Source organism: Terrapene carolina, unplaced genomic scaffold (assembly GCF_002925995.2).
Source record: "Terrapene carolina triunguis isolate 2854851 unplaced genomic scaffold, T_m_triunguis-2.0 Scaffold67, whole genome shotgun sequence".
NCBI classification, from domain to species: domain Eukaryota; kingdom Metazoa; phylum Chordata; order Testudines; family Emydidae; genus Terrapene; species Terrapene triunguis.
This window is the reverse complement of record NW_020664418.1, coordinates 20,465,170-20,609,348: the sequence shown is the minus strand read 5'-3', so window position 1 is coordinate 20,609,348 and position 144,179 is coordinate 20,465,170. Positions and strand designations below refer to the sequence as shown.

General features: G+C 42.0%; 2 protein-coding genes across 5 annotated transcripts in view; both read right to left on the bottom strand.

Annotated features, from left to right (window-relative positions):
• Nucleotides 1-16,490, bottom strand: part of ICE2 (interactor of little elongation complex ELL subunit 2) — a 58,137-nt gene extending 41,647 nt beyond the window's left edge. For all 3 annotated transcript variants that reach the window (XR_003369634.1, XR_003369635.1, XM_026648251.2), the window contains exons 1-3: nt 16,409-16,490; nt 14,147-14,251; nt 939-1,206 (exon numbers count right to left, since the gene is read on the bottom strand). Coding sequence is in view for 1 of the 3 variants with exons in the window: in XM_026648251.2 (XP_026504036.1) it covers nt 939-1,206; nt 14,147-14,251; nt 16,409-16,437 (402 nt within the window). In the remaining 2 variants the exon portion in view is untranslated. The remainder of the gene's footprint in view (nt 1-938; nt 1,207-14,146; nt 14,252-16,408) is intronic.
• An 18,079-nt stretch (nt 16,491-34,569) lies between these two features.
• Nucleotides 34,570-131,800, bottom strand: RORA (RAR related orphan receptor A). Of its 2 annotated transcripts, none has more exons than XM_024219323.2 (10): nt 131,748-131,800; nt 66,718-66,803; nt 53,063-53,204; nt 50,904-51,299; nt 46,992-47,113; nt 42,479-42,611; nt 41,717-41,824; nt 39,585-39,695; nt 38,625-38,737; nt 34,570-38,050 (listed from the first exon to the last, which is right to left on the bottom strand). In XM_024219323.2, exons 1-10 carry the CDS (start codon nt 131,776-131,778, stop codon nt 37,886-37,888), a joined length of 1,407 nt encoding a protein of 468 aa, XP_024075091.1. In that variant the 5' UTR covers nt 131,779-131,800; the 3' UTR covers nt 34,570-37,885. The 2 variants fall into 2 exon arrangements, with proteins under 2 accessions (XP_024075091.1, XP_024075092.1); XM_024219324.2 differs by having other exon boundaries at nt 51,093-51,299.
• Nucleotides 131,801-144,179: the final 12,379 nt, after the last annotated feature.

The window sequence follows — 144,179 nt, the reverse complement described above, 5'->3', positions numbered from 1 at the left end:
TGGGGATTCCACCTCCCTTAGAAGTGCTTAACTATCTTTATGGTTAGAATGTTTTTCCTGGTATCTAATCTAAATCTCCCTTGCTACAGATTAAACCCATCATTTCTTGTCCTACCTTCAGTGGACATGGAGAACAATTGATCACCATCCTCTTTATAACAGTCCTTAACATATCTGAAGACTTATCAGGCCTGGAGCCAGGCTGGAGATCCGTCGCGTCCTCCCCCCCCAACCCTCTGCCAGCATTGCTTTGCTCGAGGTCCTGTAGCTCCCTCAGCCAACCAGATGCACCATCCACTCTCCTCCAGCTCTAGCAAGGAACTGATCTTGCTCTGGCCCTGCAGCTCTTCTTATATTAGATTGCTGGGCCCTGACTGGCTGCTTCTCACACAGCTGCTCTAAGCAGCTTGAGGGACCACTCTACTGTCCTTTTCTGGGGTGGGTTGTGGGCCTCCGGACCTAATCCACCCATTACAGAAGGACGCAGCCATCATGATGTATCTAACTTCTAATACAGTTAAAACATTTGTCCATGACATTATGAAATTCTACATGTGTGTCCTCCGCTTACTACTTATTTTATGGTCAATTCATCACTTGAATTCCTCCTATAACTACCATCATAGCAACTGACTTAGGGACAGGAAAGCAGGAGGCGTCAAGGCAACTATTCAACTATGTTTTTAGAGTAACGGGATATCAACTATCCTAAAAAATTCTCAGTAAAAAAGCCTCAGTAAAATAGCAATGTACATTTTTAGTTACCTTTAAAAAAAATCAAATGTCATTGTTGGGGAGATAAAACATGTCGGAATTGAAAATGTTTAAGGACTTATAATTATTACAATCAAATTTTTATCTACAAATGACTTTTAGAAAATTTTCCTTGGATTATTACAGCAAGGAATATTAGGAGAAAAGACAATTTTAACACTTACCAAATACTGGGAATATTCTCTTTGATGTTTTGCAATGAATTGGTAGGATGCAGGGTTTTTTGAAAACTTAGTCATTAGATATAAATATGTTTTCTGCTCCTTCTCAGTTAGACTAGAGACATAAGGATAGGGGATTCTGGGCTCTGGAAAAGGATTATCATCAGCTGTGGGTTTAACTTCCTCCTCAGCTGGAGCTGCAGCCTGTGTGTTAAATGTTTTCGCATCTTCTACAGAGTTTACTGATGCCTCTACATTTTCTTCTTTATGTCTGAAAGAATAGTAGTAAGTGAAAAAACTTACAACTTACACTTTTCACATGAAGACTTGTATTTGAGAAAATTGATGCTGACAGTCATGGAAGACTTTAAGATTTCCAATCATTGGGCAAATTAAGGCTACATTTTATTCACAGGTACTTTTAGTAAAAGTCAACAAAAATTCATGGCCCCTGACCTGTCCATGACTGTTACTAAAAATACCAGTGAATAAAATTTGCAGGGGGACAGTGCCCAGGAGTTCCACGGGTGCTGGGGGAGGGAGGCCTGGCTGCGTGCAGGGGGAGGAGGGAACAGGCAGTGGCACACAGCCCGAGATCCCCTCACTGGTGCTGGGGAGGAGGGGAGGGGGTGGGCAGCCCGGGACCCCTGCTGGTGCAGGCTCCCTATCTGGCTCCGCGCCCTCCCCCCCCAGCAGCAGCAGAGTTTGGGTGTGGGAGGGGGCGAGGCGGGCTCTGGCCGGCATTTAGCTGGGGGCCTCCGGGAACCATGGCCAAAGAGAGCTGCACCCAGAGCCCACCTCACCCCGTCCCGTGCCCCAACCCCCTGTCCCCTCCCACACCCAAACCCTGCTGCTGGGATGGGGGTGAGGGCGCGGTGGCCCAAGACTGCCCCAGCAGCGACCAGTGCACCTGGCACAGAAGCTGCCTAAGCTGCTCCTGAGCCAGGTGAACTGGCCACTGCAGAAGACACGGAGGTCACAGAATCTTCCATAACCTCGGTGACAAACTCACAGGCTTAATTATAATTAATAGAACAATGGTGTTATAACACCATACCCCCATCTATATTTTATTATTCTGTGCTTTAGACAGCCAAATCCTAGGACTGATGGGAGTTTCACCACTGATTTCAAAAGAAGAAAAACGTGGTCATTATTTGTACTGGATCAACTCCACTTTTCCAGGAAACATCACGTATAACAACTTGTTACACTGGATTTCTAGATGAGAGAGCCAATCACAAAACACAGGTCCTCTTTGTTCTGGAAAGGTCTTCACTATGAATGAGGCCTCATTTCCTCATCTGCTACTTATGTAGACAATGTTGTTGTAGCCGTGTTGGTCACAGGTATTACAGACACAAGATGGGTGAGGTAATATCATTTATTGGACCAACTTCTGTTAGTCAGAGAGACAAGTTCTCTAGCTTAGGCCAGGTTTATACTACAAAATTATGTCGAATTAACTTACGTCGGCATACTGCTTGTGTTTTTGTAAGCTTAACTCCTTGTGTTGGCAGTGTGCATTCTCGCCAAGAGCATTTGTATCAATTGTACTGTCATTTTGGGGCATTCAGGGACAGCTCCTGAAGGCCTGTAACAGTCGATTTAAGCAACTCAGCATCTACACTGACACTGCATCAACCTAATTATATCGACTGAGACTCTACACAGCGATAGCTTACACACTGCAATGGGACTTTTGTAGAAAAAAAATGCTGTTTTGGCTACAAAAAACTTCCACCCTTGTGAGAGACTTTTGTCTTTTCCCCTCCCTTTACTGTTGACAACAGCCAGTGTAGACACCACGCTTTCCGCCCCCCAATTTTACTGGCCTCTAGAAAGTGTCCCACAATTCCCATGCTGCCGCTCTGGTCAGTGGTTTGAACTCTGCTACCCTGTAGGCAACCCACCCCTCCCCGTTGCAAGCCCTGGGAATTTTAAATCTCATTTCCTACTTGCTGGCTTCCTATGTGAGCTTTCCAGGTAAGCATGGCTGGCTATCGCACCAAACGCGCTCCTGCTTGGACCACCGCTGAGCTCTTGGATCTGATCAGTATACGGGGAGAGGAGTCTGTTCAGTCGCAGCTGCGACTGACCTGTAGGAATCGGGACACATATGGGCAAATTTCTCGAGGCTTGTGCAAAAAGGGCTATGATCGGGACACGCAGCAGTGCAGAGCAAAGATAAAGGAGCTGAGGCAGGCGTACCATAAGGCGCAGGAGGCAAACCATTGCTCCGGTGGTGCACCTAAGACCTGCCGCTTCTATAAGGAGCTGAATGCTATCCTCGGTGGTCACCCCATCTCCATCGCCGATAGCTAGGGTGACCAGACAGCAAGTGTGAAAAATCGGAACGGGGTGGGGGGGTAATAGGAGCCTATATAAGAAAAAGACCCAAAAATAGGGACAGTCCCTATAAAATCTGGACACCTGGTCACCCTACCGATAGCCCCGTGGATACTTCGGAGGCAGCAGAAAGAGGGGGTAAGCTGGAGGCTGAAATTCTGGATGAAGAAGTGAAGCTAGAAGAGGATGTGGAGCTCCCAGCAGGGTCGCCCGGTGGGGCAGGCAGCCAGGAACTTTTCTCCACTCCAGAAGTGCTCTATGTGGAGCAGGAAGCAGATGAGACGCTGGGTAAGTTGCTGCGGCTTGTGTAGGGAATTGAAAAGCACTCCTGAGTTTCCCCAGCACTCCACCCCCTCTCACAGCTTGCACAATGATAGCTGGAGCTACACACAGTTGTGAGATTTTACCCTTTTTAACAATAAATAAAGGCTAAGGTATATAATGCTACAGAGTTTTTATTCTGTGTTCTACAAAAGCATATAGCAATCAATTCACTCTCGGAAACAGGCTTCTAAAGCATTTTGTTGCATGGATCTTGAGGCCCAAAATTATACATCTGGATACACCAGGGAAGCAACTCCAAAGCAGACATGTGTTAGGGCCCCTCATTGTCAAAGTGATTCCTCAAAGCCTCTCTGATATTAATAGCAGCCCCCTGGACTCCTCTGACAGCCCTAGCATCTGGCTGTTCAAACGGTGCAGCTAAGCGCTCTGCCTCAGTGCTCCACACCTGAGCAAACATTTTACCCTTAGATTCACACAGATTATGCAAAGTGCAGCACGCGGCTATGACCACGGGAATATTATCCTCCGTAAGGTCTAGCCTGCCATTTAAACACCTCCAGCGAGCTTTCAAACGGCCAAAGGCACATTTGACTACTATGCGGCACCTGCCGAGCCGGTTGTGAAAACGCTCCTTGCTGCTGTCCAGGTGCCCTGTGTAAGGTTTCATGAGCCAGGGCTGTAAGGGGTAAGTCGGGTCTCCCAGGATTACTATGGGCATTTCCACATCCCCCCCCCCGTGATCTTGTGGTCTGGAAAGAAAGTCTCTGTCTGCAGCTTTCTGTACAGGCCAATGCTCCTGAGGATGCGTGTGTCATGCACCTTTCCAGACCGGCATTTATGTCCGTGAAACCCCCCCTGGTGATCCACAAGCGCCTGCAGCACCATGGAGAAGTATCCCTTCCTATTGATGTATTCAGAGGCAAAGTGGTCTGGTGGTAAAATTGGAATATGTGTGCCATCGATCGCCCTGCCACAGTTAGGGAAACCCATCACTGCAAAGCCATTCACTATTTCATGCACATTTCCCAGATCCGCAGCAGGATATGATTTACTGCCCTGAACACTTGGATTAATACAGCCCCAACAGTGGACTTCCCCACTCCAAATTGATTTGCAACTGACCGGTAGCAGTCTGGATTTGCCATCATCCACACAGTGATTGCAACACGCTTCTCTACTGAAAGGGCAGCTCTCATTCTGGTATTCTTGTGCTGCAGGTCGGGGGCCAGCTCAGCACATAGCTCCATGAAGGTTGCTTTACGCATCCTAAAGTTCTGTACCCACTGATAGTCATCCCACACCTGCATGACAATGCAATCCCACCAATCAATTTTCCCTAGCCCAAAAGCGACGGTCTACCATATGCAGCTGCTCTGTGAATGCCAAAAGCACTGATAAGTTGCTGCTGTTCATATCACATTCGGGTGCCTGCGATTCATCCTCTCTCAGTAACTCTGTGAGTAACTCTGCTGCCTTGCGCAATGTCCTCACAACAGTTAACAGCGCATAGGAGAGAAGTGCAGGATCCATCCTCTCTCACTGCAGATGCTGGCGCACACTGCAAAGACTGACAGTTGGAAAAACAGCGTGAAAGGAAAGCCAGAATGACACGAAAGGAAGCCAGAAACCATTGGAGGGCTGGGAAACAAAGCGGTGCATGATGGGACATTTTGCAGGTCCCAGAATGCGCCGCGCTCCATTTCCGCCTTCCCACAACACCTAGTGACAGATGGTGTCACCAGGCACTGTGGGATACATACCCACAGTGCATTGCTCATGCTGTCAACAATGGTGGCCCAAACGTGGACACAATCTGTTGACAGAGGGAGCAAATGTAGACTCGCTTTGGCGACTTTGTTTTTGTCGATTTTTTCATGTTGATATTAGTTTCATCGACAAAACTTGCCAGTGAAGACAAACCCTATGTTGCTCCGGGAGGTGGTGTTAAGTCGATATAGAGAGGCACTTATGCCAGCAGGACCCAAATTTAAGTGAAGACACTTCCACAGCGAGGTTGATGCAAGGCATAAGTAATTAACACCTATTTCAAAAGACCATTCAAAGTGAAGAGGCTCGTTAAAACCTCTCTAGTCACAGGAGAAAAAAAAGCTGAGGGGATGGGGGATTAGTGGGCTATAGATTGTTATAAGCCATAAATCCAGTGTTTCTATTCATTCCATGATTATTAGCATCTAGAAACATTATGAATGTAAGCTCCCAGGTTTGTCTTTTAAGATGTTGTGCAGGCTGCCTTTGAGGATGCAAACTGACAGATCAGATATAGAGTGATCACTTTGTGAAAAGCATTCACCCACAGGTGATATGATGTTTTTGTCTTTTATCCTTTTTCTGTGCGAGTTCATTCAAGAGCGTAGTGATTGTCTTGTTTCACCCATATAACTGTTATTGGGACATTTAGTGCACCGAATGAGGTACACCACATATTATAGGCATATGTAGGACCCATAGATCTTGAAATGTATGTTGTGAGAGATGCTGATTATCTACAGTAGTGATACTCAGAACGAGGCTCAGGAGCTGCAAGTGGCTCTTTAATGTGTCTCCTGTGGCTCTTTGCAGCAGATGATATTAAAACACTGATTTAATTATTAACCAATTGTGGAGGAACAGGACAGGGGGGCCTCCTTTCCGACAGCCAAAGTTCTGGGCCTACAGGCCCCAAAACACCTCCAACAGAAGGCTGTCATGATGGTGACCTTTGTGCAGAGTAGAGAAGGCCTAAAAGCCTGAACAATACTGCTCAAATCAATTCTCTTCCAAAACCCAGACAAAAGTAGTAACAGAGGAAGGAAAAGGAAGGAAGGAAAGAAACACAGAATATAATAACCGCAAGTTTATGAAATACATTAAGAAATTGCTTTTGCAAAGAGCTAATCACTCTTGCAGTTGTGGCTATCTGCAAATTCTCCAATTCCAACTATCTGCAGATAACCTATAATAGTTCCCCTTTAAGCATCTCCTGAAAAGCCCCCCCCTTAGCCTTTGCCGAAATCCCCCGGAAAGTGACATGTACCAAGTCTTAAGAAATGTACCCAAGTTAGGGCCGAGCACCACCCCTGCGGAAACCACCGAGCGCCCCCTCTACACCCACCTCTCGGAAATTAAGAAAGTGGGCAAGGGGAGGAGGGAGGACTGACCCCAACCCCAGCTCCCTAGCTCATGATCAGCTCGTGTTCACCCATGCCCAGCTTATGATTGGTCCCTAATTTCTTAACTCATGACATATTGTTTGTACCTTGCTTGTGGTTTAATGAAATAAAAGCAGCTTGCAAGCTGCTGTTCGGGGTGCTAGCTTTCAAGCTGCACCCCAACGCGTTTGGTATGTATTGCAATAAAGGCCTCAGGCTCTGAGTCTGTGAACTAAAATCACTGCGTGGGTGATTCTTTCCACGACACAATCTAAGTTATTAACCAATCGGGATATTTTTGTTATGTTATTAACCAATTGTAGAATACTTTATCAGTCATTTTGCTGTGAGAATTATAGATATAATAGTGAATGAAACAATGAATTCACACCACTGTGGCTCTTTTGGGTAATATTGACCACTAATTTGGCTCCTGAACCACAGAGATCTGAGTACCATTGGTCTACATGTTTTGCATCTGTTGTTCTGGCAGGGTCTGACGCCACTTTGAGTGTTACTTATGTTTGTTAAACTGCGTGTCAACAACTTATAAATCAATCAACTAGGCCTCACTTACTCCTGAACCAAAGTTATGATAGTAAAAGGGAAGTACTCAACACTGAAGCCTCTTTTAAAATAGAAGACATGATTTTAACAGCAGGGAAAGTCCAAATTGCAGAGAAGATTTTTCCCAAGAATGAAGCACACTATTGAGAGCTCCATTTAGAATACTAAACAGTACTGGAATCAGTTACTAAAGCAAGATAACACTGGCTGGACACGAGAAGGAGGAGAGGCATGGAGGAGGAAATGGTCCTAGCAACAGGAAGCAAGGTATGTAATAAGATTGGATCTTAAAACAACTTCAGTATAAGAAGGCTTACTTAGCCCTTATGTATTTACAATACCTATGCTTAAAAATGAGCATATTTTAGGTTAACAAAATGAACATTAACTGCTGATCTTGGAAAAACATATTTTAGTGATTTGATTTCAGCACTAGAAAATGTCACAAGAGCTATTCATACCTAACAGTACCACGTCTGCAACTCTTAATACTACTTCACAGCTGTCTCACTGAATATAAGAATATGTCCATCCTTGTGGCACAAACTGGCAAATTTAATTAAGCTGCCGCAGCGACAAGATGCTGACTCAGATTTGCCAATGTAGGAATGTCAAAAAATTCTAGCAGTTTAAATTGGCTATATTCAGCACAGAATTAAATGGCAGCACTTCAAAATTATTTCACTGTGCAGTGCTGTCAAAATCTTCATCAGGGTGCATACCAAAATAATCCAACAGGGCCTTTCCATTCATATTTGCAGTTATACTTTATTTAAGCTGACGGTTTAAAATTTCCCCCTTCATTTTATGCAATCCACCCTCTTCTCAGCTACAGCTTCGATGGGGAGGGAATAGAAGAGTGGAATCTCAGTTAAATATTATCATCAGGGGTCCCTATATAAAGAGATTCACAAATTCCTGGAATATCTGGAAAAGAACAGAATATTTCCCATTTGGAATGAGTTATTTCTCCAGTCCAAACTCCCCTGATCACAGCAATTCTGTAAGTCTCATCTCTGTCTCATCCTCTAATACCTCTCCACACACTCCTTCCTCCACCCCACAGCACCGAATGTGTCTTGGTAGTCATTTTAGTCATTTTAATAAAATTTAAAATTGAATTTAGGCAAAAAAGAAATTAGGGAACCGCCTGGCTCAAAAGACCCTATATACTCATTCATTAGCCTGTTCGTTTATAAGCCAACCCCACAAGATGGATAGGTAAAAATGGCTGTATGACCCTTTCATAAGCTGACCCTATATTCCAGGGGTTGGCAAACTTTGGCTCCCAGCCTGTCAGGGTAAGCCGCTAGCAGGCCTGGACATTTTGTTTACCTGGAGCATTCACAGGCACGGAGCCCCTCAGCTCCAGTGGCCGCGGTTCTCCGTTCCCAGCCAATGGGAGCTGCGGGAAGTGGCGGCCAGCACATCCCTCAGACTGCGCTGCTTCCTGTAGCTCCCATTGGCTGGGAACGGCAAACCGCAGCCACTGGGAGCTGAGGGGCTCCGTGCCAGCGGACACTCCAGGTAAACAAAACATCCTGACCTGCCAATGGCTTACCCTGACAGGCCGGGAGCCAAAGTTTACCGACCCCTGCTATATTTTAAAAACTGGCGTCACAAGAAAACACTCCAAAGTTTTGCTAGAATTATTTTAATGTAATCTAACGAAAAACCTGTTATTCTAATAATTGAACAAATATGTATTCACCTTCAAAATTACAGTCAATGTTTTAAATATCCATTTACTGATTTTAAAGTTTCATATTGTTCTAAGGTACTTATTTAAAAAGGCTTAAAATCCTTCAAAGTCCGAATAAGTCTCCGATTCACCAAACAGTTCATTAAACTCTGCTTCAGTCACAGCTGCACTTGCTTTGTCATTATAGAGTTGGCAGTGTCATCTTCAGACTCCGATTCCTTCTCATCATCAGCCTCTGTTGTGTCATCATCAAATATGGCATCGTCTTCCGACCCATCAAATGCATTGCTGATACAGCATTTCTGAAATGATTTTTCTATCCTTTCTGAGGGAATGGACTCACACTCGTCCTTGACGCACTGGGCGTGCAGACTGATTTCAGGCTTCATAAGATTCCCGCCTTCTGTCAACTTCACCATGCCTGAGCACATCCATTCAGATCACATTTTGCATAGCCTGTCTTTAAAGGGTTTGTTCAGGCAGACATCAAGCAGTTGTAGAACAGAAGGTAAGCCTCCAGATATTACAGCCAAAGTAGTTTTCATTTTTTTGGCCACATTTTTCACCTCATCCATCTTGTGTGCCCTGAACATGTCCCAAACGAGCATAGCAGGTTTCTTGAAAAGTGCTCCTGGTCTCTTATTCCACACTTTTTCCAGCCATTCAGTAGTCCCACTTTCATCCATCCATCCCTTTTCGTGTGCACGTACAATGACATGAGCAGGAAATTTCATATTTTTAGGCAAGGTTTTTCTTTTAAAATCAACAACAGGAGGGAGCTTTGATCCATTGGCCAAACACGATAAAACCATCATAAAATGGATTTTTTCATGGCCAGTGGTTTTAATTAACTGTTTTTTCTACCAACAACGGTTACCGTTCTGTTGCTCGAGAGATCGAATGTCATCGGTGTTTCATCCATATTTCCTATTTGTGACAGCTTAAATGCATATTCTTTTCGATGTTTTATAATAAACCTTTGGAAAGATTTGATTTTTTTCTTCTAGATCTCTCGGTAGCTTTGGCGCTATCTTTGTTCGCTGACGAAGACAGAGACCATGACAGTTCATGAAGCGAGTACACCAACCCGCTGATGCGACAAACACTGACAGCTTTACTGACTCGTATTTGTCATCTTTCGACATTTGCAGAGTATGCACACGAATTCCAGTTCTAATGACAACGTACCCATTTTGTCGACATTCAACAACCCAATCATTGAGATCTATCTCCAGCTCAGGAAATGAAGCGCACCTCGTTGGACATTTTTTCTTGCTTCTTGGCACGTCTTTTAGTGTTGTTTTATTTTTTCGCCAATCTCTTACTTTCTTCTCATTGATACAGAAGTCACGAGCAGCGGCACAATTATTGTTTGCTGCTGCATATTCAACAAGTTTGAACGCTGCGAGATAAACAAACCATTTTCTTTTGATTTCACCATTGTTCATTTTAAATACTAGTATGAAAATCTTAGAAAATAATAATTTAGTTATAGATTTTGTAGGACTTTATATAGGAATGTCATCTGCTTTATCACTGTCAAATTATTATTGTTCTTTGTTTATTTCAAAGCAGCCCTGTAGATGCGGCGATAACAGGCTATTTAAATTTTATTACCGATTCCATCCATTCTGTGTGTTATATTTTTAGATTGGCTCGAGACTTACGAGGTCCATTGGTAGAAATGCATGAAGAGATCAAATTACACAGTAGCGGACTGACACCAGTGTCATAGTATTATCGTTCATTGTATTTTTCTGATTGGCTTGTAAGGTGTAGCATTTTGTGAAATGCATGGGTCAAAAGCCATGCAGATCTGCAGCACTGCTCTTTTAGCATTCATTTCAAGCCAATCTAGTCCACTAAACAAAGCCTTTGCAACTTTAAAAGGCTGCAGTATTGACATCAATAAGTTATTTTATGATCAATATAAATATGCGCTATAAAAATAATTATAATATAGTTCTGTAGTAGAATACTAGGAAAAGCAAACAGCTAATACTAGGAAAATTGAACTTTAGGGAAGCACATGTTTTTAAGTGCTTTGTTTACATGGACATGAACTAAGAAAAATTGTATAATCGATATCCATACGTTTTATTTATATTAAAAAACTTTTTATCTCAATTATAACAACAAATATACAATTTAAGTAAAAATAAAATTTTAGCACATTTTTAAAGAAGCGAATCCAGAATTGACGTTCCATCATCAGCGATCTCCAACAGGGGTCGGCAAACTTTGGCTCCCGGCCCATCAGGGTAAGCCGCTGGCAGGTCGGGACGTTTTGTTTACCTGGAGCGCCCGCAGGCACGGAGTCCTTCAACTCCCAGTGGCCACGGTTTGCTGTTCCCAGCCAATGGGAACTGTGGGAAGCGGCGCAGGCTGAGGGACGTGCTGGACGCCACTTCCTGCGGCTTCCATTGGCTGGGAACGGCGAACTGTGGCCACTGGGAGCTGAGGGGCTCTGTGCCTGCAAACGCTCCGGGTAAACAAAACAACAGTGTCTTAGATATTCAATTCAATAACTCAATAGTGCTTAAAATCGTCAAATTTTGGTGTAGACCCGTTGATAAGCCAACCCCCGCTCTTTGATGCTTCACTTTTTTTTACCAAAAATGTCAGCTTATGAACGAGTATATACGGTATTTCATTGGCGGTCAGTGCTGATGGTTCTATCTGCCTATGTGACAGATAGCATCAGTCCAAGTCCTACTGGGCAGAGTCACAGCACAATATAGTGACAGGTCAAGGATTGACTAGGACAACTATACTCCACAAAAGCCACTATAGGAAGAGAAACCTGATCTCAGGTCTCGACATATATATGTAAATGAAGGAACTGATTTACAAGCAGTTGGTTTAGTATCTATTGAGCTAAAATATTTAAACTATACATATTCCTGTAATTATTTGGTTTCTGAAATGCATTCAGTTTAAAAAAAAAAAAAATACATTACTTATCCTATAAAATTTTTTTTAAAAAGTGTCAGAAGACAGAGAAATGGATTAAAAAGCAACACGTATACTCAGTTTACTGAAAAGAGGGCAGATTGTCACATTGCCTTAATGTACTAAACAGCTCTCAGAACACTGTGACCTCAAATCTGTATTCTGTTCATTTGGAATCCAGTGCTCTGACATATAGCATGAAAACTCCCTTAAGCCTTACAAATGCTAGTCCTACTTTCAACGAGTGTTAGCAAAATAACAACAAGAAACAAAAGTTGTGGAATTAACAGCATGTGTGCCAATATCATTGCTGCTTTTTATTGCAACCCATTTCCCATTTTTCTGCTAAATGTAGTTTGTTTAGCTTAGCTGCTCTTTAAGACAGTGACCTTGCCTATAAAGCGCCTAGCATACTGCTGGATCTATGTAAATAGGCATAAGAACGGCCATACTGGGTCAGACCTAAGGTCCATTTTGCCCAATAGCCTGTCTTCCGACAGTGGCCAATGCCAGGTGCCCCAGAGGAAATGAACAGAACAGGTAATCATCAAGTGATCCATCTCCTGTTGTCCATTCCCAGCTTCTGGCAAACAGAGGCTAGGGACACCATCCCTGCCCATCCTGGCTAATAGCCATTGATGGACCTATCCTCCATGAATTTATCTAGTTCTTTTCTGAACCCTGTTATAGTCTTGGCCTTCACAACATCCTCCGGCAAAATACTTCCTTTTGTTTTAAACCTGCTGCCGATTAATTTCATTTGGTGACCCCTAGTTCTTGTGTTATGAGGAGTAAATAACACTTCCTTATTTACTTTCTCCACACCAGTCATGATTTTATAGACCTCTATCATATCCCCCCCCTTAGTCATCTCCCCCGCCTTAGTCATCTCTTTTACAAGCTGGAAAGTCCCAGTTTTATTAATCTCTCCTCATACAGCAGCCGTTCCATACTCCTAATCATTTTTGTTGCCCTTTTCTGAACTTTTTCTAGTCCAAAATATCTTTTTTTTTTTTTTGGAGATGGGGCGACCACATCTGCACGCAGTGTTCAAGATGTGGGCGTAACATAGATTTATATAGAGGCAATAGGATATTTTCTGTCTTATTATCCCTTTCTTCATGATTCCCAAAATTTTTTTTATTGCCACTCCACACCGAGTGGGTGTTTTCAGAGAACTATCCACAATAACTCCAAGATCTCTTTCTTAAGTGGTAACAGCTAATTTAGACCCCTATCATTTTATATGTATAGTTGGGATTATGTTTCCCAATGTTCGTTACTTTGCATTTATCAACATTGAATTTCATCTGCCATTTTGTTGCCCAGTCACCCAGTTTTGAGAGATACTTTCGTAGCTCTTCACGGTCTGCTTGGGACTTAACTATCTTGAGTAGTTTTGTATCATCTGCAAATTTTGCCACCACACTGTTTACCCCTTTTTCCAGATCATTTATGAATATGTTGAATAGGACTGGTCCCAGTACAGATCCCTGGGGAACACCACTATTTACTTCTCTCTATTCTGAAAACTGACCATTTATTCCTACCCTTTGTTTCCTATCTTTTAACCAGTTACCAATCCATGAGAGGATGTTCCCTCTTAGGTCATGACAGCTTACTTTCCCGAAGAGCCTTTGGTGAGTGACCTAGTCGAAGGCTTTCTGAAAATTTAAGTACACTATATCCACTGAACCCCTCAAAGAATTGAGGGCTTGTTGACCCCCTCAAAGAATTGAGACATGAATAGACAGAAGACAGAGAAATGGATTTAAAAGACATGAATAAATGGGATTCTAACTCAGACAACATCACCAGCCTTCTCCAAATGAGATAGAGAGTCAGGGAGTGGGACACAGCCAGCCTCACCAAATATATTAGGCCACAGGAAGCAGGATCTTTGGAAGTTGCCAGTGAAAGGAGTTTTGCTTAAGTTTTTCTTCTTTGGTATCAGTGAGGAAGCAGAGAATCAGATCACTACCCAAGGCCCCAGGAGGTCTCCTGCTTTACGAGGTCCCAAGAAAGAGGGCAGAGACCAGTGCATATCTGTCAAACCAATGAGTTTCCTCACATGTTGGGTAACAAAGTTCCCCCCACCCTTGCTGTTTTGTTTTTCAATTAAAATAAGAGGGGAAAAAAGCATGTTTTGAAAGGAAGCAGACAGACAACAGGGAGAACACTCACAACAGCTGAAAGAAAATACTTACTTGTTTGACAAAATCCACAGTTCAGAGATAGTTGGAGACAAGGAATATTTTTCACAAATGTCTCGTGAGAAAAATACTTCAACACCATTTTTTGGTGAAACATTCCTGTTTTTTTTAAAAAAGAGACAACATGTACTTACAGTTCAATCACACAAAACACAACATTGACTATATGGTTACTGACACCAACTTAAGGACAATATCTGAGTGACCAAACTCTCAGAATTTGAAAAATGATTCTTTGAATCACTAAGAAATAAGGTATATATAATTCTGTGTGAAAAAGGGGGAGAATGTTATCTATAATGTTCACACTCTCCTCCTCCTCCTCAGAGGGATATAGCTAACCTAATGTTTCATTTCAACATTAAAATGAACTTGTTCCGCACTATTCAAAAGAAAGTTTACAGATAGGATGGGGTAAATTTCTTGAGCTGGTCAGAGAAAATTTATGGAGCCATATTTTGTCGGAATATTGTGATTCAAATCAAAACACTTCACAAAGTTGGGTCAATTTTACTGGAATTCCATTTGGAAAATAATATGGAAAAAAAGTTTTGACAATGTTGAATCTTCCTGCACTGTGGAATAGCCACTACGAGCTGCAGTGCGGCAGCATGTCAGAGGGACCCACTCCCCCCAACACACACACACTGGTGACAGTCATGGCTCTGTGCCCCCACGCTGTACATTTATAAAGTACTTTAGGATTCTTCTGAATAAAAGTAATGCAAATAATTATAATTTCTTCCTCTCTCCTCCACTACCTGCTAAATAACCATACTGCATCAAGGGTAATTACAATCCACCTACTTAAAATATGTCTGGTAATCTCAACCAGATAAGGTATTTTTTCAATTTTTGTCCTAAACTTCTTGTCCTACCGTGTAGTGTTGGTCTGACATATTAAACACATCCTATTTTTCATCTGAGTGGTGGTTGTATTTCATTAGTGGGTGATTTCTTCATGAAACATAAAATTTGTCAAGCATTTGTAGGTATGAACCTTGGTCTTGCAAAAGCTTATGAATATGTTTACAGTCAAGCACTTGCACAACTCTTTGCAGTATCAAGGCTGTAAAATGTAAGCTCATTAGGGAAAGAATTTCATTTTATTTATCTGCAAAAATCACTGGCACATCTATGTGCTGTATTAATAAATGACAATTTAAAACATTATATAAAATTATTATAGGGGCATTAGTATTGCAGCATTAGTTCAATTAACTGCTGATCAAACCCCTTCCCTATGTGAAAGATGCAGGTGGAATGAAGGAGAGAAAGACAAAGATACACCTCTACCTCAATATAACACTGTCCTCGGGAGCAAAAACATCTTACCATATTATAGGTGAAACTGCGTTATATCAAACTTGTTTTGATCCGCCAGAGTGCGCAGCCCCGCCCCCCCCCCGAGCACTGCTTTACCGCGTTATACCCGAATTCGTGTTATAGTGGGTCACGTTATATCGGGGTAGAGGTGTATTATTTTTAATATGTGACCCCAGATGTGTCCAGCACCTATCACAGATCAGGGATAATGTAGGTATTGCTTGAAGCAGAGCCTCTGAATTGACTAGCTCCCAGTCCCATCCCTTGCTAGATTGCACTGCTGTGTCCATGGACTCCCCCGCCCGAGATTTCCCACCACTGCTCCCGAGGGAGAGAGTTATAGTACAGACAGGGTGCTGGCGTTTTGACTACTGCATTGCCTGCTCCGCATTAGCGCTTTTCAGTTGTTAACGGTTTCAGTTTTATTTGTAGGCGATCGCGGGGACAACAACGAGGCAGGCAGCTCCTACTGCAGGGGATCAGGCTTTAATTAGTTCTTACCCAGACCCCTCGCTACACAACAGCGGGCCGGGGGTCAGAGCACGCGGTGGTTCCAGCGATCGCCTCTGCCCCGTCCACACGAGCGGGCCAAGGGCGGGGACCCCGAGCACCTGGGCAGCGGGAAAGGCGATGTGGAAGCAGCGAGTGGGGAATCTCTGAGGCTACAGCGATGGCGCGTTGGTTACTCGAGCTCAGCAGCAAGGGGATGGGCGATACCGGGTGGCTCGCAGAGGCTCTGAGCTACACGACCCCGCTACGGTGCGGCGGCCTGTCAGAGGGGCCCCGTCCCCCCGTCGCGCACACACGCTGGGGACAGTCAGCGCAGCAGGGGGTTGTGCCCCCGCTCTGCACACAGCACCGCGCCGGGGGAGACCCGACCTCAGCAGGGCCTGAGCCCCCCAGCGCCGGGGCAGAACTACACATACTCACCAGGTGAGCCGCTTCTCACCAGCCTCCATCTTGGCTGCGCTACTCCCCGGAGGGGCGCGTGCCCCTCCTCCCGGCAACGGCAAACTGCCCCTTCCACGACCCCCTCCCTGCCTCCCTCAGTGCGCTACCCAATCAGCACAGCGCGGGCTCACGTGGCTGAGGCAGCCAACCAGAGCAGGAGCTCGAGCAGCAACTGCAGCTGCGTGAGCGGCCATCTTTGGTGTGGGCAGAGCGAGCGGCGCCTACATTGCAGGCCCGGGTAGAGAAGCCAACCCCCTTCGCTCAGGGACGCTGCGGGGGCGGGGATTCACAGGAGGGAGTTCCCTCCCCGAGCGGCCCGGCCCGGGAGACAGAGCAGGGGCGTGGGGGCGGCTCTCAGGTGTGGACTCCGGCCCAAGCTTGCGCAGCAGCAGCAGCAACAGCAGCGTGGTTACACCAGCTCAGCAGCAAGGGGATGGGCGATACCGGGTGGCTCGCGGAGGCTCTGAGCTACACGACCCCGCAGCGTGGCTAAGTCTGGGCTACTCTTTTTATTTAAGAGGCGCTTTGATCGCCAGCGAGTTGCAGGGCTTTGGGCTTGTTTTATTTGGAGGTTGCTTAGTTGGGCTTTTTTGTACTCGGTGATTTCAAAGCACAGTTAGTTTAAAACGGGTGTACCCTGTGGGTGTGGGTTTGGGTCCCTGCACAGGCACTTACCCGTCCCCCCTCCCCTTCAGTTAGGAAAACACAGGGCCGCCCAGAGGGGGGGCAAATGGGGCAATTTGCCCCGGGCCCCGCAGGGGCCCCCACGAGAGTTTTCGGGGGGGGAGGGTCTTCGGCAGCAGGTCCTTCAGTGCCGCCGAACACACCCGGATCGAGTGAAGGACCCGCTGCCGAAGACCCAGAGCTCCTTCCGCTCCGGGTCTTCGGCAGCAATTTGGCAGCGGGTCCTTCACTCGCTCGGGAACCCACTCCTGAAGTGCCCCAAAGACCCGGAGCGGAAGGACCCCTGCTGCCGAAGACCCCAGGCCCCCTGAATCCTCTGTGCAGCCCTGGGAAAACACACCAAATTCATGAACTTTTTGGCCCGCCCACTTAACACAGCCACAATTTTTTGTCCCACACTTGGGATGCGCTTCAACCGTTCAACACAGAACTGTACCACGTGGAGGCAAGAGACCCCGGGGGATGGAGAGAGGGAGGATGACCTTTTTTAATAACATGAGTGTACACACATTTATTATTTTAATATTTGTAATGCGTAACTTAATGTTGTATGCAACAAAATTAGAACTACTAAAAATGGAATTTTTATAACATCCCCACTACCTTCCTTCTGAAATGTAAAAAGAACAGGAGTACTTGTGGCACCTTAGAGACTAACAAATTTATTAGAGCATAAGCTTTCATGGGCTACAATGCACTTCTTCGGATGCATATAGAATGGAACATATATTGAGGAGAAATATATACACACATACAGAGAGCATGAACAGGTGGGAGTTGTCTTACCAACTCTGAGAGGCCAATTAAGTAAGAGAAAAAAAAACTTTTGAAGTGATAATCAAGATAGCTCAGTACAGACAGTTTGATAAGAAGCAAGTGTGAAAATACTTACAAGGGGAGATAGATTCAATGTTTGTAATGGAAATGTGTTGGGCTTATTTTTAAAGATAGTGCCAGTTTTTGTTCTCATGAGACTTGGCAACCCTGTGTCTGCCCCCCCCCCCCCAAGCCGCTGAGGGGAGACCTACCTCCACCCCGCCCCCCTCCAAGAAGGGGCTCGGCTGTGTGTTTCAGCTGTCCTGGGTGTCCACCTGGATCTCAGGGCAAAGGGCGCCTCTGGGCATCCGGCCCAGCCTGGAGGAGGGGGTGTGTGAGCAGGGGAGAGGAGGTACATGACAGGTGGGGGGGGGTGGAGGAAAGGAGGCAGGCCCACCCACAGCAATTCCGGGCCCCAGGGCAGAACAGTCACTGGGCCCCCACGCACACACAAGCCATGCCCACGTGGATGCAATCTGCCTGACATTTGGGCGGTGCTGCGTCTGTGCTGGCTGGTGCCCAGCGAGCTGCCGCCTGCGCTGCTGGGCACGCTCTTCTAGCACGGTCAGGGCTTCCATATGCCCACCCAGTAAGGTTGCCAACTGTCTAAACGAGTGAACCCAAAGACCATTGCCCTACCCCCTCCCTGCCCCTTCCCTGAGACCATGCCCCTGTCCCACCCCTCCTCTGAGTCACTGCCCCCAGCTCACTCCATCCCCCCTCTCTCTGTCGCTGTCCCCCACCCTCACTCACTTTCACCAGGCTGGGGCAGAGGATTGGGTGCGGGAGGGGGTGAAGGGTCGGGCTCCAGGAGGATGTTTGGGTGAGGGGTGCAGGCTCTGGAAGGGAGTTGGGGTGCAGGAGGGGGTGAGGGGTCAGGCTCTAGGCTGGGGCAGGGAGTTAGGGTACAGGAGAGGGTCGGGGGGGCAGCACTTAACTCAGGCGGCTCCCAGAATCAACCGGCACACCCCTCTGGCAGTCTCTCCTAGGTGGGGGGCCCAGGGGATATCTGGGCGACACTGCCTGCAGACACCGCCCCTGCAGCTCCCAATGGTTGCAGTTCCCAGCCAATGGGAGCTGCGGAGTTGGCGCTCGGGGTGGGGCCAGCGCACAGATACCCCCTCCCCAGGGGCTGCAGGGACATGCCGGCTGGGTTCGTGAGCGGCAGAGTAAGGATGGGCAGGAAGCCTGCCTTAGCCCCACTGCCAGCGGCAGCCAAGGGCCCCTTTAAATCGCCCAGGCCCCTGGTTAGTTGCTTCCTGCGCCGTCCCTCCCCCCGTTGGCAGGCCTGAGAGGAGGGATGCGGCAGGCTGGGGGGGGGGGCTGAGGGGCAGCGGTGGGAGGGGGCAGAGCAGGGATTGGAAGAGGCGGAGTGCAGGCTTAGCCTCCCCTGGCATATTGTACCCACGGCATATGATCCTCTTTCTTCCCTTGACTTCCTTTCAGGGACAGCGTTTTGTTTAAGCAAGTACAGAATTAAAACAGTTAAGATTTGAGCTCTTAGTAAATGAGGATTTACTTTCCTACATAATTGACTTGAATGTTTTTTGGGGGAGTGGTTTGAGCATTGGCCTGCTAAACCCAGGGTTGTGAGTTCAATCTTTGAGGGGGCCATTTAGGGAACTGGGGTAAAAATCTGTCTGGAGGTCTCTTCCAACCCTGATATTCTATGATTCTGTGATTTTAAGCTTCCTAACAGTAGGAGGCAACTGGCACCCGAACTGTGGCTCCATCCCTCCTTGCTGCTCTTTCCCCCAAGGGCCTGCCTCCGAGGCCCCGCTCCTGCACCATCTCTTCCTCCCAAGAAACTCCCCCCCCCTCCGGTTGTTCATCCTTATGGCCAGTAAAAAGTGGGAGGCCCATGACCCTCTGACCCCCACTGTTCTGGCACCCGTGCTCCCTTTCCTACAAGCACTCCCTGATGCCACAACCTTTTAATTTTCCCCAGAGCCAGCTCAGCAGCCCCACCTGTAAGAAATCAGCAAGGAATCATCCACTATGCATAGAGAAGAGTGCATCTCTGTCCTAATATTGCAGCACTTAGGCTTTGAATACAGAGAGAATTTTCTGAGAACTTACAGGTAAATTCATTATAGGTAGGAGTTTAAATTAATTGTAAAATTAACTTACCAGAAGAATTTAAAAGAATTTAAATTTAAAAGAAATTTACCATTCTGTGTCTGCCCATTTCTTTGTTAATAATGGAATAATACAACTCTTTCAACTTCCTATGTAGTTAAAACTCACTGCAATCTTGTGCATAAGCTAAATTTCAACTTTTAAAAATTAATAGTCATTTTTTCGTATTATTCTTCATATCTGAAAGTTTCCTCTTCAGTACAGGCTGAGCAATAACATTCTTCTATACTTACAGGGGTTCTCAACCATTTTCTTTCGGAGGTTCCCCCACAACACGCTATAACCCACCCACCCCGGCCCATCCAGAGGGAGAATCAGCGTTCTGGTGGGTGTGGGGGCCCTCAGGCATAGGCATAGTTTGACTTCTGTTTTGTTGGGGCAGGGCTGGGCAGGGTTTAGGCCAGCTCCGCACAGAGGGGTCCAGGGAGGGAGCACCACCGAAACCTCACTGACTCACCTCAGCAGGCCACCCAGCCTGTGTGGGTTGGGGAGGGGGAGGTGCAATCAAAAATTATAACTCAAAGGAGGGGGCTCAGCTCAAAAAGTTTGAAAACCGCTCAGGGTGCAGGCAGGTGGTAGTTAGGAGCTGTGTGCAGGCAGGGGTGTAGCTCAGGGTGTAGGGAGAAGGTAGCTTTGGGCTGTGTGCAGGCAGGCAGGGTTTCTCAAATGCCAGGAGGTTTCCCTGCGGTTATGACAGCTTCCTGAGTGGTGATGCGGGAGGCCGCAAAGCATCTGCCCCTCCCTCCCTGTTCCTCCTGGTTGCGCAGCCCTGCACGGCCCCTGGAGACAGGTGCGGCACAACGCTACAGGAGCACAGTGAGTTCTCTACTTGGGGGTGCGGGGTTGGGGAGGGTGGTGGCAATGAGGCTTGGGCTTCAGCCCTGGGGTGGTTGGGAGGCGGGCTCCAGTGGTGGGACTTAAGGAGCCTGGCTGCACGGACCAGGGCTCCAGCCATGGAGCTTCAGGCACCAACACCTGACTCCGGCTGCAGGGTTTCGGGAGCTGACCCCTGGCCATGTGGTGGCAGGCTCCCATCCCCATCTCTGGCCACAATGCACGGGCCACGGGCCCGAACCCTGGCAGCAGCTGCTGGTCCTGGGCACCGACCACCAACCCGGCAGCAGCCACCAGCCCCGGGCACCAATCCCCAGTCCTGGCCGACAACCCCGGGTGCCGATTTGTACTCCCAGCCGTGTGGCAGGTGCTGACCCTGGGCGCGCAGCAGCAAGCGCCAATCCCCGGCCCCAGGCATGCAGCAGCAGGCGCCGATTCCCGGGCACACAGCAGCAGGTGCTAGTTTCAGCCTCATGGCAGTGGGCACTGCCCCCCGGATCCGGCCACGTGGGCCCCAGCTCTAGCACCCAGCTTCGGGCTCTGCCCATGCGGTGGCAGGCAGTGGCCCGGGGCTCCAATTCCCTGCCCCAGCAGTGCAGCTCTTGCTCTAAGCGCGGACACTGACCCTCTCCCTGGCCGTGCAGCTCCTGCCCCTAGCTCTGGGCTCTGGCTGCGGGCACTGACCCCCCCGCGGCACAGCAGCGGGTAGCAACCCCCAGTTCCAGCCACACAGCTGTGGGTACCAACCCCCAGTTCCATCCGCACAGCTGTGGGGCTCACCACCCACCCTCCTCTCTCTTGGCCCCGCATCCATACCCCCCTCTCCATCACCCTGAACCCCACTGCCTCCCCAGCCAACATCCATCCCACCATGTCCCTCACTGCCTCCACCTATGATCGCTTCCCCTCCCATCCAGGGCTTAATTTGTCCTGGGACTTGCTGAGAAAAGTGATATTAAACATGCAAATAGTTACTAAGTGTCCTGTGAAAAGTGATTGATATTAACAAATATACAAATGTCACTTTTCACAGTAATATTTTTATTATTGAGTCTGCAAAAAACCCTACATGAATAAATTACAGTGATGTGGCTGTGTATATGTACCATTTATTTGTTTTTCTTAAAGTTAATCAAGTATTTTAGGAAAAAGTGTCAGTGCGGCCACCAGCAAGAGTTGGTGGTCACACTCTGAGGCCGCCAAAAAATATGTTGTGAGAACCCCTGAACTAGGGTCTCTGCGCAGGCAGGGGTGTAGCTCAGGGTGCTGGGAGAGGGGTAGCTAGGGGCTGTGTGTGGGGCGGGGGTAGCGCAGGATGCAGGCAGCGGTGTAGCTCAGGTTGTAGGGAGGGGCTTAGGTAGGGGCTGTGGGTCAGGAGGCCCCCCTCCCTCATGATTGCTACTCCCCAAGGGCTCTGCCAGCCCCAGAGTCGGGTCTAGCCATCCGCGTGGCTCTTACCGGGTGCGAGCAGTGAAAGGGGGCGGGGAGCTGAGGAGCAGCCTCAGCCCTGGGCACCAGGAGACTGGGAGTGCCACAGCTGCCTGCTCCATGGAACCAACCAGAGAGCAGCAGCCACCCTGACCTGACCTGGCCAGAGGCATGTGGCCTCAGGGGAGAGAGCAGGAGGGGTATGTGTGTGGAGCTGCCCTGGGACTGCCCCACGCTGGTTAAGGCACTGAAGGCCCCTCCATGCCCCGCCCAACTCTGCTCATGGGCTTGCGGCTTCTGCTCTGCAGGGCACTGGGGCTCAGGGATCACGGCCCCCCTGAAACCAGCTGTGGGCCCCCGGTGGGCTACAGATCCCCGGTTGAGAACTGCTGTTTTATAGTGAATTCCATGAAGAATTGCTCTTTTTAAGAATGGCTACCATCTTTCTATTATTAACGGGTATGCGATTACAGGCTGCCCTTTGCAAAAATGTTCTTTCAAAATGACCACCACTTCCCATTGTCCCCAGTGGGAGTGAGTGCCCCCATAAAACACTGATCCTCTGACAGCACCTTGTAACCATCAGCACTTGTCTGTACATACAGAACCAGATCATGCAGAAGACTGGGATACCACCAGACTAATGCAGAGGTCAGGGATACAACTCAGAGGAAAGGAAAAGTATGTGATTCCAGATTCAGTCTGCCCCTACTCTTACTGCCGTGAGTAAAATGGTAGGCTTCAAAGGTACTTGGCCTGTCTACCTTCCCTCTTCTCTACTATTCCTTAATGTATATGGCAGCAAGTACAACTCTGATGTACATAGTTGGAAGTGCAGGCAGGATCCTACTAACCCAAGCTTTCCTAGGTCTGCTGCTCAGACAGCACTCAGCTCAGTCATGGATAGCATGGACACTGATGATGTCAGCTTACTCTAGTTTTAATGGGATAGTCTCTCCTCTGCCCGATTGGCTGTTTTCTCCAACTCTCTCTCCCCCTTTCCCTTACAGTCTCTTCAACTCAGCCTTGCTCCATATTTGCCTTTCATATAGTCCCCTCTTCACTGTCCCCTCTCACCTTACCATCTAGCTTATCCCTGCCTAACTAAACCCACCCAAACATGAAATAATGGAACTAAGTGACATTTGCTGCTATCACATGTATATGCATTATATCCCTTTCCCTACCCTTCATGTGTGTCTTTTATTTAGACTGTAAACTTTTCAGGCCAAGCACTGTCTACCACTCTGTCCAATGCTTAGCACTTTGGACCACCATTCTTGGTTGTCCTGTAAGCACTACCATAATAGCTGATTAAATAATAATAATGGAACAAGGGAACCTGTGAGAGGAAGAACTGCAGGGTAGAGTGGAGAAGCATCCATTAATTCATCCCAGCACAAGGGTGCAGCCAACAGAAATGTTGGGAACCACTGGCCTACTGCAAAATGCAGTCTGACCCATTTATTCTCTGAGCTAGAAATCAGAAATCCTTTTACAATTTCAATCCTGTTCAAGTCCCCCATAATCATATTTTATTATTTCAAAAGGCCTGATTTACATAGAGTTATTTCTTTCACTGGAATAACATGAATTTTGACTCAGCTGGAGTCTTTTGAATCACAGACTCGGTTAAACCCCCACGCACTTCAATGATGCAGAATCAGGCACTAATAGCACTAGCTAGAGTAAGTAAATGCCTCAACTGCCAAAGCTTCCCCTACAAAGCTCTGTTAATATACATCATATTTTACTGGAACCAGCCTGTTATTTCAGTCTTGGGCCTGGTCAGAGGAAAGATGACCAGCTACTCCACATTTCAACTTTGTGCAAGCTTATCTTGACCTTCTTGGCCCAGATCTTCAAAAGCGTTTGAACTCCTAGCTTCCATCAATTTCAATAGAAGTTAGGAGCCTCAGTGCTGTGAGGATCTGAGCCTTGGGCCTTGTGAGTATTCATTAGCACAGTCTATAATTCCAGGATCACATACTATTTTTTCCATAGGACCCCTGTCTCATTCAGTGCACAGAATGGACCTGCTCTGAGGATGACTCAGGGTTATGTAGTGAAGCAGATTGTTGTCTGTGGGACTCATGCATCATTTGTTGCAGAAATGAAGGTTTGTAATAAATGAGGATTGCACAGAGAATTGCACACAAAAAATGGTTAAAGTGATTAAATGCTGCTCTGGAGCGTTAGATTCTATCCTTGCCTCTGCCACAGAGTTCCTTGGTGATGCTGGGCAAGCCACTTAAACCAAACTTTTCACAGGTGGTCACAAATGCCTCAATTTCTTGGTGCCTGGCGTGATATCCTGGGTTCTGATTTGCAAAAGTGCTGAGCACTCACAGCTGCAACTGAAGTCTTGGGAGCTGAACTCTGAACATATGCTAAGTACTTTGAAAAATCAGGTTCTAAATGTCTCAAATTAGACACCCAAAATTAGTAGATATTTCTGACCTTAATCTCTCTGTGCCTCAGTCAGTTCCATATGTGTAAAAGGGGGATAATAATACCCTCTCATCTCACAGAAGTGTTGTGAAATAAATACAGACACACATTTTTTGAAGCACTCAGATACTATAGAAAAGCCTATGAGGAAATTAATAATTCTGTCTTCAGAGCAGGGTTTGGATAGTGTGCAGTAAAAAAAGGCATGGGTCACACATTAAACAAGGAGAAAACTAAATATTGAATAGCATCCATCCTCTGTACTGAATGTGGTTGGGATCCTGTGGAAAAAATAGCATGCGATCATGTAATTAAAGACAGTGTCATAATGGATACACACAAGGAGGCTGAATTAAACTTGCAGAGGCAACAGTAATCCTGGCATTTCCAACAATTCAGTGCTTAATTTAATAATGTTCTTTTAAGGTAGTTTTTTGTGTGCAGTGGTTTCTCCACAATGCAATATCTATATACCTGAACCTGGACAGACTACCTCTTCATTACATGCCAGTACTGTTCTAGGATAGCAGACCCTTGGATTCCAATCCTCACAAGTGTTCACTCTCACGCTGCTAACATCCTTGATGTTGTTATTGTTGAGTCTATATGTATCTAATAATGTAGGGGGTAAAGACATGTGCACCTGGATTCTTTACTATGCCTGTCAATGTCAAAGGGTTGAATACTAACAAATTTTATAGAGGTTTATTTGTTCAACAAAATCCACCATGTGGATTGTACCTCTGTACAGCCACCAAATAATAAATTTAACACGTAACACAATGCAGAAAATGAATATGATCCTAATGTCAAAAAATAATAAGACAAGTGTTTCCATTAGAAGCTGAAACTTTTATTACAGGATAACAGTACATAAAGCACATCTAAAATTGATGTGTTCAATGCACTTAATAAAGGTAATGTAATATTAAAGGTACAAGTTTCTAAGTACAATATAACAACATTCATATTAGAATGAAAATTGGAGTATTTAAAAGACAACATTAAATCTCTTATTTTTACAGTTGTATTTACAAAATGAATCAAAATACTTTTTTCAGGACTCAGAGTAAAATAAACTGTTGAATATAAGCAGACTATTGTAAGAGTGAGTTTAAAAGAAGATTCAAGAACGTGAAAAGTTAGGTGATAATGGGTAAAGATCATTAGCAAAGTTTTAGTACAATACCATTTTAACATTTCTCTTGATGGCTTATACTTTTATTGTGTCTAGAAAAGGAATTTTTACATACTGTACACATTTACATGTACAGTATAATTTCATTTAAACGTGCATGTATTTACAGAAAACTGAGTGTATTACTCAATGAGGTTTGTGAAGTTCATGTGCTTAATCATCAAACCAACACACATTTGTAATCAGCACTTATTCTGGTCTCTTTATTTTAAACATTTAGTTACAGGAGAAAATATAACCAGAGGGTTTTGCATAATTTATATAACAACTAAACCTAAACAATCAGGGAGAACATTTTCCTAGCATAAAGTTTATGATATATATGTTAGTAGATAAAAAAATTAAGAGATCCTCCACTGATTGCTGTTTGAAAGTATCAAAAGGTGATGTGAATCAACAAGGGATTTAGAAATAAAATCATCATGGATTGTATTTAAATAAGACTAACTCTGAAGAGGTTTTAAAAGTAATTGTCCTGATAGTGTTTGCAATTAAACTTTCTACTTATGAAAATATACCCAGGGTGCAGTAAAGTTTGTATTTATTTTCAGAACAATTGTATGTTACTGTAAAAAAAAAACTTTTTTCCCCCCTTGGATTGAGGGTACAAAAGCAGTGCATGGAAGCCAAGAATCATGGCTTTAAAATTCACTACCTTCCGTTATCAAAAAGTGTAGTAAACAGAAACATTGTCTTTAATAAATTGCTCAAAAATCTTTGCTAAAGATCTTATAAATTCAGTAATATTACAGAAAAATTCTAATGAATATTTAAAAAGGTTAATTACCTCAGATATTTGATATCCATCAATTTTGTAAGAATTTAAATGACAGTATTCGTGGGAGGAGAGAGCTGAAGCGAAGAGTAACTCCAAGAAGTATGATTTCTAGATAAATAAAGGTATGTATAAAAATTAAGAAAATATCAAGTTCTATGACTGACTGAGTTCCACAAACTCCATTTTTGCATTAATTTTAGGTGTCAAAGTCCATCCTTGAACATGCACGTGTGGTTTTAATGAGAATCACATATGCATATATAAGGTCAGAATTTGGACATCAATGTTTCATGAAAGATTTACAGAACATTCCCATAACTGACAATAACTGGAATTAGGCATGATCATGTGACTTCTGGAATGGTGAGTGCCCTCAAATCCTGTTAGATTTAGGGGGTAGAAGGCACCCAGCACTTAGTAGGTTTAGGTCTATATGTCTCACATGGACTAACTGGAAAAGAGATCTCTCAACAAGCCAAATAACTACCTACTTCAACCCTTAAACTAGACAGCATTTTATACTGGGGAACTGGCTACATATTTTTCATATGATGTGATATACAGTGAAAGCATTTTAGCAACACAATGGATAATAAACAGGACAAAGCACATTTATCATAATATGAACATAGAAAAATATTTGATATCAAATATCTATACTGTTGAAGTAATTTTCTCCTCATTAAATATACTACAGAATAATTTATATAATGATACTATGTATTTAAAGAGAAAAAACATGTCCCAAATCTAGTACTCTGATACAGGTACTCGTTGGGCATATGTAGATTTTATATATATATATATATATATATATATATATATATATATATATACTCAGTGAAATTAACAAGACCCAAGGTGGTATTATCTAGGAATAAAAGGGGTTTGTTTTTTGTTCACAAAAGTAACTTATCTAGCACCACACATCAGAAAAAAACACAAAAATAGCACACTCTAGTTCTAAACAGCTATGTCTAAAATAGATTATATAGTAAAACAGATATTATACAGCATAATGTGGTATTTGATAAACAGATAAATATTTGCACTGTGTAGGCTGTTTATAGCATAACTTTATACAGAATGAAAGCAAAAAAGTTAACTGTATAGAGGTGAGCAGAACAACATTAAATATTATGACTCAAAAGCAGAGACAAAGATAAAGTTGAAAGAACAGAGCAAGAGAAAATGTTTACAGGCCATTACAAGTCCTTAAATTAGTAGTAAAATAAGGAATCAGTTGCTCAAGTTTAAGAAAGCAGTAAACAAGAGATTGCATTTACATGCAGATGTCTAAAATTTGTATTTCTTTTTAAATCTATGCACAAAAAGTCATTTGTTTTTATTGCTTGACATTCAATTATGGCTAGAGTATTTTTAACCTTTTTTTGTACTTTGGAAACAAGAATATTGTTAAAGGTGCCATAAAAATGGACAACATTGAAATCAGTTAGCAAATAAACCTCCTAACACTGCAGTTCTTTATACATTTTAAAAAGCCTTGTCTGGGGTTTGTCATATGCTAAATATATTTAAATTGGGAAAATACACTGTAGCTTGAAGCCTCCCATTGGCCCAAACATCCAATACAAAAACACATCTCCATAAAAGGAGCAGGCAGACAATACAGTTACATATAAAGAAGCAGCCAGCTAATGTCCTAATAGTCAAAATATTTACCACTGTTCTATAAATTGTTTCAAAATTAAACACAAAAAATGAGGAAACATTGGGATTTAGAAAGATATTTACAGTACATATGCCTTTCGTGAAATAAAATTCACTGTATTGCTTATGAATTCTCTGCATTTAGGTATCATATAATTAAAGAGATTGCAAGTGCTTGTAAAATTTATGCATCTATATTAAGATAGTTTAGGGGAAAATCAGTATATTCAGCAGATATAAACACGGAAAGTATGCGGATATTGCCTAAAAATAAAGTCTGATGTCATATATATTATGCCAAACAACTTTCTTGTGAAGTGCAGCTCCAAAAGATAATGAGATTATGAGGAAAGATATCGAAGTGAATAATGTGGCAGCAAAATCTAAATGTAAAGAGTGTATACTGATTGCCTGCATAGTCAGAATATTTCATACATTTTTATTTTCACAATGGAAAGGGGCTAAACATTTAATGTGGCATCATGTTTTATTTCATATGTGGATAGAGTATACTTATTGCTCTAGAAGGTTATTGCTATATTCTACCTCTAATAAAGGCAAAAAAACCCCTCTGTCACTGGTAATTCCACATATGGAATATAAAGGTAGAATACAGCTTTTATTGTGTTGTTAAAATTCCTTTAAATACCTGAATAAATAAAGTTCAAAGAATGGAGTAGATACTAGCAAGTATCCTTTTATTAAACGTTACATATTTTCCTCCTCTACCCAGTGTCTTAACAGCATTATATTGGGCTGCTATGGTACACAGTAATGGGAGCTGAGCAAATACTACCACCATTTTTCTATAAATGGTTATTTCAATTTTTAAAATTAGTTTTTTCTATTGCATTTGGCTTCCTTGTATGTTTGCTTTCCCCGAATATTCCACCAAATCATTTAAGTGGCAGGAATATTCAAGCAAATGTCACACTATTATTCAAACATGTTCATAGAAGGTGAATTGTAAAATAATAAATATTAATTAATCATAAAAATCCAATTCTAAGGGGTGCACTCTTCCAATTAGGGAAAATAAATATACTATGTGTCCTAGGTGTCACAATCAAAACCAGCCAGCACAGCTAAAATTTCAAATATTGAATACTCAGAGAAAACTCCTTATCACTAATTATTTCAGAATATTATACAGTAATTTTTTCCTACAACTAATATTGATAAAATCCATTATCTGCCTGTGGGAGACTCAAATACAGAGCTAAACTGTAGAATAAATGATTCATTACAAACGATGTGCCCAGTTTTAGTAGTAACCCGGTTTCTATATCAGTTTAAGGATCCCTAAATCTGAAGGCTAGGGAAGGGTCTAAGCCAATCATTAGTAGAGCCGGGCAAATTTTTTTGACCCAAATTTTTTTTTGGAGAAATATGCAGACTTGTTTTGTGAACGCATGTTGATTTGGTTGCATTGTTTGCTTTGGATTTTTTTTTTAATCCAAATGTTTTGACATTTCTGAAAAAAAATTGTCTCAGTTTGAAAATGACTTTTGAAATTTGTTTTAATTTTATTTTAAAATATTCAAACATTTTAAAACACTTGACATCGTAACAATTTTTAAAAACGTTTTGATTTGCCAAAAATGTCAAAACGTTTCCATTGTAGGTCTAACCCAAACGATTCCCCCCCCGCCCCCCGACAGCTCAAAATTGCTAACGAATCAAAAAATCCATTGTTTACCCTGTTATCATCAGAGGGTCCAGGAAAATACATGCACCAATGTCTGGAGTACTGAAATATAGAGATAAAATTTATCTTGTAAACTGTACACATTGAACAGAATGTTGTGAACGATTTGCAAATATGAACAGAAGGATGTCAACCATTTCAATAAATATTTTTAGACCTCTATCTTAGTCTTTACATGTTTAGGATCAGCAGTAGGGATTCTCTTCTAACAAAAATAAAAGAGAATGAGAACTGATCAAGAGACCAACCTTATTAGGCAATTTCCTGTCTTAAAACTAAACCTGCATGCATTAGAAAATCAACTGCATAAGCTTGTAGAGTGGTTACTTAAGTCAGATTTCACTAGATTTATTTCTTTACATAAATGTAGAATTGGGATTTGTGTTATACGAGCAAAGGAAAAATGAAAACTCCCAAGAAACTGGAGAAATGATGCTTTTTAAAAGAACAATTTAAATCACATAGGTAAGATTTTGAGAAATCACTCTTCTTGCTCTGGTTAAAGAGTCTCAAAATCTTGCCCATTGTTTTTGTAATTGCTTACCTTAATCATCTTCTACTTGCTTTTATTTTAGGTACAAAAGAAAGCAAAGCAAAGCAACTTCATCAATACTTCAGGGCTTCCAGAACCCAATATAGACATATTTGAAAAATCTTACACTAAATCCATAGAGTTTTGGCACTGACAGATTAGACTTTTCTGTTTCCGGCTACTACTGCAATTTCTGTAAGACTTAGATGTGGAAATGCAAAGATGTAGGTAGCTACAGTGCTTCTTTAAATGACATATTTTTGGTTTACAGTGAAGCACATAGAGCAACAGCAGGAAGGTCTAATAACTTGTTCTTCTGGTATGCTTCTGGTTTGAATGGTGTTCTGTGCTATGTGACTCAATGTAAAGATTGAATAATCATAGCATTTCCACTCATAGTGCATATGAAAAACTGAGTTCTCTTTGATAATTATAATTTAAACATCGAAGATTCATTTTTTGTTACAAAACACTGAAGTTCAACTTGACATAAACACTCCTATGATTAAAAAATGGTAAACAGTGGGTCCTGAAATGAAATTTGAATAATGATTTGTTTTCCAAGAATGTTTACAAAATTCAGTATGATTTTTAAAGTTCTATTCCTTCCTTTCTTTAATTTTTCATTAAATAAGACTGATGAGCAATGGGCTGGAAACTCAAATGAGGCACACATGGAGAGTTTAGACACATAAGAGTTCTACACAGTTCACTTGTGCCTTGGAGGGATGATGATATATTTTTCAAAAAGCAATTTGTCCCAGTAGTACTGGCCACCCTGTTGAAGAGTTTTAGTTGATCCCTGAGCACATTAGTTTCTGACTCTTAAACCCAACTCTGAAATAATAGGGCTTCTATTGTTGATAACAAGATGGATTGTCATTCACAGTTAAGTCAATCATAAGGTGCTTATTTATTTACCCTTTTTGTCACCAATCAGCACAAAGAACTGTCAGAAAATAACTTTTATTTCTCTTTTTAAATAAAAGAAGGGCACAAAATGATTAAACAATTAATTTTTATGACAGTGGCTTTAGGATTATTATCTGGCTGCCCCTCGACAACAAACAAGTGATTCAATCGACATTCCTTAAGAAAAAAAAAAGTAAAAAAAATCCTGTACAAATATGTATTTTTCCCTGAGGGATAAGGTTACACCCGCAAGTGCTTTATGTACATATTGCACTATAGAGGAATGAAGAACATGTGCAAAAAAGCAACAATGATCAAAGCTTACTAATCAATCCTTGTAATCATGATTCTGCTATGTCGTCTCGCATTTTGGAATGTCGTAACACAAATAGCTATATTCCTTTCATTAAAAACTTTAAAAAAAAGGAGGAAATAAAACAACCCCCCCCCCGACACCTCTACTATGGCACATTCAATGAAATAAAAAGTTTTCCAAAGACAAATAGACAAATTCCATCAACAAAATAATACAAAGTTCGTTCATTTGTTTTTTGTTTTTGTTTTTTAGAAAAATTACATTACTTTCTTTCATTGTTTCACATTACAAAATCTTTTTTTTTAATCTTTACACAAATCACATTTTATTGCAGGAATATTTCAAGTGCCATCAAATATTTATAGAAGGGTTAAAAAAATAGAAGTCTCTCTAAAGTGGTCCAGACAAGGCTTTGTATAGAATAAATCTTTTTTCCACCTTCTATTTTTGAGTTAAGTATTTTGAATACATTTTTTTTATTCCACTGACACTGAACAGCCTAGAAGCAGACGCACACACATTCATGCATGCGTGCACACACGCACACACACACACTCAGACCTTGGTATCCATACTATGATACATAAGTTTTATAAAGAAAAACCAAACTTAAAAACAGCATCTCACATCACCTCATCCAATAGTTATTAAAAAGATGAACAGTATCAGTCACAAAAGTACACCAGAGTGGCCCAACTGATGCTGTACAGTAGTACCTCTTCTATAAGAAAGCTTGAGAATGTTTCTGTGCCTTAGAACAGAAAACTGGATAGATGCCAACAACCCAAGACAATTTCTTTACAAATTATAAGGAACAGCTCACTTAAGAGGAATAATTATTCCAATATCTTCAGCTATTCTCTGTAATTTCACATTTTTTTTTGTGTGGTTGTGAGTTGGGAAGACTCTGAAAGTTTCATACATCTGACATTCATTCACGGAGCATGAATGTGTATTTCAACTTGATATACTGCTGAACTTCTGGTCTTAGGCCCTACTCTCAGATGTTCTTAACAGACATAAGTCATCTGCCAATGTCCTGTTCCTATACTGTCGATTCATTATGATTAGCTATATTTTTAGAATCATTCAACATCCCCTCACAAAAAGGCTCTTTGGCAGCAGTAGTCTTTAAGTACATCTACCGCCCTGTTATCCTCAGAAAAAAAATCTGCCATCACTAATGGCCTGATTTTACAAGGTGCTGAGCACTCAGCAGCTCCCACTAAAGACAGTGAGAGCTACGAAAATCAGACCACAAGTTATTCGGCTTTCAGTTAGGCCTCTACTTGGCTTCTGGTGCAAACATAATTGCTCCTGCAATTTTGTGTTCCCAATGAGTTGCATCTAGTAGCTAGATGTCAAACATACCATCTGTTTGCACTCACAGACCAGGTAAAGTACTGTTTACCAGAAAAAAAAGAACAAGGTAATGACTGAGAAAAAGGCCCAAAATATTTAGCATGGTTACCTTACTTCCTGTCAAAAACAGGGTTTGTCTCTCACTCTCTGGAAAAGATCAAGTCTTACATAGCTATCCATTAGCTGACACTGGAATTAAGTTTAGTTGATCTTTAAGGGGCTAGCACCTGAGGCTGGTCACATTCAGAAATCTTTTGTTAGTAAAACGTCTGCTTTAAAACTAAATCCACAAATACAAAGATCAGAATGGAAATGCCACATCAGGCTAGTTATTCCAATAAAGTAAACAATGATTCCAGAAAACGCAAACTAATAAGAACTGAGAGATATATTTGACTGTTTTTAGCAGGGAGATTTTTCTGGGTCATTTTAAAGATTAGGGTCTCAATCCAAAGCTCCTTGCACTGACTGTAAGGGGCTCTGGATTGAATCCTGGATGGTGAATGACCCTTGTTGGGGGCATGCAGGAGGGAATGAAGGGCGTACGCCATACTCCTCCATGCTCTTTGACTATGCCCACTCATAACTCCAGCCTTTGCATTCATGAAAGTACAGGGACTTCTCCCTAAGTCTCCATGGGCACATCACTGTGAAGCAGTGTAGAGAAGGTGAAGCATTGTCCCATCTCCGTCAGCTAACAGAGCAGGGCAGGGACACTAGGGAGCAGACTGTGCCATCAGAGGCACAATCCATTAGAGCAGTGTTTCCCAAACTTGGGACGCCGCTTGTGTAGGGAAAGCCCCTGGCAGGCAGGACAGGTTTGTTTACCTGTCGCGTCCGCAGGTTCGGCTGGAAGCGGCGGCCAGTACCTCCCTCGGCCCATGCCGCTTCCAGCAGCTTCCATTGGCCCGGAGTGGCGAACTGCGGCCAGTGGGAGCCGTGATCAGCCGGACCTACGGACGCGGCAGGTAAACAAACCGGCCTGGCCCGCCAGGGGCTTTCCCTACACAAGTGGCGTTCCAAGTTTGGGAAACACTGCATTAGAGTGTAGCAGCTCCATACAGACCTCAGTGTGGGTCACTGGTTAAATGCAACAATTCAAGCCTAAGTGAGAGATGTTCAAATTATAAAAAAGGGAGCACTTTGGGGGGGGGGGGGAGGGATAACTCAGTGGTTTGAGCATTGGCCTGCTAAACCCAGGGTTGTGAGTTCAATCCTTGAGGGGGGGCCATTTGGGGATTTAGTTGGGGATTGATCCTGCTTTGAGCAGGGGGTTGGACTAGATGATCTCCTGAGGTCCCTTCCAACCCTAATAATCTTTTTTTTATGGGTTATTTTGCCCATAATAACCCATTATCCTAATTCTCCCCTTACAACAGTTTTACATCAGTGTAGCTCCATCTCCTCCAATTACTCCTCAGTTAACACAGTGTGAGAGGAGCATTAGGCCCCATAGATTTGAAGAGACACAGTCAACTTGAAAATCATCTGTCTTGAGGGGTTTTTTTCATAATAGTTACTTACAACAACTACAGTGACTATAAATGAAATGTTAGTGAAAAAATATTCCTCTGTCTTATTAGTTTACTTTGTCTATATACAAAAAATGGTCAAATGCACAATTTCACTGTTTTCCAAAGTTTCTACTTTGCTGAAAAGGCCCTTATTAACCTCAATGAACAGAGAAGCATAAAAACCTTACAAATTTTAATAAAACAACAACAGGCAATGCTATTTTAAAATGTACTCTATAAAAAATGAATTTGAAAGACAAAAAACTTAATTTTGTTAACATTCAAGTTGGCAGTGTCCCTTTAACACAACGTGTTGAAATGACTGCTATTAATTGTTAAAGTGCTGAGGCTCCAATTTGTCCAGGTAAATATACCATTACTGCCATTTCGGTTTTAAAGAAAAAAAGGATTAAGTAGATTTACCTGGGAAGTTATTTAGGTATTTTATATATATACACACACACACTTTACCACACAGATTAGTCACACATCAAAATCTTTTATTTAAATCGCTCTCCCTATCTCCTTCCTACACTAAAAAGAAAAAAAAGTGATCATAGGAAAAGGAGCAGGGTCTGGATGGGTAGTGTAAAAACAATTACAACGTGATCTTATACTAACACCACCCTTAGAAAATAAAGTTATTCATATTTTGGAGCACCTCATAAGGTCTTTGGGGCATGAGCTGCCTTTATTATATCTTTCTACAGTGCCTAGCAGAATATGGTGATAGCCCTGAGGTGCTACTCCAATATGTTAACAATAACTTTGAGAAACTGTCTATATGGAAAAATGCAAAGTTTCACTTTGCTCCCATGTAGCCCCAATTCAACATCCCAGTTGCTTCCAATTCAAAGGGGGCGGTTCCAGCTTTGCAGTGACTGTTAAATTCCATTTCAGGCAAGCCACAGCTGCATAACACTTCTGACATGGGCGTAGACAACCGGGGACTAAACATTTAGGGATTGCATTAATAAAGAAAGAAAACTGAATTTTGAACAGATTGTACATCTCACTTTATAATAAGTGGATAAATTTAGTCCAAAATGACTCATTAAAGTGATATTCAGTGGGTATATTATGATATTTTATCTCTGGCTACCCATATATAACAGAAATTGTCTACACTCCTGTCAGGCTTCATCTAATCTCAGAAGTACCATGGGAATGACACTGAGGCAGAAACGGGCTTTCCATTGGCTGACTGAGGGCAGAGTTAGCCGAAGAAGAATTCCTGGATTAACATTCTGGTTCAATTGAGCTGGAAGATCAGGCTGCAACCCTAAAACTACTCTTCCAAATAAATATGGGGAGGGCTCCCTTCTCGTCCAAGCTAGATAACTTATCCTTAATGTTGTTTAATATGGCTCTCTCATTCAGAATTAGTTTAATATTTTTAAATCTGACTTTTCTTCTCCTTTGGGACAAAATTCTGCCATCCATATTCAGGCAAAACTCCTCGTAAAGGGAATGGTAATTTGCATAAGTAAAGACTGCAAACTTTGGCCCCTTATTAGTTTAATGCATGGATCACAATCATTTTTGGAATTACACAACATAGGTTTATCATCTTACTGCTCATTCTATAGTCCACTCTCATGATTTCCAGGCTTTATGTAGAATATAAAATGCCTGCTTTCTATCAAAAGGATTGTGCCTTTATTTTATCAGTTTGCACTTATTTGATAAGCCTTAGAGAGTGCTTCTTTCCAAATAAACCTAGCTGTTTCTAGAGCCATACATATGTGCTCTAAAAGCAAAGGACTTCTCTGTTGTGCTGTGCTGGATAAAATTGCTGGATCTTGGAAAACAGCCTGCTGAAGTCAGTAACAAAATTCTCAGTGACGTCAATGGGACTAGGCTTTTGCTTTAAGTGCATTGTTTACCATGTGGAGTTTAAAAGTATGTAACAGTGTATATAACATACACAAATTGTTTTGTGTCTATATTACACTCTGGTCAACATTTTCAAACATGGGTTCATAGGGTTGGGCATCCATACCCATATTTATACACCACAATTAATGGCCCAATTTTCAAGGGTGCTTCACACTTGCAGCTGTGATTGACTTGCAGATGCTCAGCAAATTTTTGGCTGTGGGTGCTTGGCACTTTTGAAAATCAGGGTTTTTTATTTCAGAGTCTAAATATGGATTTAGACGTGCAATTTTAAACACCCAGATTTGAAACTTTTGGGTTGTGTATAAAAATAAAAGCACCCTTTAAAAAGCATCTGAAAAGCTAATTTGATTTTAGAAAATTTTCATCGTTTTCAGACTCTAAAAATCAATGTAATCTTTTCAGGATGTGACCAGCCTCTCTTGAAAAGTAATGTTGAAAACAGCAGCATAAATACCTTCTAATGTATCAGTACCTTCCAAACCTTTTCAGTTAAACTTGAATTTCTGGTGCACATGCAACACGACAATGAACACGCTAGCATTTAATTTAAAGAAAAAGGTGCAAAATGAAAGTGCCTTATCAATTCAACAAGAAAAGCTATACCAGTAACTACTTTTTATATTAATTAAAACAATATATAAACAATATCTCTTTTGCTATATATAGTCTTCATGCCCATTTACCCTGTAATATATTATAATGCTATTGTTGCTATTGCTATGGACCCTTTTCGTGCCATTCTGCCTACTGGCAATCAATGGTAGATGAAAAAATTCGTCCTTCATGAAACAATGAGCAAGTTGTGCAAACTGATGCTGAAACCTCTGCAGTACACACCAGTCGCTGGACTCTGCTGTGATCAACAAATTGATTGTTCTGTTGAAAGTCTGTGGGCAGTGAACTACAAGGAAAAAGAAACCTTCTGAGTTTAGTACCCTCATTCTGTGTAAACAGAGGTCAAAGATTGAGAAGTCGAGACAGAAAAAGGGTCCATATTTGTAGGCATAATGGAAATCATATGCATGAGAAAAACAAGTTCAACTTTGTTTCATTGTTTCCCATCCTTTGCCTGACCCCGACTGCCAAAAGATGTGCAGTGTGTTGGCTCCCTAGGTCTGTGCAGGGCCATATAAAGTGTCTTGGTTTTCTTTTTTTTTCTTTATTTTTAATGTTTGTACTTCAGACATTCTAGAAGTGCTTAGGTGATATATTTACCCATCAATTTGCATTGCTGGCTCAAATTCTGAAGTGAACAACTCCTTGTACAATGGAGGAAAATGAAGTCGCACAATGTCTGGGTATATTGCTTTAAATGCCATAAGTTTTTCTGTATGTCGTCCACACAGTGCTCTTAAAGTAGACACTTTGCATATTAACTGGGGAAAAAAAACACAAGAAAAATACAGTCATACACAAAACAGGCTCTCTTCTCTGCTGATTTTGCTTTTAGGATCAACCACTTCTAGTTTACCTTGATTGTTTTCCTTAAAGATGAATTTTAGCAGCTTAAAGATGCACTTGCTTGTTTGATTCAAAGAGAGGAAATCATTAAACAGCAGGGATTTTTTGGGGCCTAATTCCATTTCTGTAGTAGGGCTGAAATAGTAACCTGTGTGGCAGAAACATTCACTGGGGTAGTTGGGGGAACAGAGAGGGAAGGTATAAAGAGAGGAGACACTTGTCGGCTTTTCATGAAGCTCAAAGTTAAAATTACATTTCTCTAACCCCTCTAGTTCTCTCTGCCCTCTACCTCAACCTTTTCTTTCCCCTTCTGGGTTCTGTTAGGAAGTGGTTGAAACTAGGCAGGCTGGATTTTGAACAAGCAAGTCTAGAAAAGGAGAGGGATGCAAAGGACCGATGAGAGCTGTTAGTCAGACAGTAATTATGCTGCTGTTACTAATGTAGAATGCTTTCATGTTCAGAGGATAAGGCACAGTTTTTGGTGCTCACCTTTGTTAGAATTCCATCTTCTCGGTGATTCTTCTGCAGGACATGCTGAAGTGCTAGCTGAATCTTCTGTTGGAGTTTTTCGATTTTTACCTTCTCCTGAAGCCATGAACGATCTAAATGTAAAGGAAGTGAATATTTCTGGTATTGCACACTGGCATCACAATATGCAAAGAAATGTTCTTAGAGCCTATGCTACATTCATCTTTCCTGTTGCCAACCTCCCTTCCATTCCAATGGAGTTTTATACAGGAAGTATAAGAGGATCTCAGCAAGCTTGAACCATATTTGTTAATGTGTCACATGCTAATAAGACTGTATTACAAAATTAAGCTAGCAATATTTTCATCCTGGAGACGATGATATTATGTAATGAATGACTAACCAAAGGATCTTTGTTGCAATTTTTTCTTTTTGATGCACAGAAAACAATAGAAACAAATAGTTTTAAGAAAAGCATATTTAAAAGAAATCGTTCCTGTGCACTTCTTGGCAAACAAGGAGCATTATATCTGACATCGCTAAGGTGGCAGAACCAAACAATTCTGTGGTTCTTGCACTAAGAAAACATAACACTAAATACTCTTGAGCTGCCAAATGGCATGATAATGTAGCTACCATTCTGCAAATCAGGGGACACCTGCCACCCTTATTCACATGGTAATACCTTGCTCCTCGAGGAGATCCATTAGTTTCAATGGGACTACTCAACACAGACTAAGGGCAACAAAATGTGGGTATATTAGGATGAATCGTTTGAGCAAAATTACCCTAGCACCCACCTTTAAATATATTTGTTAAAGTAAAATCCAGAGTAGGAAATGATTAGGGAAGGGGCATACAAGAAGGTGATTACATTACATGCTTACGGGTTGCCTACCAGATTATCATTGAGGCATACTCCATAATAAAAGAATCACTAGATTCCATCAAACAAATGTAGAGTGATATTTTACATCTTACCTGCAGACATTAAAACAAATGCAGAAAACAAAGCAATCTCATCTTCTGTCAGGTGCATAGAACATAAGCTCTTTCCAAATTCAAACACAAAACTAATGAAGTCTTCACAACCTGCCAAAAGGAAGGTACGTATCATTCAGGATTTCTGATGAGACTGCTTCAAAGTGATGGGACAGTTATTTTACTCTGAGGGCGGAGGCTAATGGATGTGAAATACCTACAAGACCAAGGCTCCTCTCTTTAAAGAAGTATGGATTGGTGGTAGTTGCATCATAAAGTTGAAGCTAGTAGCCCATTATGAGCCATTTTTATACACCTCCAACTTTCCCCAATCTTCCTGAAGTTTTGTATCTTTTTCTGGTAAATTTGGTGAAAAGAAGATCATTTTATAACTTAAAGTCATTTCATAGACATAAACTACCACTACACTTGCCAAATATCTAAAAAATTTTGGCCTGACTTGATCTCCAAATGACTTGGCCTAAAAATTTAAAATTGGTTTTGTTTTATTGACGAAGGAAGTGCCTTTGGTATTTTGGGGAGGGGGTGCAGGAAAATGCATAAGGAGTTGTTTTAAAGTGTATCAAGAGCAACTGTACTATATATGTTCATAAAAATAAAATGACCTCCATCTGACTCCAGCTGCTGGGTAGTGCCAGAGGGTGAGGCAGGAAAAGGAGGAAGGAAGAGAGAGGAGACCCGAGGGGGGGGGGGGGAAATAGGGGGGGATAGCAGTATGGGAAAAATCATGGATATAATGGGTTGGGGACCTAGCGGACATGAACTGGGGTAGGCGTGGCTCCCAGCCTCAAAATGGGACTAGCTCTAGAAGATCCAAGAGGAGGAGGAACATGCAGAGGAGACAGGACACTAATGGGGCAGGAAAATAGTGATGAAGTGGAGTGCAGGCGAACCCAAAAACATAGAGGGCAAATGAAATAGGATGAAGGAGATAGCCATGGAAGAAGGTGCAGGGAACTGAGGGAGGCATGTATGGGTGTATGCACAGGGAACATACGGAAAGAGAGGAGGACAGGGAAAAGCAGAGTGCTGCAAGATTTTAATGTGGATAGGCGCCTCTCCATCTCTTCTTCCTTTCCCTTCCACCCCCATATGCCATGCAGGTATAACTCAGATTACCACCACTATCATACATGCTTCCTACAATCTGCAGGAGGGGAGCCCCGCTTTAGAGGGCCTTGGAAGATTTGTTGGAACAGGGCTTTCCCCTGCAGTCTTATACACCAACCTGATTTAGAGTTTTTTGATGCTCATGGAGAACAAATTTAAAAGGTTAAAGTTGAAAGTATATTTCAGTGGAGTCCAGCTAGAAGCCCACATACAATATTACTATCTGAACTGTTCATGTCCATACTTTGTACCTTTGGGCATTTTAAATAGGTGCAGAATATCTGTAAAATGATACGGCCAGTTCTTCACTGCCATTTTATCCTTCAGCACTCTATGTTATCTTATCCAGTTTACACCCCATATACAAACTTAATAGTATCTCTCAGATAAAATTGACAAAAATATACACAAAAGGTCAAAATGGCAAATTACTGGGAAATTGAAAAAAAATCCATTTTTTATTCAAGTGATCTACTGCCAATAATCCCCAGCAATGTTATTTTCATCTTTGTGTATATATGTCCTTGAAAGATTAAAAAGAAGACCGGCAGCTTTGGAAGGATAACATTGTGGTGTCCAAATTCACCCAAGAACCTGCTTTTCTGTATAGTTAGAATATAGCAAATATTACTCCAGTTATCAAATCTGGGTGCCTAAACTGGATGCATATTCAAATTAGTACTGACCTGTTTAAAACAGGTATCTGGGTGCCTGATCTGAACACCAAGGCCCAATTCTGCATTCTGTTACATGATTTCAATTTCCATTGAACTCAACTGGTCCCCAAATTTAGTCAGCCAACTTTAAGAAGTGGACCCATATATAGTACTTTACATAATAAGCAATCCAAGACTATCTAGATTTTGAGTTACCTTTAAACTTTTCCCTTTGTATACCTAACACAGTGTTTAAGTCCCAGTTTATTTTTTGTATATGGTCCGCTTTCAGTTTCTAACCTCTTTTCTACTTGTTTTTATACAGAGTACTTGAAATTTTCTTACCTAGTGACTTGAAAACATCTGGGCTAGCGTACTTGCCGTCAAAGTACACTGTGTTGTTTTGGGAGTCAAAGGCACGGCACATTCTGATAAACACAACCTCTAAAGATCCTAAATGCAAACAATACCCAGATTTGATTATTTTAATAGGGATTTCAGTTACAAAGAGCAAAATGGAAGAACTTTTAAAAAAGGGATTTTAAAATGTAATATAGACTGCATTCAATATAGGTCCAGTACTGTAGTGGTTCTGCAATTATAACTGAGAATGGTTTGATTTGCCATGAGCATTAAAAGAAATCTCTAAAGTTAGTTATATCAGAATAAATCCAGTGTACCTCCACTGAAGTCAAGGCAATTAAATTGGATTTACACTGGTGAACATATAAGAACTTAACCATTTATTTGTAAACCACGTCATTTCTATAATACCTTCCCTATAACAAAGTCTGAACTTTTACCTGGAAAAACAAATCAGAACAAATCAGAAATCTATTTTATGTGCTCGACCCAGTCATTTGTACCCACTCAATACTTCCACTGTTTCTAATGGAAGCTCCACACAGATACATACATACGCTTCCATCCAGAACATCTAAGATGAACACATGTATCCAAGGAAAGAGCTATAAACCTTGTTAGGTTGTACTGAAAGAAACACAAGGAAATATCTGAAGTCAAAACTGGCTTCAATCATTTTACTTACATAGCATTTCCCTGGGTTAAAAGCTCGTTAGAAGCAGGCCTCAGAATTCACCAACATACCTGCTTTTAAAAGCACGATTTGATCATTTTGACACAGTTCCATAAAGCCATCAATGCGTTTGGCAAACTCCACGACATACTGTATAGCTTCTGTTATTTTGACTGCACATAACTGCCACATTACCTCCCTCTGCTGTTGAAGAGAAAGGGATAAATCACTATTCAAGCTTGTGTAAGCTCCTTTTCATAAAGGAAAATGAAGTTGAAAAGCAAAGCAGAGCCCCCAAACCTCGCCAGCGTTCATGAGTATAATTTAGGAGGTGGAGAGGGTAAACGAGCTTCTTAGAGGCATATGTATACGTGCAGCACTCATTTACTGTTGGCCGTAAGATCTAGGCTGGGACTTCTTGTCTCAAGAGACAAATTCTCCCCTCAGAAGCCTGGGTACTGCTTCCAATGATTTACACTGGATTTGTATGCGTGCAACAGAAGGCAGAACTGGACCCAACAGACATAACTAAGCTCTCAAAAGTAATTCCATGCTTCTTACCAAGTACTCTGTTTCCTACTGAATTTAAATCAAATAACAAGGGGATCTTAAAATATATATAATCCCATATTATTTATGGTATTGGTAACCAGTCATTTGCACCACAAGCGTCGCAATAATTTAGAATGAAACTACCTATGTAGTGTAAAAACTGGGACTTTTTAATACAACAGACATGCTGCAGAGAACACAAGAAATATTTATCTAAACAGAAGTGGGTTTAATAGTACTTCCCAAGAACTGTTTCACTAGTAAGTGCTTTGTGACATTCAGATGGAAGGTGCTATGGAAATACAAACGCTAATTACGCATCACAAAACCCCTTTGAGGAGGACAGCATTGTGCTACCCACTGTACAGGTACACCGAGGCACTGTGAAATTAAGTGACTTGCCCACAGTTGCAGAGTGACTCAAAGGCAAAACTGTAAACAGAAACCAGGAATCCTTACACCCAGTTCTAGGATTTTAATCTCCAAACAGAAATGCACTATCTTAAATAACAATTAAATAACAATTAACCCTCCGCATTACATATTAAGCAGCCAGTGCAATTTAGGAGCCAGATTACAGCATGGCCCTATATTGTCATGCAGGAATGAAAACAGGAATAAGACACTTCATTCCCTGGTGCAGCCTCCTTGCACTGTGGCTGGAAGTGCAAAGCATTGGGTAATCCTTCCCTTCCCACACCCATCAAATGGTGGGCAGAGCCTCTGCTGCACTTCCCAAAACTCTGGCCAGTGCAGCTGAGCTGGCAGAAGGGTTGAGTCCTTTACCAAGAGTAAAAGTTTCTTTAGCCATATAAATAAAAAGAAAACAAAGGGAAAAAAGTGGGACCACTAAGCACTGAGGATGGGGTAGAGATTAAAGAATTTAGATTTGACCCAACACCTAAATTAATGCTTTGCCTTAGTTTTTAACATGGGTAATGGAGGAGCTTGGGGGCAGTGGCAGGGTGGCTAATGGGAACAAGGATTTGGAAGTAGCATCTACCACATGTGAGATGGCAGGCAAACTCAAACAGCTTAATGGGACCATATTGCGTAGCCCAGATAATCTCCATCCAAGAATATTAAAGGAACTGGCACATGAAATTGCAAGCCGAATAGCAAGGAATTTTAATCAGTCTGTAAACTTGGGAGCAATACCCTATGACTGGAGAATTGGAAGTACAGTACCTATATTTGAGAAAGGGAAAAAAAAGTGATCTGGGAAACTACAGGCCAGTTAGTTTGACCTCAATTATATGCAAGGTCTTGGAACAAATTTTGAAAGAGAGAGTAGTTAAGGACATACAGGTAAACAGTAATTGGGATAAAATACAACATGGGTTTACAAAAGGTAGATTGTGCCAGACCAATCCAATCTCTTTCTTTGAGAAGATAACTAATTTTCGAGACAAAGGAACTGCAATAGATCGAATCTACCTGGATTGCAGTAGAGCATTTGATGCAGTTCCACATGGGAAATTATTAAACTGGAGAAGATGAAGATTAATACAAGAATCAAAAGGTGGGTAAGGAACTGATTAAAGGGGAGACTACAATGAGTCGTGCTGAAAGATGAACTGTCAGGCTAGAAAGAGGTTACTAGTTGAGTTCCTCAGGGATTGGTCTTGGGACTGATATTATTTAACATTTTCATTAATGATCTTGGCAAAAAAAAGTGGAAATGAGCTAATAAAATTTGCAGATGACACAAAGTTGGGAGGTATTGCCAATATGGAGGAGGATCAGAATATCATACAAGAAGATTTGGATGACCTAGAAAACAGAAGTAATAGAAATGGGATGAAATTTAATAGTGTGAAGTGCAAGGTCATTTACTTAGGGACTAACAACAACAATTTTTGCTGTAAGCTGAGGATGTATCAGCTGGAAGCAACAGAGGAGGAGAATGACCAATATAGCAAGTCTATCACAGTATGATTATCAGACGTGATTATGAAAAAGGCTAATGCGATCCTAGGATGCATCAGCCAAGGTATTTCCAGTAGAGATAGGGAAGTGTTATTACCATTATACAAGGCACTGTTGAGACCTCATCTAGAATACTAAGTCCAGTTCTGGTCTCCCATGTTTAAGAAAGATGAATTCAAACTGGAACAGATGCAGAGAAGGACTACAGGATGCTCAGAAGAATGAAGAATCTACCTTACGCGAGGAGACTTCAGGAGCTTGCAGGAGGTCAGACTAGGTGATCATGATGGTGCCTTCTGGCTGCACAGTCTATGAGTATTATACTACTGGTTAGGGCTAGAAGTAGAATGATTGTCCCCTAAGCTCATGGGAGTGCAGGTACTGCTCCCTCTCTGCATCCATGGGAGCTCACATCCCTCTCAAAGGGGCAGGGGGATGGCCATGACTCCCTCTCCACATGGAGCTGTACAGGGTTTGTGCAGTCTGTGCACCCACCATGCAGGCAGAGATGGGGTTTGTCCCCAAGCGCGAGGAGCAGGAATGGAAGAATGACTCAGAAAGCCAGTGTCAGGAATGAGGGCCTACAGCAGAGCTAGTCTCGAGCCCCCACTCCCCCCATCAGTACAGCTGGCCTGCAGCAGGCTGCTTGATTAGCCACGCAACCTGATCGACTGTCGAGGCTGGCTTCTAAGCCAGCAGCAGCAGCTCCTCGCTGACTTTGCAATGCTCATGCCCACAACTGTGCCTGCTCCTGTGTTACATGGTTCCTGCTGCTCCTGTCTTGCACCTAGTCTTGCCTGAGACTCCAGTTCCTGCTCCAGTTCTTGCCCTCTGATTTGACCCTTGGCTCTGGCTTCTGACTACAGGCTCCAGCTTGACCCTGGCTACTGATTACAGTTCTGACCCTGAACACTAAGCCTGCCGCCTTCTCCAACAATTAGACTAGACTGCCCTCATTCCAGTTGGCTGATAGTCAGTTTCTTCCCAAGATTTCTCCCAGGGCAGCATAACTGTACATCTCCCCTTACACAAGGCAGGGACCAAATGCATAAATAAAAAATACATATAAAATGCACAAATACTCCAAAACACATACACTAAAAGAGAATCCGGGAAAGCAGCAATGTTGAAATGGACCCAAGGGTAATATCAAATTGCACATCAGTTTGCATGTAGGCTGTTGATTGAGCCTGACCCAGCTAACCTTTTATCCGAACCTCAGCTTTATTAACAGTATTGCCAGCTTTCAAGATTTTAACAGTAGTCTCATGATATTTGATACATTTCTTAAAGCACTAGCTCCTGGAGTCAGGCCATTCTAAGAGAATCTCAGATCTCATTTAAAAAAAGAAAGTTTCCACCCCTCCAGGTTGTGGAGAAAAGCTTGAAAACATGAAAATGAAACATTCAAAAACCAGAAGAAAAATACCAAGACCCAAATCTTATGGTTTTTCAACTAAATTCATGATTTTTTGGGACCTGACTCATGATGTTTGAGCACTTGGGATTTGAAATACAGCATTAAGATACTAGGCCATTTATTGATACAGATTGATGTCAACATAAGGAAGACAACACAGCCCACATGTCCTCATATATATGTTCAGCAGTATGACATGGGTGACAAGAACCTGGGGTTTCTGAGTCTGGCCCTTCTAGTTTTTCTTAATCTTAAGGATTTTTGGTGCCTGGGTACACTACAAATTAAACAACAGAAATGTAAACAGGACCTAGCTGTAGGGAGCACTCATTTCACTAATCCAGAGACTCATTCTACCATTTAGGAGTGGTACTCACTGGCTCTGTCTTTCTAACCCTTCTTCTTTAAGCACAGGTAACCAGGAGTATGTGCCACACCTGTAAAAACCCCACATGCGAGATCCAGAGAAATCACTACCCACTTGCGATTTTTCATTCCAGCTTATTACTAGTGACAAGTTAAAGGTGCAGGGCACATACTTCTCTCCTGCATACAAACCAACCAAAATTTCCTACTGGAAATAGAAAAAAATTGAAAACACTGAATTTAACAGTTAACAGAATGTTATAAGATTAACAGCTTTAAAAAACCCGAGAAGGTCTAAAGACGGTATTTTATTATACCTTGTTCTGGTAGTTCTCAATTTCTTCCTGCAGAAAAGTCTGCCATGTTATCTGCTGTAGCTCTTCTCTCAAGTACTGGCAAGTTTCCATGTGTGACTTTGAAATATTCTGTGCAAGATGTTCTAGAAGGAAGAGCAAGAAGTGGCATGCATTAAAAGAGCAAAGCTATCCCTGTGTGATTTCTGTCCAGCAGAAGAGTGAACTGCAGAAATTACGATTAGAAACTTTAGTTATTATGAAAAGAACCTTAATCTATTTTCTGATAGTTTCAATAGCTCCTTGGATTATCCTTTTGAAAAATATTTTAGGACGTTTGCAAAAAGATACAAGTAAAGAAAAAAAATCCTGGTCCCTAAGGGTATGTCTATACTGGAGCTGGGAGCAGTGTGGATGTTGTGGCAGCGAAGCAGCTCAGGCTAGCCACCTGAGCTTGGACCAAGGGGGTTGGGCAGACTTGGGACACAGGTGACCACCCCGAGCCCCAGTCCTTGCTGCAACATCCACACTTCTATTTTTAGTGCGCTAGCTCAAGCAGAGCTAGTGCGAGTCTGTCTACCTGGGCTGGGAGGCATGCTCCCCGCTGCAGCGTAGACATACTGTAAGGGGCTATTTATACTGCACCTGGAGGTGTGATTGCAGCACATGTAGATATACCCAAGCTAGCTTTAATCTAGCTAGTCCAGACACCAATAACAGTTGAACCATAGCAGCATGGACTTTAGTGCGGGCTAGCCACCTGAGTAAGTGGGCTGCTGCAGCTTACTGCTATTGGTATCCAAACTAGCTAGATTAAATCACCCTGATTTAAATTAAATTAAAATACTCCTGCAGTGTATACATACCTAATAGCTCTGAGAGTGTTCCCACAGTGGTCGGAGACCATCCAGTAGAGGGCAGTGTACACTCATTTACGTATGTTACTGGTTCACAAGTGCAGCTATAGGAAATTTTCAATAATGAACAAAAACTGGTAGATTTGCTCTGTTATTAGTTCATTACCAACTTAAAGCTTAGTTAAGATGTCTGGGTGAACCTGGGCTGAAGTAGGCATATTGAGATTTGAGAGAAACAGTTCCTCTCTCCAGGAGCAATGATTGCCAAATAGGTTTTAAGGGAGGAAAACCCATCTGAAACTATGTAAAGGTAAAGCTCCGTGGAAACTTGAGAAAGCCTTGTGATCGGCAAACTCACAGTTTCACCTTGCTCTCGATGTAATGTACTGTACTAGCTGATGGTCTTGGTGTTTTTACTGAGATGGAAACCTGCCTGGGGAACTGGGCAAAAAACTAAACTCCTTACTAGGAGCCACAGAAGAGTGGCCCAGGAGTCAATGGGCCCATCAGTTTAGGGTGGAGGCACATTAGTGGAGGTGGGGTGATGACAGCCCTGCTGGTGCTGTAAGCTGCTTCATGAATAAACAGCATTTCTCGCCAGGGCTGTCAAACCGGCATAGAACTAAATCCATGAACATTTGAAATAAGAGAAATGTTTTCTTTAAAAAGGAATGTAAGGTATAGAGGACCCATCCTGCGAGATATCAGCTGGGACACTGTATCATAGAGGCTGCCTCCTTGGCAAGTTTCTTTTCTCTAGGTATGATTTTTTAAATATAAATCTTGGTAGAGAATACACTTTTTAGGGAACCAAGATAAAAAATTATACAAATGATGTCTCAAATTTTCCTTAGTTTTAAAGTAGTAGTGTAGTCATTTAAACGTGATGGAGGTTTACATACAATATATTCATTCTAGAGGCCATCCTTCTTTTGCCAATATGCTTTGTTAAAACACATCTGAATGGCTTATCAATAACTAATTTGTACATATTTGGGAGGAGGTTTTTCAAAGGCAGACGCCTAAAAAATGTGCCCTTAGACGTGCAACCTACCTCCCTGCCCATCCTTATTTAAGCACATAGAAACAGATCTATCAAAGAGCAAAATCCTGGTCCCCCTACTTGCACAGTTCTGCAATCAGTGCTTTCTCTGGCTAAACCACCATGAACCTCTGGCCCTAAAATGATCTGAATGGTCATCCATAACTCCCCTTTTAAGGGCCCTTGAGTCAGCTTTTCTGTGAAAGCTGTGTTTCTTTGTTTGAAAAATTCTTTAAATAATAAACTCACACCACAAAACAGGTTGTTTCACATCATGCTAAATGGACTAATTGAAGCCCTTTCTCAAGAGCAAGAAAATTCAATAAAGGTTTAAATTACAACCTTCAATAAAAGCTGATCATATGCACCATCTAAATTACACAACATAGGGTATAAAGTGGTTGTTGCGACCACAGCTTTCATATGCTCCAGCAGCAATTTCATACATATATACCCTTAAAAACAACATTAGAACCTAGTCACAACATCTGACAGCTCGGGGAGGGGGATGTATTTGCAAGATACACTGGGCTAGATTTGATAGAGGGGCTAAGCACAAATCTAGGCCTCAGTTCAGGAAAGTATTTAATCACGTGCTTACATACTTTTGTGAACAGGGACCCTAGATTGGAAAATACTTAAATATGGTTATTACAGTGTTTGGCCCTGTCCATGTTGGCCAGACAAACCATATTACAAACCAGTTTAAAAGATAAGTAAAGTAATAAACCACTACTTTAAGCCAGGCTCCAAACTCAGCATCTCACTTAGGATGAGCTAGCCTTCAATTCCCTTGCCTTTGTCGGGTTATCCTTTAATAATCACCCATGAAAACACACACACAAAACCGTTTGACTGAGACAAAGCTGCTGGCATAACCTTTATTTTCAGATTTCTTCTTCTCATTTTTACTTATCTAAGACTCAAATTATTTGAATTGAAACAGGGACATAATCCTCTGGTTGTAATGTCACAACAAACTGCGCTGCAGAGAACTGGATTCCACAAGCAGAGGAGGAGGACTTCAAACAGGAGTAACAAAAAACCTGTTTTCATGCAAGATGTCCCTATTAAGAAAAATAGGGAGGGGGAAATCAAACTTGTGTTATGCTGATTTGTCAAAGAATATGATATTTTCCAAATAGACTGTTTTACTTTTAGTGATGTTGTAAATGAGTATTTAGCATGAATGTTACAGAAATAAACAAAACAGGTATTTTAAAACCACTGGTTGCTCAATTAAGCAAACCGGGATTTAAAAAACACTTGTGTAATGCTGGCAAACCACCTTACAGAGCCCTTCTTAAGACACGTCACTAAAGTACGTTTGTGGAGTTCAGTACTCAAGAAGACATTCAGGGAGAAAAATGTAGGGCAGAACATGCTAAGTAAAGCTGTCGTTATAAGGGCCCTAGGGAAATTAACAGAACTTCCTAGAATTCATTCCCTAATGAATTTGGGACCAGATTCTCCTCTACTTCATACTTTCTGGAGTCACCTGAGTAAACTGGGTATAAAAAGCCATCAAATTAGAATAGCATTCTGGACCCATATGTCACAGGTGCAAATGACTCCAAAATAGTAGAGAATCAGGCCTATTCATTTTATGCTGGAAAATAGAGTAGAGATGGGGAAAATATTAGTCTGATAATTAAAAAAAAAATGATGCTGTTCTTCATCAAATAAATTACTCAAGGAATATTATTTGCCCAGTTCTAAAAATGATTTTATCTAACTGCCAGCATTCGTGATTCACCCCACCTCCAATAGGATTCTAAACCAGGGGAAACCACCCAAATCCCACCAGCAAGGAGCCAGTGGGATTTGCTGGTCTGATTCTGTATGGTGCTGAGTGCCATCAACTGCCAGCTGAAGTTCAGGGTGCTGAGCGCTTCATGGAACAGTTCTTACAGCTTTACCAAAACAGCAAGGCTGTGTGTAATTTTAAAGCAGCATTCACAGAAGGCTAAATGTGTTACTCTGAATCCAAAGGGTATTATTAAAGCAATTACAATGGAAACTTTTCTCTCTTATTACCTAATTCTGCCATGGACACAGTTGGCGAGGTCTCCCCATTTGTAAAAGAACAATAAGGGAAGAAGCCCGATGCTGGTGTGTAGTCACATATTGGTTCTGGTTTGATTCCATTAATATCAAGACCCGACTGATCTGGAGAAGGTTGTATGTCTAAGTAGAAGCTGCTAACTGCAGAGTCTGCTTTGCTACCTTCAGGGGTATGCCCATCAATGTAATTACTGAGGTCATCATGTAGCTCTGTTAGCCCATTGGTGGTGATACTGTATGTTGGTGTCAGTGGTTCTGCCTCTCCAGGTTGCTGTTGGTGATCTCGCTGTTGCTGCTGCATTCGATGTTTCTGCACCTCTGCGTACAAGCTGTCCCTCTGTTTTTTTGACATTCGACCAAACTTTACAGCTGAAATATATACACAAAACACACTTTATTTCCATACATCACCACTGCACCATAACCATCCTGAGAACTTAGATCCCAGTGATGAACACATTACGAAAACCTAGATCTGTGCAAATATCTCTAGGTACCTACAGGAAACTCACAACTTAACTACCACACTTCCTGCTACATCTTATATTCTTTAAATGGCAGTTTTAGTAAAACATTTAATTTAACCATTTGCTTTTATTGTTATTTTGATAGTTCATTAGCTCTCCAACTGTATAGATAATAGATCATATTCATTCCAGGTTCACCTCCACAGATGTCAGAGTTACAACATCCAGGCAATCAGATCTCATCACTGTTGGATGGCAATTAAAAATGAAATTTGATGGTATGACACCAGTAGCACAATTCCTATTGCATGTACACATATAAGTGTAGCCAACATATGATTAGGTATAAACTGGTGGGCTCTGCCCAGAAGAGGCTCAAATAGCAAGTTTTTTAGAAATCAGGACTGAGGTGCATGGAAAAGCTATAGAGCCAACTTACGACAACAGACATTTATTAGTGTTCCAAGTCGGTCAGTGTGATAAACAAAGACATTTACTCAATGATTAATAGTAAATAAATCCACAAGATAAGTATGCTGCATGAAAAGATATATTCATGACTTGTGAACTTGCACATTAAAATCAGAACCAAAAGACTTGTGTTGGCTTGGCATCAGTAGTTTTGCATATGACAGCAGTTCCTAAGAACATGCTATACATTTTCTGGGACCTATATCAGCTATAAAGGCTTCATGTTTTTGGGAAGAAGACTATCAGCATGTGTGTTTCTGTAGCAGGCCAAACAACTCCAAGAAACCTAGCCACTTATGAGACCAACCATTAGAGATTTTAAATAACAGTCAGGCATTTAATTCCACACGAAAAGTAAGTCAAAGGGAGTAGGGTCCCATTTATTATGTGCACAGAGCAGCACATTGTTTTCAGAACATTTGGGATTATGGACGTGGGACATTGCTGACAATATTAACTGAGAAAAGACTGAGCCAGATCCTCAGCTGGTCAATGTGGCTGCAGCTCCAATGAAATCAATGGAGATGCACTCATTTACATCAGTTGCGAATCTGGTCTTGTATTCTGTAATGTCCTTAAAATGTGTTACGTGAAATATTGCCTGTCCATTGTATTGCATACAAGGTGTCATGCATGCATACAAGGTGGATTTAGTATGGAAAGCACTTAACATTTTGTCTTAGGAAGACATTGACAGTCCTGTTTAAAGGAAGATATAAGGTTTCTCTGTCTCTTTGCCAAGAAAAAATATTTTAAGTATTTTCATTCTACAACTTTACTCTTCCATTCTCACAGATTGTACATATCCAAATATTTGACTCATTCGTGAATCGTAAATAATTCGGGTCTACGCTGATCTAATGATTAGAGTTTTACTTGGAACGGTAAGAATCTGGGTGTAATAAACACACAGAGCAAATGTTAGGACAGTTAGACTAAAAATGGCATCTTCATGGGGTGACCAGGGACAAGCAACTATAGCAAATGAGGAGAAAAAAAAATCAAGTAACTGTTTAGCTCTCTGATAGCGCTGACAGATTTTCATTATAGAATACAGTATATAAAAGCCACTGGGTATTCTCAGATATGAACATAGCATTCAGTAATTTTAAAGTCCTACATTAGGATTTGTTTGAGCAGGCATCGTACTAAATATTATTTTTCACATGCCAATCCTGGACTAGCAGTGCTCACCATCTCGAGACATCCCCACAGCAAGGCATTTCTGCAATCGACAGTGTTGACAGCGGTTTCTACTAGTTCGGTCAATCAAACAGTTCTTCTGACGAGGACAGGAGTATGTGGCATTGCTTTGCTGACTCCTCCTGAAAAAGCCCTGCGATAGAATTGCAAAATACACAATGCTATTAGTCACTGGATTCATAGGACACCATAGGCAAGATTCTGAATGGTATTCACACTTAATGGAAAATTGCGTTTAAGAGGAGCCCATTCATTACATTAAAGAGCTAACTTTTTTTCCCTGAGAAAAAAAAATTCTTTTCTAAAAAAAAAAAACTTTAAATGAAAAAATAATCTGATGCAGGAAGTGTTTACACATTTCTTCTTTATTTTCAGAGACTCTAATATACTTTTGTAACACAAATGTAACAATCCTTTTTGATTAAGTGAAAGCATTTCAAGATCAGATTTCCTGGCCAGCCAGTGTCCTAGCAGAGGTGTTTTTCACTGCCATGGAAAAATCTAGGTGCCATTCTCTGTTCTTCCTGGCTCAGCAGGGACAGCACATTCAGACCACAGGGACAGGGAGTGCAATGCAGCATCCTACAGCTACCTCACTGGCAGATTAAGCCATTGTTCTGACATCCCATTCTGTCCTTTTTGGATGGGAGGATGACAGACCTTGATGTGTAATCATAGGGGTGTGTGTGTAGCCGAGTGCGTATGCATGGGCAAGTGTGTGTGTCTAAGGCAGGAAAAAAATGGAGGTAGATGGTCAGAGCTTCCCTCAGTCAGGAATGTGATCAACTCATTATGGGGAGGGGGAAGAGGTGGATTTTCTAGTTTGTTGCTAAAGTGAGTTCTTTCACTCAGTGAGGTGTTTCCTGTTCTCCTGAACTCTCTGTAATAGACAGTCACCAGGGTCACATCCGCAAGAAAATGTTAAGAACAGTGAGAGGCTGGGCAGTGGTTACAACATAGTCCTGGTTATCAGGGCTCTTTGGTTCAATTCCCCACTCTGTCATTGGCTCACCTTGAGATCCTGGCCAGTTCACTTCATCTCTCTGTCTCAGACTTCCCACTCATAAATGTGCATGCATGGGAGTGTGTAATACCTGCTTCACAAGGGTTCTGAAGTGGTGCTGTCATCATAAAGAGGCATTTCAGATATGCTAACTCAGTATTTTAGTTTCACGTTACCACATAATGGACTAATGAACAGTGTTGCAGAGAAAATAATTCCTCAGAAAGGCTAGGCACCCTTTAATTATTGTTGGATCTTGACCAATGTTTTAATTATTTGAAGCCCAAATCCTAAAGTGCCTTGGCACATGCACCTGGTGTATAAGCAAGTGAGACAAACAGAATGGAGAAATTCTGCATGACAAGCAGCGGCGGCTCCAGGCACCAGCGCTCCAAGCGCCTGCCTGGGGCGGCAAGCTGCAGGGGGCGGCTTGCTGGTTGCTGTGACGGCGGCAGTCAGGGAGCCTTCGGTGGCTTGCCTGCGGAAGGTCCGCCAGTCCCACGGTTTCAGTGGCAATTTGGCAGCGGGTACGCCAAAGCTGTGGGACCGGCGGACCTCCCGCAGGCATGCCGCTGAATCCGCGGGACCGGGGACCTCCCACAGGCATGCCGCCAAAAGCAGCCTGCCTGCCGTGCTTGTGGCGGCAAAAAAGCTAGAGCCGCCCCTGATGACAAGGAAGCAACTTCCCAGCCGGTCTCTTGCAGACAAGAACATGACTCTAAGTCAGTGTTTCCCAAACTTGGGATGCCGCTTGTGTAGGGAAATCCCCTGTCGAGCTGGGCCGGTTTGTTTACCTGCCGCGTCCGCAGGTCCGTCCGATCGCGGCTCCCACTGGACATGGTTCGCTGCTCCAGGCCAATGGGAGCTGCTGGAAGTGGCACGTGCCGAGGGATGTGCTGGCCGCTGCTTCCAGCAGCTCCCATTGGCCTGGAGCTGCGAACCACGGCCAGTGGGAGCCGTGATCGGACGGACCTGCGGATGAGGCAGGTAAACAAACCGGCCCGGCCCGACAGGGGCTTTCCCTACACAAGCGGCGTCCCAAGTTTGGGAAACACTGCCCTAAGTCAATGCACAATGCAAAGTCACGTGTACCAAACCTATGGAGAGGTGAGGACAGAGTCCTACATCAGCTATTCCCCTTATATCTAAGAGTAGCTGACTGCAGATGCCCTCATACTGAAAAAAAAATAAGTGGGAGCTGAAGGTTCCTTCCCTCAGCCCTGCAGTGTTGTAGTACTGTTTCTAATCAGTCACGCCTCTCTTTATTCTGACCCTTGTTGTTTCTTCAATAAGTGAATTTCAAATAAGTGAATTTAGTGTTTGTGAACAGTAGAGATGGGTGACATTTTTCAGACAAAACCTTTTTTTTTTTTTTTTTTTGGCAGATTTAGGCTGGTCTTAAAACATTTTACAAATTTGTGTCAATTTTGGTGAATTGTTTCAGTCAAAAAATTGTTTTTTGGGGTGTGGGGAATGTTAAAACAGTTCATTTTAACATTTCCAAAATGAAGTGTTTTGATTTTTCAGATATAAATCCCATTGTAAATTTAATAACATACTTAAACATTTATTTGAGCAGGGACTGGAACTTAGGTGTCCCTCTCCCAGGTGCCTTAACCACTAGGCTATGGAGTCATTTTCACTCTCTCTCTCCGGCCCAATTAACATTTAAGTATTTTTACAAAGTGGAACTGCTTCAATAGGAGAGAATGAAAGAGAGACTCACCTCAGAACAGCCCACTGGTGAGGCACTCATGTGGGGATGGGGTTGGGCAGAGACCAGTCCCTGCCCTTCATTTTTGTTGCTTTTATCTATATATATGGTTTTAAAATGCCTGGAAACTAAACAGAAGTTTGACCTGAAGAAATTTTGTTTGACCTGAAGACATTTTTTTTCTAATTTCCAATTCACAGAAAATTCTGAACAATTTTAGTTTTTGGTTGACCCAAAGTTGGTTTTTTGTGTGAATTTTCAGAACTGACAGGAAACCAAAAAATCAGTTATTCACACAGCTGTAATGAATAATGCTGGACCGACATCACTGGAAACTGCCCTGAAGCCCTTTCATTATCTGAAGGATAGTTGAAGCCCAGGGCCCTGACAGTGCAAGTTTCCAAATACCATCCTGACAACATGACTGAACCCTCACTGGAGTGACAAAGAAGATAGCTCAGTTTCCATGCTCACTGGCATTGTTAGTAACACTCCTAGTAAGGGTGCAAGTAGATACCCACTAGAAAATGGGACCAGGACTCCCTGGGCTGGATATCAACTTTACTGGTGACAGAGATGAAAGGTTCCCCATCTCCTATTATCAGACCCCTAAACCAGCCAGTTCCCCATGCTGCCCATTCTCGTAGGTGCATTAATGTTTGTCCTGCTACATGAACTGTGCTATGTCTTCATCTCCTACTGCCAGCCACTGGGATCCTGCAAGGCAACTTGATCAATAGCTCAACAAGAGTGGCCATTCAATCATGGCTGAATTAACAACATGAACAAACTAGGCACATGCCTGGGGCCCAAATTAGTAAGGAGTGGGGTCCAAACTGAGTAGTGCAGTGACCCCATCAACCAGGTCGCAATACCACTCACTCAAATTTGGCCTGGCCACCCCTCCGTCATGACAAATGGGTGGCCAAGCCAAACCTGAGTTGGAAGTGGGGCAGCCAGGATTGCTCCTCCTTGCCACTTTGTGGGGGGCCAGCTCCTGAACCAGGGCTCCTCGCTCAGGAGGAACTGTAGAGGGGCAGCAGAGAGTCCGGGGTGGGACGGGGCAGACCCGAAGGAGTTAAATAGGGGAGTGTCTGTGCAGCAGGAGCCAGTCACAAATTGATCTGGATAGGAGAGAGTTAACTAAGCAACATCCCTGACGCAGGAGCCCCTTGTGCTGGTGTTAACAGATCACTAGCGCAGCTGTGCTGGTCAGGATGGGGTTAATACAAATGCGTTCCTACTGCTAGAGCATCTAGTTTAGCTGTCCACTAGAGAGACCCACAATTGTGTTTTCGTAGGGCCCAGTGATGGGTTAATCTGGCCCTGTATGCAACTGGAAGAAAGATAGCCTTCTTTTGGGTAAGTCCTTAATTTGGGCAAGCAGACAATTTGTTGTGGGTGGCTACATTGACAGTTAGCCTTTTTATCTAGGGAAGGTCTGTAGATGGCTACTGAGGATTGGTTTCAAGCAGAGGGTTATTTTTCAATATTGTAACTGAGAAACTACTAGGCTTTTTGCTCTTTCTAGATTTGTCCTAGAGACATATCTGCCAAGTACATTTTTGTGTACAATTTATCAACTAAGTTACAGCTTGCAACTAGATTTCAACAGTGCAGAACTGCCTAAAGAACCATGCCATCTACAACTGGGACTTTTAAAAGCATTTTCTGTTTACACCTGATGAATGCAGTGTAATGCTTTTAAAGATCAACTGTGCTATATACTATGTGTGTCTGCTGAAAACAACAACAGCATTTAAAGTACAGCAAAGCCCAAGTTACAACTTTCAGAAATAGAGCCAAACTTCCCCAGAGCTCAGGAATGTTCTGATCGGGGGTTTTGGTTGTAATTAATGATGGACAAACCAAAAAAAAAGAGCCAAATTTGACTTGAGTGGGGTTTTGTTTTTTGTTTAAAAATGACCAGAGTCTTAATTATATATTTTTGCCAATTATCTTAGAATTCTTTAACCCTTTGGACTCACATTATTACAAATGTATGTGTGAAAACCCTAACATCAAAGAGCTGTTACAAGCAATTACAGTTCTTTGGAATTTTCTTTGAAAACACAACACAACTATATACATTGCTCTTGTACAATCTGCACTGTCTTGTCAAAGGCACTGAGTTAGTCATGATATTCCTGCAGGGAAAGCAGGGGTGTGGAGGAAAAATAGAATATACAGTTACAATTTTGATGGAGGCCAGCTAGAAGCCATATGCTCTCAGAATTACTGTTACTATCATTTATGTTGTGGTGGCGCCTAAACGCCATAGCCAAGTTAGGTCCTGTGATGGAGAGTATAAACTCCATCCTGTCACAACCACCAAAGGGTCAAGAGACAGAGTGGATAGCTCCTCAACTGAACCTAACTGATGGATCATCAACAGTTGGGATAAGAGCCTGCAGACCAGGCAGAAGAAGGCTGGCAGTGAGCCTGAGGGGGACTGTATCAGTTACAAACTGGCAGGAAATGGTGCAAGGAGCCAGAACCAGGGGAAGAGCAGTGAGTCTGAGGAAGCAGACCTTATCTACTTACTACAGGGTCCCTGAGCTGGAACCCAGAGGAGAGGAGAAAGAGGCCCTGGGTTCCCATACCTGCCCGCAGGTAAAGGGATATAAAAGCCCTCCTGACTCAAGGGAGAAAGGACTATTGAGCCCAGGGTGAGGCTGAAGACCCAGCCTCAGGCCATTAGACTCTGTTTGCTGGACTCTCAACTATGCTAGAAAGGGTGTGAACTATAAGTGACCTGGCTGGAGGGCTGAGTTGTGAGAAGGATCAAACAATCACAGTTTTGGAGGGGGCTGTCAACAAGGGGCTCCAGGGTCGAAGTGGCTGCTGAACCGTGCTTGGTCATGAGGGGGTGCACTAGCTGGTGACTGACCCCTCTACAAGCCCCATTGTGCAAGGCATCGTACAAAGATATAAAATAAGTGACAAATCCTGACCCTAAAAGCTCACAATGGTGTCACTGAGAGCACAACTTGGTTCAGGGTTTGCTGGTACTACATCGTTTGCACCAAAGGTGAAATGCTGGCCTCGCCGAAGTCAATATAAAACTCCCATCAACTTCAAATGATGCCAGAATCTCATCCTAAAGTCTCTTTTTGCATACATAGATTAAAATAGTTCTAGCAGAACAGAGAGGAGCAGAATTGAACATTAGTTTCATCTCTGCCTTTCAAATTCCTGTTTATACATAGCACACTGTATGTTTTTTCATAGAGTGCCAAAAAATCAAGTTTGGAAAAAAAAAAAGTGTAGGGGAACTTTTCATCTGCTTGTCAGCTTGGATACAAGCTTGTTAAAAAAGCAACTTTGAAATGTAAATAGCAGTTTTCACCAAACCTATTAATAGTTTCAATAACTTTACTATTTAATGGCTGGGTATTATAGACATGTTGGTTAGGTTCCTTCTTTAGGAGGGGAGAAATTCAATTGTGCTTCCCTGATGTCACAAATCTCACCTTATAGGTTCCCTTCCCAGCTATGCACAGGCTGAAATGCTGATCTCATGTTTTGGTCTTTTGACAATTTTCATTTAATGAATTGATTCCTACAGTTCATTAGCTTACCCTCTTCCACTTCTGTATACACATATGTCTTAATTAGCTGCTCATTGGCTGTTTAATTACAAGAAAACAGCTGACAGCTGCCTTGCTGCATACTAATGACAGACGTTTTGGAATGATTATATACAAGCATGTGACAACTAAGACTTATTCATAATCCCATGATTTATGGCTAATACTTAGAGACATCCACGTATCATTAAGTTTTGCAATATTCTCAGCAACTAACAATTGGGGGGGGGGAATCCTTTCTGATTTTAAATCAAACTCTCTTCAAATTTCTTTTAAAAACATAACAAGAGATAATTGTTATATGAAAAGGATGAAAATATTCCAACTGTACTTGTAACCATTTTATGACAACTAAATTATTTTTTAGATTTCAAGGGGAAAGATTTTTGGGTAAGTATTTGTTAATAGAGATTAAGGGTTTAACAGCTCTGGAAACAAATGCAAAAACCAAAACTGGTAATAATTACATTCAAGACAGGTTTTCCTACAGTGCCTTTATCAGTTTATACAAAGCTCCTGATAAACCCAGATTGTAATATGATTAGGTTCCATCCATAACAGCTCACCAGTTTTTATTGGAAACTGGTTTAGGCAGAACAGTACAATATTTAAAAAAAAAAAAAGGAAAAAAACCCCACAGGATTTAAAGGCAAATATAGGCAAAGTCAATGTGACCCTCAGAGTTAAGTAAAAAACAAACAAAAAAAGATTTTATAATCGGAGAACTTAGAACTAGTTGGATTCATGCATAAATTGAAGTCCACGTGAAAAGAAAAACGAAAGTATTCTCCTTCAAAGGAACAATAGGAATACTCCAGTTGTATTTTTTAACGAAACAAGACTCTCTCACAGCTTTGAAGAGTGCCAAGAGAGTGAGGGCTGAGTGCCTTTAAACTTCTGAAAGTACAAGAAATGCCCTCAGGTGCCCTATGTGAAAGGTGTTATGAAACTGAATGTATGCATTCCAGTAAGGACAGTGGCCTGAAACTAGTTGTATCCACACCTCTAAAGGCACAGTTCAGAACTAGGCATGGCAAATCTCGATTTTTATTTTTTCATAATTTCAGCGGATATCAATCTTTATTTCTAAGCATTTTTCAATTTACATTTTCACCGCTGTGGGAAATAATGTGTGTGTTTGTGTGTCAGACATGTATTTAATGACAGATGTTAAATTCAAAAGTTTAAAGTTTTATAACTGTTAAAACACAAATTGTCAACATCTCACATCAAAATATACAAAGTATTTATCCTTAAATCAAACTCTAAATTCTCAGGCATCATTTTTATCTTATTTTGCCTGTGTGTAAATTTGGATTATTATCGATGGAGATATTTTTTTCAATTTATACGTCCGATGAAATTGACGTTTATTGATATTTACCGATGATAAATAATCCTTCTAACCCTATTCATATTCAAAATTTTGTTTCCTAATATCAAAGTATTTCACTATAAATCTTCAAAAACTATTCAGGAATTAAATTTAGAATATCAAGTAGTACCTGAAAATAGTTTCTCTGTTTAGGGACAAAGCTGGAGATGATGCACTCAATCACTCTCCCTCTTCTAATGATGGTACCCAACAGATTTTCAAGGATTGTATTTACTAATCACAAATGAAAATTCAGTTCTGTCTCAACAAACCAAACAATGACAATTGAAAGTATTACAGAGAGGGGTACTTTCTTTCCTTCACCCTCAAATGTGTTTTGTACATTAACTTTCACAGAGGAGATTAGCAATAGACAGATGAGGAAATTCATTTTTTGGTTAAAAAAAAGAGGGTGTTTTTTTTAAAGAGGCATTTAAGCCCAAGTAAGAGGCAGGAGGCTTGCAAATGTTCAGTGAGGTTTTTATTTCTTTGTAAAACACAAATAAATATTAAATATAGATCACTAGATTAAGGTAGAACAGCTAAAATCACAAGAAGTTAGGAAATGAAAGATTCCTGAGTAGCATTAACTTGGCTTCATTAAAAATGCCAAAGGATATAATAAAAAAAGTTTGAAAACTGAACAGAAAAGACTACTAAGTATTATTAAATGTAATAATTACAGCACTGCAAAGGGGAATTAGGCCAAGTTAACATTGCTATTGGAATCTTAACTTTTGCTCTCTCCAGCTTTTTTGTGGTTTCAAATGTGGAATCTTAATGCTACATTAGCGTAGATGTTTGTGTTTAATTTCCTTTTATTTTTTAAATTAGAAAATAAAATAAATGTCCTGTGTTTAATAATGTTAACATTTAAACAATCCCATTTTGGCTTTGAAGTTCCCACCACACTGGGGTGAAAAGAGTGAGAGAGAAGAAACCATCCAACTTCGCTGCTGCTATTGGAGATCATTTCCCACAAGACTGGCTTGAGAGGGTAGCAGCACTTCTGTTCACGTAATGATCATTTAGGGCCATGATTCTGCAATCTGATGCACATGGATGGATTTTTGCACCCATGTGGAACCTCATTGACTTCACTGGGATTTTGAACTAGTACAAGAGTCTACCCGAGAATCACAGTGCAGGACTGGGACCACTACCTTAATAGCTGCACCATCAAAGCAGTGTGTGAAACAACTCAAACTTAGGGTATTTTTTAAAATCAAAGGTTAAATTATGTGAAGAGTAGTATAAGAACATATAAAATTGCAGTGATTACAGCCACAAAAAGGCTGGAATACACACTTTGGGGAAATAGTACCTAACTGTTTCACATTCAGAGAAGCCAAGATACACCAAGTTGTCCCCCACCTGAAATAGCTCTCTTCAGTGAGACTTTGTTGCTTCTACTGTGGAAGAGTGTAACACAAACAAAATCCTTCTTTACCTTTACATCTGCCACAGCACAGGATTTTAAACACTTTTTAAGCCATGATCATTTACACTCTGAACACAGTCATCCCCACCAAGGTTAGGAAGATTTGAACTCCATGAGTGCCATTCTTTTTTAAGAAGAGAAATATATGAACACACGCAGAGTGTCAGATACCTAGCAGACACGATATTTCATTTTAACCCCAAAACCAAGAATGAGTGAAGGACATGAATGAGGTAAGTGGGATATTATTCACCTGCTTCAAGTGCGTGTAGGCTTAATTGTCCTGGCTGTACATAGTTATCCTATGGTCCTGATGCTCCAAGAACAGGAGAACATCCCTCACTTTGTTGTTTGGGCCTTTGTTTTATTGGGGGGGAGGGCTGCTTTTGCTTTTCCTGCCATTAGCTTAGCTGACCTGGTTGGATTCTCAAAGGCAGATTAAGTTTTGCATTCTTCACTGCATAGGAGACCAGGGGAAACCATTTGCCTGACCCATATGGGACTCCATTTACACTCCCCACTGTCAGGCTGGCATCTGTCATTATTCTGATTGTTGGAGGTTCAGACAGGGACCTCCTTGTCCTTTGATAAGTGAGGGATTTACGTTAGTTAAAGGTGGAAAAGCCATTCTGATGGAGGGATTCTCAATGGATGAACTTATGTCTGCTCAGGTGAGTTCCAATGGTTGATCAGGGGATCTTGCAGAGGAGGAGAAGCAGAATTGCCCAGAGTACTGTCTCCATGCAGATGGCCATGCACCTACTAGCTGAAAGCACTGGTAAAGTGAGACCTGCCAGCTTCGCCAAAAGCTCCTCTTGTGGAGGTTTGCCCAAGAACTCCTAGGTGAATGAACTTCTCAGACTGGACTGAGGAGCAATTCTGGTCATTGACAATATTGTGAGTCTTGAAGATCTGGACAGTTCTGTTTTATATTGGTTCTCATACCATCTTCTTCACCATAGAATCTGAGGACCTTCCCACAGTGCATTAGGCAATCTGCCTACTATATTATGTGTGGCTTGTTTGCTTTCATCCTCTTCCCAATGGGAGATTGGATTGTGTGTGCAGTGTGGTTCTTTTTTCATACATACACGCTGCTACATGTTTATGTTAGAGAAAGCAGGTCAAAGAAATGCACCTTGTACTTGGAAGGTGATGAGGTTTGTGATCATCCTTAGTTCCTGTGGGAATTTGTTCCCAAGTCTGCAACCAGCTCCCAAGGAAGCTCTGTCTCCTGAACACTAGCTTTACCCTTACAGCAGAAAGTTCCATTGAGCCAGAGGAGTGGAGTGGTTGACCATAATCTTTGTCCTGGAGCTTTAGGTGATCTTTTAGATATCCTGTGCTCAGACCATTGACAGCCTTGAAAATAAGGACACAGCCCTTGTGCTTGACTTGATATTCTATGGAAAACCAAGATAGAGTGTCAAAGTGCTGCTTCTTCACATGAATAAGACTTTGATAAGAAACCATAGAGGTACTGGTCTCAAAGTGGATGTCAGGATAACCACGCACCTTGGGACAACTTGAGATGTACAATGACTATAATTGGTTGTGGCTTTCTTGACTTCATCTCTCAGGTAGCACTGGGGACATAGGTACACCAGAGTACAGAGACAGACCTTCGTGAGGTTGATTGATCACATGAAGGGGTTTTCTCTTGCATTAGAATAGCCAGTGTCTTCATTCAGGAAAAAAAACTTTGACTACTGCTGTACTCCATCTGGACAGGACAAATACTGGGCTAAGCTTACTGTTTTTTTTTTTAGTCTCCACCCTCCCTCCAAAACAAACAAACAAACAAACAAACAAAAAAAACCCTGCTTTTTCACTGAAAATGGAATAATGAACCCGAGGGTGATGACATGTTCCATGGAACTGTCCAGCACTACTTGCCAATTACTGGTGTCCTGAGGAGGGAGAAAAGACAAGAGGGTAAGAGATGGAGCATTTTGGGATTCTATGCCTGGTCCCTGCTCTCTTAGAAAGCCCATTTGTCTGAAGCAGTACCAACCTGGGAGAAGAAAACATTCGCCAATCTTCCAAGTGGGTAGTGATCATGAGCCAATAGAACTTCGCAGTATGGAGGGGAAGCCATGTCAAGAATAGTATCTTTAGTCTGCTGATATTCCTGTGATGACACAGATTTTGGATTATCTAAAGAAATGAAGCAGACATTGTGGTCCAAGGACAGTTTGAAAGATTTGTCCGGTTGAACCTATTAGTATGGTTCCTCTACAGCCCTGTTGATGGGATCTTTTCTTCTATGTCCTGGAATCCACTGGTATCCAGAATCTCCAACAGAGATTCAGGCATTAGGAAAATGGCTTTCCCCTTCTTCCTATGCTCACGTATAGAGGGTCTTGGGCTAGAGGGAGCTGAGGGTCAGGGTTTATGCTTGTTAGGGTGTAGTCAATAAAATTTATGAGCCTCAACTCTTCGTACAGGAAAAGGAGACCAGATTAAAGGATGAACATAGAAATGGACCCTCTTCAGCTGATGACCTGGATGAATGCTTGGAGTGATTAACACATCCCCCAAGAGATTAAACTCATTATGGCTCTTTCTAGTGTTTGTTCCCTTTTTGGGTTTGATATTTTGGAGATGGGAGGAATCTCTTGTCCTCTTCCTGTCCCTATCTCAAGTTAGAACTGCAGAGCAGCGATATCTGGCTGAGAACCTAGGAATACTGCAGACTGTCCGTAATAATGTGAAGCACATTGACTTTCTTTTAGAATTTCTCTCTGAACTCCTGCAAGACCTTAGACTTTGAGAGATGTGGCTGGAGACTGGGTGGCAAGCTGAATGTAAGCTGTGTAAAGAAATTAGAATGAACCAAGCTAACTGATGCTCTAAATTTCTAGGTCTGGATGATGGGATGGGGAGGAGCACTAAGATGAAGATATGAAACACAAAGTTACTTGCTCAGGGCTGCTGGTGTGCATGGCTGTCCCTATCAAAAATAAAGAGTATGATTTGAATAGAGTAGAGCAACCACCTGGTTTTTCACACTGCACATCAGAGTTGCCCTTTGGCTGAAAATGACTGGCTGATTCCTAAGGTAAGTGATGAAGAGGGGCAACGATAACTGTGACACAGTAAGGCAGTATTCAGGCATCATGGCTTTGGCCTTCCCCAATATCATATATCTAGGACAAAGTGAGCCTGTCAAAGCAGCAGTCTTGGCCAAGGTATGCGACCCTTCCCTTCTCTCTTATGAAGCTGGCCCTTGAATCCTGAAGCTGCTCAGTGGTGGACAGAAGCTTCATCAGGATAAAATGGATGAAGATATTTAGCAGAGCCCATCACCGAGGAAGCACTGAACTTGGGAAATACCGAGCTTCCATTATGATCCCCTTCCAGAAATCTCTCCTTACCAGCGCTGCTGCTAGACGGAAGAGTTAGTCAGAGCAAAAAAGCTAAAATCCTGTCTGGAAGAGCCCAGGATGAATCTCTGTCTAGCACAAAGACAGGAGCCTAATCTCTGAAGGTAGTTGCAGTTACATGTGCCCAGCAAGGGAAGCAGGCAAGCAGCTTCGGAAAGAAATGGCAATAGTAATCTCTTATCCTTTGAAATGTGGGTTAAAGGTTGAAAACCCATAAGTACTCGAGTGACAGAAGAAGGTACTCGCGTGAGAGAATGATGCCTGCAAAGCAAGCCTGCAGCGGGGATGTACGCAATGTGTCAGGACCAGGTCGCGCGCGCGCACGTGTGTGTGTGTGTATTTGCAGTACAGCCAGACAGGTGTCAACATTAATGCTGAATGAATTTAATCTTTGTTGAAAGAAATTGACACCGAACAGAGGGTTAACACTGCTACTGAAATTTTATTTTAGTGGAGTTATTGAAGATTCAACTTCAGGAGAAAAAAAAAATCCAAGCCTAAACCTCACACGGCAATGAATTGCACCACAGTGAAAAAAAATTTTTGCCAGCAGGAAGGTTTTTATATCTTTAATACAAAAACTACACCCCATACAATTTTTTCATCTCATGCTGTTTTCTATGCGGGATAAAATATACGTATAAGTCAGTCCAGTAAATTACAAACACACATTTACAAATGGAAACTTAAAAGCCTGAGATCTCAACTAACACCCTTTGACTCGGTTTCTTTGCAACTTACCAAAAAAATCCAAAAATCAAGAAAACCACAAATTCTATCCAAGTGAATCCATAAAACAGATTCATTGTGGCCTGCTGGAAAGGACTCATCTTTCTACTCCTCTTCTATTCATTCAGTTTCAGTTTGATAATAAAGGAACCTATCACATCCATAGCACAACAGGAAGTCATGTGATTTTGGAAGCTCTCCCAAGGGCTTAGAAAAAAATCACCTAGGAGCCAAAGCTTATGCTTAAACTGTATTTTAAAACTTGTTCCCCATTTTTTTACTAGTTTTATCAATCGAACATAATCAACTTCACAGCAAAACAAAATTTGATATTTATAAAATGAAAGACTCAAACTCAAATGGATAAACACAGATGTTTTAAGACTTAATTTTTTTCCCAAAGCTTACCTTGCAGCCTTCACATGTAATGACACCATAATGGATTCCTGATGATTTGTCTCCACAGATCTTGCATGGAATAATTTCAATTTGAGCTGCAACAGAAGCACGCAACCAGTTAATTACATTTTCTTTTAAACACCTTATAAAAGCGTTCCCTGATCAGCATTTGTACAGTGAAAACTAATAACCTACTAAACATTATACTGCATTAACTATTCATTGCTGAACTGTGAGGGTCCCCCTAGAGCCTTGGACTAAATTATGGCTGCTCGTTATATAATAGCTTTCAGGTTATTAAAATGGGTCATTTGAGAAGGTGTTTAAGAACCCACAAGAAGGCTAGGATCAGCATTTCAAAGCCAAAAAGAACTGGGGAGTTCACATTTTGGCTGAAGAACTAAATACTAAAAGGTTTCCTCAAATCTCCTTTCCTCAGAATTGTTACAAAAGGTATAAAGCTTGTCCTGGCTGAAAATCCATGATATGAATGTAACACTTTACACACAAGTGTCACGGCCATCTAGCCTACACTATTGACCAGTTTATACACAGATAAATATGGGAAATACTGGTAGCATTTTAAATGAAGGATCTCAACTTCACAAAAAATTTAGATTGAATGTTTATTATTAATAATTTGTGTATTAACACCCTGAGACTGAAGAAGGGAGGAAAATATGGCAGTACTCTAGGTGCACTGGAGTATATCTTCTCTTCTGTCTTTGTATTTCTCTCCCTTTCTTGAGAAAGGACCACAGATGAACTCTATGAAAGCAATGCTTCTTTACTGAACAGCAATTAGAATTAAGTTTATCATGCTATGAAGCTCTTTCAGCATATCTCAAAGTTCATAAGGTGCCCACCCGGGCAAGTAACACACATTACCAGGGAGTCTGTTCTGTGTAAGTACCTCGGAATACATCCTCAAACTCCACCAGTGTATGTGGTTTGCATCCTTCGAAAGGTTCTATTACTAACAAAGGGCTGGTCTATACTTAGCCGCTAGTTCGGCGGCTGGAAATCGAACTTCCTGGTTCGATTTATCGCGTCTGGTCTGGACGCGATAAATTGAACCAGGAAGTGCTCGCCGTCGACTGCGGTACTCCAGCTCAACGAGAGGAGTACCGCGGAGACGACGGGGAGCCTGCCTGCCGCGTGTGGACCGTGTCTGAACCGCTGTAAGTTCGAAGTAAGGTATGTCGAATTCAGCTACGTTATTCACGTAGCTGAATTTGCGTACCTTACTTCGACTTGGGGGGTAAGTGTAGACCAAGCCTAAGTCTCTTTCAGGCAGGACTTTTCACCAAGTATCGGTAGTGTTTCACAGTTCAGAAGTCCAATTTACTTTGTGTGTGTGTGCAAGCATGCATTTTTTATAAAAGAGTGTGTACCTGAGCGCTGTTGCCTTGTATGCTTTGTCTCCCAAAATTCTGAGACTGGTTTGTGCAATGTTGTGGGATCAGGCTTCATCAATTAAACTTGGCTGCTCCATCCATAAATTTCTCACAATTTCCAATGGAGTTTTTCCAAGATACAATGAGGTTTCTTACCATAATTTGCTATCAGAAGAGCAGTTAATCTCCAATGAGGAGTTTAAAATCCATTAACACATTGCCTGATTACCTCTGAGAGACTTTATATTAACTTTGTTGAATTTATAGCTGTCCAACAGTAAACCTCAAAGTACATTACATCACAATATGTTTGGGGGTACCTTAGCCTTTTTTCTCAGCATGGGTTCATATGGTAAATGTGTCTGCTTTTCTGATTAGAGATTGTGTATTGTTCTATATACTGTTAAGCACTTTGAACATCAATAGTGTGAAATGAATAGTTGTTAAGCAAGCAATGTCAATTTTTTTCTCTGATCCACTTGCATGCAATAGGGAGCCTCACAGTTTAGGGTCAGGCATGTTATTTTAAGGACCAGAAAACATTAAATGAACATGTCTTAAATTTATTACAGGCATCTGGCAAATTAGAATATTCCCCAATCCATATAAAATGCAGTGAACGAAGCAACTACTGAGGAATAGTGACTTGCTCCCATGATTTGAACACTAGCTACTATGCTAAGCTCAGAAAGCAGCACCAGCAGCTATGCAACTACACAGCTTCTTTACTGACATTTCTGTACCAGTGGTTCTCAAACATTTTCACACAGTGGGGCACTGCGTGCAACTGATTCTATCCTGGGCACCTCCTACTTCCAGACATTTAATCCCACAATTTTCCTGGAGCAGTTATAATGACAGGCTGAAATGAAAGTCATGTTAGGATTCTTAAGGAGACAGGACCTCTGAAAGCTCTGCAGGCTTGCTTGTACCCTCCATACAAGCGTCTTTATTTCACTTTGCTGTTCCGCTCACACACTGAAAACAACAGGGGAGGAAGCTACCAAGTGTTAATTTATATTATTTTATTAATGTATTATATGCATTAGTAATTACTACAGCATCTGAGCACCTCACAAACGTTCATGACGGAAGCACCTCACAACAGGTGACATAGCATTATGCTTATTTTACACACAGGAAACTGAGGCACAGATATTAAATAACTGGCCTAATAACAACACAAAAATTCTAAGACAACTTCAGGAATAAATCATCCAGCTCCCACTTCTGTACCTGAAACGTAAGACCCACTTTCTTCCCTGCTGTTGTGAGTTAACATCCTATTCGAACTCCTGTTGCCAGTCAATAGATAAGACTCAACTGGACAGATAAACCTCAATATATATTTAATACTCCACTTCTGTATATGTTATTGCTGTGTTGTTACTTGTAGAAACTGATGTAATAGGCTGTTTGTATGTTATCACTAATGCATAAAGTCTCATCTGAAGTTTAAGCATGCAATAGCTATTTCTTTACAAATTGTTAAGCAAGAGGACATTTGCAATTTGTTTCTGGAGAAATGTAACATGCCTTCACAATACTAGCCTAAGGCTAAGAGATGAATAGTCTAAAAAGGGCAATAATTAGCCTAAAATGCATTGTCTGGAATGTCCTACTGCGATAATGAAATGGAATTTACATAAAACACAAGAAGGGAAATAGTTAGACCCTGGGCACGGAAGCATTTACTGATCATTATGGATAAGGGTAGTGGCACCAAATTAGATATGTTTTTAGAGTAGATTATCTTTAGTACACTTAGTTTCAATTATCACACAACATTTAATACTTAACCTTTACTTTTAACTTTTGAGCTACAATTCAGTAGAAGAAAGCTCTGAAGCATAAATTGCTTGGGATTGCCACAACCAATAATTGTATTAAAATTAACGCAGGGAAAGACATAAGCTCAATTACTGCTTTAAGTGGTTGCTTTTGCAAATCAATATTAAAACAGAACCCTGTAAAAAGTTCATATACCTTCTGTAAAATTATTAAAGGTCACAGCTACTTTATGGCTAGTGAATGCAAACTGCCTGTACATAAGCTACATGTTTTTCTTATAAGGTGAAAATATGGCATCTTATCTCTCATTTTCAACTTTGACATGCAAATATGCACTTGCTAAAATCTTGTTCATATGCAAACAAGACACATGGGAAACACTTTTGCATGTCAAAAATATGTTACAACTTGAGTTACTCACATTCCCAGTTTCAAAGTTTTCTGCACTATTAATGTTAATTGTGTCTGTTTAGTGCTTACACATCTTTATACAGTAGGTTTTTTTTTCAGGTTATATAAAATACTGTAATTCATGTTTTAAGCTAGAATTAGCCTAAATTATAGTTTACAATTCCAGTCTCCCAGGGTGGTGCTCAGACTGATTTTGGTTCATGCATGAACAAATTATTTCTTCCATATGAATTGGAGAAAAAATAAAACTCTTGTGGTTGCTTAGAAACGGCTATGGATACCAAGGTGACAGACATAGTTAGTATTGGTAGATTAGAATACTAAGAATATTTCATATTGTGGAAAAAAACATGTTCCAGAACCATACTGAAAGTGTCCTGTGCAGAAGAAAGTGGCACACTCGCACCCAGAAACTGAATTAAAAAACCCAAGCCACACACCAAGATTCCCAAGTACAGGCTCAAGCTGGCAGTCACCTGAGTAGCACAACAGGCCACTGCAGAAATAACTCTTGAGAACACGAAGTGGCCATTGAGGGAAAGAGGCAGTACTTCTGAATATCTATGGTATTTATACTGTCCCCATCACATTAGTGTCTGAGTACCTCACAGTCTAATGTCTTCATCCTCATAACACCCCTGTGAGGTGGCAGTACTATTATCCCTGTTTTACAGTTGGGAAATGGAGGCACAGAGAGGCCAAGTGACTTGTCCAAGATCATACAGAAAATCTGTGGCAGATCAGTGAATTGACTCAGTGTCTCCCAAGTGGCAGGCAAGTGCCCTAACTACTGGACACTCCTTTCCCATTCATCCCTGATGTTTTGATGTGGATGTTTTATTGACTGGCTACATTACCTCTTTGACATCTGTTTTGGTTGGTACAGTTTCTTTATATTTGCGTTTTCAAAAATAAAATTATGTTTGTTTTAGCCTAATTCCAAATGCACACTCCCAACAGACAACCAAAATCAGCACTAATTGGCATCTTTGTGAGCTGCCTATACTCAAAAAGCCTCCCTTCATCTCCTCCCACTCTGTGCTTCATTCCTTCCTTCTGTCCAGGTCTGGAACAGTCTCCCTGCACTTCTCTGCCAAGAACCCTCTCTCACAGCCCCTCCCCTAAACCCATTTCTTATAAGAACATAAGAAGGGCCATACTGGGACAGACAAAGGTCCATCTAGCCTAGTATCCTGTCTTCCGACAGTGGTCAATGCCAGGTGCCCCAGAGCGAATGAACAGAACAGGTAATCATCAAGTGATCCATCGCCTTTCACCCATTCCCAGCTTCTGGCAAACAGCGGCTAGGGACACCATCCCTGTCCATCTCAGCTAATAGCCATTGATGGACCTATCCTCCATGAATTTATCTAGTTCTTTTTTGAACCCTGTTATACTTTTGGCCTTCACAACATCCTCTGGCAAGGAGTTCCACAGGTTGACTGTGCGCTGTGTGAAAAAATACTTCCTTTTGACTATTTTAAATCTGCTGCCTATTAATTTCATTTGGTGGCTCCTAGTTCTTGTGTTCTGAGATGGAGTAAATAACACCATAAAATAAAAGGGTAACTTTTAAAAGCGGTTTCTTTCTCCCCACACACTTACTATTTCCCAACTGTATAGTGACTTGAAAGAGTTGTAAACAAAAATGTAGGAAAACGTTCTCACCTCCAACCACAGGTGAAAGTAAGTCCAATGACTTACTGGTATGCTGGGGCCAGCTCTGGCTACTGGAAGGGGCAGGGCCTGGGGCGGAAGGTGGGTGGCTGAGGGAGTCAGAGCCAGCCCCAGCCCACCCTGTAAGGTAACTGCCCCCCCCCCCGGGGTAGCAGCAGCAGCCCAGGGCTCCGGGGGCTATTTAAAGGGCCTGGGGCTCCGTGCTTCAACAGCCCCGGCCCTGTAAATAGCCGCAGGAGCCCTGGGGAAGCAGGGGGCTCCCGCGGCTATTTAAAGGACTGGGGCGGCAGAGGCAGCTGGAGCCCCGGGCCCTTTAAATAGACCCTGGAGCCCCCCCGCTACCTCTGGGCTCCGAGGGCTATTTAAAGGGCCGGGGCAGTAGAAGCAGCGGGAGCCCCGGTCTTTTTAAATAGCCCCCAGAGCCCTGCAGCCCTACCCCAGGGCTCCAGCAGTGGGGCTCTGGATGCAATTTAAAGGGCCTGGGGCTCCAGCCCCTGCTGGGAGCTCCAGGGCCTTTAAATTGCCCCCTGGGGAAGCCGGGCTGCCCCGGTACGGCAAACCGTCTCTTGCCGGTACGCCGTACCAGGGCGTACCAGCTTACTTTCACCTCTGCCTCCAACCCTTTTGCAGAGGTTCAGAATTTCCTGCGGAAAAATAGAATCTCTGGATGGGAAAAATTTTATGTGGGTGGGGGGGAAACCAATTTTCCAGGCAGTGGTAGTGATTAGTTTTGTGCACATACTCCTGTGGCATTGATTCCTGCTTTGCTGAGTAGATATGGATTTAAGCACATGCTTAATTGCTTTGTTGAATTGGAGCCTATGCGCTCAGTCTTGCAAAGTGCTAAGCACCTTGGCTCTGATCCTGCAAAGTTCTTATGCATGTGCTTTACTTCAAGCACATAAATAGTCCAATTTACATCATTGGGACTACTCTCATGGTCAAAGTTGCTAGATTGACACTTCTGTGACTTGTTCAAGGCTGCACAAGGTGACAAGTTCACAGCAGAGTCAGGAATTGAATCCAGATCTCCAGAGTCCCAGTCCAATGCCTTACCCAAAAAAGCTTCTTCCTCTCTATATAATAAATATTTAACAATAATGAAAAATCCTTCCCTGTATCTGAGTTAGATGTTTTCTACTTTACAGACTGTGCAGAATTTCCTTACCCCACACATTCAAATAGGGCGTTAAACTGTATTAAGTATATAAACTGAACTAACCTGCTTCTGAAAGGCTGCGATTTGTGCTACACATCATTGCTACTGCTGTTTTATAAGTATATTGATTAAATTAGGACTCATACATATTCATTGACACAAACAAGGAAGGTTCGTGTAATGTGCTGTTTAAGGCAACAAAATCTGAGCACAAACTGAATTAACAAGGAACAATTTTACTATATAATATTCTAATCCCCCTGCATTTTCAGCTTCATTACCTAAACAATTTGCTCTGTCATGCACCCTAAGTAATTCAGCTCAGCTGCTAATTTCTCTCCTCCAAACATCTGCAGTTTCAATAAACCAAAAGCTAGTGGCAGCACAGCTCCACAAATTTCGTCAATATGTTACATTTAGTTAAGCGACCATCTGACTGTTCAGATACATTAAGCTATTTAAAACCTCATTCATTCTAGGGCTATGTAAATGGCTATAGCAGCTTTGTTAGAACACATGCTATTTGTTTTGACAGAAACTTACTGGGCCAAATTCTACTCAGGTACGGAGGTACAACTCCACTGAAGTCAATGGGTGTGGTAAATGGGTGGAATCAAGAGAATCAAAGCATTAATTAAAAACAAAATATGAGGAAGAAAGGCTCTTGCCCAGCTTAAACTCCTTGTGCCTGAACGTTGCTGGGACCCTGTCAGAAGGCCACTAAGAGTATGAAAGTATGTAGATGGATAAACAGTAACGGGGTAAAATTTTTAACAGGATGGAGTCCTGGCCTCATCTTCCTTCTGGCACAATTTGGGCCCACAAAATTAATTGTTGGTGAAAATTTAAGTCCTTCTGCCTCTAATAGCCTGATTTGAGTGTGCCACAGGGCAACTATGCTCTTTCATTTAGGTTCTTGTACCATGCCCATCATCCTGGTATCTTGTACCATGCCCATCATCTTGTGGTGTATTGATCTATATTACACCACAAGATGCAACATAAAAATTTAAGTAGCTCAAGCTTTGTTACTGAACTAAGAAACTTGATAGAGTAATTGCAGACTATATGAAAAATGGTCTGATTCCATAAGGTGCATAATTACTGCTTTTTAAATAAGTTTTTGTTGTTGTGGTGGTGGTGGTGTCTTTTAACTGATCTGTTCAGTTGACTAACTGCTGGAAAATTTTAAGTTGCCAGAGCATCTGCTAAACATTACAAATGGCTGGACCAATTTTTCTTCTACAAATAATACTTTCAATAATTAAAAAAAACAACTGTGTAAAAGCAGATTCTCTTATAAGATAAAATAGCACAACCTTCTAGGACAGTCACAAACACACAGGGAAGACAAGCAGTTACCTTAAATCAAAATTAAGTGGAAAGCATTTGGTAGAGGGGGTACAAAGTTCGTCCCTTTCCTCATCCTTATAGTCCATAACTGAGCCAACCATGGGTTGACTTGATCTTCAGACACATGGAATTGTGTGGGCAACATAAAGCAGTTAATAACTACTGAACAAGGTGTTGTGGGAGAACTCATTTGCATACACTTTGCTACCTCTCGATAAGCTGTCTAACTGTAAATGATTTTCATCTTGTTCCTAGCACTCCCCATTTTCTTGGTTTTACCTCAACTTGAGCTAATTTCTTCCCTCTTGCACCAATGCTACTTGGGTATGTCATGCATACATGTGAAAGACACCTTGACTTTTATCCTTATGTTCAGACTCACTTCCATTGGACTTCAAGCCATTCATTGATTTTATGAACGCAACTGATGGCACTGAGAAAGGATAAAAACATTATATCTTTTTAAGCCCCTGTACAAGTGCCTGTTCGCTTTGAAGGCACAGTTAGTTACACACACAAAACTGGACACGGTGGCTGAATATAAGGATTTTTGTATTATGCAGCAGACACCTGTCATGAACTAAACAGCAGCGCCTCTGCCACCCACAGTTGGCTGCTGCCATAAAGAGAAAAAAGTGCAATCTAATTTGCATCTGAAAACTAGATGTTCTTCCCAAATGCTTGCTGAGGGCATGACAGGTAGAGATGGCTCTTGCATTGAACAGTAGTCACATTATGAAGCCACCACATTGCAGGCTGGAATACAACAGCAATCAACTAAGTGTCAAGTCTATACCTAAGGAAGGATTAGGACTGTCACATCCAGAGAACGTGTATGACACTGCTGGGCACATGAGCACAGATGTGCAAGGACAGCCAACAATGAAAATGCTGGCACCTAAGGTACACAGGCAAACAGTTTAAAGCATTAACCATGCAAGTTTTAAAAGTCTCCCCCAACTAGCTGTTTATAATGAAGTTTTAGACAATGTTTGTTTTTCTATTGGGAAGACACAAAGATGGTTATTGCTCAAGAGTATTTGAAGTCAATAACAATTTCTTAAAGTGCAGTCAAACATCTGTTTTGGAAAGACCAAGAATGACATGAACTAAACAGATAAGAAAAGATAGTTCACATTTTGGTTTTCCCAACTTAGACAGCAGCATGCAAGCAGAAAACACAGCTATTCATAAGAAGCACTGGACCAGATCCTCAGCTGATGTAAATCAACCTAGCGCCATTTTAGTCAATGGAATTATGATTGTACACCAGCTGAAGTTCTGGCCTGTTATCAAAGCATCTAGTCTTGAATCAAGCCTTCATTGCTAGACTGTTTACTTTAACTTCACTGTCTTGCTGGACACAAAATACAGTACATTTGTTTATTTCTACTTTCCATTCATCATGATCTTGTGAAGGACTGCAGGGGTATATATATAGCTGCGCATTTTTTTTTAAAGCACGCTTTACAGCTAGTGAAGAGATTTTTCCGAGGAAATTGCTTTCAAATAACCGATGGAACACTTTTACACACACACACACACACACACACACACACACACGTGTGTATAAAAGTGTTCCATCGGTTATTTGAAAGCAATTTCCTCTGAAAAATCTCTTCACTAGCTGTAAAGCGTGCTTTAAAAAAAAAAATCACAGCTTTGTGAAATGCATGAAAATATAGAAGACTGGACATTTAAGAACAATTAATTCTTTAGATTAATCTTTTAGTGTATATTTTAATAACATAACAAGATGGTATTTAAGGATACTCATCTTGTAACATTTTTTGAGGATAAGACAACATACCCGGCATAACAAAAAACTCAATTACCAGCTGTGATCACAGATTCTGCCCCTCTCCCCGACGGAGAAGATGATGCAGTCACCAACCACAGCATGTAGCATAATCATTACTTCACTGCAGTTACAAAATAAATGAACTAAAATTACTGCAAATGGGAGAGGGGGAAAAGAGCAGAGAAAGGAGAAGGGGAGAGTAGGGTTACCATATTGCAGTCCTGGAAAAAGAGGACACTCCAAGGGGCCCCGGCTCCGCCCCAACTCCGCCCCTGGCCCTGCCCCAACTCCGCCCCTTCCCCGCCCCAACTCCGCCCCTTCCCCAAATTCCCTGCCCCGACTCCGCCCCCTCCCCTGAACGCTCCGCCCCCTACTCTTCCCCCTCCCCTGCTTCCCGCGAATCAAATGTTCAGAGAACAGAGTGGTCTCTAGTAGTCAAAGACCCTTCTTCCCCGTCCCCTCCAGTCTATGTCTATCCTATTGCTGTCTAACCCGCCCCAGCTCCTCATCTGATTTCAACTGCCCCCCACTACCACTCTGGATTCCTTGTCCCAGTTTCCTGGTCCTGTCTCACTCTCCTCTCTCCCCGCCCCCATCCCTCAGATGGGATGTTCATTCCAGATTGGCAAAATTATAAGGCTTCCCAACATTTCAACACTTCCCATTCTAAATTTTCGGTTGCTTAACTATAGGCTAGTTCTGCCTACAACAAAGCATATTCAGAACCTCTGATTAAAGGGATTATAAGTGTAGCAACCTCCATCATAACTAGTCACCAAAGATTGAACCCGAGCCATCCAGACTTAAAAGCATGAGCTTCTACTACTTGAGTTCAAGCTATAACTCCCTTAGCTGGTAGCTATACAGTTATCCTCTAAAAATCCACCACAGGAGGGCACAAAACACATGTTGGACAGTGAATTACAAAAGTGCCAAATATTATTATTAGACCTGCAATACTTTTCACAATGAACATCAGCGGGGGATAAACTGGGAGTTTAAGAATATTTGGAAAACAATTTTAGAATAACATTCAGTGCTGTGGTTTAAAAGAAAAAAAACCTGTTAAAACTCATAACTTAGCAGCAGTCAGTGTTTGAAAAAAAACAACTTCTAGGAGGGATACAAGTTAAGAATGTTGAAACAGGAAGATGTTATGCTTAGTTACCACTTGGGCAAGGCAGCGTGCTATGTAATACTTGCAAGATTTCACTGTAATGTTTTACAATATATAGCAGCGCAATACTGATTCCATTGATATTGTTGAGCAATTCATGCTGATTTTATTTCAGCCCACATCTTAATAGTTTTGAATACAAGATCACAATTTTCAGCTCAGTTGGTCTGAACATGCAGAGCTTTAAAATTGCTATACTCTAAACTGTATATTAACTACAATTTTATAAACCTGCATGTCAGAGAACTGTGTGCCACTACTACTAGACAGTGGCACAAGGCAATTCAGTGTGAATCACAGAAATGTAGGACTGGAAGGGACATCAACAGGTCATCTAGTCAAACCCCTGCACTGAGGCAGGACTGAGTAATAACAACTAGACCATCCTTGACAGGTGTTTGTCTAACCTCTTAAAATACTCCAATGACTGCTATTCCATAACCTCTCTAGGTAATTTGTCCAGTGCTTAACTACCTTTACAGTTAGGAAGTTTTTCCTAATGTCTAACCTAACTCTCCCTTGCTACAATTTAAGCCCATTGCTTCTTTTTCATGCATGTCCTGAGTGGGACGGGGGTGGGTCCAGGCAGTGGGATTGGGGGGAGGGAGGTCGAGGGAGTCGGTGGGTGTGTGGGGATGGACCGGGGGAAGCAGGGTGGAGGAACTGAGGGGGACAGGACTGGGACTGGGGGGGGTTGAGGGGGATGGGACAGGACTGGGATTGGGGGAGTAGGGTAGGGGCTCAGGGGAGCATGAATGGGACAGGGTAGAGAGAGCTGTGTAGAGTGGGGTGGGGCAGGGGAGACAATGGGGCTGGGCTGGGGAGGGTTGGGGAGAGGGACAGGGTCTGGAGGGGATGAGACAGAGGGGAGCAGTACTGGAATGGTGGGAAGTTGAGGGGGTGGGATGACGGGGGAGGCTGAAGAAGAGATTTGGGGTAGGGCAAGGCTGAGGGCAGTGGGTTGGGGGGAGCAGGGGGACTGTGGGGGAGGCTGTTGGAACGGGGGCAGGGACTGAGGGCAGTGGGTTCGGGGTGGGAGGTACAGGGGGAACTGCAGGGGAGGCTGAGGGAACAGGGTCAGGGTGGGGGCTGGGGGCAGTGGGTCAGGTGAGATGATGGGGGAAGGGGAGGGACTGTGGGGGAGGCAGAGGGAACAGGGTCAGGGGGGCTGAAGGCAATGGATTGAGGGTTGGGGGCACAAGGGGACCTGCGGGGGAGGCTGAGGGAACAGGGTCAGGGTGGGGGCTGAGGGCAGTGGGGCTGAGGGGAGCCCCCCCAGAGGGACCTGCCAGGGCGCCAGGTGAGCCCAGCAGTGCTTACCTGGAGCGGCTCCCAGGAAGCATCCAGCAGGCAGGTCCCTCCCAGTCCTTCTGGCTCCTTCCTACGGTTGGGTCGGGTCGAGGGGAGGGGGGCAGGGGCGGGGGGGTCTCTCTGCCCGAGTCTACAAGCCCCGCCCCGCTGCAGCACGCAGGGGAGGGAGACCTCCCTGCCTCTCTGTGTGCCGGGGCAGGGGGAGGGCTGCGCTCTGCAGGCTCCTGTCGGCCAGGCGGGGGGCCCCGTGGGCTGGCGCCGCCGCGCCGGGAGCTCTCAGCTGCGTGCTGCCCCAGGGCCCAGGGAGGAAAGGTGAGTGGCGCCGGCTTGCCGCGGTTCCCCCAGCGCGGCTGCCCTGTCCTCGCTTTTGGGTCTTTAAATAGCCGTCCGGGGAGAAATCCCGGACATTTTTAGCTTTTTACAAATTCCCCCCGGACGGCTATTTAAAGACCCAAAAGCCGGACATGTCCAGGGAAACCCGGACATATGGTAACCCTAGGGGAGAGGTCCTCCCATGCAAGGCCCGGTGCGTGCCAAAGCCAAGGTATTTTAAGACTGGTTTGACTATTTCAACAAGGTAAAAAAAGGCTTCCAAGTTTAATAAAATGGCAGGATCATCCTGTAACCTGTTGCCTTCTCATACAAAACAGAGCTGGGCGACTTTCTCCAGAGCCTGAATAGCACACATTTGTGAATCAAACATGTTTAACAATTCTGGCCCTTTCTTTTACTTTTAAATTAACTGTATGGGCCATCCAAGGCATGAATGGGAGTGGAACAGAAACGGGGTATGTTCAATGTGCAGCATGATTCTAAATACCATTTCAGTAAAACAGGTCTTCATAATCAGAAAAAATACATTGTACAGCCTCATTTAAGAAATGGCAACAATGTGCTTATCCTAAATCAGAGTTAACATTGGCTAGGACAGCAGTTCAGGAGATGGGCATTCTATTTCTGATTTCAGTGCTGTCCTGCTGTGTTAATTTGGACATCAGTCTGTGCCTCCATTTCCCTTCCTGTATAATGGAAATGATAATTCTCTACCCCAAACAAATATCTTGAGCCTTATTAGTCTTTACTGTTAAATCCTATACATGGTTGCCATGGGGGTGTGACTGCCCTGTGGTGCCAGCTATGTGTGGCACTGCAGGTACTCCCTTCCTCAAGTTTCCTCCTCCTGTCCCAGGGTTTTCTCTCTCTCCCAGGGTTCACATTGCTCAGCCATCCAGCAGGGTCACGGAGTTCAATCCCCTTTCAGGATAATAAGTCCAAACAAAAGGCTTTTCTGACCTTTGTGGTTTCTCTGAAGCCTACCCTCTTCCCAGTCCCTTTTGGGTTACCTTTCAGTCTCTCTAGCCCTGCTTAAATAGGAGGCCCCAGCTCTCCTCATCAGAGCTGGGTTGTAAGTTAGCCAGCTTCTTTCTCAGCTGGCCCCTTTCCCCAATTAGTACTCAGAGTACATCGGACAGCCTTCTCCTGCTAGAGTCTGCCCTGCCATGAGGGAGGAAGCAGCATTTATGTTCATCCTTCCCCTTCTCCCAACTCACCCCCATTGTTTGGGTGAATGGACAGTCTCCCCCTGCCCTCTCTGCAAAGCTTTGGATCTTGAGCCTTTAAAGTCACAGTGATGGGATTTCCTCCCAAGAACCACTTATTTCCCAGACCACTTCCTCATTATCAATATCTCCTAGGTCTCCTAGGTATATATGTCAGACCTTTCAGAATGTTAAAGGGCAACACCTCATCACAAGGATGGGCTGACTACTAGGAACCACTTACCGTTAAGGGGGCAAGCTATCCCATCACACTGGTGCATAGCCAAATAAACTGGGACGTGCACTAGGGAGCTTTATTGGGCTCCAGTTGGAAATGAATTCTCCCCCCCAACAGGCTATTTGCCCTTTTCCTGCTTCTAAGGTGCTTTGAGATGCTCGGATCAAACGTACCATGGACATGCACAACACTGCTGCAAGGTATCTGAAGTCTAGAATTTCAGCTACCGTGTTAGCTATATTTTTTTACATTTAACAAACAAGATTTGGGAACATAATTACATAGCCATAAAAAACTGCCATTGACACGGCAATATTAACTATTTAGATGCACAAACATCCCAATTTACATGTAATGAAAAATGTTTGTTTGTTTTTTAAAAGTAAACCCAAGTTCAGCTTATTGTAACAGCACTTGAGAATGGTGAACAGCAGCTTCTCTAAATAAAGTTTCTGTTCAGAGTTGCTACTGCCTTTATTCAGTAAGCAGAGAAGTTGACCCAGGCTGGATGATGTTACAGGACTCTAAGGTTCATAGAACTTTAGTCATACCTAATTTCTTTTTGGAGATAACCACTAACCTTGGTCACTTGTGAAGATGAGCACATATAGCAGGGATACTTGTATGGTCCCATTGTCATATGCTGTATACTATGGTGTTCTACTGCTAGGAGACGCCAATCCATATTTTCTGTCAAAAAAATGAGCTGGTAGGCCTATGCTCCTGTGCTCTGAGGAGTGGTACCCTGAAGACTTCTGATCTTGAGGCACTGTGTGTCTCCTTATGTCTTTTATCTAGCTGGGGGATTGTGAAGTTTTCATAGTTTATTTTTCTCGTGCATTCAAAGAAGTAACGTGTACTGAATGGGGTCTGCATGTTGGTTTCTCTTTTGCTAGCGACAATGGAAAGGGATAGGAAAGCCAGATTTAGCACCCGCAGTGTAAATCTGGAATAATGCCATATTACCAGCTGTTTGGACAATGGTAAGTATTTTTCTTGGAAAATTTTTTTTGTTTTGTTTTGAAAAAAAAAACACACAACCCTAATGCTTTCCATTTTTAGAAGAAAAACTGAAAAAAAATATTTTTTTCAATAAAAAACCAGAAAATAGAGAAATTTCTTTCTTCGTTTTGAAGAAAGGCTCTCCCTCCCGCCTCCAAAAATAAAAATAAATCAAACAAAAAAATTTCCATACTTTCATGGATTAACCCAGAGCAGAATTTATCTCATGTTTTAGGCTGGATTTTCTACCATTAGCTGGTGAAATTCTCATTTCATTACATCCACATCACTTTCCCCAAGCTTCTTGTCCTCAACAAACACATTTATTTATGGGAACATTTTTAAATTCTGTGTTTTCCCACCACCTAAAAGAGAAAAGAAGAATTTACCTAGTACTTTTAAAATTTTAAGCAAACGTTTAACAAATCTGCCAGAAATATCACATCTCACTATACTGATCTTTATTTTAATGGCTTTTTTTACATGTGGCAAGCATGCTTCTAAATCATTATTTAACTAAACTTAAGAAGCAACTGTTGTAGCCTCCACCCAAAAGGTGTACAATCGTGCCATATGCAGGATTATGAAGTTAAATATAGTTGGCAGTTGAATTATGCTAGGTTTGCTTCATAGGGGGTCTTACACCAGCATTTCATAGTGTGGTGGGAAGGGTACTTAAAAAATGTCTAATGTTCATCTTTTAACTATGCAAACAGGGCCGGCTCCAGGCACCAGCGAAGGAAGCAGGTGCTTGGGGCGGCCAATGGAAAGGGGCGGCACATCTGGGTCTTCGGCGGCAAGTCCCTCAGTCCCTCTTGGAGGGAAGGACAGGCCGCCGAATTGCAACCGAAGAATGAAGCAGTGTGGTAGAGCTGCTGCCGAAGTGCCGCCGATCGTGGCTTTATCTTTTTTTTTTTTTTTCTCGCTGCTTGGGGCGGCAAAAAAGCTGGAGCTGGCCCTGTATATAAAACATTAAATGTGGCTGCTTTTTCTTCAAAAGAGCCACATACATTTGTGTTATCTGTTTGCAAAATTACACCTCAGTTCAATAGCCTTATTACTATCTGCACTAGCAAAAATCAAATGACACCTACTGTTACTAGAAAAAAGCAGGTGGGAAAGCTAATCAGCTTGCAATATTGTGTCAACATTATTAACAAGTTCAGCTAAATTCATTAATGCTAACAAGGTGACAGTTAGGCTCCTGAATTGTTAAAAATACGTGTCAGTATTAATGAGGCTAAAACATGATCTGCATTGTCGGTAGTTCCACCTTTTGCATCCTTTGCACATGTACACTTTTATAGCTAATAACACTGCAGAATATTGTTTAAAAAGCTGAGTGTGTTTAACAAACTGTTGCATCCCTATTCCTCAATCATAACATGTATGCATTAATTTGTTTACACGTACCATTAGGCTAAGTCATATACCAGTTTAGTGGTAATTTCCAGAATCCAGAAGGTAAAATTAAACAGATGAGATCACAATCAAGGTAGTATCCTTTTAAACAGAACACTTTATCATGACTTGGCTTTCTCCAGTGCCTTTGCTAGGGCATAGAGACTTCATTGGGAGTTCTGCCTCAGAGAGAATCGCAGGATGTGTTCCTTGGAGCACTCAGAAGTGCTACTTTGAGTGATTATGTTAAAAGCTTGTCAACCACAGATGGCATATAAGCCACTTCCTCACAAGAGAGCTGAGCTTTGATGAAAACCCACTCTAAAATCTGAATTTACCTTTTATAAGTAAAATGAGCAGAGAAACCATCTCACCGAGACAAGGAGTTCTTCCAAACTGAAGTGACTACATCTGCATTTAAAAAATATTTTCCTTTATTTTGGCTGCATGGGAACTTGATGTCATTAAAAAGATTTCCTTTGATGTTGCATGCCAAGTGGCACAATTAGTTTCTCATACAAAGATATACTCTGTCTAGTTTAAATTTTCACATTAAAGTGATTCATCTAATAGATGTACAATAACAACCAACCATAGGCTCAAAGTCTCAGAATAGTCAAAAAGTTTCCACTCACTATCACTCAACTTCTCTCCCTCTAAACAGAACTTCCTGGGTCCATTTGTGGTAAAAAGTTCTGGGCATTTATTCTGTACGTTGGGCTTCCTATAATACTTGGCTATTAAAAGCACATCAATGTTAAAAATAATCAACAAATTAGGATCATCAGAGCTGTCTACTCTACCCAAGTCTATGCACCATCTCCTTATATTAATCCCTTTACCACTAATAAAGATAAAAAAGTGTGTTTTTCATTAGCATCATCTCTAGTGCACATATGCTGCTTTGCCTTTTCATAGGAAATGTAATCAGGTCCCTTAATTAAATAGCGAGACAACTATTTCAGAGGATGCCAAATCCACAGCTATTGCAGTCAGTTACCTACTTAGTTTCTAGTGGCAAGCACCAAAAATGTTGATTATAATAGATGTTTTCTCCATCTGAAGGGAAAGAAAAATGTATCTATAAAATTCTATTGACATCTATAAGCAACAGGATAAATTGCAGCTCTTGTGCATTTCTTAACCTGTAGATGTCACTGCAGTCAATGCATATTGGACAGTGGGAAGAGAAGCTTAAACCTCATGCCAAACCTGCGGAAAAAACCGCAGAAATTGGGCTTGTTTTTGGCTTAATTGGCTTGTGAGTTACTTGTTGGCTAATTTTTAGCTTGTAGTTTGTTGCTCCCTTTTTTTTTTTTTGATCGGCTCCTGGCAAGCAGAGGCAAACAGGGGCAAAGGGGGGGGGGAGGGGAGAGAGTGAGTCAGGGGTGCACAGCGGGCCCACCACAGTTCCAGACTGCATACTGGAGGGATCTAGTCACATACAGTGTTGGGGTTCTTAGGGATTGGCTTGTTTTGAAATGGGATTAGCTTGATTTTGGCTTATTGTGAAAGTCGGGGTGCTTATTTACCACGTGAAAGTTGGCAACTGTGGTGACTACTCCTTTTCTGAGAGACATTTGGTTATGGACCATCTCTAGTTTCACTCAGTAATGGGAACTCAAACCCAACTCCTCCTGTAAGGTCCAACATCTTTCAAATGAATAATATTACTTTTATCCCCATAGAGGGCTGCTTTCTTCCCTCACAGGATGAGCTCTTTGCTTGTTGGAGCAATATCGTCCGCAGAGACTGAAATATTGATGTGATGGATAATGTCCCCGTCATCTTCCTTAGTGGTCATACTCTGCCTCTGAATAGCTTCTGTGCACCCTCCTGACTATTCCCCCCTCACTGCCCCCATACAGTATGACTCCTGCAGGAGCTCTGCTCGGAGGGTGATGCTGATGCAAAGCCTAGGTTAATATTTTAGATATTTGTGCCCAGTAAAAGAAGAATGCTTGGGCGCAGCAACTCCTCAGCCCCCCAGCCTCAGCCCTGCTGAGCCTACTTCCATGGGGAACATTCACACAGGGTTTTAGGAGAGACTGGAATGGTGGAAAGAACAATCTAGGACTTGGCTAGAGCATGTGACCCAAGATAATTCTATTAAAGATAATATGTATGACTGTAAATTCAATCTACCATGTATGGTATTTCAATATCACATCTGAAAACCTTTCACATATCCTTAACTCTTGCAACACTTAGTCTCCTTTCCATATTCTAAGACAGTGGTTCCCAAACTGGGGTTCGTGAACCCCTGGGGGTTCGTGAAATGTTACAGGGGGTTCTCGGGGGAAAATTCCCTAATGGCGGACAGAGCTGTCCCTAGGGACCCCAGGCAGCATGGGGCCAGCAGCCCGGAGCCCCTAGACTTCCAAGAGCTAAGCAGATCAAAGCAAGCAGATCTATCACACTGAGGAGACTTCACCTCCCTTTCCATTTCTTATAAGGAGTCTTGAAGGTTGATATTTTTTGCTGTTTTTAAAATTAAATAGGCAGCTAGTATTGTTTTTAAAATTATTATGAAGAACAAGTTTAAGCTTTGTTGTAACATGTGTTGTTTGCCTGGACTGCTCAAGACCTGAATGCTTGTGTAGGAGGAACTCTTTGAGTTGGCTTCTTAAATACCTTCATGCTGTTTCACATCTGATACTCCTTGATGAAACATAGGAGCCTTGTCTTATAACAGGCTTATTCAAAGCGATACAAGCTACGAAAGTGAAATCTTGGAAGAGTGTTGCCGTTTTCATAATGCAATAAAAAATACTGTAATTATAAATAATAATTAATAATACATAGTGTGTAATAAGCACGTCACAAAAAAAATTATATTTCCAAGATCACTGCTTTTATAATTTATACTCAGGTAAAGGAGAAAATCCCTGGAAATATTATTTTTAAGAGGGGGTTCACAAGACTTGACATTTTAGTGAAAGGGGTACACAGGTTGTTAAAGTTTGGGAACCACTGTTCTAGGATGACCATTACAAGACACTTTCTCCTATACACCTCTACCCCAATATAACGCGACCCGATATATCATGAATTCGGATATAACACGGTAAAGCAGTGCTCCGGGGGGAGGGCGGGGCTAATGAACCTCCGGTGGATCAAAGCAAGTTCAATATAATGCGGTTTCAATTTGCCACATTCAAATTTTCCCAGCAATACCCTGAAAGCAGCAGTTCATGGATCTAGGAAATTAGCAGGCAGAAGGTGCAATGTGATGTACAAGTGGATGGGAGTTCCATAGGCTGTGTTTAAAGAAAACTGCTCAGATATCCACTGGGCATGCTCAGATGTGAGTTTTCCATCACTTATAGGTTACAGCTCATTTCAGAATGCTTTCTTTAAACCATGCACTTGCACAGCTGCCCATTAGAATAATGTCCATGCCAAGTTGCAAAATTCAGATGTTTTTGCTGTAGACCTTTTTCTGTGGTTCTCCTCCCCCCACTCTACCATATCTCCAAAATGGCTATGTTCAAAGCTGAGAAATCATCTGTGAGACCAAGCAAGGAAAATTTCATCTCCTCCCCCTCCTAAAAAACAGAATGGTTTAGAAAATTATAAGCCTCTGAAAAAGAGGAGATTCTAATGGAAACTGTTCTGCAACCATAACTAGAGTATGGTGCTACAATCTACCGGTATCCATCATAAATTCTTGTTTTGCACACCCACTTTACAGCATTTAATTTCCTGTCTATGAATGATAAAACCACCTCAGAGTGTGGATAAAACAGATCTGGTTGCTGTTCAATATTAGTTATACTGATGATTTGAATTTGAAAAAAAAAATACAACCATACATTTCCAAGGTATTTTCACATATGAATATTTTATGTTGCATCAAAATGTATCTAAGGTCAAATTCTACAGCAGCAGCAGCATGCTAATATACTGCTGAAACATATAAGTTCCTCATTATTACAGATCCTTAGTCACAGGACATCTGCATTATGGATATAGGTAAACTAAAGTTAAGTTTAACATATTTAACACTTCAAAATGACAGTGCCATCATAATCTGCTTCAGATACAGAGGTGAGAAAGATTAATGATTACATAAGTGTATCTCAGAGCCCAGGAACAATAATCAGCTCTACTGGTTTTATTTGTGTACACAGGCTATTAAAGTCAGCTGACACTCCAAAATCCAATTTAAAGTTGTTAAAACCCTTTTATGTATTTATTTGAGGTTGGAAGAAAATGGACATACTAATTCCATTCCCTTACGCATTTTGCCTTAAGCCAAATCTTACTTTAACAAACATGAAAAATTAAGCCTTGAAATAATGGCTGTAGCAATCAACATTGTCGAAAGAACAATACCAATAAAATCCGAATGTTTTAAAAGGGAAATTTTAAAATGAGTGCAAAACAAAATTAGCGTCTTTCCCAGAGAGACAACTGTGTTGAGTCTGAGGTTTTTAATGACATCAGTCCCCAAATGACTGGTCACTTTTAGCTATGAACCTGCAAGATAATAAATAATGGGGCTCAGTCTCCAACACAATTATTCACACAACCAGCCCTCCTTATTCAGATAAGTAGATAATGTTTTCACCTCTCTTAGCCAGACTTGCATTACCAGACACTGCTCCCTATGTCTCAACTGCTTTTGGTACAGGAAATAGGAGCTTTCATTACAGTGAATAGTCCACAATTGCAAATAATCTTATGTCCACAAAAGTTCTACAAAATTCAAAATATTCACCTTTAATTCTGACCAATATAGGATTGAAAACTAAGATTAGAAAAGTGGCTATTAGGAGTGTATACCCTCCCCTTCTGCTGGGCAACATGACAGGAAGAATGGGGGATACGGGCCTAGGTTTTTCTCTGGTTTTAAGCAGACAGTCCTGTTTTTAAATGGTTTGTCCCCTGCCTGGTACTGAGACAAAACCAGATGTGGTTTTGGTGGTATCACAGATGGGGGATGCCATTTTGAAGATGTGCCACTCTACCCCCATGTGGCATGACCTCAGGTGGGATAGGGTCACCCCATTTTCAGAAGCACTGGAATGTCCAGTATTCTGGGGATGCATGAATGGCCACCTTATATGTGCCTGCCCTCCCAATCCTACCATACAGGCACATCTAGCCCCTCCGATGCCAATGGTACAAGCTGGACACCGAGCAGCTGTGACAGGTGTAGCCAGCCAGCCACGTGCGCAGTTGGTAAATGGGCACTCTTCACATCATGTTTCCCTCTCAAGGGAGCAGTTGAGCACAAATTCCCTCTGTGGCTTTTACATGCCATGGAAGGCAACAAGGCAGCCACAGATTTCTAGGGTATTTGGGGAGCGAATGACAGGGTTTACAGGTGGGTTGAGAGCATCTGCAGGATATGATCCTGTTTGCATGGATCTGGGCCTTCTGCTGGAACTGGTAGCTACATGTTCTGGGCATCCCACCAGCCTTACTCTGCCTCTACTATTAGGGGGAGCCTGCAGTGTCCCAGGAATCATGGATCTCTAGAAACAATGGGCCCAATTCAGCACTGTGGCATTCCAGGTTCACTCCAGTTTAGCTCCCTTGATGTCAATGGAATTCTGAGAGAACAGCGACAAATCAAGCCAAAGGTGTTCATTTGTGAGAGTTCTTATATACGGTAACTCCTCACTTAACGTTGTAGTTATGTTCCTGAAAAATGCGACTTTATGCACAACGATGTTGAGCGAATCCAATTTCCCCATACGAATTAATGTAAATAGCGGGGGTTAGGTTCCAGGGAAATTTTTTTCACCAGAAAAAAGACATTATATACCTATACAGTATAAGTTTTAAACAATTTTAAACAAACAGTTTAATGCTGTACACAGCAATGAATGATTGTAAAGCTTGGTTGAGGTCCTAGAGTAAGAGGGTGGAATATTTCCCAGGGAATGCCTTGCTGCTAAATGATGAACTAGCATTCGGCTGAGCACTCAAGGGTTAATACGCTGTTGTTAATGTAGCCTCACACTCTACAAGGCAGCATGGACTGAGGCAAGAGGGAGGAAACAAAATAGATGCAGGGCAGTCACTGCAAACACTTCCCTGCAAAAATTGAACAGGATGATGAGCCCATGCTATCCAGCTGGAGCACACCACTCCCTCCTCCTGACAGCACATGCACGCCTGCACAGGTGCTGACTTTCCAAAGTGCTGGGGGGTGCATGCATGAGTGAGAGTGAGAGCGAGAGACGTGCATTGCCCCTTTAAGTACACTGAGCCCACTTCAAGTACGTTGCCCTTTTAAGCAGATCAGCCCGTTCAGACAGGAAGCAACAGCTTCCAGCAAGCTCCCTCCCTTCTGTCCCCGAGCCCTGTCCCCTCCTCTGCTTTGTGGAGAGGGGGTACGGAGCGGGGGTTGGGGGCAGGAGGACATCCTGATATCAGCACCCCTTTCTCCCCCTCCCCCAGCAAGCAGGAAGCTCCAGGGAGCAGCTCCAAGGCAGAGGCCAGGTCAGGAGCAGCATGGCAATGGGGGGAGGGACAGCTGAACTGATGCTGGGCAGCTGCTGAGCCACATACCTTACAGGGAATTTAGGGGAGCTGAGGGGGGGCTACCGCCCCCCCTCCCTGGTTCTAATCCCAACAAGGAGGGGCTGCTCTTACAGAGGATCCTGCAAGCAGTGGACAAAGCAGGCAGCTGCCAAACGAGGTTATAAGGGAGCATTGCGCAACTTTAAACGATCATGTTCTCTAATTGATCAGCAATGTAACTACGTTAACCTGGACGATTTTAAATAAGGAGTTACTGTAGAAAGGGCCCATATATTGATGCAACAAGACACTAATTCTGGTGTTCTTGTTTGTGCCGCAGCAGATCTGTGGTATGCTCTCCCCTTCTCTGTTGTAACTCCATTAGTATAATAGCCTCAGAATATAGGACTGCTATGGACTAAGTGCAAAAGTTTTTCCTTTATGATTGTGAAGAGATTTTCAAGTGTTCCCTAAGGTAAAGTCAATTAAGTGATAACTGCATCTGTGCTGAGAGTATTCAAAGCACTAATATCTCCTCACTGATAAGTCTACAACTTTGCCTGCCTATTTATCACCACCATTTAGAAATTATTGCTGTGAATGGTCCAGTGCCTTCACCCATTATCTTTGCGATCCTACCTCTTTCTAACAAAAGAGCAGGAAGCACAATGCATAATAGCGTTACCAGTATGACCTCAGCATGGATTAAAATGACAGCGAGCAATTAAATATCAGCTGATCTACTGCCTAGTTGATGCTAATATGTTTTGATGCTTTCAAAATTACTTCAGTTTTTCATCCCACCTATAGCTTGAGGGGGACTAGTATGTCACTGAGGACTTGTCTACACTGGGAAATGACACCGGGCTGCAAGATGTGTACCCCTGCTTGGAATTTGCAGTTCCTGAACTCTGGACTTAGCCTCTGTGGCTCCTACACTATAGACTACAACTACCCGAGCCCTCTGGTGCCATTTCCCAACATCTCTGGAGCCAGGGGTGGGACAGAATGGATAAGAAACTCCTGTTGAAGCCTATAGGGAGGCTTCTGCATGGGATGCTATAGATAAATAGTATGCTGGATCAATGATGAATCAGGGTGCTCAGCCCTCTCAGCGGGAGGGCACAGCCTGACTCAGAAGCAGGATCTGGATTCATTTTCATTTATGAGCTTTGAGTTGGGGGGACTGGAATGGAGAGAGAAGCAGAGCCCAGGGAGTCTGATTAACTCTTCCTCCCCACAAAGGGAGTCTGAACTGCTGCATGGCTCAGTTCTAGCCCTGCAGAGACCAGCATCCAGAGTGTCAGAGATCTGACCCAGAGTCAGCTGAGACCCCCCCACAAAGAACTCTGGACCAAGGAGCCAGGAAAGGACCCTGCCCAACCCAGGGACAAAGACATTGTAAGAGCGCCCCATTTTTGTTTTTGTTTAAGCTGGCCAACATTCACAGTGCTGCAGCAGTCGTCCCCAGACTCATCCTCAGTTTACCATCTGCCTGGGAAGGTGCCAGGGAGGAAGCTGGGGGTTGGGAAAAGTTGTGAGTGTTGTGAAGTGGGGAACTGGTTGATTTATTAATGTTTAGTACTTATTAGTTAACCCTAACTCTTTCCTTTCCCAACTCCAAATAAAGCCCACCTTTGCTATATTGTTACTTTGGGGAGTGTCATTTCTTTGCTGGGGTTTGTGTTGATGTACTGTATTGTTTCTTGTGCACGGAGTTTTATACTCCTTGCCAGCAGTGGTACCTTTATCCATTTTCCCCCCAGGACAGCATCCCTGGTGTCTCAGGCACAGTGGGGAATCACCTTGGGTAGAAGCATCAGGCATCAGAAAAGAACCCAGGTCCCATCCTGCATGAGGAGAGAGGAGAAGCCACTCCATGTAGCAAGCGTCAGGAAAGAGGCTTGAGCCTCACTTCGGGGTAGGGGTTACATGTGTTAACTAACATGATTTAGCACTCCGGATAGACAAGGGTTATCATGCCAGCTGGTTGTTGGACTTTAGGATTATAATGTGTTATTTTGCCAATGACAACAAGCACTGACTGTTCTTCTCAGATGGAGGACTCCATTCAAAAAGCGCATTCTCATCTCAATATGTGGAGATTTACTTTGCATGACTCCAATTGGCCACACACATTAAATGTGCCACGTCCTAAAACATTAATGCAGCAAAGTGGAAAACACTGGAAGTGAGGCAGAAAGTGAAACATTAAAACTTGAGAATGTGCTACTTTTCTTAAAGCATCACAAATTGAAAGTGTTAATACTTTATTGTTCATATTTTCAGTAGACCATACAATGATATCCTAAAAGGAATTCTGAACCTTAAACAGTAAGAAGATCCAACTACTTTACGTTTTAAACCAAAGCAACTTCCAGTGCAAGGCCTTAGGAGAGAACAATGAAGAAAATAACCAGCCTTCTAACTCACAAAACTCAATAAATTGTATCTATTCAAAAACCTCATGAGTTCCTAAGATAATTTTTTTTCAAGTAAATTATTGTTTACCAGCCAGATGTCACTAAGCCCATTCTGTAGGTAAATGCTTTAGGAATTGAGTTCAACTATTGTTTCATGTGATCAAAACCAAATTAAAAAAAAAACTGATACAAATCCAGTTGGGTAGAAGTGGATGTTTACTACCTGCATTTGGTTTGTGTTTGCTATAACAAATGACAACTGATAAAAAGTCAGTCGAGACAAATACAAAACAGTAGGTGCACTACTATAATCCTCCTTTCCATTCAAATACATCAAAGCACTTTACAGTCGTTAATGAGCTAAACCTCACTTGGCCAAGGAGGTAAATAATATTATTGCCATTTTACAGATGGGGAAGCTGAATCACAAAGTAGTTAAGTGACTTGAAGAAGGTCACACAGTGAGTCAGTCAGAGCCAGGAATAAGATTGAGATCTCCTGATTTCCCCATCCTGTTCTTTACCAACAAGACCATATCTTTGTAGGTAAATTTACTCACTATTCTCTTGCTACTTGTGATGCTTATTTTCCAGCTTGTATTCTACCTTTGCCAGAAGATGAGAGGAGAATAAACATCAATAAACAATTCAAAATTGTTTGTTTAGAAATGACTTAAACACAGTTGCTACATTGTTCTTGATAAAGGTCCAAAACATTTAACTAGCACTCCCACATGCCTAGTCTCAAAAATATTTACAGTGCAACCCTGATTACCCTGAGCTATCAGGGGACAAGTGAAACCTGCAGATAACTGGGGAGGAGGGGTGCCAGCAGGCTTTCAAGCATAGTGCAGAAACAAACCTAACAGATGGATTATTGGTGAAGTTCAGGCCCAAAGATTCCTGTATTCCTCAATGCAGCATCCAGAAGAAAAGTAGACTTGGAGTAACCAGGCATGCCAAATCCTAGACTAGTAAAAAACATTTTGAGAAGTAGAGAGTTATTGTCTTGCTCAATTTGCCACTTGATTCTCCAAAGAGACAGAGCGCTGTCGCATGTTAATAACCAAATAGTTTATTTGAAATAACATGCATGGTAATGATCCATCGAAAGCTTCAATGGTTAAGTGCATCAATCTCTTTCAAATCATGATTTCCCTGAATGATACAGGGAAAACATAGAAAAACAGATACTTCACAAACCTTGGTGTATGTGGAAAATCCACCAAGGAAGGAGAAAAAAATGTTTTAGGGGTTGTTGGTAACTACAGAAAAGTTATAGCAGTGTAAATTTGGACTAGCTCCAGTGAAGATAGTGGAATTACTCTGAATTTACACTGCTCAAATAGATACGAATCTGGTCCGAGACACTGGCATACTGAATAGAAACAAATATGAATCTGTGCTCGCTTACTTAGAGGGGAACAGACAAGTACAGAGGTGCTAAGAAATTAAAACCACAACAAGATGACCCTATTTGCATGATTTCCTCACCAATGATAGCAAAGCACAGTGGGAATTGAAACACTCAGCTAAAAGAAACAGCTGTACTGATTTTTTTCCCCTTTATTCGCCTGGCTACATATTAACGGATGTAATTATCTTTGACAATGCCATGAGTGTAATTTTCAAAACAGAACTATTACCGTTGCCTCTCTTCTTTAATAATGCCTATACTACAACCAGATAGCTGCTTCACATCCTCAGCTGGTGTAGATCAACATAGCTACATTGACTTTAATGGAGGTACAATGATCTATACCAGTGGAGGCTTTAGCCCCTAGTGTCCAATTAGGTTTCAATTATATACCAATTTAAATAAAAGTACCATAGAACATTTGCTGTACAATAAAAGAAAAGGGTACATTCTGCTGTCCAGACTCCAGAAAGCCAAACATTTGCAGTGGCGTGGTGAGAGTTATGATACCCAGCTTCAAAGAGCAAGATGAAATTTCGGTATAAATTTCTGCTCACAATAACACTTTAAAACCTGTAATTATTTATACTGTACTACTTTAGGAAGCCTGTAATTATTCTGTAAGATCTTGCCAATGTCTAATCTATTTCATAATTGCCAACACTGGCTTCAAAGAAATTAGTGACTGTGTTAAAATCGGTTTCATATTAAGTTACTATTGAAGCAAAGTAATTGCAGTTATGCTACATGACTATAGTCTGCATCTACGGGGTGGAAGGGAAAAAAATCAAAATGACTAATGTATAAATCTTAACCCACTAGGCAAAAAAACAGGGGTTGCTAGCAAGACCTATGAGATGATTGAACTTGGGTACCTCTGAAGCTAGGCTGGGTCCCAGGAACTGTCCAGTATGGGTGGCAGTAGCATTGGAGATAGGCCACTCACTGCTCCCTCTCCCAACATGGACTATGTAGCTACATAGTCCATCTGTCCATATTCTTGCACTTCCCAAAGAGGCCCTGTGTTTCTTCCACAACTCAGAGACGATGAACTGTGGAGATCTATCACAAAGACCAGAAGAGTCTCAGGGTCTCTGCTGCTTTAGTCCCACCCCAAAGCTTTATAGCTTTTAAACTACTTTTGGCCATGTCACGTGGCAGTTACTTGAGGTGGAAGGAATACTTCCACTGCTTGAAAAATTCTCCCTGCCAGAGACTGAAAAACATGTTTCATTTTCTCTTAAAGTGGTTTCTTAAAACAGGAAAACACTTTGCTTATCTTGTAGAGGAAGATATTTGCATTTCCCCTTTCATCCTTCTTCCTGCCTTATTCATAAGCAGAGGAGTTGTTAGCAAGTCCGGAATCCCTGCTTACATTTTTTTGGTTTATAATTTAATCAGTCTGAGGCCCACATTCTACACTTTATCTTTAAGTCCTACTCACCTGAAACTGCCATTCAAGTCAAGGAGCAGGGTTCAATATGGCCCTCTGTTTGGTGGCTAAAATACAGATCAGAGTAACAATCTGGAAACTGCCTGTTTTAAACACTACCTTTTAAAGAACGCTATCAGCAGTACAAAGGGTTTCTCCTGCTGCCCGAGACATTTTTATATAAAAGCCACAGCAAGTTAATATTTGTCACCATGTCCTACTGCAGGTAGGCACTCTAGGGACATGAGGGAAAATCACTCCTAAGCCTCAGCCCGGTAAACACTTTCACATGCTTGACTTTAGCCATGGGAGCATTCTCCTTGATTTCAGTGGGACTACCCAAGAGCAGAAGTTAGGTGCATGTGTAAGAGCTTGTCAACATGAGAAGTTATACCGGTATCATATGTTATTTTAAAATAATGGTACAACTTCCCATGTTGACACTCTTAAGCCTGGTCTGCACTTAAAAGTTAGGTCAACATAGGTTCGGTGCTCAAGGATGTAAAAAATTCACACCCCTGAGTGCTGTAGTTAAACTGACCTAAACCCTACTGTAAATGCAGCCAGGTCAACAAACCCTCCGTCAATCTAGCTACTACTGCATTGGGAGATGGATTATATAGATAGAAAACCTTATTCTAGTATAATAGGGCCTTTTTCTGCTTTAGCTTATGTCACCTTGGAAGTGGTATAAGATAAGCTGAAGAAAGAAAAATCTTATTCTGGAATGAGAATGTCCACACAGGGAGTTATAGCAGCTTAACAATACTGGGGTAATTATACTGGTAAAACTTTCCATGCAGACAAGCTGTAAGTGTTTGCCGGATCAGGGCTGTAGTGTTCCCACAGTTTCCTTGAGCTCCGCAAGTCTTAGCTGCCCATCACAGTGCTTAGCCATTCCTTGTGCAGAATTTTTGAACATGGTTAAGAATTCAAAATGTGCAATCCAGACTCCAAACAGTGAGAGAACCAGAAGCAAGGCAGGGTTACTGTAAGGTTTAATCTTGACTTTTTTTACATTCCTGAGAAGGGCGTTGGGAGGGAATGTACAATTCGTATTCTGATAAATTAAACAGTGTGGGGGGGGGGGAGATGGGGCAAAAGATAAGTGATTCAAATGGTAAATGTGGCTTTTTGTTTGGGGTAACAAGAACTGAAGAAGAGAAGGAGGATAGAAGGATGTCTAGTGGCTAAGCTACTGGTTAGGATGAGGTCTAAATTATAAGTAACTTGCTAGAATAGATGAGAAGGCGCAGTGGCTGGGTAATAGGGAGGGGCAGAAGAGTCAACATGTTGTTTTTGCTGGATTACTTTCTTACATAATGAACCAGAGTAAGTGCTAGTTACTTGACGGTAAGGGACAAAGAGTCCACTGTTAATTTATTTTGTGGGTGGACATCCATGTAATGAATTAGCTATGGCTCAATTTCCAGTCACAAACCTCCTGTCATGAGGAATTGCAACTAAGTGCCCTGTGTGTGTGCAAAAGTAACTGCATTATGGAAAGATATTTGAGCAAATAATTAATTTGGCTTTATAACACTTAACGGACAGATTGTCCCCCTCCGTATCTCTAACCTGAAAGGCAGAGCCTTGCAAATCCGCGGGTATCTGCTTTATATCCGTGAACCATTTCTGTGGATAGCAGCGTGGATGCGGATACAAATTTTGTATCCGCACAGGGTTCTGATGGTAAGGCCCAGGCGGGCAGCTGTGAGGAACCATGGCACAGATCGTCCACCTGCCCTGGGCGGGCAGGGATACTGGGCTGGGGGCTCCAAGTCCCCTTCCCCCCCCAGCTAGAGCTGGGTCCAGGAGCACTGCACTGGCAGCTGTGGGGAGCCTGGGCCTCTCCACTTGCCCTGGCCAGGGGGCTGGGACACTGTGTGGGAGGCCTGAGCAGCCCCCGGGCAGCTCCATTGGTCTCCTCCCTTCTCCCGGCCAGGCCAGCATGGAGCCCAGCCGGGGAGTCGGGAGCCGTGGCGGACCTTCCACCTGCAGGCAGTGTGGGCGGCAGGGGGACTGAGAGCAGTACCCGGCTGTGTCCCCATCTCCCCAGGCTCCCCGCCCGGCTGAGGGCAGGTGGAGGGTCCACGACTCTGTGCATGCTCCCCACAGCTGCCCGCGGCTCTCCCCGACCAGGCTCCGGCAGGGGGGATGCCTTGGAGCCTCAGCCCAGCCCCCAGTGTAGTGCCCTGCAAATCCGCGGATGCAGATATCAGCAGATCAATTTTGCGGATAGCGGATCGGATGCAGATACTCATTTGTGTATCCGCTCATGGCTCTACTGATAGGACAGTGGTGCACATGGACCTGCTACTGGCTACATGACAGAAAATACTATACCCCTTTCCATAATCAGAGTGGAGGAAACTCCCCAACATCTGAGGAGTGGACGAGGGCCAGATGAGACATGCCTCACCCCTAACAATCAGTGTGACGATTTTAGTGTGAGGAAAAGTTTATAGATTCATAGATTTGAGGCCATTATGATCATCTGGTCTGACTTTCTGCATAACACAGCCACAGAATTTCACCAAGTGCTTCCTGCATCAAGCCTGTAACTACTGGTTATGTGACAGGATCTTTTTTAGAACAACCACCAATCCTGACATAAAGACATCAAGTGACGGAGAATCTGCCCCACCCATAGGTCAGTTGTTCGGAAGGTTTGTAACCCTGATGGTTAAAAAAAAGTCCTTTATTTCTAATCTGAATTTGTCTAACTTTGTAAAGCAGAATGAGAGGAAGGATAGTCCAGTGGCTAGAGCACTAGTTTAGGACTTGGGAGTTCAGGGTCCAATTCCCTGCTTCACCACAGACTTCTTGTGTGACCTTTGGCAAGTCACTTAGCCTCTCTGTGCCTCAGGTCCCCAGCCATCAAACGGAGGTAAAAGCACTTACCTAACTCACAGGGGTATTGTGAGGAAAAATACATTAAAGATTATAAGGTGCTCAGATACTGGTGTAATGTGGGTCATATAAACACCTTAAATAGACAGATACTCAGACACTGGATCTTGTTATGCCTTTGTCTGCTACATTAAAGAGCCCTCATGGTTGCAGAGGAAAAACAGAAAATACGAACCTTCAGACTCAAAAACCAGAAGGAAAGAACCCAATTTTGGAAAGAAAAAAAAAACCCTCTCATGTTTGGTGTGCCAAGCTTATGATTTTTTTGGGATCTGACTCCTGATTTTGAACTCTTGGGATTGTCACCCAGCAAAGATCATTTAACTAGTCTGTTGCTTTAACCATGTCATCCCTCTCTTTGAATCCCTCCACTGGCACCCTGGTCTCTATCACATCAAACTTAGTTTCCTGTATTCACTTTCAAGGTCGTGCACAGTCACTCCGCACCCTACCTAACAGCCCTCATTTGCTCTCAAACTTTCAGTGCTGCCTTCTGATCGGCCCATGATGTCAGCCCCCTCTGCCCATTTGTTAAATTTTCAAACAAAGCACTTCGGGGATTTCTCCCTGTCTGTCCCATATGTTTGTCCCATAAATTTTCACACAAACCTATGTCATTCCTTCAAATCATTCCTCAAAACTCTCTTTTGCCATGACGCATGCAAAAACCTTAACAGTTAGGCTATTGGTGTGCTGACACCACTGCCTATCATGCCAACCAATATTGTCCAACTGTTTCCTTGTAGTTCCCAATCTGTCTATACCCATCTGTTGTCTCTTGTTCTACACTTAGGCCTTGTCCACACTAAAGGGAAAAGTCGATGTAAGCTACACAATTTGAGTTACGTGAATAGCGTAACTCAAATCGACGTAGCTTAGATCTACTTACCGCGGGGTCCACACTATGTGATGTTGACTGGAGATGCTCTCCCATTGACTCCCCTTACTCTTCTTGATCAGGTGGAGTACAGGAGTTGATGGGAGAGTGATCGGTGGTCGATTTAGTGGGTCTTCACTAGACCCACTAAATCGACCGCCGATGCATCAATCACCGCAGCGTTGATCCTCCGGTAAGTGTAGACAATCCCTTACTTACATTGTCAATTCTTTGGGGCAGAGACTGTCTTTTTGTTATGTGTTTGTACATCACCTAGCACAATGGGGTTCTGATCTATGACTAAGGCTTGTAGGTACTATGGTAATACAAATAATATAAACTGCATAAATAGAACTATAAGCCCATCAGGATTTGCACTTGATATCACTGAAATACAAGGCAGGCAAGAACTTCATACAGCTATGCAGTCTTTGGTTAAATCAATGGGAATATATAAGTACTAATGGGCTGCTAAAGCAGATCCTTATAGTTCCTACAGACAGAAGGGCGAGTACAGTTTACAAGCTATTTCAAGACTCAATTTTTTTGTGCTGCCTCTGTTTTTGTTTGGCTTTTATTTTTAATTAAAATAAAGGAAGGAAAGTCTTGTGGTTAAGGCAGTGAAATAGGACTCTCAGTTCTAGCTTGGATCACTGGCTTTGCCACAGGCTTCCTGTGTGGCCATGGCCAAGTTACTTATTCTGACCCTCTGTCCCCTATCTCTCAAATAAGGGTAATACTCTTGGTGGTGTTGTGTGGATACATTAATGCATGTAAGTGAATTGCTTATATAATCCAGTAACAATTGGCACATGCGCACACACACCAACACCACCACTACTGGATCAAGCACAGAGTAGGGAGCCAAGAGATCCTGAGTTCAAGTCTTACCTCTGCCATTCACTGTCTTTAATATACTTTGCAATTCTATACCACTTAGAAAACCAGGCTCTGCCACTGGCCTCCTTGGGCAAGACACTTCCCTCCCTGTGTCTCAGTTTCCTCATCTTTACAATGGGAATACAATACTGACCTCCTTTGTAAACCACTTTGAAATCTAAAGATGAAAAGAGCTTTACAGGATAGGTATTATATTTATTATTAATTATTATTATTATATAATAGTTATATAACTATCCTCATTTTACAGATGGGAATTTGAGGTTCAGAGGTTAAGTGACTTGCCCAAGGTCACACAATAAGTCAGTTAAAAAAGTGTCTCAACTCTTACACCTAATTCATAAGGTTTCCCCCCTCAGCATTCAAACCATTCCTGAACCTCAAATCCATAAAATAGGAATCACTAGCATTCTTTTGCATCTCCTTTAAAATCAATATGGAGCCAGCCTAAAAAGCTTGGGGGACATAGGCCTGGTCCACACTAACCCCCCACTTCGAACTAAGGTACGCAAATTCAGCTACGTTAGCTGAATTCGAAGTACCTTAGTTCGAACTTACCGCAGGTCCAGACGCGGCAGGCAGGCTCCCCCATCAATGCCGCGTACTCCTCTCGCCGAGCTGGAGTACCGGCGTCGATGGCGAGCACTTCCGGGATCGATTTATCGCGTCTAGACAAGACGTGATAAATCGATCCCAGAAGATCGATTGCTTACGGCCGGACCAGGAAGTAAATGTAGACCTGCCCTAAGATAGGTCAAATTTACATTTTGCAGAAGTAAGTTTTTACAAGTCTAAGACCAACAAAAATAGTTCCTTGAAATATTTTTTTTTAAATTAAAATAGTCTATTTAAAATAATCACCACATTCTCCTACAATGCTAATAATAGCATGGCATAAACACCAATCTGGAAAGTTTTGTTGCAATATTATGCTGGTGTGTGAAAATCAGAAAGTGAAATTGACTAGAAATAGACTATAAACGGAAGCAAAATATACTAAGTGCCTATACTCACTGACTTGGTAAAGACAAATAACACCCTCCCCCCACTCCAACAACTGAATAGTGAAAAACAAACTACATAATTGGAAGAATTGTTTTTTTAAATTTATATTATAAGCAAGAACAAAAGTTTAAATACATGATTTAACTTAAAAGAACACTGTCCTTTTAAGTGTCAACTAAATTCAAACAAAAATCAAAGGATATAAACAAGTAAAGGATAATTACTACGTTTGTGGCCACAATATTCAAAGTGACTATATAACTTGAAAGTTAATAGCATGTTATTAAAACATTTGTGCTTGGTTGCAGCATTCTATGCTTTGTTTCTGTTAAGGAAATGTACAAATATTTCCATGTAAAAACTAGTTCTACAAAACATACTAGCTTAATTGTTATGGAAACAAAATATTCATTTCCATCTTTAATTGTAAAAGACACAAACCAAGACTGACAAATGGTTACAGTAAAGCAATAAACTCACTTTCCCCATTTCATATATCGTACTATAAACATTATCATTTCATTGTCCTGCAAATTGCTGAACAATAAGGACGTCCTTAGAAGAGATGTGGAACTGCACATTTTTATACTTCTCAATCAAAGCTCAGGAGAGCATGGCCTCCTTTTCTTTTGTGTTTGCACAGAGGATATTAAATCAGCCTACAATAAGCAGTGCAAAAGATGATGGAGAAGCTTCTGCTGAAATGTTAATGAAACCCTGAAAAGAAACATGTACAGAATTTTTATGCTTCCAAGTTTGTTTAAAAACAATAAATTTCTTGTGTATAAAATCAAAGGCACTTTTGCTTATTTCAGGGGAATAGCGCCCTATTACATTTGTAGAAATGTGTATTCACCTGCACCCTCAGATGACCTCAGATGAGGGACGGAAGATCCCTCACACCAACAATTTGAATTCCCTTTTCCATATGCAAGGACCTCAGCTCCAATAATTAAAAATTATGAAACAGCATGAGTGGAACTCTAGTAAAGTACAGGAAAGTACTTGGGGAAAGTACCGTCTGATGTAAAGGGACTCAGTGGCATTGGATTTCAATGGAGCTCTAGCCTGATTACCTCTAGAAGGAATTTGGTCCATCAAATTTAATATTTTGTCCTTAAATGCAAAAGACATAAATAATTATAAACCAGAAAGAGAGAGATGTTAGATTTCTCTTACACATCAGGGGTAATATTCCTTGATGAAAGAAACTGGATAAACGCCACTTCTAAAGTAGACAATACAAATTTGTGGTACCCATCCCAAAAGCACCCACTCATTTTTTTTCTTGCGATGGTCTAACCCTGGATTTCTAAAGGTGGCAGGTGCATCACATATCTCAGGCTCTAATGGGTCCCCTTTCAAAGGGCAACTCTCAAATCATTCAGACTATTTTAAGAACATAACGGCCATAGTGGGTCAGATCAAAGGTCCATCTAGCCCAGTATCCTGTCTTCCAACAGTGGCCAATGCCAGGTGCCCCAGAGGGAATGAACAGAACAGGTAATCATCAAGTGATCCATCCCCGTCACCCATTCCCAGCTTCTGGCAAACAGAGGCTAGGGACGCCATCCCTGCCCATCCATGAACTTATCTAGTTCTTTTTTGCTCTGGAGTCACTGAGCTTAGGGGTGTGGAAATTCCTGACTATCCACACTGGCATAACTTATGTGGAGGAAGCACAGAAGATTCAAATAAGCCATATGAAGGGAGGAGGCCTTTCTCCATGTAGCCATGCATTTGATCAGATAGAAGTACTCTGTTACTGGACCTCCTTCTAGAAAGGGAGGGATTTTCACACTTCTAGTATGAGGTGTCCTTTTGCTCTCCCATGACTTTATCTTAAAGGTATGGTAAGTTTCTAGTTCCTGGACAAATGTGGCAATATTTTCCAAACTATAAATAACCTTATTTGATTATTTAGTATGCACAGAGTTCTGATTGAGAACCTGTTAAGTCAGTGTAAAGGCTCCCATTGATTTCAATGGGATTTGGCTCAAGCTTTAGCCACAAATAGTATATCTTACCTTTATCCCAGTGGTGCACGTATAAACATGATTTGAAAATATCATGGCTTTTTGATATTAGTATTAAAAATCAAGCACTGTGTATAAACTAAACCTCGCTAAGCTTGTGGCCATTATTCCTACTGCAACTACCATTTATGTTCTCTTGTCTCACTTTTCTTCACGGTATTGCCAGCACGTAGGCATTCAAAAATCACGCGTAATGCACCAAAAGTCATGAGACTGGCTTAAAAAATCATGAGTTTTTAAATATAAGTTGGAGGGATGTAATTTATTTCCTGGTTTTTGAGCTTCTTCAGTTCACATTTCCAAACTTTTCTCTGCAACCACAAGGGCTAGGAACATTATTTAAACGAAAGCTGAGGTTCTGACATATTCACACGACTCCAGAAGTTGGGGCTTGAAGGAAGAAGGTTCAAGTTTTCCACAATGTGCTTAGTACAACAGCAAGAAAGAAGACATGTTTCTGCCAGCAGAGATTATCCTCCCCATGGTTAAGTGGAATATGCAGTTAGATATCACTTCTTTGTGATAAAATTATGAGAGTTGGCAGTACAGTACTGTTGTCAGGAGTTACCAGTTCAATTTTCTGTGACATTTGAGATAAGTCTATCTAACTGGCCAATTTCATGGTAACACTCAGCAGATTTTGGTGGAATATACTTAAAAAAGAAAACCCCCACAAAACTTAGAAAACTGTTTTGCCTATTTATATAGTAATGTCAAATCAGAGCAAGATCCTCCATGCACCATAACCACAGCCATAAGTGCTCCATGCTTGTACCCCACTGACTATTCTATCTGCCTAGCATTTAGGGAAGAGTGAGTTGGTGAAAGCAGGAATGCACCAAACTACACAATCCAAAGATTTAGAAGGGCATATCACTCATTTACATTTGTATCTGCCCCATGTTTCCCATACCCTCGCCCATATTAAGTATACAATGAAGCAGATAACACAATAAAAGGTTATCAGATCATGACCACAATTTAAAGGAAGCCAATCTTATGCCAAAATGAAAACTTTTCCTTATTACAAATGTTCCAGCCTCAGAAGCACTGATTGGTATCAAGCTGCCCAGTTGATTTAAGCACGGGGAGGATAATCTATGTTGGGAGATACATTTCTTTTTGATTTCTGCACTATACTGAGCATTTCATGGAATGTTTCAACCTTTTCCAAAAGAGGAACTGGGATAGATCTGTGAACTCTCAAATTCTCCAAACTGGCTGGCTCTTTACGGGGAGTTGGGCCCAGTCTCACCTGTAACTAATCTGCTACCTACCAGGTGAGAATGATCAGATGATTATAAAAGCTAAGGAGTGGTTCAGTTGGGGTGGAGAGCGATAGCAAGTAGGAACCTGTAGGGAACAGATAGGCCCTGGTTCAGGGGGAAAAAAACTGGGTTTAATCTCTGGAGCTTGTGTTGAACTATTTTATTGTAAAGAAATAAAGCTGAAGCCCTGAGAAAGAGTGCCTGGACCAGACTTTGGCGGCGGTGTTAGTGCCACCTGGACTGGGGAGCCAGGTTAACAGCCTTCAGCTTTGCTTTGAGAACTGCATAATTGTTTCCTAAGGGTTATTTTGATATCCTATTCAACCTTTCTTGGCTACTGCATTAAAACAATAGCCAACATTATTAGCACCACCCTCATCCCAGACTACAGAATATTTTAAGGATTACATTAACTTTTTTGTATCATTTCTTGGGCAAGGGAGAAAAGGAAACAGTAGGTAGGTCCTACTCATATATATCCTTAGTTTTGCTATTATTATCATGGTAGTACCTAGGAGCCCTAGGCCCTATCGTGCTAGGTGCTGTACAAGACAAAACAAAAAGGAAATCCTTCTCCCAAGGAGCTATAATGGAAATTATATCTTCTCGTGTATTTTTGGTTGTTCCCGGTCATTTTGTGGTTTGTCCAATCCCAATATATAATGTGTGACTTCATTGTAATTTTGGTTTTTTTAATACTGCAAGGCATTAGGGGAACTGTAGCTGTGATTTGTAAAGCAATTTATTAGTGTGTGTGCATAGCAGACTTTCACCTCATGCTAGTTGGGATAAGGCATAGCTCAGTGGTTTGAGCATTGGCCTGCTAAACCCAGGGTTATGAGTTCAATTCTTGAGGGAGCCACTTAGGGATCAGGGGCAAAATCAGTACTTGGTCCTGCTAGTGAAGGCAGGGGGCTGGACTCGATGACCTTTCGGGGTCTCTTCCAGTTCTATGAGATAGGTATATCTCCATATATTATTATTTAGTTAATTTTGATAATTCTTCATTTATTTAAGTGATCTGTGAGCGAAGCAGAGTTCTGATTGACCCTGTGCTTAAATCTATGTTGCTTCATTCTTAAAAGCAGTTTTTGATTCAGTCGTCAAACTAAGTATCTAAATTTTGACCAGATTATTTTGTAAGTACGTAGGGAGCTTATCTTTAAAAAAATACTGAGGATATTGCAGCAGCTGTGCTCTTTCATGGTAGAATATTTTCACACCTCTTTTCTTCAGCATCCAGAAGCCGAGAGCAACAATCTTTCTACAAATTAACGGGTCATGCAGGAACAAATTTAAGCGCTTATTGAGTGTGTCAATGAAAGTGTTGATGGTGTCCCCTGCAAAAAGTGCCAAAAGGTAGTAATAAAAACAGAAAAGTTTTAGAAAACAATGCAGCTCTATGGACCAAATGTGAATTTTGGTACATTGGAAAGACAATTAAAGCCCATGTGGAGATATGGTTTCTTCCAGTTGTCATAATCTTCCGTAGAGCTTAGAGCTATTATATAACAATACTAAAGTAACAAAGACCTCTATAAGAACTGAGTTAGAATGATGATGTCTAGAGAGATGTCCTATACAACTATCTTTCATTCTCTTTGTTAATATGGTAGCAGGATGAAGATGCAAAACATAGCTGGCTATGAAGGGTACATGCTGATCAGGATCTAACAAAGAGCATGAGATGTATAGATTGGGTTGTTACTCCTACTGACGCTAAAAATGGAATTAAGCAGTGGGACTGGCAGTATGCTTTGAACAGAGGTTGACTGTAAGAAGAGTACAAGAAAGTGAATTACAACTGAAGAATGTTAATATGAATGGGGAGGAAATGAAAGTGATTGAAAAAGAAGCCCTGTGAATCTACACACCAAAGGAAAGAGAATTGCAAAACATTTAGTCAAAATTACCATAACATATATCACAAACATATGCCAGAAGACACATTAATCTCAATATGGAATGGGATTATATCAATCCTAGTTGAAAAACAACAACAATTGGGCCTGTCTTCACGCCCTTGACTAAGCAACGAGTCCTGTTTTAACATCTTGCAAATTACAATTTTGAAAACATACAAAGGAATCACGTTAACAGTAGTGCAATAAAAGGCTCAGTATTACAAATCACTTGCTCATGTGAGTAGCCCTTTTGCAAGAAGCCATCAGTGATATCAATCAGCCAACTGAAAAAGTGATTTTCAGAGGAGCTGAGCATCTCCTACAGCCCGCAATTGGTTTGGAGAGTGCTTAGCATGCTTATAAAGCAGGACCTCAATCTATTTTATTCCCAATATCATCTAACACAGATGTTTCAAACTGTGGTGCAGTGGCACTCTACATAGAACTGTCAGATCATAGGGTGATGGGGCCCCTGGCCTCAAGCTACAAACTGCATTACCAGGCAGCTAAAAAGTAGATTATTTTCCTAATGTTACCACATAAACTATTGCTGTCATTTGCGCACATACCATATGCAGTAGCAAGTGGAAGGGGACATGGCCCACTGTTTCAAGGAGAAGATCTGAGACACTCTCTCAAAAATTAGTCTCACACTTTTCTGTAGTGCAGAGACCCGTGATACATAACTTAATTGGTATCTCTTTCAACTGGAGTTTTTGTTACATCAAGCTTTTAGTTGTTGATCATTGGTGCATTCATACTTTATGTTTAGAATTTATGTATTAATAGATTTTGGGAGCAGGTGTCAAAGCATTTGATTCTCTTTCTTGCATTAAGTTGCTTGGATGGAGCACACCACTTATCCCCATTAAAAACACATCTGAGAAAGTTTACCTTGATGTTTACTAATCTGACAAGAATTAGTGGATTGGTTATAAAATGTTCTTGTTTTTGTGTACTCTGTAATATGAATACAGCACCATCAGAGATTCTGTTGCAAAACCAAAACATTGATATAATAAAGGCAAAAAAGCACTAAGTGTGTTAATCCTTTTTTAAAAAGTTGGTTGTCTTTGCAGTGTATCAATGCATAACCAAGTTTCCATTAATGCCATTGATAGAAAACCACTCATTGTTCATAGCTCAAGAGGTACAAAAACCTCCCCACAAAAGTTCTGTTGTCATTTTTATTCAAGGTCATTTGATGTCTCTTTTGTTTAATTATATACAGCTCATCTTAAAAAATGATTACAAAATGGAATTAGTTCAACACTATTTGGCCATCAGTATTTATATCTATCCAGTTATTAATCATAACTCAGATGCATATTGTGAAATTTCTCTACAGAAAATTCAAATGGTGGACTTCTCTATAACCTGTACTAAAACTGTGCCACTAGCACAGTCAACATTAATTCTTATTTTAACAGGCTTGGATAAACACATGAATTCTAACTCAGCTATTTTGTCTCAACCGTCATCACTTTGAAAAGGACTACGAGCTTTAACAAAACTTTTAATTTTAAAGCACAGTGTAACACCAATCGGAATAGACAGACAAGTATCAAAGAGGAGAGATTCTTGCCTCCTTTCAAGGTATACTTTTTGTAAGAACATCAACTGATCTGCAGCCCTTGGAAAAAAAACAATCCGCTCTCTCCTAGATAAAAGTCAATACAGCTTCTTAACCCATCATATTGTCACAGCGTCATAATAAACTCACTGTATCAATTTATAACAAGAAGGGAAAACTCGAGACTGCAAAACCATTATAGAGTATCTGTCAATCTACCATCCCTAACAGATCCCTACACAGACAAATCCTTTTATAATAAAACCAAAGATATTTTTAAAAGCCTTCATTACATCAAGATGTTTTTGTCAGAAAAAGATAGGCAAGCAAGAACATACATATATTTGCCTATTGTTAATGATGTTTTATGTAGGAATGCAACCCCACAGAGAGAGTCTAGGCTGCATACTATATCTAGAATTAATTTTAGGTGGGTTCAGGAACCTAGTGAAAAGAATAAATATTTATATTCACAACCATACACAGAGCCTATGCGCACAGCAAAGTAATACAGCTTTGTTTTGTTCCTGAATTCTGACTGGGCTGTGCTTCTTATAACAATGAATAAACTCAGGTTCTATAAGGTTTTATTGAAAGTTAAAGATTACTTTACTCCTTTGAGCTCCCCTTTTCCTGGCAAAGGGGAGTAAAAATCACTTTGATAAATCACTTCACTGTGGTGAGGAGATGATGTCCCTCAACAGTGGACATCAAATGAAGTTGTACCCTTTCATTGTTTATACTGAGTCCATTTACATAAGGATGAAATTCCCCTAGCAGCACAGGGTCTGAAGAAGGCCCACAACTCAGTCAGACCAATCAATGTGTTTCTGCTAGTGAAAAGTGGACAGCTGATCAGGAAGTTAAGGATGGGGGATTCTACACCCCCTTCCCTCAGTAGATCTGGACCCTTTGCTAGCTCAGTATAGGCCAATTTGGAGGGGGACTGGATGTGGGTGAGAGGATGGGGATGGGCAGTACTATTAAAAGCTGCTCAGGGGTCAGAGCTCCTGTTCTCGTTCAGAGCCTAGCACAACAGTCAGACAGAGATGGTGCAGACTTGTCCTGTGCCCATGGGTTGGGGTGGATTTCTGTCCCCTCATGGTTTCCCACACAAAGCCTGTTTATGCTAGCTTTGTGTGTGGGGGTGGTGTGGACTTTCATCAATAAATGAACATAGCACAGACGGATGGCACAATCCCACTCTAGATGGTGGCAGGACAGCTATTCCAAGCCTCACACTGGAGACATACCGTACAAACTGGAGGTCTTTCTCTCATCTAAGACTATTTATGCAACATACTGTGTTTTAAAACATTACCATTCATGTCACCTAACAGCTAACAAACAATATCTAGGTCTAGAGGTTTCTGATAAATTTCATAACCATTGTAATTCACCGCCTCTGTCATTAAAAATGCAATGATTTCCAGTCAACAATGCTTCAAAATGCTTTAAAATATTTCAAGCTAGTTATTTAACTTGACTGTCCCAATTATTTACAAGTACGTGGACTTTATTTAGTACTCGAGCTAACACATATTTGTCATTTCCTTTGTGCAGCAGATATTTTTCCATTTAACATGAAACCCTTTTAATTTCTAAAGTATATTTATAATATATTGTACTGGATGTTTCCTGAAAATAAATGAAAACCTTAAAGCTAGTTTTCTTGATGAGAGATGCCTTTTAATCCAGCAGTTTGTGATAAACTGCCTTGGATTATGTTGTTCTTATTCCTGTTTTCAGCATAAAAGGATATAGCCTAAAATGGTGTAAATATGTATAGCTCTACAGATGGCCCTAAATTCTTTACTAGCTTGTGTCCAAAAAGGGAACAATCAGTTTATTATATTATTAGAGTTGTGGCACATATTACATACCATCCTTGTATGAAGAGGAACCATCTTTGGTTCCATGATTAAGGGTATATCTACACTTCAACCTATGCTCAAAGCATAGGCATACCCTAAGGCCTTATCTACCTGCCACTTTATAGCGCTGCAACTTTCTCGCTCAGGGGTGTGAAAAAACAACCTCCTGAGCACTGCAAGTTTCAGAGCTGTAAAGTGGCAGTGTAGACAGTGCACCACACTCCCAGCGCTGGTAGCTACTCCTCTTGTGGAGGTAGTCTTTTTACAGCGCTGGGAGAGCTCTCTCTCAGCACTGGTGCCGCGACTACACAGCCATGTTAAAGCGCTGCCGTGGCAGCACTTTAATATTGCTAGTGAAGACATGCCCTCAGTAATAGGAAGCACTTCCAAGAACTAAAGGAAGTACAGACAAAAGTGAATAGAGGTGCAGAAAGGGATTTGTGACAACAATTATCTTGTACTTCCCAGGAAAATAAATTCTTCTGATTTGAGGTCAAGTTGATGACCGCTTTAATCCTTTGGAAAAGATTGTGGTACAACACACAACTTCTGAGAGGCGATGTAAAATTCAAATGGAGACCTGGTCTGAAGTGCTTTACTCATTTCTACTGTTGCAGCTTCTGAAGCACTGGACGTACAGAATGGTTCATTTTTAGAGGGAAGAAGTGAGTGGACACATGCTGGAGCTTAATAAAATCTTAGGGTTCTTCTACTGATAGTGTCTGTAATGGATTTAACTATTAATTGGGCACCTTCCCAATTTGTATCACTCTCAAAGTGAAATTAGCAGTAATTGGAAGGATGGACAATTTTGATGAAAGGCACTGGACTGGCAGCAAGCAAGCTGGGACTTACGCCTTTGACCAAATCACTTGGCCTGCCTGGAGCACAGGTTCTTCATCTCTGAAATGGGTACTAATACTTACCTTTCAGGGCTGTTGGGGAACTTGCAACATTTTCTCAACTGACAAATGATTCTGGGTGCCTCCATTTTTAGGTGCTGACCTTAAGACACCTTAAAGGTATCTGATTTTCAGCGGATGGGTGAACAGCACTTCCTGAAAGTCAATGTCTAAAGACTTCTCAAGACAGGCACCAAACAAACAAACAAACAAACAAACAAACCAAAACCTCACTAGTCACTTGAGCTTGGTTCATTAACATTTGTTAAATGGGTTGAGATCCTTGGACAGAAGCCACTATGGAAGCTCAGAGTATTACTGATAAATAAAAAATTCAATAAGTGCATTTCCCCCACAGTATATTTTGTGATTAAGTTTGAAGTCTGGTTCTCTTTGTAATCTGGATTACCTATGTGCCTTTGCTTTGAAAGAACACAGGGCCATCCAGGATTTCACACTCTCTTTCCACCAAAATAAGCATTTGGTGATTAAAAAGTCACTTAGATTCAAGGGGCCAAATCTTCAGCTGATGTAGATCAGTGTCACTTTTGATTTCAATGGTGTTATCTTGATTTATACCAACTAAGGATCTGACCCTACAGCTCCAGCTGTAGCCCCCAGTTTGATAACCTGGACAGCTGAGCATGTTGCCCACTCAATCTGTTAACACTAATTCAAATGTGAACTTTTTTATAGCACTGCAAGGAGTTCACATCCGTCCTTGGTGAGAAACCTAACCCCACCAAAAAAAAAAAAAAAATGGTTAACCTCACACAATGGGAAATCAGTCACAAGAGAAAATGCTAAGCTGTGGATTCCTGCATTTATTTTTTCTCTAGCACTTTCCTAAAGAAGTATTTCAATAGAAAGAAGGGGACCAGTACTGCTCCATCAAAGATTAAGTCACATTAACTAGAATATCTCAGAACTAGGGTGAAGGATTTTCTTTAAAAACATTTTGATGACAAGAAGTTGTTAACAGGGCTGGCCTTGCCATGAGGCGAACTGGCAACAAAAGTCAAACAGAAGATTGTTATTGATATATAAAAAGAAATAAACCTGTTAAAAGAATATATTTGACACATTTTTATCAAATAATAAAAAGTAAAATTTTCCCGAATGAAGTTAGTAAGTTAGTGACACACATACTCCCTGAGTCAAATGCTTCACTGGCATAAATTCTATAGAAGTCTATGGAATTACATCAAAGTATTTCACCCAAGGTTTTAAACTCAATAACTGCAGAGCCTTACTCATCCACATGCCGTGTAACCTACATTGATGGTTTCTACCTACATTATAGCTTCACTTTTGGGGGGTCATTTTGTAGATAACCCTGAATGTTGCCAACAGAAATGTTGTTCAGAGGATCTTGCTCTATATTAACTTACAGACTATTCACAAACAGACAACTACCTGGAGTAAGTCAAAGCATCCAAGACAAACAGCAGCCCAAATCAAGGATCCTATTCAATATTTCAGAGACAACTTAATTATTAAAAAAGATTCATTTTATTTAAAGCATAATGCTACCAGATGGAACATTTTAATAGCACTTACTCAATACTGCTTTTATAAATATGTCAATATAACCCACTATACCCTCTCAAAACTAGCAGACAGCTGCAGCGGCACAGGAGCCAGCAAACAGAGCTGTAAACAGGGGAGTCTGAGTGGGAGTTCTGTTGGAGGAGAAGACTTACAGGATTTAGGAGGGAAGGCTATGATAGATATAGAGGCAGCAGTGGTAGTGACCCAAGTAGTGGAAGATGACTGGATGTGGAAGCTGCGGCATGTACATGATCCTGGAGGGGGTCCTGAAAAGAGTTTTGTCTGCATGAAGTGCCGCCTGATAGAGCTGATGGAAGAAAAGATCCGAGGATTGGAGATGCAGGTGGAAACTCTGGTTGAATTTAGAAGGGGGTTCGAGCAGATGATGGAGCAAAGACATGAGGAGGCTGAAGGGAAAAGCTCAGACTTGCAGATGGAAGCAGGACCAAAGAACTATGAGGGGAGACTGCTGGGTGAAGAAAGTTGGACAGTGGAAGCATGTGACTAGGAGACCCAGGCAAAGGAAAAAACAGGCTAGTGAAGGAGAAATAGAGCTCAGGAACAGGTTTGCGGAGTTGGAAAATGAAGAAGGGGCACAGCAGGTGGTCACTGAGGGTGAGAGGGCAAGGAAGAAGAGAAGAGCAGCTAGTCCTATAAGAAGAGGGGAAGAGTCAATGGAGATAACAACACCAAATATGAGCCCCAGGAGGATACGGGATGGGTTGCAGAGGATTGCAAGGGAGAATAGGAATCGAGAGGACTTGCAGCCAGAGGGAACAGGGGATAGACCGGAGAATCACACCATCACCAGGAAAAGGCAGGTCTACATGACTGGGGACTCCTTACTGAGAAGAATAGACAGGCCTGTAACCAGAGCTGATCCAGAGAACAGAAGGGTGTGCTGTCTGCCGGATGCTAAGATACGGGATGTGGACCTGAGGCTGAAAAGGATCCTAACGGGAGCGGGAAAGAATCCACTGATTGTCCTTCATGTGGGAACAAATGATACAGCTAGAATCTCGCTGGAACGTATCAAGGGAGACTATGCCAGACTGGGGAAGACGCTTAAGGAAATCAAGGCTCAGGTGATCTTCAGTGGGATTCTGCCTGTTCCTAGAGAAGGGCAACAAAGGTGTGACAAGATTATGACGACTAACAGATAGCTCAGGCAGTGGTGCTATAAAGAGGGCTTTGGGATGTATGGCCACTGGAAGGCATTCATGGACAGAGGACTGTTCTCTCAGGATGGACTGGGAGGGAAATAGACTTCTAGGATGGAGGCTGGCACAACTGATTAAGAGAGCTTTAAACTAGGAATTGGGGGAGATGGTTGGGAGATGTCCAGGTAATCTCCATGACGGATTTTAACATTGAGAAGGAAGAAAACGAAGTAAGAAATGATACAGCCATGGGTAGGAGAATGGACATAAGGAGGAAGGGTAGTGTAGATACCAGTCTAATAGGTGATACTGGCGGTAGAATGTCTGTGCCTAATCAGGTAAAGAATGTGAGCGAAGCCAAACAGCAAAAATTAAGATGTTTGTACACCAATACGAGGAGCCTAGGTAACAAAATGGAGGAACTAGAGTTACTGATGCAGGAGGTGAAACCAGATATTATAGGGATAACAGAAACATAGTGGAATAGTAGTCATGACTGGAGTACAGGTATTGAAGGGTATGTGCTGTTTAGGAAAGACAAAAATAAAGGCAAAGGTGGTAGAGTAGCATTGTATATCAATGATGAGGTAGACTGTAAAGAAATAAGAAGTGATGGAATGGATAAGACAGAGTCTGTCTGGGCAAAAATCACATTGGGGAAGAAACGTACTAGAGCCTCCCCTGGGATAGTGATTGGGGTGCGCTATAGACCACCAGGATCTGATTTGGATATGGACAGAGACCTCTTTAATGTTTTTAATGAAGTAAATACTAACGGGAATTGTGTGATTATAGGAGACTTTAACTTCCCAGATATAGACTGGAGGACAAGTGCTAGTAATAATAATAGGGCTCAGATTTTCCTGGATGTGATAGCTGATGGATTCCTTCACCAAGTAGTTGCTGAACCAACAAGAGGGGACGCCATTTTAGATTTGGTTTTGGGGAGTAGTGAGGACCTCATAGAAGAAATGGTTGTAGGGGACAACCTTGGTTCGAGCGATCATGAGCTAATTCAGTTCAAACTAAATGGAAGGATAAACAAAAATAGATCTGTGACTAGGGTTTTTGATTTCAAAAGGGCTAACTTTAAAAAATTAAGGAAATTAGTTAGGGAAGTGGATTGGACTGAAGAACTTGTGGATCTAAAAGCAGAGGAGGCCTGGAATTACTTCAAGTCAAAGTTGCAGAAACTATCAGAAGCCTGCACCCCAAGAAAAGGGAAAAAATTCACAGGCACGAGGTTGCAGACCAAGCTGGATGAGCAAGCATCTCAGAGAGGTGATTAAGAAAAAGCAGAATGCCTACAAGGAGTGGAAGATGGGAGGGATCAGCAAGGAAAGCTACCTTATTGAAGTCAGAACATGTAGGGATAAAGTGAGAAAGGCCAAAAGCCATGTAGAGTTGGACCTTGCAAAGGGAATTAAAACCAATAGTAAAAGGTTCTATAGCCATATAAATAAGAAGAAAACAAAGAAAGAAGAAGTGGGACCGTTAATCACGGAGGATGGAGTGGAGGTTAAGGATAATCTAGGCATAGCCCAATATCTAAACAAATACTTTGCCTCAGTCTTTAATGAGGCTAATGAGGAGCTTAGGGATAATGGTAGGATGACAAATGGGAATGAGGATATGGAGGTAGATATTACCACATCCAAAGTAGAAGCCAAACGCGAACAGCTTAATGGGACTAAATCGGGGGTCCCAGATAATCTTCATCCAAGAATATTAAAGGAACTGGCACATGAAATTGCAAGCCCATTAAGCAAGAATTTTTAATGAATCTGTAAACTCAGGGGTTGTACCGTATTACTGGAGAAGTGCTAACATAGTTCCTCTTTTTAAGAGAGGGGAAAAAAAGTGATCCAGGTAACTACAGGCCTGTTAGTTTGACATCTGTAGTATGCAAGGTCTTGGAAAAAATTTTGAAGGAGAAAGTAGTTAAGGACATTGAGGTCAATGGTAATTGGGACAAAATACAACATGGTTTTACAAAAGGTAGATTGTGCCAAACCAACCTGATCTCCTTCTTTCAGAAGGTAACAGATCTTTTAGACAAAGAAAACGCAGTGGATCTAATTTACCTCGATTTCAGTAAAGCATTTGATACGGTTCCACATGGGGAATTATTAGCTAAATTGGAAAAGATGGGGATCAATATGAAAATTGAAAGATGGATAAGGAACTGGTTAAAGGGGAGACTACAACGGGTCATACTGAAAGGTGAACTGTCAGGCTGGAGGGAGGTTACTAGTGGAGTTCCTCAAGGATCGGTTTTGGGACCAATCTTATTTAATCTTTTTTATTACTGACCTTGGCAAAAAGTGGGAATGTGCTAATAAAGTTTGCGGATGACACAAAGCTGGGAGGTATTGACAATACAGAGAAGGACCGGGATATCATACAGGAAGATCTGGATGACCTTGTAAATTGGAGTAATAGTAATAGGATGAAATTTAATAGTGAAAAGTACAAGGTCACGCATTTAGGGATTAATAACAAGAATTTTTGTTATAAGCTGGGGACGCATCAGTTGGAAGTAACAGAGGAGGAGAAGGATCTGGGAGTATTGGTTGATCACAGGATGACTATGAGCCGCCAACGTGATATGGCCGTGAAAAAAGCTAATGCGGTCTTGGGATGCATCAGGCGAGGTATTTCCACTAGAGATAAGGAGGTGTTAGTACAAGGCACTGGTGAGACCTCATCTGGAATACTGTGTGCAGTTCTGGTCTCCCATGTTTAAGAAGGATGAATTCAAACTGGAACAGGTACAGAGAAGGGCTACTAGGATGATCCGAGGAATGGAAAACCTCTCTTATGAAAGGAGACTCAAAGAGCTTAGCTTGTTTAGTCTAACCAAAAGAAGCCTGAGGGGAGATATGATTATCCCTTTGATATAGTTATAGAGAGCAAATACCAGGGAGGGAGAGGAATTATTTAAGTTCAGTACCAATGTGGACATAAGAACAAATGGATATAAACTGGCCAGCAGGAAGTTTAGACTTGAAATTAGACGAAGGTTCCTAACCATCAGAGGAGTGAAGTTCTGGAACAGCCTTCCAAGGGGAGCAGTGGGGGCAAAAGACATATCTGGCTTCAAGACTAAGCTTGATAAGTTTATGGAGGGGATGGTCTGATGGAATAGCCTAATTTTGGCAATTAATTGATCTTTGATTATTAGCGGTAAATATGCCCAATGGCCTGTGATGGGATGTTAAATGGGGTGGGATCTGAGGTACTACAGAGAATTCTTTCCTGAGTGTCTGGCTGGTGAATCTTGCCCACATGCTTAGGGTTTAGCTGATCGCCATATTTGGGGTCGAGAAGGAATTTTCCTCCAGGGCAGATTGGCAGAGGCCCTGGGGGTTTTCGCCTTCCTCTGCAGCGTGGGGCACAGGTCACTTGCTGGAGGATTCTCTGCACCTTGAAGTCTTTAAACCACGATTTGAAGACTTCAATAGCTCAGACATAGGTTAGGGGTTTGATACAGGAGTGGGTGGGTGAGATTCTGTGGCCTGCATTGTGCAGAAGGTCAGACTAAACAATCATAATGGTCCCTTCTGACCTTAAAGTCTATGATTCTATGAAAGTCCTAAGAGATACCACAAACAGTAAAGCTAAGCTTGCCTGCAATTGTTTCATTGCTCATAATATTGTTCCTAAACTCCAATCTGAGTCTTGATGTTTCCCCTGGCATCAGTTCCCTTATAGAGAATTTTATGTCCTTTCACCAGATGCAAATGTTGGTTCCCCCTGAGATGGCTTACTGTTATTTCCAAGCCTTGATGTCTTCACACAATTCCCAACAGTTCTTAGGCTCTTACATGTTTACTGATGCACTTTTATTACTGCACTAGCATATAATTTAATTTCATGGTAGTATTTTTACTCAGGTTTCCCTAGGGTTTTTAAGAAAACTCTTTGTATTTCTTAATGACTGCATGAAATCTGTTAAGTATGTTTAGCTCTGGAAGAAAAACATTAGATCCAAGAACACCTAAACTTGGGGATTTCAGATTTGGATCCAGACCTAAATTTTAGGGTTCAGACGTATCTCTATAGTCCACCAAAACTCTTCATTGACAAGGGGGAAAAAAAAGAAATGAGAACTATTTCAGGTGCAGTGATGTAGTTTTTAGGAGGTCCCACTGAAGCTGATGGCAAAGCTTCCATTGACTTTAATATGAAAACAAAACCAGCTATTTAAAACGGTTCACACTAGTCAAGCAATGGAGTTTTCATGCAAAAAACCTCCTCTTTGTTGTGAAATTGGACATGTGTTTTTCGATGCATAATATTAGGTCTCCTAAAGCTAGAAAGTCAGGCACTTCTTTATTAATGTAAATACAGAATAGAAAGTCTGAACTGATAGATACCAGAAGTCTGAGTCAGTAAAAATTACATCCAGCTTCCATGCTGCAGAACCTCAGAAAAAGAAAAAGTCGGCTTGTGTGGGCTTTTGCGGTGTGGAAGCTGGACATATTTTTGGCTGAATTGTGCCTAATATTAGCTGGAATTATAACTAAGAATGCATATAGAAAGCTACTTTTAAATAAAAGCTGCTATTATTTTACACCAAGGAGACATTTAGCAGTAACTTTCGTTCATGTACTTTATGTACTTTTTGCCTAATTTCCCCCCATTTATTGCCAATGTCATAATTTAGGTCCCAAACCTGCAGACATATATGCTTGAGTAAATTTGCTCATGTGAATTGTAACATTGAAATCCTGTGAGTTAAGTTACTCATACCCATATAAGTTGACAGGACTGGACTCTTTGGTTGAGTTCTTCATTCTTACTTTATACACCTTTATTTTTTTCATAATTCAGAAATAAAGATGAATCAGGGATTTTTCATGTTATAAAAGGAGCTCTCTGTACTTTCCCATGAGGACCTGGGTGTAAAGCTATCTGTATCTCTATACAGTTTCTTTTGTCCTGTATTTGCTCTTTGATGTGAAAGTCTGCCACAAAGTAAGCAGCGATCTCTCTGATGTTGAACTTTTAGACTTTATTGTAACTACATGTTTACAAGAAGAGCTGACAGTCATTTTCACTTCTCAATATTCACATTTCACTATGGCACCTACTTTACAAGCCAGAGTTTTGGGGAAAGTATTATATTACCATGGTGCACTTCAGAGCTGCCGTTGTGATGTCTGTGTCAGGGTTTTCATTTTAAAGCACATTGTAGTGGGGTGGCTACCCCACTCCTGCCTGAGGGGTTTAAAACAGCCCAGGCAGAGGGCTTGGGCAAAGGGAAAAGCTACTGGGCTGACTGGGGAAGTAGCCACAGCTGGGCCACGCCCCAATCAGGCCCCAGCTGGCCCCTATAAAAAGGCTGGGAGCCAGAGGCCACAGAGTCTCTCTCTGCCTTTAGAGAGAGAAGGGCCTGGCTGCAGGGAACTAGACAGGGTACCTGTAGTGGAGCAGGGCTGGGGAAAGGCTGAGGAGCTGGGGAGCTCCAGCCTGGATAGCCCCAGGCTGCGGCCTGGTAATAGGCCAAAGGGTACTGGGGGTTACAGAGGGAAACCCAGGGCTAGGCTAGGGTTACCATACGTCTGGATTTTCCCGGACATGTCCGGCTTTTTGGGCCTCAAATCCCCGTCTGGGGGGAAATTCCAAAAAGCCAGACATGTCCGGGAAAATAGGGAGGTAGGGCCCGGCGGTGCGGGGCCGGGGGCTGGCGCTGGGCTCGGGGGTGCGGGGCCGGCGCGGTGCTGGGCCGGGGACCGGAACCGGGGTCGGCGCGGTGCGGGGCCAGCGCGGGCGCTCGGCTGGGGGCCGGGGCCCCAGCCGGGCAGGAGACGCTGGGGCCAGAGCCTCTTGGCCTGGGCCGGCCGGCCGCTGAAGGGAGCCGCTCGGCCAGGGGGGCCGGACTGAGCCACGCCACACCGCACCCCGGCCCAGCTTACCTGCTGCCTCCCTGTTTCAGGCTTCCCACGAACATTTGATACGCAGGGGAGGGGGAGGAGCAGGGGGCGGAGCATTCAGGGGAGGGGGCAGAGTTGGGGCTGGGGTGGGGAAGGGGCGGAGTTGGGGTGGGGCCGGGGCCCCATGGAGTGTCCTCCTTCTTAAAAATTAAAATATGGTAACCCTAGACTAGGCCAAGGCAGCAGGTCCAAACCCAACCTTGCCGATGATGAGTGGCCTATACTGCAGTCTGCCCCAGAGAGTGGAGGCTAGCTGGTGACTGGCAGTGGCCTTATCCTGAGGTGAGGTGGGGTTAGTGGGTGGGGGTTCCCCTGGGAGGGGAGACCTAGCGTGTGTGTGGGTACTGCCAGGGGGCAACACCCAGGGCAAGGGGCACCGGGGTCCTGGGAGGGACACGGGGGCCAGGGCAGAGGACAAGGCGGATCACTGGCCTGCAGAGGGCGCTCCAGAGGCTGGTGAGCTAATTCCCTGGACGACCAGCAGGAGGCGCCGCAGGGGTGAGTCCGGACCCTCTTACACACATTTTAAAGGGTTTTACCTCAACCATTAAAAAATAATTCTTTGGAGACATTCACAAGGTCTCTGCTTTAGAATGGCCTTTACATTTGTCTGATTTAACTTTAACAGAGAGAAATATTGTCATTTGAGGGGGGGAATAGAAGTAAAAAAACATTTTGAACAGCCAAACTAACTAGTTTTAAAGTGATATTTGTTAAGTGATTAAACCCATTTTATGGCTTAATCATTCAGGTTGTGGAGGAGGGAGAGGAAAGTAAGATGAAAGAAGTTACGTTGCAGATATCACTATGGAAATCTCCAGCAGCGAGACTTCCACTGCACAAAAACATTTGCCAGTTTAGTAATAAAAACTACTAGTCACGGCCTTGACCATCTCATGCACCGGAGAAACCAACAAGAGGAGAGCGGAAGTGGGTTAGGTAACTCCTCATTGGTGATGTCATGGAGTTTCCAAAAAACATCCTTTTAGGTGGAAGCTGTAGGAGGCAAGGGGAGGGGGGTGTCATTTTCATGCCCATGAAATTTGGGGCCCAGTGGAGAAGGGCACAGTGGAGGACTGGCCCCCTTCACATAGCTCTTCTCCCACTCCTCACTGCTGTGAGCCACCACAGTGCAACACCATGACATCGGTTGCCACTGGACCATAGAAAACTGCCCTCTACAACCCCAAGCTCCCTGCAGTGCACCTGGAAATTCTCAGGGAGGAAGATATTGTGCCAGACGTGGCAATCCCCAGTCAGAGGCTGCTCAGCTCTTAGATAACAGAGGGCCCATATTTCCATCTCATTTATTAGATCACGATCCCCAAATGGAAGATTTATAGCTGTTTATATAACTCGTTTTTAATAACCTGTTGATGCAATAATCTACCCAGCAATTATAAATGTGCATCGTATTCTCATGTTTTAGCCAAATGTATCTGTTAATACAGCAATGCACTCGCAGTACAAGAAAAACTATCCAGAGTCTGGTACAACGCATCTTATGTAAGTATAAATTATTGGGACTGTTCCTTTGAACAAAAACCAAAGATAAATGTAATCCCAGCTACTCTGGAGCTTCTCCCACAATTTTGTCCTCTTTGTGCAGCAGAGCCATTATAGTGTGGTTTGGAAGACATTTTCTCCAGATTCCTCAGCACTTCAGGCTGCTGTTTTAAACTCAGTATCAAAGGATAGCTTCTATTTCATTCACGTTCTCCAACATTCACTATTAATATAACATCTAACACATAAATGTTTCCAAAGTAAATATGAAGGGCCCAATTCAATGAGAGGAAAAAATGTATTTCTAGGCAAAGGATGCCGAGAAGAAAAGGTTTTATGCAGTGCAGAAGCTTGGTGTATTAATTGCTGAACGGTCACAACACATCAGCTAGAAATTTTGTTTTACACAATAACTGCTTTGTGGCAAATCAAATACAGACAAATAAGTGTAGATTCATTTAACTGAGGGGAAAATGCATCTGTTAATGAGCAACACTAACGTTTAAAGTTAACATAGAATGCCAACAGGTCACTGTTTCTTTTAACCCAGTAAAGCAATTCACGCTGCTCTAATGAAAGTCAGAATAAAAGCACATGAATCTCTCTGCACTAATTAATTATTGTGATGACAACAAACAACACATCTTTGTCTGGCCATCCATTCCCTATCTGGAGTTTGTGCTTCAGGCAAAGTAGAGACTGGAGCATCATGTGCTTAGAGAAGATTCATCCTCCATTGGGAATAGTGGGGACTGAATGCAGTTCACATCATCTCCCCTGGTAAGTTCGGGGGTTGAGAGGTGGGAAAAGGTTAAGGACGAGAAGTAAATCAAATGTCGCCTCATGTCTGCAAGTTCCAGGGGTATCTATCTGAGCATTAAGAGTATAGTATAAACTCTTTAAGGCAAGGATTACCTTCTAGTGGTGTCTGCATATGCTGCCTAGCAGAAGGGGACCTTGATCCCCAATTGGATGCCTCTAGGTTCTAATGCAATACAAACAACAACTACAAATGATACTAGGATTAGGGAAAAATATTTGATATGTCAAACTCTGGTTTCAGGGATTTGGTGGGAGGGGTAGGAAATTTGATGCCTCGTGCATGTGTGTGCATGTGCGCACACACCCCCTTCCTATCCTTCCCCTCGCCTTCTCTTAACCCTCTGTGGAAGTGAAGTGGGGAGGTCGGATGCCTACAGTCCAGCTGATTTAATTCAACTCTGTGAACACTCTTATTTTAGTTTAAGAATGTCTTATTTTGATTTAGCTTAAAACCAGTTTAATAGACTTTAGCTAAACCAAAATAAGCCTGATTTTAAACTGCAGTAAGCACACCCATCTAGCCTTTGTCTCCGGTTTAACAAAATCCATCCATCTCTATGTAGAGGAACCCTAATTCCCTGAGGCCTACCGCTTAATCTCCAGGGTAGACGAGGCAGAGGTGACATTGCAGAATTTAACACCTTGTACCTTGGCCTCTATAGGTAGGGCCCTACCAAATTCACAGTCCATTTTGGTCAATTCACAGTCATAGAATTTTAAAAATCATAAATTTCATGATTTCAGCTATTTAAATCTGAAATGTCATGGTGGTGTTGTTGTAGTGGTCCTGACCAAAAAAGGAGTTGTCGGGGGGATCACAAAGGTTATGGTGGGTGGTTATTGCTACCCTTACTTCTGTGCTGCTGCTGGCGGTGGCGCTGCTTGTGGAGCTGAGCGGCGGCTGCTGGCTGGGAGCCCACCTCTGAAGACAGAGTTGCCATCACTAGCAGCGCAGAAGTATGGATGGCATGGTATAGTATGGCCTAGGGTTACCATACATCCGGATTTTCCCGGACATGTCCGGCTTTTTGGGACTCAAATCCCCGTCCGGGGGGAAATCCCAAAAAGCCGGACATGTCCGGCAAAATCCAGCGCCGCTGGTGCTGGGCGGCCGAGGGCCGGGCTGGGGGTGCTGGGAGCCGGGCCGCCGGCGGCACCGGGCGGCCAGGGGGTGCGCTGGGCAGCCGGGGGCCTGCGGTGCTGGGCGGCCGGGGGGTGCGCCGGGCCGCCGGGGGCCGGCAGTGCTGGGCGGCCGGGGGCGTGCTGGGCCGGGGGCCGGGGCCGCCTCCTCCCCCCACCCCCCAGCTTACCTGCTTCCTGCGAATCAAATGTTCGCGGGAAGCAGGGGAGGGGGCGGAGTTGGGGCGGGGACTTTGGGGAAGGGGCGGAGTTGGGGCGTGGGCGGGGCTGGGGGCAGGGCCGGGGCCCTGTGGAGTGTCCTCCTTTAGGAGGCTCCAAATATGGTAACCCTAGTATGGCCACCCTTACTTCTGTGCTGCTGCCTACAGAGCTGGGCCCTCAGTTAGCAACCAACACTCTCCGGCTGTCCAGCTCTGAAGGAAGCAGTGCAGAAGTAAGGGTGGCATGGTATGGTATGGTACAGCCACCCTTACTTCTCCACTGTTGCTGGCGGGGCGCCACCTTCAGAGCTGGGTGCCTGGCCAATAGCCGCTGCTCTCTGGCCACTCAGCTCTGAAGGCAGTGCAGAAGGGTGACAATACCGCAGCCCCCCTAAAATAACCTTGTGACCCCTCTGCAACTCTCTTTTGGGTCAGAACCCCCAATTTGAGAGACACTGGTCTCCCCCATGAAATCCATATAGTATAGGGTAAAAGCACCCAAAAGACCAGATTTCATGGTCCGTGACACATTTTTCATGGCTGTGAATTTGGTAAGGCCCTATCTATAGGGATAAGAAGCAGCAGCCATGGCAATAGCCTGGCACTCAGCTGCATCATTCCCAGGATTTGTTTGATTTGTTGTAAGGTAAATGGGCTTTTTTATTATTATTGTTTTATAAATTACATAAATACGCTGAAGGAAAAGGACACCAAACAAGAAGCACATTACCTAGGAATATATGTTTATAAGGCATTCAGATAACCCAAGGACCTTTCCCTTATTTTTGTCATGGTTCAGCAGCTATTTACCAGATACTGGACTACGCATGAATGAAAGACTCCATGAGATCTTGTTTCATAGATACAGCTCCATTTTGGTGTTACTTAAATTTGAGAGGATTCATTCTAATGATCAATGTGCAACACTGGGGCAGTTGTAATTAATCAGATACTCTGATTACATTCTCTGTGACAAGCACCAATTTGAATATATGTCAAGATTACACATGAAGTTTGATTTGTTTCTGTATTTGAGAATGATCAGTTTCTTCCAAAATTTAAAAATAAAGGCTAATTGGAGCAGTTTTATGAAGACCCTCGTTCAATGTTTCAGTGGCAATAAACTGCACTGTATTTCTGAGAACACAAACATTACACAATAATTACATGGCAGACACCATATATTATAACCACGCTGGATATATTACTTGCATTGTTCAATAGTGAAGAGGTTGGACGTATTTACATTTAAGTAGTTTTAATTAAGTTAGAAATCAACATTCTTGAAATGAGGGCTGGATTATTATACCTCTCTTGGCATTGATTTTAGACTAGCTGGCTATGTAAATAGTATGACAAAAAGCACAAAGGCTATAGTCATACAACCAGAAGGACTAGTAGTTTCTATGCTACTATTATGCAACACAGAAGGGAGCCGAAGTTATGGGGTGAAATCCTGACTCCCTTGAAGTCAATGGCAAAAGGACCATTGACTTCAATAGGGCCAGGATTTTACCCCTGCTGAACACTAATGGGAATCAGCACTGGATGCAGCTGACCATTGCATGTACAAACCATAACAAACTGTGTCCACCAACAACTGTTGTCAGCAATGAGAAATTTTGTTAGGGTTGACCGGAATGCAGGTAGAACACTGGCCTGGCTTACCAAAGGGTGATGGAAGCATGCTGCAGAGCCCCTACATACTAATACCATGTGGTGGGAGCTCCAGCAATTTTTGGAGAGGGCTGTTGTAAAGGCTGAAGGTTCTGAAACTGGGATGCAGCTCCACCATGCCTAGTGACCCAGTGGACATGCATGTGTAGATGTTAATATTTTTTCCTCTGAGCACAGACTTCAACTTTATGCCTTCATCTCCCATAGAATGGGTTTAGGGTGCAAGTGTAGCATGGTGAGCTGTCTGGAAGGGCTAACTTACAATCCAGAAATGCCCTGAGATTTGGGGATGTGGACCTTGAGTTTTCTGTGTATCCATTAGTTCCACACAGTATGGAGACAGTTTTCCATGGCACCATTAAGGAAAGACATGAAAAGCTCCATTAGTTTCACTGGGTTTTTGAAGAGTGAGGGCAAATAGCCCTGTTTTTAAAAATGGAAACGGGGGGCCAGGTGGTGTCTGGACCTATGTGCGCATACAGGCCCAGATACTCAAAGGTATTAATTTCCCTGGGAGTCAAGTGCCTAAATACCTTTGAGGATCTGGGCCACAACCCCTGTCCTTGAGCTCAGCAAGTGAAGGACTGCTCAAGGCTAATGCCACTAGCTACATTAGTCTCCCTGAAAGGAAGTGGAGAGGGGTGGGGCCATGACTCCATCATTCATTGACTACCCAATGGAGTTGGTCCAAACTGATTGCTGTACTCTGTAGAGAGGCACAGCAAGAATTGCTCACACCCTTGCTCCCCAACAGCCCTTATGACTTGCAACTGCCTCACATCCAATGCCTGAAGAAGCTCCTGCTGAGGGTGCACCTTAAAAGGCACCATCTAGCCTTCGTATCTAAATCTAAGGCTTAGATTTTAGGGACAACAGCAGAAACTATACAGAGCACCCGAAACTAATTTCTGCTGATCTTTCTGTAGCACAAAATAGATAGTCCCCAGCAGGAAGAATAGAAAGCAGATTGCAGCATTTATTAACATCAGTTAAGGACCCCTTTCAAACACTGCATAGTAGACGAGAACAGCAGCCCCCTTGCTAGATATCCTAAGAAGATATTTTACTTATCTTTTTAGTCCTGTGTTTAAGCAGAGGCTGGCATGCAATACATTCACCTTTTAGTCTGATAACATAACTCTTCATGGTGAGATGTACCTAAGGAGGTCTGCCCCAACATGAGGACCATGTAACATCTCACTTGACACTATTTGGGGCCCAAATATATCCAAACTGACAGTTTCTAATTGTTTTAAAATTAAAAAAATTAAAACCAGAACTTAAAAAGGCAACTGTTCAGCACCATCAGTATGTGCAGGTCCCTCAGTCCTTAGATATCAGTCCTCAAAGAAAAGCCAAATCATGAGAGGAGAAAATTAGCCACTTGCTTGATCTCTGGAATTATCAGCTGTAATTGCAAATTACAACTAGAGGGTAAATAGGAGAAAGGTGAATATTTAAGTTCTGCTCTCACTGCAAATGAAGATGAGCGAAATAATTTTTGTTTTAAATGCAACTAGACTGACTGCTCTTGTAATAATTTAACTAATTCTTTCCAGGAGCTTGCCTGGCACATGGAGTTATTTTGCAGCCTACAAAAGCTTATCTCATGAGAATGCAAAGGAAGAACATACTGCATCCCAAGTGTCTCTAACACTAGATAGGTAATTTACAAAGTCACCAAAGAACAGAGCTGCATTTACCTACTGGAGAAAGAGATACAGAGTAGCCACATTCTCCTTAATGCAGTTTGATTTCTTTTTTATTTTATGAAAAACAATCCTATTTTTTAAACAAACACATCCATATGGAAAAGGAAAAATAAGAATTCTCGCTGGTAGTAACACTGAAACACTTTACATTATATTAACGCACTTGTTATATATTCAATTAACATACAACAGTGAACATTTCCAATACTATATTGCTGGTAATATACCCAACACTCCCAGAGAGAGGATTTAGAACTCCAAAGGTGAATTTTTCAAATAATACATAAAGCCTGAGAAATACGATTCTATATGGAAGTCTTGCATGGGGGGAGGAGGGGAGAATGAGGAATGAAAACTTATATTGTAAGTGTATTTAAGCACTACTGCAATAAAAATAAAATAATAATACAAACAGATATTCACCTATCTATCCTAAGGCCAGGCAAAAAAGCTAAATTGCAGTCTCTGTGACCAGTTCTCTGGACTACATGCTGCAGTAGCAGTTCCTCACCAACCCCATACCAGGCCACTGGATTTACTACATGAGCTTGCCTCCAAGTTGCCCTCTGTGCTGGCATACTGAGTTGGCATGTAGACCACCTCCAAGATGCTTTAGTGCATGGCCCCTGCATTCCCACCTCCCTGCCCATGCTGAATGACATCATTCATTGATGTTTGTGCAGCATGGAGGTCCTTGCACAGATTCCCCATAAATAGGCTGAATTTCATACTGACCGTTCAGAATAATCCCCAAATTATTATTTTTAAAATGGTGTATTGTCTTTCTATTGTCAGCCAGTTTAAACAGGCTAATGTTTTTATCGTTCAATATCATTCAGGAGACTGATCCTGCAAGAAGATCAGCGCCTGCAGTTGCCGTTGACTTCAACAGGAGCCTAGGCTGCTCTGCACCTTGTGGGATCAGTTCTCAAGTGAGATTTGTATGGTGCAAGATGCCTTCTATGAATTTTACACAAAATCAGGCACAATACAGATTTCACCATCACCACCACCAGCTTTTTTTGGAAGACTCCTATAGTCTTTCAGAGAGCCCGAAAATGAAATGTCAAGGACAAACCTCAAGATCAGTCTGGCACTGCCAACATAATGTAACAAGTATGTTGACTTAGGTAAATGAAGATCTGTCAGAACAGCTATATTCATTAATATTCCAAGAAAATAGACAAACTCTCAGCTGCCAATTCCATGGGCCTGATCCTGCCACCACTCCACATGTGGCACTCCCATTGATGTCAACAGGAGTTCTGTATTAGGCCTGGTCTACACTACGACTTTAATTCGGATTTAGCTGCGTTAATCCGAATTAACCCTTCACCCGTCCACACTACAGAGCCAGTTAATTCGAATTAAAGGGCACTTAAAATCGATTTCTGTACTCCACCTCGACGAGCGGAGTAGCGCCTAAATCGATTTTGTTAATTCGAATTAGGGTTAGTGTGGCCGCACACCACCGAATTACTGTGTTTAAATTAATGGGGTAGTGTGGCCGCACACCACCGAATTAATGTGGTTAAAAACCGAATTAAGGTGCTTAGTGTGGCCGTGCACAATCAAATTTATACAACCTGTTTCCCAAATTCGAATTATCTAAATTCGGATTAATCCCGTAGTGTAGACATACCCTCAGAGTGCTCACTAGAGCAGGCTTTGACTTTCCATCAGCAGTAAAGTTGCATAGCAAGTTAAAACAGGCGTAAAAATCTAAAATTTACTCGTACATAGTGGTTTACTAGCAAAGAACACATCCTCCTTCCAGAAAGGCCTCATAGTCAGTAGGTCAATGCCAACAAATGTGACTGAGAACTTCTCAAGAGGTCAGACTCGATAGCTTCAGGAAAGCTCAACCACAGTGATCAGTTCAGCTAGCCTGTTGGGTCCAATCTTGTGAAACAAAGGGTATTGTAGTCAGCAGAAGCAAAGGAAGCTCAGGGAACGCTAAGATCCTGTCAACAAATATACACAGATTGTGCTACGACAGGCAGCCATTAAACAAAAACAAACATCGGCACTAATAAGGAAACCCACAGGCCTTCAATAAAATGTATTTATTTAAATGGATAATACTTTAAAATCATTAACAGTACACATGCTCAAAGATATATCCTATATATATAAGCCACCCAAAATCAGAGCCATATCTTTCCATGGTTAAACCATAAACTCTTAACACTTATTTGATTTCTAACAATATTACAACCGATTTAACCCAGGAGTTTTTGCTTGTTTGTTTTAAATTCTGCTTTGTATTTTTTATGCCTGAACAGTAAAAGTCTGTACCAATAATTTATATGAAGTGCTTCAGTGTTTTGTTACTAATAAATATATGTCCAATACAAAGAAGTTGGAAAAATTATACACTTAATGTCCCACATACCTTTAGGATCCTCTATTTGTGAATCTCCAACCCAAACCTAGTAAAATACTTCTAGGGTCGTTTTTACTGAAGCTATACTAATTTGTCCAGCATGCAGAACTCTGCTATGTAGGGGCCTGATGATACTACCAGCTAAGCACTTTCAGTGGCGTACTAGCACTCTAAACTCCCTTTAACACTGGGCCTGATTCACCACTGCCCTGCACCGTAGATAGTCATTTTCACTTGTACAAAGTTATCCCAAAGTGGCTGTGAAAGCCAAATTCAGCACAGTTGGCTTGGACCCATTCCTAGTTATGACATTTTGTCAATGAGACAAATCTGGTGCAGAGTATTTTACCGAGTCCTGCTCCTGGTCAAGTCAACGGCAAAATGCTAATGTGCGTAGGATCAGGAACAACAAATATTCAGATTCACCCAAGGATTCATCTACTCAGGAAAAGCATGTCTTATTTCTTTTTTTAAACAGAGGTATAAGACAAATACTTAAAACTGCACTCTTTTCTTAAATAAAAAAATATAGCCTGAGTATATTCATACATTACAAGATTTGCTTAATCAACTTTTAAAAGTTTGTGGAGGTGCATAAAAAGTAAAAAATTAAAAATTAAAAAAAAAAAATCAGTCAATCCACAAAATATTTCCTCTAACATCATGGACAGAAATGTTTCACAGCTGCTTATTTCCAAAAATAGAAAGCTTTCCCCTCAAGCTGAAACCAGAAAGTTACATTTCACATAGGGCAACCTATCTTAATGACATAATCCATCCCCTTTTCATTGGCTGTGCCTTGGCTTACAAGTTATTTGAATGTACCAGTGTTGCTATCAACATGCTGACAGTTAACCATATTTTTTAATTCTTCCAAATCCCTATATACACACATTAGAAATCTCTGTATATTTCAGAATGAAATAAATTATGTTTGACAGAGCATTTGTTTTGCATGAAAAATACAATCACACACAATTCTTTTCGTATGAAGTCAATTTGAGTAATCAGAATTGAAGAACAGAAGGGAAGAATTTAATATGTTTCTGCGTCACTTTTAAAAAAATCTGGTTCGGAAATTTGTAACATTTCATATTCTCCCACAAACCATCATTTTCTTCACCTTAACTTCACAGCAACTATAAATGATCACATATCTCCAAAGTGATATTACAGCATCAGGACTAAATAAAATATTCTAATCACCTAGACTTATTCTGTTTCTCCCGTGTGCATTTGAGCTCATACAAAAACTGTATTCCCAGTGCTTCTGGTCTACTTCTCTTAAAGCACAATACTGTGGATCTATTATTTCACGGCAGCCAGAGGTCACCCAAGACAAATGTGTAAGCAAGAGCTATGGGCTTTGGAAAGAAAAAAAATAGTGATTTTGATTAATCTATTTGTCAATGTTAATATGGAACACCACTTTGGTAATAACAACACAAAAGCAAAATACATCTGTACACTGAAACCTTCAATACCAAAAGAGGGTAATATTAAAATACATTTCCTATTTCTGAAGCTTATCCAACAAACCATACAGAAGTCACTAGTGAAAAACTGTTAAAGTAATCAATACACTTATTGATAGATAAAAGATTACTGTGAACTTTCAATTAAACTTACCAGAGAAATAATATGCCTCGCATTACAAAAAGAGCAAACATCAACCCAAATAGTTATGAAATAAAACCATTTTATAACCACATTCTGTAAGCACAAAAGCTAAGCTTTACCAGTTTTACATCTGTATGGAAAATTGCTTAATGAAGCCCAAAAACCAGGGAAGTAGATAACTCTGGAGTTCAGACGCTGAGTTTTTCAAAATCATCTTACTGTCATCTTACAATGTTCCATTATGTTTCTTCCAAAAGCATTCTTAAGTGATTTATATCCTAAAGATATATTCCTCAGTGTGCATTCAGTTTTTCCTATTTGGTTACATGTTTGCAGAGGGATACGTAAAAACAGTATTTTGTCAGTACAACTTGCAGAGTTTTGAAGAGTTGTTATAATTCCCTATAAATCACTCTCAAATTATACTATTTTTGTCACAGAAACAAATATTTTGGATCAACCTGGTTACAGTCTATTGTCAACCTAATTTAGAGATGCTAATGATTAATGGATAGTACTATCTTTCTATTTACCTAGTCTTCTCTGTTAAAAAGAGAGTCAGAAGCTTAGCAACTGTAAATTCCACTGCACACTGGTGTCTTTCACTTAGTGCATTTGCAAAGTAAAAGACACAATCAAGCATACATTTCAGTCTCTAATAGGATCATCATTAAATATTCAATTTCAAATAGTTCCTTTTTAAACGAGATCCATGTACAAAAAAAAGGCTTAGTATTTTTAGTTGGGAAACTAAATTAATAAATTTACAAAGACTGGATTACAGAGAAAGAAGGTCCTAGTTAAATAGAAGGGTTACAATGTTTAGATATGTGCTTTTTATTGTTTTCTTGATTTAAAAATATGCTGCAGTGCATAGTTTATCTATGGATCCCATTATATTAGAAAACACCACAAATTATTTGAAAACATACCTTTAAACTTTTCATTTCTCATCAAAAAACTTCCTCTGACTCTCCCCAATCCTTCATTGTCCCTCAGGAAGGACTGGGATTTGAAAGCAGAGAAAGTGTCAGATTTTCAAGTGTCATTTCATAATGCTCACTTTTCCTTTCAAACCAAAACCTCATTAAAAATGTACAGCTTTTTGAGCCTGTCATTTGTACCCACACAAACTGTCTACAGGACACCACACACTCTCTCTTCCTTTCTATCAGAAGTATGTTTTCCTGTAAAATTTTAGAGACAGATTTTATAAGGATTATGCAGCATGTCTCTGCTTTATGCAATCCCAACCATGTTAATCATAACCTCTCCCTCTGCAAATCATGTGGGCAGATAAGCTCTCTCTTATCCTCCAACTTTTATGTAGAAGTATAAAGTTCAGTTCTCTAAGCACACAGCTGGTCTGGGAAAAAACAAAAAAGGAACCTCTCCGCACGTGCCTGGTCACTTTCACTACGTGATTAGCTCTAAATCAAACCAAAAGCAAACACCAAAAGAAGCGGTAGATGACACACTCCAGTGTGAGCTACTTCAGCTGTAAGGATTAATAAGAAATAGCCGCCGCTCGGCAGTAACTGGCCCAGACGGGTCCCCCTCGCCGAGAAAGGTAACTGACGAGCCAGTCCAGAAGCAGGGCAGGCGCTAGGGGATATATCCTCCACACAACAACCCGGAATTTGCAGGCTGCCCGGGGGCGGAGAAGGGGGGTCACAGCGATCTTAGATGCGTTCGGCAAGGGGAGACGCCAAGCGGAACCTCTCAGCAAGGTCTGTCCTAGGGTGGGTCAGAGGGGCGCGGTGAAGCAGCACCAGCTCCAAAGGGCAGTCACCCCTGAGGAGCCAGCACGGGATCGTCGCGCCGAGCAGCGCTCCCTGGGCACGGGACTAGCCCTCACCAACTCCCCCCCTCAGCCACCCAAGCCGAGGCAAAGCCTCGGGAAGGGGAACAAGTCACAAGCAACTCGACCACCCGAGAGCTGCCCGTGGCACTCCCCGCCCCGATCCCCCAGCATACCCGCTCGCCGGCCGGCCCCGTGCGCCCAGCTCCCCGGCGGGGCGAGCGCCCATCCCCGCGCGGCGCGGCGGCTCGTCTCAGGGCTGCGCCTACCTTTCATCGCGGCGATCACAAAACACATCATTTGTCAGGGGCGACGCGGCGGGGAGCAGAGCACCGAGGGCGGGCGGGCGGGATGGGCTGGGTGCGCGCTGGCCGGGCCCCTCTTCTTGTACCACCGCCTCAGCAGCATCTGCTGCCTGCCAGCTGACAGCCTGCCACCGCCTCCTTCCCCCGGCCCATATGAGACTCCATGTGACCCGCTGACATCAAGCCAGCCCCCCTCCCTCCCTGTTTACACCGCTCGCCTCCTCCCCGCCCTGCCGGGGCTGAGAGGCAGCGCCGCCGGCCAGTCACAGGCAGAGAGGCGGCAGCACCGCCTCCTCGGCACGGGGCGCGCGGGGGCTCTCCGGGGCTCGCTCCATCTCGAACGGCCGCCGCGCGCCCGGCCCCCTCCCCCCTGCCCGAAAACACCCGGAGCACGAGCGCTCCGGGCTCTCCAACTTCAGCAGCCGGCGGGCAGCGAGCGAGCCGCGCGCCTGCACAGCCAGCTCGCCCCATGCACGCCAGCAGCAGGGAGCCCTGCCCTGCGCTAAGACAAGACGCCCGCGCCAACCGCTGGCTTGGGGGGGGAAGCGTACAACCCACCCCCCACCACTGACCGGCCACGGGTCAGAGCTGGACTCTTCGTCTGCCACGAGAGTCTATACTGGAATTGGGGCTACTTTGCGGGAGGTTCTTAAGAGAAGGGCTGTGGCGAGCGCCCTTTCAGGACAGGTTACATTGCACTAAATGCGCTAAAACAACGAGGGGGTCCAGTGGCACCTTAAAAAATAACAGGTTTATTTGGGCATAAACTTTCGTGGGTAAAAAACCCAGTTCTTCAGATGCATGGCACCTCTATCTGTAATTTTCACTCCATGCATCTGAAGAATGGGGTTTTTTTACTCACCAAAGCTTATGCCCAAATAAATCTGTTAGTCTTTAAGGTGGCACTGGACTCCTCCTTGTTTTCGTGGATACAGACTGACAAGGCAACCCCTCTGATACTTGAATATGCTAGTGTCTCCTGCAAATAGCTTCCAAACGAGCCACTTTGGCATTACGCTGAACGTTGATCATCAAGGCAGGGCCAGTGCTGAGGATTTTCAGAGCTCTAACCCTCTCTGCCCTTTGTGAAACTTAAGTGCTGTAATGTTAAACCAAGACACTGATAGAGGGGAAATGGCCTTGCTCTCCCGCACCTGGCCTTACGGGAAACTAAAAGCAGCAATTATTAAGTTGTGATTCAATGAAGGGCAGATGTTCTCAATATAGGGTCTGTGTTTTCAGTTGTGACAAGCACATACATAATTGAACAGAACTACATTAAAAAACATCACATTTGAGTACCTGATGGTGTATTTCCAAGCAAAACGCAGCTTGCGTTGCTTTTCACTTGATCTCTGTTCCTGTTTACACTTTTCCAAAGGATTGTATTTTGAACTGAAAAATAACATCTTATATTAAGAATAGGTCACAGCATGACAAAACTATAGATTTATTGGTTATTGATTTAGAAGTTGATCAAACTGAACATTTCCATTTTAAGTATATTCTATGATGGGTTCAATATTCCCACAGAATTTACTGTAAAATGGATGAAGCATAATTCTATCATTGGATGTTTTCAATATTCTGAATAGCAATAGCTGTCACCATACTGTCTATCTGTTCGCATTAAATTTAAATTTTGCAGCTTTGATATGTACACTCTAGACACACACACACACACACAAATTCAACTTATTCAAGTACACTCTGAGGAAAATTGTATTAGCAAGAACATTCATTTTGCTTAATCTTGCCCTAGTAATGGGAGCAGAGAAATTCCCCAAATAAGAGTAAAGTAGTGCATAGATACACTATAACAGGGGTGGGCAAACTACAGCCCATGGGCCTAAGCCGGCCCGTGAGCTCCCTCTGGGGAATGGGGTCTAGGCTTGCCCCACTTTGGTGCTCCAGCCGGGGCACCAGGTTGGGGGCCACACCGTGCGGCTTAGCCTCGCTCTGGCTCTCCAGCCAGAGTGCTGGGTCGGGGGCCACTGTGGCGCTCTAGCCGGGGCACAGGGTCGGGGGCCACTCCACGTGGCTCCCAGAAGCCGAGGCATGGACCCGCTCCGGCTCCTACGTGCTCCAATGACTCCCTCCGGCACTCCAATGGGAGCTGCAGGGGCAGTGCCTGTAGATGGGGCAGCGTGCAGAGCTGCCTGGCTGCGCCTCTGAGTAGGAGTCAGAGAAGGGACATGCCACTGCTTCCGGGAGCCACTTGAGGTAAGCGCTGCTTGGAGCCTGCACCCCTGAGCCTCTCCCCAGGCCCCAACCCTCTGCCCCAGCCCTGATCCCCCTCCCGCTCTCCAAATCCCTCGATCCCAGCCTGGAGCACCCTCCTGCACCCCAAACCCCTCATCCCCAGCCTCACCCCAGATCCCGCACCCCCAGCTGGAACCTGCATCCCTTCCTGCACCCCTGCCCCAGCCCTGATCCCCTTCCCGCCCTCCGAACCCCTCGGTCACAGCCCAGAGCACTCTCCTACACTCCAAACCCCTCGGTCCCAGCCCAGAGCACCCTCCTACACTCCAAACTCCTCATCCTCAGCCCCACCCCAGAGCCCACACCCCCAGCCAGAGTCCTCACCCCCTCCCGCACCCCAACCCCAATTTTGTGAGCATTCATGGCCCTCCATACAATTTCTATTCCCAGATGTGGCCCTCAGGCCAAAAAGTTTTCCTACCCCTGCACTATAATGTATATAATAGAAGAACAATGACAATAATGAAGCTGTCTGCAGTGGTATTGTAGCTGTGTGGGTCCCAGGATACTAGATAGACAAGGTGGGTGAGGTAATCTCTTTTACTGGACCACATTCTGTTGGTGAGAGACACAAGCTTTCCTGCTACATAGAGTGCTTGTCTCTCTCACCAACAGAAGTTGGTCCAGTAAAAGGTATTACCTCACCCACCTTGTCTCTTTAATAATGAAGCTAGCACATAAGCTTGAAAAATTACATAAAGACAGACCAGGGACAAAGGGAACATCTAAATGTTTGAAATAAAGACCTACATTTGAGAGAACATTTAAGAGATGAAGGTATACACATCATACTTTAGTAAATGTCCCATAATGGATTATTATTATATATTTTAATAAAGGGCACAATACATTATGGTATTCTTTACATGTGATTATAAGCCACTCAGGTATACCTAGCCATTTATCAGCTTGGCCATTCAAGTCACATTAATGCAATGTTTTGACTTTTTATATCTTCATTGTTTAAAAAAATCATAACTAGAAGAACTGGACTGATACAGTGATGCTAGAATTAGGTTTCCTATCTTTGGCATACATCATTTGATCCATTTTGCCATCCTTATTTTCATTAAGTAGAGCCTTACTTTTCAACAAGCAGAATAAGGTACTACTCAATGAGCAAGGGTGGAAGAATACCACCCCAAATTATGTTGTTCTTCATAGTACTTCACCTATAAAACACATGTTTAACTCATGATACACTGAACAGAAATAATACAAGACATGTTGGACTGGATCAAGTTCTGTTACTATGTTGTTTATAACTTTTCAGACTCTGGAAAAAGTTTCTTTTACATTTGGGTCAGTTGTTTGTTTGAAATTTAAATGTACTAGGATAACTTACAGTGTAGAAAGAAAGAATGTCTTAATGTATTGTAATGTCGAGTTAGACAAACATTTCATTCTGACACAACAAGTAATGTCAGACCTAGGCTTGAAAAATGTCATAGTCCATTAGCACCAGTCTGGATGTCAAATATTTAACCTTAAGGTACATAGCCTTACATTATTACTGATCTGTATTTATTTCCAGTCCAACTGAAATGAAACTGATAATCTGCAATGACATCTGATGTGCTAAATGGCTCCAGTAATAAGTAGTCAACACAAATTTTTATTCCTACATACAATATTTGCTTCATTCATTTACCAAAGGTTAGCCATTAGACATTTTAAATGATGAATATAATACCTATCTTTATATCTTAAAGCTTTAGAATGTCAATACCACACACCTGAGGGAAGCAGACTTTTTTCCCCACTGTATTCTATACTTTCATATGAAATTCCCATCTAAAACCATCTTCAGAATTCTGTTTTTCTAGTCTACATAGTCAGTGTTTAACCTACACACATATCCAGTTACCTTTGTGTCTTCCAGATGCCTCATTCTGATCATCCAATCCAAAACTGACTTTTGTTTTTTAACCAAGAGTATTACAGTAATTGTACAGAGCATTACATGAATTTAGTCAACATATGAATAGCAAGAAAAATACCTTATTTGCTGTCATTTTTCATATCCTGTTCCCACAGTGACAGTCATATAACAGTTAACTCAGCATTACAGTTTACTTGACCAGAATGTATTCTCACTTTTTCATATAAGCAATTTCTCAAACCTGAATCAATTAAGTAATATGAAGAACACTTTTCAGGTATCAGAAACTTACATTACATTATGCTTGGATTATTACTACTTGATGAATATTAATAAATATTAAGATTAAAATATTTTAAATATCCATACATTTGTCATACAGGAGAAATGACACACATGATTAGATGTAATTCATTCATTCGTTTATGGATCCAAAGACCACATGAAGGTATCGAGACCACATTAATGATCCTGTATATGGTTTACACTAAAGACTGGGAGGAGAGGATGGAGGAGATAAGGAGGGAGACTGTGGATCAGGACTCTTGGGCTCTATTCTCATCCCTCCCACTTATGGTATACACATGTACAGGTCACTTGGAACTCAGCTGTTGCTCTGTGGATAGCGTGTAGCTGTATTAATTAGGTCAAGCTCAGGAGTGACTCTCCCTCAACCACTGCTGGTACCCTAAAGATGTATATATTCATCAGCACATGCCTTCAAGAGAAGTAACATGACCCCTTCTTTGCAGCTAACCACTTCCGGGGTGGTGTGTTCTGTAAAGGGAGCAATGAAGGAGCATAACTGAGTCTGGACCTTCCACAGTAGATACCCATTTACAATCTGACCTTCTCTTGTGCGCCTAAGCAGTGGCCAGCCACAACCTGGCCTTTAACTTTCCTGTGCCTCACTTTATCCATATGTGAACTAGGTATAATATCTAGGGCGGTCGGGAGGGATAGCTCAGTGGTTTGAGCATTGGCCTGCTAAACCCAAGGTTGTGAGCTCAATACTTGAGGGGGCCATTTGGGGATTTAGTTAGGGATTGGTCCTGCTTTGAGCAGCAGGTTGGACTAGATGACCTCCTGAGGTCCCTTCCAACCCTGATATTCTATGATTCTATACCACACGGGGTGTTAAGAAGCTAATATTTGTAAACAATTGGGAGATCCATTTACTAAATTCTATAGCAATGCTATCTATATTACAGTATGTAAATCCTCTTGTAATCAAATTACTGCATGCTGCCTCTGTTACATTTAGATGAGAACCTTGTTTATTCCAGAACGAGTGTGGTATAAACAGCATTAAATAAAATGGCCCCAGATCTATGTAGTTTAGATGTCAGCAGAGAAAAAATGTATGGACCGTGTTTAAAACTCACCTAGAGCTAACTTTTTCTTATGAAAAGTTTTTTATTGAAAAAATAGCCTGAAGTTTTCATCACAGATTGGTGACATGAATTTTATTTTTTCATTTTTCCTTGATGTTTTCACATATTTTTATTAATGATTAACAAAATTATTAGTTTATTGAAAACCCAGTTTTTAAGTAAGAAAAAGAGGTCTTCAGTAAATTAAAAACTTCAGTGATTTCAAAACAGATTGATAAAAATGTAAATAAATTTTAACTTTTCATAAAAGTATCGAAAAATTGGGCAAAAATGGGCTTCTTTCTACTAGTGAATTGGAAACAATTTGAAATTGCAAACTTTTACAAACATTGTTTCCCCATTTTTAAGCAGCTCTAAACCTAACCACTTTTGGCCAAAACTTTGGGGAAGGGCTATCACTAATGAAGGGTAAATATAAGCAGTTTCTGGAGATAAGCACTGGCAGAATACTGGTAGATTAGGAGTTTAGTACAGAGAATTCTGGCAACCATTATAATGCATAACTAATTCCAAACATTGGAAATCCACTTTCTTATGTCTTTTACTCCTTACACAGCAATGATTATATGGAAAAAAAACCCACATGGTCACAGTGGGGTCCAAATAAACATATTTTAAACAGACACACATAGAATGCCTAGCTACACTGCTGCTCTCAGTTGTTAGCCCCCTAGTGGTGCTCACTATTTAAAGGGACACTATCCAATTCCTATACACCAGCAGTTCTCAACCAGGGGTCCGAGGCCCCCTGGTGGGCCGCGAGCAGGTTCCAGGGGGTCCGCCAAGCAGGGCTGGCATTAGACTCAGTGGGGCCCAAGGCAGAAAACAAAAGCCCCACTTCCGTGAGCCCCACCACCCAGGGCCTGAAGCCAAAGCCTGAGCAGCTTAGTTGTGAGGGCCCCCCTGTGGCATGGGACCCTGGGCAATTGCTACCCCCTAATGCCGGCTCTGGGTTTTTATATGCAGAGAAACAGTTGTGGTGGCACGTGTGGGCCGTGGAGTTTTTACAGCATGTGGGGCGGGGGGGGGTCAGAAAGAAAAAGGTTGAGAACCCCTGCTATAGACGATATACATGGAGGGAGAATGATAGTCCCTAAATCTCAAGATTAATTTCTCTGCAGCTTTTGCTAACATTTTAACTCAACTGATTTATTTGCAGCACTACAAGCAGTTAATCAGTGAAGCTGAATATAGCATTGGTCATCCCAGCTCAGGTACCTCTTTTGTTGTTATTTATAATGGACACTAGTACTCCTAAACTGCCATACTACCTTGCTTCAAACACAGCATGTCCCAGAGTTCTTATTGGTGCAGTGTGCTTTCATACTACTCCCAGTGTGAGACTGGCTATATGTCACAATCAAGCCATTTTGTGAACTCCCCCACTATTTTTATTGAGGTACATTATTATTCACTTCATTTCTTGAACTATTTCATTGTTGCTGTGCTCTGTTAAACAGCTGCTGCAGTTCTGCGGTTGGTGAAATAAAATAAAGACAAACACGGAGTTTGCAAATGCTTTGGAATGCTTCTAGATGAAATGTAAGTCTACAAAGTCATTATCATTATAATCAGCTAGATATGATGTTGGCAGTGAAAGGTTTGAAAGTTCTAGTCAAATTTATTGTCACCCAAATTCCTCCAACCTTGAAAACCACTGAAAGGACATCACACATTTGCTGTGTCTCCAAATGTAAGATGTCTTCCTAATCACTTTAATTCCAAAGTATACTGAGGTTAAGATTATGACTGATCAGCAGTCACTGAATGCATATCAGACCATGAAATTATAGAGAGATTACCAACAAATGTATCAAGCTGCATTTGATAAGATATATGAGAGCCCTAGGTTGGGGTTAAGATGCAACTAGTATTGGTCACTCTGCTGCACTGCAGAGTCCTTGCTTGAGCTCACAGTGTTTCTCTGCTGTGGTTCTGAAGTCAACCAAATTTTAAATATTATCTTGTAGATTGCTCACCCTTACCAGCAACTGGATCACCTCCCTTCACTCACAATTACACACCATCTCAACAATCACATGACCTGTGCTGCTTGCGGAGAATTGGAGTGGTGTAAGGCTATTGTTGGAGTTGATTATTGATTTCTCCATAAGAAATGGCAAGATCCAATTGTTAGACCCTTTTTCCTGGAGTCACCTGTTGACCCAGACTGTCTCTCGAAAAAAGCACTCTGCCTCAAAGCTCACACTTTGAAGGAAAATTGAGTAGATTGTAGTGAAGCAATTCCAGAACTTCCTGGAATCTTCAAGTCCTTTTGACTCTAGCCACCTTGGTTTGAGGCATAGCTATAGTATGGAAACAACTCTGATAATGTTGGTTGATTATCTATCAACTATCCTCCCGATGATGGATGAAAATAAGTATCCATGCTGAAAAGACATCAGCATGTCTATAATGTATCTGGACTCCTAGCATGAGTCTCTGGAGTTGTTTGAGTGCCCCTGTCCCCTTCTTTCTGAGAGATCCCAGAGTAGTATTGGAGAATTGTTTACCCGCCTGAAGACTCTCTAGCATAGGGTACAGCACAGGGTTCTGTGTGGTTATCCCTTTTTTTCAACACATGTATTGGAATGAAGAGGGTTAGAGAGGAAGTGACATCTGGTTACAGTGTCTCCAGTACACCAGAGACATTCAGGTCTATATTTACAAACCTGCCTGTGCTATGTGTAACAGAGAATGAGATATGGATGAGCATTCATTAGACAAGACTGAGATAACGTACATAGAGCGGGGAAGCAATGGTAGAAATTATATCAGTAGTCTCACTTGATGGAGTCTGCCTGCCATTTTATTCCATGGTTCACAGACGAGGGTGTTACTGGTCCCTAGCTGTTTCTGTAGAAGCAGTTGCTCAGCATGCTTTTTATCATCTGTCCTTGGCAAAGAGATTGCATCTTATGGTTGAATGTGGTCCTCAGTATAGCTTGGCACTTCATGGTTAGGTTACATAGTGGTACATCTTCAGGCTATTCAGGCATCTAGTTTGAAATCCAGAAGCCCAATGATTAAGTAGCATTTCTCTCCAAGAGCACATCATTGCAGTGCTCTATGATCTGCACTGGCTAGCGACTGAAGTTCAAGGAGTTGGTTTTGACCTGCAAAGCCAAGAAGGTTCAAGTCTTGGCAGCTTGAGAGACCACTTCTTTCCTCATATGGTAATATAGGAGTTGCAATTACCTGAGATGCTGGATGTAACATTTCCTTTCAATGGGAGAAGGCTAACAGCAAAACATATCCTTACCTTTAGATATGGTGCCAGCTACTTGTTTTTCCACAGATGAAAGGGAGTGCTGCGGGTGGTGGGAAGTGGGACTGAGCAAAAGGTATCTGCTTTGAAACTGGGATTTTTTAATATATCTGTCTTCAACATTGTTTGATACATTTAAAAATTGTATCTTTAATTCAATGTGCCTAGAGAATTACATAGGTGCAGCTGGAAAGAACTCTGAATAAAAACAAGCAAGGACCTGATTGTGCAACTTTTCTTTGCCCACAATGACTAGCACTTACTCTCAGTCGTCTCACTGAGACTACTTAGGTGAGTAAAGGCTACAGAATCTACCCCTAAATACACAATATTTGCCCGCTCACTTCTTTCCAGTTTGGGCAAATTTAATCTAAACTCTATGCCAGTGTTTTGATTCCCTCAAGTCATGCCTTATCCATCCAGCCATTATATGTGACAAAAACTCTCCTTATTTTCGAGGCTTCATTTGGACAAATCAGTTTTCTCTACTGTTAGTGCTCTGAGAACAAATATGGAAATTATTTTGCTTTCATTGGAAAATAGATGTTTCTGTCCAGTCAAGCAAACTAATCAATTATTCTGCGTTATGAAATACTCTTTTTATAACTATTGACATTTCAGTCAGTTGTGCCACATGTCAATAGTGGTTTTACTGCTCACATTTAAACTACAGCTTACCGGACAGAATTCATCTAAGTTGACATTGTCTGATGAGCAGCATATTCCTTGCTCCCATGAGCATATACATTATTTATACAGCATTGCATTGAAGAATATTTGTGCTAGGATGAAAACAATTAAGGCATATTTTCATGTTCTGATACAAAACATAAGTTTAATACCAAATATGCTCTCTAAAATAATTGAAGTTTAATTTAATGCTGCTCTCCAGCATTATTTTTTAAACCACTTAACATGAGGTTCTAAGCTTCTCTGACTCCCATTCTTGAAGCACAATACTTACGACTGGACACATCTTAGGCACTGCGTGTAACTCATTCCCTTCAGTTCCTCCCACAGATTAATTCTGATCTCTAAAATGTTAATGAATTTTGGCAAGGCTAGAAGTGCCTTTAATGACATACAGTTATATCACTGTTCATATCTTCCATCCCTTACCTCTGTTGGCAACAGGCAAACTGTTTTTCATGGATCAAATACTACTGCTGTAATAAAACTTCATGCCCAGCCCTGGAGTCTTCATTCAAGTCGCCCTCCTATACCGGACCAGATTTTGTAATTTACAGAAGAAAACTTATTACTGTACATTGCTCTTAGTGAAAAATAAAAAATAAATGATAAGCAGATGAAGGTCTTGTATGAAACACTTTCCAAGTGACGGCTAATTATAGCTTTTAAAGCATCGAGGATATAATAAACTTTAATGATTTTGTTTTTAAAAAAGCCCCCAAATATTGATTTAAACAAACAAAAGGCTACCTGGCTACGTACAATGACAAATAAGCTGCACAAACAATGATACAGTTACTGGGCATGAAATCTATACAGATCATTCCCTTGAATAATTACGATTATCAAACATGATAAAGTGATACCGTTGAAGGATATTAGTCTTTAGTGGATGCAAAATAACAAGATGATTCACTGACAAAGGAAGCTAATTATTAGGGAATATTGTTTACCAAGTTCTGAAGAGAATACCTGCATAGTATAACCTTTTTCAGAAAGAAAGAAAGAAAGAAAGAAAGAAAGAAAGAAAGAAAGAAATATTCTAAGTTGATGCATTTGATTACAAAGCGGAGCATATAAGGCAGACCACCTACAGTGAATGATGCATTGCTTCATATAAAACCTATCTCGTTTCCCAACCAAAATTTATATTAAGTTAGCTAGAGACAGCAATTTTTATTTTATTTATTTAGAAACAAGCCATGGAAAGTACTTATAAATGTCTCATTTCTTATCTTAATAATTTAGAATGAACTACTGTTGCTTGCTTGATAAGAATCATTCCGAACTCAGGATTTAAAACTCATTAGCATACCTTTATCTGACAGAATGGAATTCGCCAAGTATTTTTCACATAGGCACATCATTTCTGATTATTTCAATTCAATTTTAAATGATCTTTGACAGGGATACTGAAAGGCTTGTCAGAGAATAGAGAAACATTATGACATTCCTTCCCCGTATCCCTTTCCAGAACATGAAAGAGGAGGGACAGTTAATAGAATCAAGGCTAATTTAAGACACAGTTAATCCTCACTTTAAGGCTGTTATAACTTGGGGGGCTGAGAGGGGGTTACCTCTAACACAGCAGCAGCAGAACTCTGGCTCACAACTGTATTCAGATTCTAACACACATCCCAGTATTAAACACAAATACCTTGGTTTCAAAGCAAATGTACTGCAAGGATGTACTTTGCAAACTACTGCTTGTGGATGCGCTTGGACTTTAAGACATTTTTAAAATGTCCAAATATTATTTAAAATTATACTCAGTCTTTTAAATCATTCTGTTAATTATTAATTGAAGAGTACTGAATGATTTTCATATTATAATAAAAATAGTAACCGAGATAGCATTTTTTACTGCATTTAGTTAAAGAACTTATTTGTCTGTCCCCTAGCATGTGCAATTCTACCTGATAAATGAACAGTGTATGCTTGATTTTCAGTTAGGTGCATCAGAGGACACTGCACACAGTTACCTGATTTGGACATGTTAACCACATGACATCATCATGCTTGTCTCTCCCTCGGGGTCTGATCCAAAGCCCATGGAAGTCAAAAGAAGCACTCCCATTGAATTCTATGGAATTTGGATCAGGCCCTGGGAGTGGTGTTGAATAAAGGTTTGATTAACATCAACTGCATGGCTGCTTACTCACAAGTGGCAAATCCATGAATAAGTTATGCAGATCATCGCAAGTGAGTGCCCATAAAAAGTGCCCATAAAAACCTCACTTGCATCTGAAGAAGTGAGGTTCTTACCCACGAAAGCTTATGCTCCCAATACTTCTGTTAGTCTTAAAGGTGCCACAGGACCCTCTGTTGCTTTTTACAGATTCAGACTAACACGGCTACCCCTCTGATACATAAAAAGTTTATATCACTGCAGACATATATTGTTTTATACTGCATATTTTTCCGAAAAAAAAAATGTTTTGTGAATATTTTAGAGGGTTGTTTTTTTTAAACAGGTACTATGTTTTATATCTCTTAGCCTGTAAAGCTAAGTTGCCTTATTAACATGACTCCAACTGTATGGGTCTGAAGAGGAAGAGAAAAAAAATGGACAAATATTGGAAACCTCTAAAATTCAGAAAAAATATATACATAATATTGTTGTAATTATAAGAGTCTATGTTTTACAATCTACCAGGTGACCAAAGGAGTTATCCTATTATAAAGGCGAGATTTCCCATTCCACAGTGTCATAAAGCACATGTTTGTAGCCTTTATGGTTCCATTCATTACTGGATGTTAAACCACACATGGGGAGGATACATACATGATGGTACAATCTATGCGATAAATTGTGGAATCATGGTATAAATTGCATTTTTCATGCACTTTTAACAGTTCTACTTTCTCTTTGGCCAACAACTGAACTCTTACTAACATTA

Excerpts from the sequence above, each read along its gene's own strand:
- RORA (XM_024219323.2), bottom strand. The coding sequence starts at position 131,778 with ATGATGTGTTTTGTGATCGCCGCGATGAAAG. Across the intron at positions 42,612-46,991 it reads TTGAGAACTACCAGAACAAG|CAGAGGGAGGTAATGTGGCA; the intron begins GTATAATAAAAT and ends TCTCTTCAACAG. Across the intron at positions 38,738-39,584 it reads ATTTGTTTTAATGTCTGCAG|ATCGTTCATGGCTTCAGGAG; the intron begins GTAAGATGTAAA and ends CTTTACATTTAG.